This window comes from Nymphalis io, chromosome 1, assembly GCF_905147045.1.
Source record: "Nymphalis io chromosome 1, ilAglIoxx1.1, whole genome shotgun sequence".
NCBI lineage: Eukaryota > Metazoa > Arthropoda > Insecta > Lepidoptera > Nymphalidae > Nymphalis > Nymphalis io.
In genome coordinates, this window is record NC_065888.1 from 3,117,193 (window position 1) to 3,239,088 (window position 121,896).

Sequence of the window (121,896 nt, forward strand, 5' to 3'; positions counted from 1 at the left end):
AATGAAATACTCTTCTGCTTTTGTGGTTACAAAGTGATAAAGTCTTTAAAGGTGTAGCCAACGTCTTATAAAATGAGCCAACTTATATAAAAATTAAAACTTATTTTTAATATCATCTTAACTGCTTATACAATAAAGCCAATTAAAATGTAAAAAAAAAAAATATTATTATTACTTAAAAAAATATATTCTTACACAGTATTATATCGATTCAATGATCGATATTATATACATATTTGTACAAAAATAGTCAAACTTCGCTGATATTTTTACTAATTGAAGTCTGGCATTGTCTCGTAAGAAGTATTTTTATAAATTTCAATATTAAATCAATTTTGAAGTTTTTAATTTTTACCAAATTGTACTTAAATTTATTTATAAAATGATCTTTAAGAAATTTTACAATTACAGCGTTGGACAAATCTAATATGCATATAACTTTAATATAATTATATTAGCAGTCACTTAAAATATGATTTAAAAATAACAATAATCAATGCATTTCAACATTAAATTAAAAAAAAAATTAGTTATAGTTCTGCTTAAAAAATCTCAGAATACAACCGTACTATAACCGTACTAAAATTATTTGTTTTAAATTTTAACTCCATACCGATACTATGTAGTATTTAGTTCACATAGCACGTGGCGCGCCTACATTTTTCATTCCATTAAAAATTATTATGATTCATACACTACGGTTATATTTTTGAACATTATCGTAAAATATTGTTTTACATCTTGCTATAAATCCGTTATATTTCTCGCTCTTAGTAAGATTAGCTTTTTCACATATATGTGACAAAATAAATTGGTATTATTTAGATAGCAGTTAAATTATATATAATTATTTGCCATTGATAAGGTTTTGTGCTAATCATCTAAAGATTTTTTTTTACCTACCAGCTATTCTGCTGCATCAACAATGGCGGCGTCTATTTGGTAACTTAAGAGCGCGAATATCTCCGATTTTACCTCTCGATACGCGAACTCAATTTTATACTTTTTATATAAACTAAAGTTTAAGTTTCAGCTGGACCAGTAAATTGTATAAGTAGTAGATAGTAGTGTTTATTTTTTTATTTTTTTTTGTAAATTTGTATGAGTCTTGTTACTTGAATAAATAAGTTATTATTATTATTATATTTATAACAACGGCTAGTACTTTATTATTTTTTTAATTTCTTGTTCCTCAAATTTTACAAATTATTCTGAAGAATATAATTTAATTCTCTTTACTATAGTATGATAATTAATACAAAGTGCTGTCATTTTTTTTGCTGTAGTCCTCCCGTCATAACAGCGCCGCAGCAACTGATGTAAGAAACAAATATATGTTTGAAGTACGTGTGACATGCGACAGGAGATGTGGATTATCGCAAAAAAGGAAATGTTGTAAGCGCCATAATTTTTTATCGTTATAAAAATGAAATGTAAAGGATTCGAAATAAAATCCTCACGGGAGCCCTTGATTATTTGTAAATACAATAATTAATTATCCGACATACGTTTCCCTATATAAAGGCGCAGTAAAAATTGCGTTTGCGAAATTTTAAGAAAGAGAAATATTAAATTTCATCAAAACCATTTCATTTAAACTGTTAGCCTTTTTAATACACCATAACAAATAATTATAGTTATTTACGTATACATACACAAATGTGACACGCACCTGAAACCAGACTAATATATATATATATATATATATATATATATATATATATATATATATATACACATATATTACTTTACGTGGGCGAACCTTTGACACGTAATGTTGCTTATTCCTAGGTATAAGTGTTAAGTTGCAGGTAGTATTAGTGCGAGTAATAAGGTCAGTAATTTATATTATATGTTATATTATGCATATATTTAAAGTAAAATGTCAGACGTATATTTGCGACGCTTAGCCTTGCGAAGTGGTGCCATGAAAAACAACAGCAACAATGCCTCTCTGAAAGCAAAGAATTTTTTGTTTAAAGATGCAAGTTTTACAATGGGTAACGTCTAGTTCTTTATATTTTAGCTCTCCCATTCGTAGCATATAGAAATAAAAATATCTTACAATATACACCCTTGTCTAAGCATAGATTATCTAACGCAACTACTCATTTCATTACGGTAATGACACCAACCGCTATTTCATTAATGAAATCGTTTTAGTTTGAGAAAGTTATTATAAATGCAAATTTCGGTTCATATATTTCGTTTAATTAAAACTTTCTTATATTTAGCTGATCTTGAATAAGCCTTGACGAACAACTGTTTTACAGTATCATATATTATTTATCAAACAAATTAGAAAGCATACTAAGAAAGTATACTTTCAAAATTTTTATTGTGATTTTCTATTGTTAAGGCAAAAAAACCATTTTTATCAAACCCATAATATCGTTATAATAATTAAAACATATTTAATTTAATTAAATATTAAATCAGAACTATTATATGAAAACGCTAATGCCTAAACAAATATTAATAACAATACTCGCTACGATTAAACAACCAATTATTTTCTAGTGAAATAAATTTTGCATGTTAATTTTACTTACTTATAATATTAATTACTACGTAAATTAATTTTTATATGTATTTTCAGAGTAAATTATTTTGAATTAAAGCATGAATGTCGAAAAAATATGTTGTAACTTAGGGAATGAACGCTCGTCGATGTGGTTATTTATCTCAAATCGTGTTTTTTGACGTCATACATTCATATTATATCTATTGTATCATTACGTTAGTAAAGCTAATATTTTGTTCATTCACGAGTCTAGTTGATCTAAAGACTAAGCTGCTCAAAAGCAACATTATTGATTATGAGACATATGTCTGTCACTTTCATTTACCAAAAACAGATGATTTTTTTAAATATATTTTAGCATGATTGACGAATTTAATAGGACTCCTGGTACTAGTCATATACAACCATATACACTGAATGTAACCTACTTCTTGCGCTGTCAATACGTCTGGAAATCATGAAATTTAAGATGTATGTTGCTTGTGTCAGTATATTATCGAGTTTTTTTTTTTTCATTTACGGACGGAGCATCGACACGATTGCTCGCAGGGACAGGACTTGCCCGACCTCGCCGACCAGAATATGCCCCTCCGTGGGGCACATCTCATGCAGGTTCTACAATCGGTACCATGACCGGTCATTACGTTCGTAAGGTGGAAGTTGACTCTTCGCTTTCGTCTCTAACGGCGCGTTTGGGCGCATACCGTTCCTCACGGCGACGGTCGCGCTTCGTCACTAAAGCCCTCTAATATATATATATAGGCCTCTGCATCTTTGACAGATGATTTAAGCGGCATCGCGAAGGCACTTGCGTTCATGACTGAAAAGACCAATGCGAGAGAGGATCCTCCGGTCGCACTTCCGACAAGTGTATGCGCCCCCAGATGGGCGGGGGTTTGAAGCCCGCTCATAACGCCTAGTGCGTTTTTCTTTTAGTAGTTTAAACCAGTCATTGTCATGCTTTGATTGACCTTCGTGAATAAGGCGTCGCCACTTGGCACGGTCCTCTGCCAGTTCCTCCCATCGATTGCTAGGGATGTTAAACGCAACCATATCACGCTTAGCGCAATCTTTGTAACGGAGCATAGGCCGCCCAACAGACCTCTTTGCATCCACAACCTCTCCCAGTAGTATTTGCCTTGGAAGACGGGTCTGCTCCATTCGATGCACGTGTCCCAGCCACCGTAACCGTTTTTTTTTTAGAATGGCCATGATGCTAGGCAGCTGTGCCTTGCCTAGAACAGACTCGTTTGTCACGCGATCCTGCCATGTGATGCCCAGAATGTTCCGAAGACAGCGCAAGTGAAATGTGTTTAGTCGGCGTTCTTGTTTTGCGTACGTTGTCCACGTTTCTGCTCCATACAAGAGTGTGCTTAGGACACATGATTGGTAAACAAGCATTTTCGTTTTTACCGTAAGGTGTCTGTTATCCCAAGCCCTTGAACAGAGCCTCCCGAACATAGAGGCTGCTTTGCCGATGCGGAAGTCGATCTCTGCATCAAGCGAGAGATTGCTTGACAAATGCGACCCAAGGTAGCAAAATTTGTTAACCACCTGTAAAGGTGCGCCGTTAAGCAAGATGACTGGTTGCTCTAAACATCCTTGCGCTAAAATAACGGTCTTCTTGCAGTTTATGGACATTGAGAAGAGGTCGCACGCTCTGGCAAATTTGTCCATTAGACTCTGGAGTTGAGCTTGGTCATGAGCAACGAAGGCAGCGTCGTCAGCGAAGAGGAGACTATCTACAAATAGGTCCTCCCTGTAGCGTTTGGACTTGAGCATTGAGATGTTGTACAGCCTACCATCGGTTCGCGTGTGTAAGTGGACGCCTTGCTGTTCATCTCCAAAAGCAACCTTCAGAAGCACCGAGAAGAATATTCCGAACAAGGTGGGGGCCAGTGCACAACCTTGACGAACGCCACGGCGTACGTCGAATGGCGTGGATGCGTTGCCATTGTGCAGGACGGTGACTTCCATACCTTCGTGGAACGATTGCACTATCCTTAGGAGTTTTGGGGGGCATCCAATTCTGACAAGAACCGAGTACAACCCCTCTCTGCTCACGGAGTCAAAAGCCTTATTTAGGTCTACAAATGCAATGACTAGGGGGGTATGTTGCTCCCTACACTTTTCTTGTAGCTGTCTGAGTGAAAATATCATGTCGACAGTTGACCGTTGGGACCTAAACCCACATTGTGCTTCAGGGTATACGCGGTCGGCGAGCCTTTGTAGTTTGCCTAAAATGGCCCTGGCAAAGGCTTTATCGACGATGCTAAGAAGAGATATACCGCGGTAACAGTTGAAGTCGCCACGATCGCCTTTGCCTTTATAAAGAGTGACGATGTTAGCATCTCGCATATCCTGAGGGACGTAGTTTTCTTCCCAGCACTTAGCCAGGTGGTTATGAAGGATGGGCAAGAGGCACTCAAGCTTGACGACTTCGGTGACAACATCGTCTTTTCCGGGGCTCTTTCCGCATTTGAGCTTCTTGACGGCCAGATAAAGTTCCTCTACTGTGGGTGCAACGTCTAGCTCGTGCCAAGTTGCCAGATTCGGGACAAGCTCCATTGCTTCTGGCTGAATATCCACTGGGCACGAGTAGAGCCCCTTGTAGTATTCTACCCATCTTGCCATCTGACGGGTGCTGTCTGTTATAACAGAACCGTCGGTTTCCTTGAGAGGTGCCGTCTTTTTTGGAGTAGGTCCAAGAGCTCTTTTGATGCCCGCGTACACCCCGCCAATATCCCCCGCGTTTGCGCACGCTTGGATGCTTTGGCAAAGCTCTGTCCAATACGCATTTACAAAGAAGCGCGTGCTACGCTGGAGTGAGGCTTTTGCCTTCGTGAGATCTTTACGCGTCGCATCGCAAGGGTTAAGGCGAAAATTTAAAGCGGCTTGGCGTTTCGAGTCAATCAAGGGAAGTAAGTGCTCCTCGTTTTCTTGAAACCAGTCGTAAGATTTTGCCTTTTGATAGCCAAAAATCTTGCCTGCAGTGTCAGTGAGAAGAGACTTGACTTTTTCCCATTCGACTCGCGCTGATGCCGTACTATCCCAAGTTGCAACTTCTTCGCGGACGAGTTCCCCAAATGACTCCACTACTTCCATGTCACGAGTCTTGAAAAGATTTATCTTTTTACGACCGGGTGGCTTGGAAGAATGGACTCTTCTAGGGACAAGTCGGACTTTAGTAGCAACGAGGCTGTGATCGGTGTCACAATCGGCACTGTGAATCGCCCGCGTGTGGAGCGTTTCCCGTAGATCCCTCCTTCTTGTAAGAGCAAGGTCTAATTGGTGCCAGTGTTTAGATCGAGGGTGCATCCACGAGACTTTCCGCATCATTTTGCCTTTAAAAAAGGTGTTGGTAACACACAGCTGGTGCTTTGAGCAAAACTCCAACAGTCGTTGTCCGTTGTCGTTAAGCTTCCCTATGCCGTGTGCACCGAGGCATTCAGGCCAGGCTGATGTGCCCTGACCGACGCGGGCATTAAAGTCACCCAAAATATGCAGTCTGTCAGTTGGATTTACCCTGCGCACTGTCTCATCGAGCTGGCCGTAGAATTGATCCTTGGTCTCGGGTTTTGAACTAAGCGTCGGTGCGTAAGCGGAAATTAGCGTGACAAAGCCGCTTTTTGTGTTTAGACGCAAGACCATAATTCGCTCGGAAACGCCTACAGGTGTTTCTATGGCGTTGATGAGATGGTTTCGAACCGCGAAACCTACACCATGCTCTCGTGTTTCCAAGGAACTCTTGCCCTTCCAGTAAAAAGTGTAGTTAGCTTCACGCAAAGACCCTTCGTCTTCAGTTCTGGTCTCTTGTAAGGCTACAATATCAATATTGAGCCTTGTAAGCTCCACGTCGATACTGTAAGTTTTGCGCAGTTCTTGGGCGCAATCGGAGCTTCCGTAGGTGTTCGGGAAGCCTGTCCTCATCGTTCGGACATTCCATGTCGCAAAGCGCATGTAAGCAGCGTTAGTGTGGGTTTTGGGATTTATGTTCCTTTGAGCAGGTGGTTAATGTCACAGCGTCAACGTCTAGCTGTAAGGCTTGTGTTCCGTTCACCCAGGCGGAACAAGTTAACGCTGAGGCGGATCAGTACCTTATTGATCGGGGGCTGCCCGACTTAAAGCAGGCGGTAACTGATCAATGGATCTACTATGGATCCTCCTACTGTCAAGAGTGGCCCCTGGCGTCCGCACTTACGCCTATTCGTGCTGACTTATAACCGGTGACTGCCACTCTCCGTGTTGTTTTCCACCTGCAAGACAGGTGAGCGAAGTGTCCTCTCCGTGGATGCTGCTACGCCTGGGCCTGGCGACTTTATGGCAACACGGGCTTGCCCAGTACCCATGCCACCCTCTCCTCCTCCCCAGCAGGATCCGCAGGAATGACGAGTCAATACGTGTGGTGCTGGTTTGGCCGCAGGTGACTAGCTTACGCCTAAACGGAGGCACCGCTCCGGGTTTAATATTAGTTTTCCTTCTTCTTTGGCGTGACGCTGGGATAATTTTGGGAAACAGCGTATCAAGGAGAGGGGTGAGGATACTGTGATCACGGAAGATACAGGAATGTGACACTAGTAGCTAGAGCAGTCCGGGGTCGCGTACCCGTAGTGATTCCAACCAGCTATCGGACAGATAACTGTTAGATCCACCCTCTGGACAAAAAGCCCTCTAAACTTATTGGATTATTTACATTCAGAAAATACTAACATAAAGTATTGTGTGGCGGTACAACTACAAGTAAGTGCGAAACTTCCCGGACGGCCATGCACATCACGGGTTAAACCTGAGCTAAAGTGAAGGTTAAGCCGCAATGGTAAATGTATTAAAAATAGAAAATAAATATTTTTACTCAAATAGGGTTTTACAAACACATTTGAATAGTTATATTACAAGTTTGAGAAAAGTGCTGCTAATATCACTGTTAAAACAATTGTTCCTACACCATACAAGCGATCTTTGTTCTTATCCAAGCCATCTTATAAGCTCAAGACTATAAAGTCTACTATAAATATTAAGCTCGTGGTAGGGCTTTGTGCAAGCCCGTCTAGGTAGGTATCACCCATTCATCAGATATTCAACCGCAAAACAGTTGTACTTGTTATTGTTATTCTTGTGTTTCGGTTAGAAGGGTGAGTGAGCCAGTGTAATTACAGGTACAAGGGACATAACAAATTAGTTCTTAAGGTTGGTGGCGCATTGGCGATGTAAGCGATAGTTAACATTTCTTACAATGCCAATGGGCGTTGGTGATTACTTACCATCAGGTGGTCCATATGCTCGTCCGCCAACCCATACTATAAACAAAAGTCTTAATTTTCCATACAAAGCATTCAATTCAATATATTTATTTTTTTACAACTATTTTTAACATTTGAATTAATATGTATACCGATAAACGAGGAGAAATTTTTTTTCGTAATGTCTATTTGAAAAGACTACTAAACCGATATACAGGTTTCAGAGCAGGTTTTAGCTTATATATTATATTAATAATTAATTTATTAGACTATTGGACTAATAAGGTAAATTTAATAAATCGGCATTAAAATATATTTTAGTTATAATTTTATTCTATCTCTTGGTAATATACCCGCATACCCGTGCCAGCAAAGCTTACGGAAAGTAAGATAGATTTCAGAAAACAACCCTCGGGTTTAGTCAGCTGCTCGAACACTACAATGTCAAATGTACTTTAGAAGCATTTCGAAGTTTTGATCGCTTATCACTCACTTTGAAGCTTACTAATATATGTTAATACATGCATACATACCTACACACATACATGGAAATCATTCCAAAGAACACATAATAAATAATAACATACAAAATAGGCCTTGTCTTCATCGTAATGGTCAATGGTAAATTATTACCGCTATCAAAATCGGTTAGCACGATATAATGATTATAAAATGTACGTAAGTGGCTGTTTGATATTATTATTATATTATTTTACATTTTCTTCTAGTGTCAACCATCATAAATATATAATGTTTTGTTTTTTTTTTTAAGTTTTTTTTTTAAGTTTTATTGTTACTCGTTATTATAGAGCTATTTTTATAGAATACTTAACTCACATTTGCACAATTTAGTCTTAGTTTAACGATTGTTTACCTTTTTTATAGTTCCTATGTTTTTTTATTGAGTACCACTATTTCATAATGTCTCAGGATATTATTATTATTATATATTATTACTATGTAACATTTATTTTATATATATTTTTAATTTCTGTTTAGTCATTATTTATTTGCTTGCTGTGGTGTCCTTTAATTGAAGGAGCACACTATAAATACATATTTTAAAATATTATTCCACGATGTAATGTAAGTATGTATCCTATGTTGTAGATCATGAATAAATAAATAAATAAATAAAAAGGTTGGGGCAGATGACTGTGAACTTTTTCAACAATTAATTTCTATTTTATTCCTTTTTGATAAATTAAATAACAACCCGTAAATATATTGGGTCAAGACCTGAAAAATGTGAAAGAAGAGGCGTGAAAAAGAGTTTTGCGTGTGGAAGAGAAAGTTTGGAGCTTTATATTCCACTACAATTTGCGAATAAGGCTATAGCAGAATTTTACGCGACATATTCAGGTTTCACACGACGGTTTCTTTTACCGAACACATATTATGTACGTCAAAACTCATTGGTGCCTGAGCGATTTATCTCAAGACCTTCAGTTAAAATCCATTTGAACTATCCTCTGGGGCATTTCCACTTACAAGAAATTATTTGTTACATTCCATTTATTTTTTCAACGTTTTCTCAAATATACAAAACCTTTATATAAATGGGATTTTTTTTAATAATTGTTTTAACTTTTTTAATATTTGTAGACTCACATGTACCTAATAAAAAGGATTCGTAGCGCTCACGTCTCACTCGTGGAATATAATTTCAGATAAGACCAAATGAGTGGCATTTACATTTAAACCATGCACGAGGTATTTCTACCCTAATGGATTACACTTTATTCCCACTTTGTTATAAAACCACAAAGAGAAATGACTGTGCTTTTCTGAAGATGCCTATTCTAAAGAGGGAACACCAGATGATTAGGCATGACTTTGAATAATTTACATATTTAATAAGTTAGTTGCTATTTTTAAAAGATCTCAAAGACTATTGTCTAAATTTATCTTTGCTTCAGCCTGCTTTATTGAAATAGCTCATTATTAACAAGGAGCCATTTTTTGTAATGTCCAACTGAAAAGAACTAAATCAATATACAGAAAACTTACATCATAAGCGAATTCCGGTGAAGGTTTTAGTATATATGTATATATTAAAAATGATTGTTCAATTATGTTAAAGCAACGCCGACATATATTAGAGAAAATAAATATTTTTTAAATTAATATATGGATAAAGTAAGGCCGAAAACCGAGGGACTTTGAGAGAGATAAAGAAGGAAGTATGAGGATATTCTCATGCTCACTTCTTGCGCGTGTGATATGACAGGGTGAGAGAATGAAAGGAATTTTAATTTGCTCATCTCTCTCTCTCTCTCCCCTTCAAATAAATTGAAATAATTGGAATAATGATTAATTTTGTCAATTTCTAAAATTACACTAACTATATAAAAAATCGAACAAGTAAAGGCAAAAGTTACTTGAAAAATTTAGAAGATAATTATCATAATAGTAATTTAATAAATAAATAATTGTGAAGAAAAATATCTTGTCACATAAATAGTGTGTGAAAAATATAAGAATTTTCACAAGGACCTACTGGTTAAGTCGTATTGTTCAATAAACTTCTTTAACGAATAATAGTCGAATTAGCACTGAAGACAGTTCTATAGAATGATCCCATAAAGGCTTAATGCAATTACCCGGTAATCCAAGGGGTATTATTAACTTTATTTCACTTAATAAGCTTTTTATTTAGTTTCCATGAAGCTCAGCCCGTTGTTCTAGGTGAGCAACGGGATGCGACCTAATGTGTCCTATTATGTAGTGAGCTTAGTGACAACTCTACCAAAAATTCGTAAGCAAAAAAGGAAGACGATAAAAATAATATATTATGGAATAAAAAAAATTAGAGAAATTTGCCTTGCGTGCCTCTTCGCGAAAAAAACAGGTCTATCGTCGAAACGACAAAACACGACGAAGTGCGGACTTAAGGCGGCAACGTAGACCACAAATACAGACAGGAATCACTTCATATTTTCGCATTGCGTCACGTAGAACAACGGGTAATAGAAAAACTAAAGAAATATATATATATATATATAATACTAATATTTATTTTTTAACTCAACTTAAATATAGTGATCGCGCCTCGTTACATTTTAATATATATAGTAGCGCGTGGGTGCTTCAAAAATTGCCCATTTATGAAGTTGTGTCATCATGATGATGATGTCAGCTACTAATCCTACATTTTCAGAGAAATTTAATAGCGGTTTACTGCCTGGATTTAAGTGTATGACTTCGGCTCAGGATTTGATTGCATATGAACTAACCACTCAACCAACAAGGTAGAACAAAATAGATAAAGCATTTGTATCACGCACAAGATAACTCCAGTATTACTACTCATTATTTCTGCGGTAATATTGAACAGTTTTATCCCTTTATTAAAGATTTCTGCCTTTGCTTTTATGTAGAAGCATTAATCAACAGAAGCACTCATCGTGCGTAAGGGCGTGACATCGGATCAAAGGGTTAATTAAATGACTTGCTTAATCATTTCGCCCTTCTCTTAGTCTGACTATTAAGTAATTAGTTTAAACGTATGTTTTTTCTGGAACTATCATTATATAAAGCCATTCTTTTTTGGATTAAATAATAAATAAACTCTGGCATTATTCCAACAAAACGCCATAAATAATAATAATAAATATATTACTGTAAATAAAAAAATATATAAACATTTTCAGTAGATGGAATTTATCACGAAATTTGTATCAATCAATTAACATCACAATATACCAATCCTATATAATACAATAATAATTCAAAGATTTATTTGTTTCTGTAGCCTAAATGCTTAAGAAAAATTGCCTTTGATTATTATACCTTTGATATAGCCACTAATGACCTACAGCATTAAGACCGTTTCAAAGTACTTTAGTTACCTTGTTGGTGAAAGAATGTTTGCTTGGAATAATATTTTGCTATAGAATTTCTTTTGAGCCCGAGACGGTTTAGTGGAAAAAACTAGTAGATCTAAGTCGAAGATTTAATTGAAAGATTGAACCCACAGTTCAAGTCGCATATGGTAACATTAGGTTCTTGAGTAGTGTTTTTATCTAGCAAATAAATAAATAACAAACCCTTGTACATTTATATAACATCGGCAGGAATGCTTTTGTGCATATTGGTTCGTCATCATAAGTAAATGATGTCATGGAATGTGGACAAAGGATTTTTTTAAATTATTCATTATAAAAATATTACCATTTAATATACTGAACGATGCGGATAACCGTCAAGCGTCACTAATCAAGTGCTCCCTATAAAACTTCGACAAAATTTAAATTAGTTTATAAAATGGAAAAAATATTTTCGATAAATTTCATAATAAACATAAAAAATACCATATGAATTTATCCTGTGTTCCGGATTTAAATGCAACGAGTTTTTAAATTGGCTCACAACAGTATAAAAGGAAAACTGGGTCAAATTGTAAAATGGTCGTGATTTCTGGAAATTTCATCTCACCGGGAACAATTTCATGTTTTCTGCGATGGAATTTACTACGTTTACTTCACGTCATCACTTTTATGGTCGTCAGTTGGGTTTAATATGATTCCTCACTATCGCTACGCCCGCAGCGCTGTTGGTGTATTTTCTTTAGATATCATTTTGTGTAGAAGATTTGCTTACTGCCTCATTGTTTTTCTTATCGTAACATATATACAGTCAATTTACTTAAGAGCAACAGAATAGACAATTATACATCGCAGCGCCACAGTTTATATTATCAATACTTAACCAATCTATGTATCTCACAAAAATAACATGCAAATATTCTGCACTTTGTGTCCAGTTTAGACACTGATACGTTTGTTACTGGATATCTCGCTCATCCACCAAGATTAGATAAATATTGATCAATAACACAAAAAACTTGAGACTTAAAAAAAAATAATCAAACATTTCTATTCTTATTTATAAGAGTTTGCGTTGATTTTTTTTATATAAAGTGCCTACCTAGTTACGAAAATGTTCGCAATGTTAAACTTAGAAATAATTTTATAAATATTTATGGATATTAACACTAATGCAATATTTAACGAAATTAACTAAGTATTTAAGTGTAAAGAGCTATTTATGTTTAAGTTCTTGTGTTTATGATAACACGGAACTGACGTAATTTGGAGCTTCCTTTCTTATGTAAACGAGCGCGTCTTAGAATACTGAAGTTAATGGGCACTGATAGCATTCGAGTTCGTGGATCTAAAAGCCTTTCATATCGTATGAAGGAAGGAAATAAAACTATAAACATAAGGCAACCATAATAAACATAAGGAAATAATCGGATGAATGAATAGAAACATTTACAATAAAATTAATATAATTTTGATACTTTATTATAATATAAAAGATAACTCAGTACTTAAAATACGCAACTCTTATGTGTTTTAGCAGGTTCAAACTCGGGCAAGCACCACTTATCTTTCTTGTGTTAATTGGTGAGGAAATTGGAATGTGTCTGATGTCTTACGGTAATGAGTTGGTGAAATAATCTCGAAAACCGGCCTTGGAAGAGAGGAGATCTTGCGTTTTGTAATTATGGACCATTCAAGTTTATAAATTCACAAATTGCTAAAAACATATTTTGACTCCTTTAACCAATAATCATGTTATATTGAAGACCTTAACATTTCAATTTCTGCATACAAACTTCTTAATATCAAATCGCAATATAACATTATTAATATAATTTCAATTACAATATTAATAAAATCATTGACATTGTAATATTTGATACGAAAAGTAGATTTTATAAAGCAATATTTTTTGTTAAGACCCATTTATTTATACGTGTTTCGGTCGTAAAAAATCTATATTAATGTATAAAGAAACAAAACTGGGATTTTTTTATGCACGGAATCGTAACAACGTACACGTGTAGCGAATTTGTCGGTAAGCATTGCTTTGAAAACATATTAGAGGATCAAGAGATCTGAGTCGAGTGTGCTTTTTGCTTGGAATAAATGCGATTCTATATATATCTAATAAAAAGCTGAATATGTATCATAACCAAACTTATATCGATGGAAAAAAACAAAGATGGCCCAGTGGTAAGAACGCGTGAATCTTAACCGATGATTGTGGGCAACCCGGGCATCACTGAATTTTCATGTCCTTAATTTCTGATTATAATTAATATCGTGCTTGACGGTACAGGAAAACATCGTGAGGAAACCTACATGTGTCTAATTTCACTGAAATTCTGTCATGTGTATTCCAGCAACCCGGATTGGAGCAGCATGGTCGAATAAGCTCCAAAACCTTCTCCTCAAAAAGGGAGAGGAGGCCTCAGCCCAGCAGCGGGACATTCACAGACTGTTACTGGTACAATTTACTTCAGGGATAGAAAAGATCCTAAATATAGAGATCATCAAACGCGAAAGTAGGATTACGAAAACAGTGTTTAATTAAAAAAAACTATGGTATTGATAGCAGTGCTATTCTGTGAAGAACACATTTTGTATCTCATTTATTAACTGTCTTATAAATGTTGCTTAGCGGCTGTTTAGTTAAAAATCGATTTATCTCTTTCTGTCATTCTTGTTTTAAATGCGAAAGAAGAAGACGTAATATTGTTTAACAAATCACTTAGTAAACAACGTTTATAAGTAAGGCCGTAAATGTTTACAACGGACTTACCCGTGTACGCTAATTTTATTATGAATATCACATATTTCATTCTGACATTTCACGATCGTGTTCTGCGCTAATAAGTTTCGAGTTATTAATTACAGAACAGCTCAACCGATATTTTTAAACTTTAAAAAAATTGTAAACTGCGATTTTATTTGAAACGAATTTGAATATATAGCTACACTTTTTTACAACTGCCGGAGATTTTTCTGTTAAAAATGATATTCAAATGGAATTCATATAATATGAATGTTTGACTTATGAAAAATAATAATATAATATGGTTCGTTGGAATATTACTTTTATGATTGTGTCGACTAGATAAAATATCATTTTCGAGTAAAAGCAAAACTACAAGATAACGCCCATTGAGTTGCGCGAATTTGACAACATATGCAACTTTTCTTGGCACCTAATACTGAAAATATTATTTCTAGAAAACAAACCTACCTTTCCGATATGAAAATTAAGTACGACTCCGTTTTATCGCAGAATCAGTCAGAATACTGAGAAAAGCCAAAAAATTCCCATAATTATAGTTAAAAATATTTATGTATATGTTCCACTTGGTGTATGGAATATCCATTAGATAAATAAACTCTATTACTAATCTATATACTATATTAGCAAACCATTTACTGAAGCTTCATTATCTTAGCGACTATTTAGTTACACACTGATTTGTCTCTTTCTTTCATTATTGAGTTGACATTAGATAGAAGAAGACACAGTATTGTTTAATTTATCACCCGCTAAACGTTTATAAGTGGCGCTGTTAGTGGTTGCGTTCTATCATATTTTTCTAAATAGTTCTAAATTTTATTGTAAAATGTATTATGTATTGTAAACTTCAGGATTAAATAAGTATTTTTAATTTGCCCGACGTCTCGACAGGGTTGTATCCGTCGTTGTCACAATCTGACAAGTCAGTAGACAGACGTTTAATTTAAAATTTATAATAGATAGTCGGACAAACTAATGGTAAATGTTTTGTACAACCCATAGACATTGGCCTTGTAAAAAATATTGAATCGTCGTTGCGCCACCAGCTTTTAGAACCAAGTACTTATGTCCCTTGTGAATATAATCACACTGAATCACTCATCCTGCAAACCGAAACATAAAAATACAAATTAGTCCTGTTTAGAATTGTTCTAAATTGGTGATGAAAGGTGCTAATGCTTTACCACCAAGTATGATATCGGCTTAAACCCAAATGTAATACATTAAAATGAAATATCACTATTGTGATGTGAAATTAATAAGCAACTCAGTATTACAATAAGAGAAGTATTAACAAACAATTAATGTATATTCAATATACCGGTAATTACAACATTGTAAACAAGACTACAGTCGCATATTGAAATACACGTATATAAAGTAGTGGACGCCGTCAAGCGTAATACATTCACTCGTTTATTTGCAACTGTTGTTTTGTAAATACAGCTAGCAATATAGAAAATGAAAGCTATTTGTAAATACCAAAAATAACGAGACTTTAATTGGCACATTCGATCCCCGCTGAAGAAACTGGGTCGTAATGGAAAATAATAACGGAATAGCGAAATGAGTATCATCAACTACTAGAAAGTCATACATATTTTTCTATTTAAGACAATGAAATTAATTTTGAAGTAAATTTTAATGTATAACTAACTATAAAAACTGCTTTGGCTTAGTTTTTAGAAAATTAAGAAAAAATACATAGAAGCCCGTAAATTCTCCATAGCTGGGCTCAGACCTGGTCTTTTCTTAAGAAGAAGGTTGGTGCTTTTTCCACCCAAGCAGCTCCAGTATGGATTAGTGGATACATTCATTTGTCGCCGAATATAAAATGATTTAAAGACACAAATTCATCGCATGAAACTTCAATGGCTGTGTTTAAGCCTACAATCTTAAGCTAAAGTACACGTGATCTATCCACTAAGCTATTTCTGTTTTGAAAGAGTAATATCGAGGAATAAAGTATATATTGGTTTCCAATAAAATTCTGACTATACGACAGAATTAAAAAGCATAATATTTTCAATTATTCTGAGCGAATTTTATTCGGAAACCAATGGCTGCATATGAAGTATGTGCAGCCATTTTTAAATACTTATTTCCTTATATTATCGATATAAAGTATAAAAGTACTACATATTATAAAACAAAGTCTCCCGCTGCGTCTGTCTGTCTGAACGTGTTAAAACTATTTTTGATACGATTTGATTTCTGAGAGCATAATACATTATGGTTTTGTGGAAATTGGCTGGAATATAATATAATATTTGTTGAAGATGTCGCAAAAAATCATGCAGAGCTAGTGTGCGTGAGAGCTTTACTGGCGTGTGACGCGTAAGCCATAGGAGTTATATTGATTACGCTATAAACGTTTTATGTAGACTATTATTCTGCTCGTGCGAAGCCGGGGCGGGTCGCTAGTATACTTATAAACGTATAGGATCTTGCAAGCATTACTAAATCAATTTACAAGATAAATTAAATTGAATACTTATTAGCTTCTCCCGAGAAGAACCGACAAGAAACTTAGTAGTTACTTATTTTCTTCAACCATATACATATATATCACATAATCATATACAATTAACTTCATATATTCTGTATGAATCTATGACTCAAACCTCTCTGTTATCTTGTTCAGAAAAATATTTCTTATTAGTTGTTTTTTAACTTGAGCCTTAAATACTCGTATTTAAACAATTTGCATCTTTTTATCATGCATATTATTAAACACAGTTTAAATAGCTCGAAATTTTCAGAAAGTTGGTTTGTACTACATAAATTATTATTATATTATTATGACGTCACTAACTACAATTATATGTTTGATATGAACACAGACGCTTTCCATTCTGATTGCTATTTAAATTTAATATCTATACAAACCGCAAACACATCAAATTTAATGAATATTAATGTTTTCGTAATCATATCTACTAGTTATTATTTAGAGCGTGATTCAATATTACATTTCAAATTTTCTAATAATAATACATTTGAGCTGTTTATTTAAACAAGTGTTCAGCTTTCAACATTTGACAAACGATAGTAATATTTCCATATTTTTAATAATAATTAACTTTTAATAGTACTACTAAAGCTCATGAATAACTAACAAAAAAACGGTTTATTTTTGGCGGACGGATAAAAGGGACCACCTGATGGTAAGTGGTCCATGAACATTGGTATCGTAAGAAACCGAAACACAACAATACTAATTGCTGTATGATGGTAGAATATGCGATGAATGGACGGTACCCAGACGGTACCCAGACGGCAAGCACGAAGCCCTACTACCAAGTAGATTGACTAACGGCTCGAGAGATCTCTTGGCAATTGCTATAAAAAATATCTGTGACAGTATTCCATTCTGTTCTTTAATCGTTATCATATATATTAAATAGGTAAACAATTCACTAAAAAGCATTTTAAAAAATATTTTTTCTATTTGGGTGCTATTTATGTTTTTCATTCGCATTAAGCTGTCGGAACTTGTGTAGTAATTTAATATTACATTAACGGCATTCGTAATTTAATTTTTAAATAATAATCATGGAACTTCTCGCTGAAAGTCTCAAGCTTTTCAGTTGATAAATATTATATTATCTAACCTAAAATTTATTATTATTATCCGTAAATAAAAATGATCGATACATTGTAAACTAGTTTTTTTTTTTAATATTTTGAATCAATCCCTGGATGAATGTATATTAAAGTTCGTTCAGTATATTTTTTTTTTTGAGTTTAATGAGCTTGCCTAGTAAATTATTAAATAATTGTACACTTCACAAAATAATTCGCAAATAATAAAAATTATAAATAGCTTCAAGTAAACTTTTTAAGGCGGACGCAAAGGCCTAACTTTTTTCATTACGGCTAATTTATTATGTATCCAAGAGAACGCAACGCTGTTTTGATAAGTACTAAAAAAACGTTTTTCTTATCTGCTATGATAACAGCTGTTTTACGATTGAATGTTATATATATGGTCATGAACAAATATTATATATTTATAGGTATATTAGGAAATAAAAATATATAAATATTTCTATATTAAAGATAGAAACATTACACATATTTATACTTTTCAAATGCTGAAGTTCGATGAATAAAAAGTTCGATTTGTTATTTTAGAATATTAATATATATTCTTCTTTTTCTCTCTTTTTTTTTAAATTAAGTCTTTAATTGTTTATGTTAGAGTGAGCAAACGGGTAGTTGGTTCACCTGACGGAAAGTGACTACTACCGTCCTTACACCTGCAACACCGGAGTACTTGCAAGTGCGTTACCGGCATTAAAGGAATGAGTAGGCTGTTTTCTTTATGGTTTGGTCATATCGGTTCGAAAAGTCTCCGGCGAAAATTGGTTCTAGAAACCCTGACCCTTTTCAAGTAATTTAACTAAGGCATGGCCGAGATGGCCCAGTGGTTAGAATGTGTGAATCTTAACCGATGATCGTGTATTCGTGATTTTTATATTTGCATTTTTGCGCTAAAATTTATTTTATTATAGTGCAATACTGTTACAAATGTGAGTACATTTGTTACAGTATAATAGTAATACTGTAAAATCCCTTTGAAGGCAAAATATTGATTGCAAATTTATTTATTTGTTTGTTTCTATAAGTATAATAATATAGTATAAATATATAAACAACTATTTCTTTATTTCTATCCAGTTATGGCATTAAATTCCTCAGTTAATGTCATTATAGCATTTATATTAATTGTAACATTTTTTTTGCGCCGTTTTTTATTTTTTCCCATATATCTTATTATGAACTTATTAGTAGCAAAATTGTTTGAGACAAAATTACACTTCTATATATATTTATGCAAGCGTTAGAGGCACGTAGTAGCTAACGCAAACTGGTGAATTTCGGTTTAAGTCACTGTGTATTACACTACTACAAATGAAAAAACATCTCTACATTAATTCATGTGTGTGTGTGTGTGTGTGTATGTGTGCGCGTGTGTGTGTGTGTGTGTATGTGTGCGCGTGTGTGTGTGGTTGTGTATGTGTGCGCGTGTGTGTGTGTGTATGTCGATATAAAATATTAAAACACACTCTAAAAAGATTAAAAAGTAGGTATATTTATGCTAAAAATATATATAATCATGTAGTAAACCATAGGAAATAAAGGTTTTATTATTATTATTATTATATATTTTAAATACTGTTTTTAAGGTATTTAAGTATAACGAAACATAAATTATAATATTTAGCGATCGAATAAAGACTTTCGTCAAAAACAGGCAAAAGAAAACATAGCTGGGAGCTACTTTTGTTACCTTAGAAATTTTACAAAGTTAAAGCATGTTTAAAGCAGCAACTTGAAGCGCCATCATAGTACATTAACTCCATAATAGGTTAAATATGCTAAGAAGCCCTCGTTTATGAAATTAATTGTAGTTGTAAGGAGGCGTCTCAAATTTGGGTCGTAAGAACAATTTGCTAAGATTTTCAGGGTATTTACATTCATTGTTATCGTGATTTATATTTTAAAATGAAAATAAGACTTTCAATCTATGAGAAATAGCTTATAGTTAATATTTCTTACAGCGCCAATGTCGGTGTCGCCAACCTCATATCCTTATTATTATTTTTAATCTGTATATCTTATTATTATTTTTAGTCTGTGGATATTTCATATATATTCTTATAGGCGATATAATTATAACAACAAAGAAGAAACAAATTTAAAAATCGAATCATAAACTAAATTTTTCGCCATTCGATCAACACGTCCGAGTAGCTACGAGATGTTACAGAAATATTGCTGCGTTGCCTCCATTGGCCTACATAGGGTGAGATGTGCGCTTGACGGGCAGTCACACCCTGACGTCCTATTTTTTTCTTAATCTCGTATCGAACTCGAAATTTCCGTCTTTCTATCTTATAAAGTAAATTATTTAATATTAGTATCACTAAGTCTTTATTGTTTCGTTTTTTAATTCTTTAGGAATATGTTGTTCGATTTACTGGTTCTAATTTATTATATACTTCGTATTTTCTCATATATAAGAAGTGTGTTAGTAAGTGTAATTTTGTAGTGTTAAAAAATTTGTATATTTTTAATTTTTGTTATGTATTAAGCTTAAATATTAACACGTAGGATATTTTTATATCGTTGAATGAAAAGCTGTCTTACGCTAGCCCAAAAATATTCCGACAGTAAAAAAAAATTTTTTAAAATGTAATGTCGCGAAAATTTATGAAAATATAACAATTAGACGTACTATATATAATATTCTTATATATATTCAATGCGGCCACTCATTAGATAATCTAAGGCCAAACATCAATACTTTCTATTTCTGTTTTACGGTAGAACGGTGAGTGAGCCAGTGTAATTACAAGCACAAAGAATCATCTTAGGACCCAAGTAAAGAGCGATATGTATTCCTTGCAGTACCAGTCTCAATGTGTGACGGTGATCAACTTACTATTCATCGGCCAATTTGTCATAAAATAATATAAAAAAATCAATAGCCAAGAGACTTGAATATCATAAACTATACATAGAATATATTATAACAATTCAATGCATCAATCAACTGCGGGTCTATAAATAATCTATAAATAAAATAAATAGTACCATGTAAGGAATACTTTTACAGTTTATTTCCGTTCAAACTTTCATTAAAGAAGTTTGAGAATCTTTGTCAGATCTAGAATTGGTCATCATAGTAAGCATTTTAAAGATTTCAGTTCCAAGTACTTTTAAATAAAAACAATAAATAAGATAAAATTATTGATAATATAAATAAAGCATAAAAAAGATGTAATTTATAATACGCATGTTATGCATTACACGTTTTTTTTATAATTGTTTCTTTCGCTATTTGAAATAAATACGTGCAGTATATAATATATAAAAAGACATGTATATAAAAAAGTGAGTACATACAAAGCACATGCAGTGTACTTTATATTGCAAATTAACGATTATAAGCTAAACTATATCCAAAACAAAGAATATTAATTACGATCAAGCAAATTTTCATTATCTTTGAAGTTCTATTTTCTAGGCTCAAAAGCAATAAAATATAACGTACGTAAAGTTATGTCATGAATCAAATTATAAAAGAAATTCAATATGCCGTTCACATCTGAAAAACACACGTATAAGTCTCGTTTTTCATAAAGTCGCCAAAAAGAGAAAAATGCCTGGCATTAAACATTCTTTGTCGGCGTAGAGATCCTTCAATAAAGTTTTTTTTTTGTCAAATAATATTTCAGCGCGTCAAAGTCTTTTGTTTATAAGTCATATCATATACGGAAAAATATGACCGATTTGTTATTGAACACATAATTGAATTATTTTAATAAGAGAAATATATTTTGAGGCTTCTCGTATTATTTTCCTTTACAAGTATGAGGGGTGGTAAACAAACCTTAAGGAACTTACATATATTTACTTGCTTGATAATATCTACCGTAGCCGAAATAAGTCAGAACGACATCACCAGATGACTCGAACATTTGAATTTTTAATGATAAGCTAATGGGTAGATACACCAAATACATGGACAAAATGTCTATGAAAACTACAAGTTATTAATATATATATATATATATATATATATATATATATATATATATATATATATATATATATATATATATATATATATTGAATGAACATATTAATAACACAATCCATATATTTTTACGTTGTTTGTAGCAGAAAAATCAAATAAAATAACATATATTTGGATTATATTGACACTATTAGAGGGTCGAAGGTTTTATCCCCGTTCTGTCGATAATTACAGCGGCTCGCTTACCCTACTCTCGTAGTGTGGTGACATTAATTCATGTAATACGTCTACGCGCTAAGGCCTATTAATTACGGTTATGTAATATTGAATCAAAATATATATATATATATATATATATATATAGTGGTAGGACTTTGTTTTTATATATATATAGGTTGGTGGCGCATTGCACGATATAAGCGATGGTTAATATTTCTTACAATGCCAATGTCTATAGACGTTGGTGACCACTTACCATCAGGTGGTCCTCGCCAGATATGCTCGTCCGCCTAACTATACTATAAAAAAATATCACCAGCACAAAATGTAAACTATACAGAGAAGATTCGACAACAGTTTTCAACCTTTTTTTGCCAATTCAATAACATTAAATTTATAAAAATAAATAAAAAGAAACCATTAATACATGGAGCATCATTCATTTGGAATTGGCTACAAACCTTCTCCTCAAAAAGGAGAGGAAAGGTTTAGGAATATTTTACAGAACACTTTTAGGAATATTTAAAGGCTTGTCACTTGTTTTACACCAATTAAATAACATTAAACTTTAATAATAAAATACTTAAAGGACTGTTATGTTATGTTATGTTTATGTATATTTGACCGCTCTGTACTTCGATATTTTATTTAATTCAATCTATAGTTAAAATATGACTTAGATAATTTAAATAATTACTTTTATAGCAGTACATCTATTGAGATATATGTATATAACTTCATGCTGTGACCAGAAACGGAGCAATAATAAACGTCAAAACCCCAATTAAAGTGAAATCTTCTATGAAAAAGGCGTGTACAATCCACATTTGTATCTAAGTGGATATATATGAGATAGAATTTAATTTAAAATATGTAAGTATCCTTACGTTGTTTTTCGTCATATCGGAGCACAAGATGAATATAATTTCAAACACAAACTGAGCACAAATTCACAACTTTGTCGATTAACTTATTCTAGCTTGTACCATCCAGAAATATAAAAAACTAGTTTTCTCTCGCCCGCGTTCTAGGGAAAACAGGGCACGTATATGGTAAAAAAAGTAGCCTAAAATGTCCTTTCTTGGGATTCAAGCTTGCTTCACACAAAATTTCATCAAAATCGGTTCAGTGATTTATTCTTGAAAGCGTAACAGGCAGACAGAGTTACTTCCTCATTTATAATATTAGTATATATATAGATAGTAAGGCCGGGTTATTAGTTAGCTATAAAATATCTCATGCCTTCAAGGCGATCTTAAAAGCGACGTTAATAGCAGCGCGGACAGCTGTGGAAGAGGAACGATAGTAAAGATTTATCTGAAACTGCCTTGGCGCTAATAAAAAGACAGAAAAGTGAGTACATTTTTCTAATATCGAGTGTCATATTCACGTATAGGAAATAATATTGAAGATTGTTTTTTTAATAGAAAATAATATTTTCGTATTCTCGGCCGTACGTTCAATTTCTCTAATGGCAATTTTAAATATATAAATGATATAATATATATTTATAGTTACAATATATATCTATATAACAAAAAGAAAATATCATTGTACGAGATATATTTTTATACAAACGCGACTACAAGTCACTTTGCATAGCATGCTATCCCATCTCATGTTTATGTAGATTAGCTATTAAGTAATGTTTACAGCCATATATATATAATACTTATACAACTCAAGCTCTATGTCTTACTTGAGATTGAACTTGAAATGTATTTGAAATTATAATATAATGTCTATAAGATTAATAAAAGTACCTATAGAAAGTTGCTTCTTAAAATATTCGAAATTAATAGTAATTAAAAAATATATATAATTAAACATACTCTTATTATATATATGATACATATAGCGATGACATAAAATATACGCGCCATGGGAGTAGAGTAGCCGTAAAGGAGGTATATGACGTCACAAGAAAATCGTATCATATGCTTTAGCGTTTACCGTCACGGCACACGATACAATTACGCATAATAAATAACAAATATTATTACAAATATGACCTTTCCATAGTTTTTGTATGGTATTTATACCATATATTTAGTATATAAATATTATACAAATGAAATTACTTTGTTATAAAGTTTAAAACTTCGGATGGGGCGTGATACGGAATTATTAATGTGCTCTCAGACTTCATTCTCCCACATCACAGAGTTGCGACGCCATTTTATACACAATCTAAATCGAACTTGAACAACATTTGTGTTGCGTCCTTCAAAGTTACTGAAATATAACAACATAATTTAATTATAAGGACAATCACACGACTTTCTTTATTTTAAAACGTGAAGAGCACATGGTGTTTTAGATAAGTGTAGCGGTTTCTGTCAGACTTTAATGATTAAGAAAGAATCAGTTCATTACACTAATATAAAAATGTAAATCTTGATTTATGTTATTATTAGCTTGCGAGGCATGGGTATCTTAGGTCTAAAGTCCTAGGCCAGTCTAACTATATATTGGTTAAATTTATTTAATTTTAATTTAATTAATTTTTACTGTATACCCGTTGTAAACATAATTGTCGTAATCGAAGATTTCGACGAGCCGGTGGTTGCTGGATGCTTGCCTTTCACGCCGACGGTTGTGGGTGCGATTCCCACTCAAGACAGATATTTGTGTGCATGAACATGTCTGTTTGTCCTGAGACTGGGTGTAATCTATATAAGACTGTATTTACAAAAGAAAAATAGTATATGTAGTATATCAATTGTCTGGTTTCCATAGTACAAGCTCTTTACAAGCTTAATTTGAGACCAGATGGCCGTGTGTGAAAAAAAAATGTCCCAGGATATTATTATTATAAGATATTTTTGCTTTTACACAAAAAATGTCTTTAAAAGCTTTAAAGAACTCTACAGACTATACACAAATACAGAATTTTCCTGGTGAGTTTACACTTATCTTTATTCCTTTTATACTCTATTACACATAATGTAAAGAACAGATGACATCAGAATAAAAAATGTGTAAGGAAAATGGTCGCAAAGTCGGTGTTATCGCTTGTAGCGATCTCTCACAACCTTTGATGAAAAACGTTTGTTTAGTGTATTTTATACATAACACAGAAATAATACAGTTTTTGTTATAACAATTCGACACAGTAAGTCGTTTAAGATTTTTAATTAATACAATATAAATAAACAAGAATGTTAAACATTATTATGATGATGTCCTGATTTTTTTCGGTCACGGCGACCGTTCTCAGATAATAGCCAACTACGCAGGATAATAATAGTGTTCGAGTGTATTCCCTCACTCTTATAATAAGATACGTTTAGATAAAGTTCAGGCAAAACGCAAGCTTTACGTGCTTTCCGAGGCACGGGAGTAATACTGACTACATCCAAATTCCTTATAAATATTTCCTTACAGAACAATCAAATCACTTTTTACCTGTAACTGTAGCCAAAGCATTCTATTTTTAAATTACTTATAAATGTAATCATATATGATTAAAATCTATTGAATTTTTTTATTGAATGTACCTAAGATTGAAAAACTTCAGTATGGATTCATACATACTAAAAATATACTTTCAAACAAGCACAATTAAATAATTTACACTTATTTATATTTACTTATATTGAAATAATTATTATTTTCTCTTAGAAGTCAGATAATAAAAGCATATTTATATTTTCAACTATACATAGAAATTCATTAGGAAACTCCACATAACAAAAGGCGATGTCGCAGATTGTACAGGGAAATATAATTCCTTCGAACAGTTCTTGCATCCATCTCATTCCAGGCATATACGTTGAAATTCATTAGAACTAGAAAATTTGCCCTTGGTGTGTCCGTGGTTGATATTTCATAAAATTAACATATCTTTGACATTTTTCTCTATAATTCCTTTAGCTGTGTGGTAATTTACTTCGAAGTTTTTGTTACGAGTCGATTTAAAATTTTATTATACTTTAATTTAACTTTAACTAAAAGTGATAGAAAACAATTCTTCTACGAAAATATTGACCATCTTTCAAAAGTAGCTGATATCAAAGCAATATTATAATCTTAGAGAGATATACTAGACAAGACTATATGTATATATACTTATAGCATACAAATAAATTGTTTTAAGAGTTTCATTTAATACTATTAGCAACTAATATTCTACATTTTTATTTGATTATTATATTTTTCTTTATTTAATATATTTTTTGATTATTGCATTTTTCTTACAAAATTTTAATATGTAAATTACCAAAGACAATAATATCAATGGTTATCTAATTGCTATAACACAGACGATACGTAATATTGCATCTTGGTTTTGTCATACCCACATTATTTTAAGTAAAGTATAATTTGTTGTTCTTTATTTTTGTGTACCGTCCGTGTGTTGTATATATAATATTTAAGTATGTTAAGTGTGTTCTCTCAAATATTTAAAGTAAATTAAATCTTTTTTCGAGAAATAAATTCTTAAGCCGTATACAGTAACAAAGCTAGCGCGATACACTTATCACATGGCGAATTTTAAGCTGTTTTCAAGTAATTTCAAGTGAAATTAGTTTGCCATAAATCGCATATCCATGCAAATATTTCACACTAGACGCACGAATTGCTACAAAATAAACTTCATAATACCGAAAAGCTCCTCAATCAAAAACAAAATATTTTTTGAAGTGGCGTTCACTATATTATAGTATTTATTTGAAGTTAGTGGTCAGCGGACCATTTACATGTATTTTTATTCCTTTAAGTAAATACCACTTGTCTGGTTCAGTTAAGTTAACATTCAAAATGGTGAACTATTATCGTACATTTTACTGCATCGCAAAGTCGTTTGTATTTGAAATGGCTTCAAAGTAGGAGCATGTTTTATATTATAATATTTAGAAGTTGTATCAAAGTATCTGTAAATGGAATTTAGAAGAGCTGAATAAATGTATATTTTCATACGACGGGCTCATTATCCCGCTATATCACAGGCTTAATAGTATTACGAGGATAAGACCTAATAACAAGACGACCTTTATACTTATATCCAAAACCTTTTTGCTATCCTAAGCTATGTTGTCATGAAACCACACAATATATGAAATCGTTTGATAAATTTTGATAAAAAACTCTTACTATAAACTAATTACAATACCAAAGTATTTATTTTATTATTTGGTAGAAGTATTCTATAAAAAGAAAAAGTGAGAACCATTTTCATTTAAACTCTGAATTTAAAACAATCGACTAACTATCATTTAATTGATATTTTGTTGTAAACAAAAACTAATTATTTGATTTGAACTATCACTAGAATCATATTTGCCATTATTAATTATTTTATTATTAATTAGAACTTTAGCTCGCGTCTTTCTTCAGAATTAAAAAGAAATTTTCATGTCCATTTTTAAAAATCATTCCTTAGTGCTTCGTTACTATGTAATAAAAAACCGTAAGCTAAAAAAAAGCTAATTTACGTTTGGATTGTGCGTTGGTATGTCATTCAGTTATTCTTTTATACAAATAAATAATAAATGTTACAATATTATAAGAAATATAAATAATTGTGTATACATCTAATTTATAACTGTTAGAATAAATTACTTGAAACAATGAATCGTGGAAAGCTTTTAGGGCCATTTGGATTCATGCTTTAGCAAAAGAATATTACTCTGGAATAACTAGAATAACCCGCCTTACACGCCATGCACGCATTTTACTTTATTAATATATACTAACTTTCGCCCACCCCTTCGCCTGCGTATTAGTGGGAGGGGGGCAAGTATTCGGTAAAAAATACCCCATGTCCTTCTTTGGATTTCAGGCTTGCTTCAAATCAAATTTTAGACAGATAGACAGAGTTACTTTTATAATATTAGTTTAGAAATATAAGCCACCTACCTTTTTGTCCATTTAAATTAAATAATTGGCGTCGTTTTCAAAACGAGTTCGTTGCAAAACGAGATAACAGGGCTCGTTATGTATAAATAACCCTGAGGATTACAATATCGCTACTTTTGGATGATGTTTGTACTTATGTCTGTTTAAATCTCTATAATATATTCTATATTTACTTAGTGGTACGCCTTTGTGCAAGCCCGTCGCTACTAGCTTTCTTGCTCACCCTTCAAACCGGAACAAACCAAAACAAAGTATTGCTGTTGAGCGGTAGAATTTCTGATAAATGTCGGGCTTGCGTAAAGTCCTACCACCTAGTATTTTTATACCGTTAATCAATCGCCATGCCAATTGGTCTATACACAGACAGGATCATATCTGCCGGGTTCGACTAATATAATATATATTAAATAAAAATTAATAACTATTAATCACACTGATATATAAATCTGGCAAATAACCATTGCCAGAAATAGAAATATTCTTAAAATTATTTCTATGACTCCATTGAAATTGTTATATTTATGTTAACGTATTAAAATAGTAACACAATAAAAGTAAGTTATTATAAAATCTAAATCTCTGAGGCCTCTTCTCCTCAAAAAGAGGAGAGGAGGCCTTTAGCCCAGCAGTGGGACATTCACAGGCTGTTACGGCATTACAAAATCTTTATTCAACTCTCTTTTTATTAATAGGTCACAAATATTCGCTACACATGCAACTTCGCTGAAATGTAAAGAAAATAAAACGTATTGTTTAATAAATATGAAATATGACAGAGGTAAAATTTTACAGAAATAGCAAACGTTTTGTTAGAGAACCGAGGTGGCCCAGTGGTTACATGTAAATATTTACCGAAGGTTGCGGGTTCAAACCGGAGCAAGCACCAGTTTTAAAATGTTTAAATTGTTTTTATTTTGCTCCATGGTGCAAGAAAACCCGTATGTGTCGGATGAACACATGTATCCTTCTAATCAGTATTGGAACAGCTTAGTAGAAAAACTCCATACCTTTTTTCCAGTAGAGAAAGCTGAGTCAGCCTACAGTACAGATTTACTTTTATTCGTAATTTACCGTTTATTTGGTACTAGCTTTCGCTCGCGGCTTTGTCCGCGTGTGGGTATTGTCTTTACCCCTGACAACGCTTATGCAAAATTTAATGATGATCGGCTTAGGAGTTAAGACTCGAAAGCGTAACAAACAAACAATCTAACTGCCTTTCGCATTTACAATATTTGTACATATATGATACATACCACTAAATGTCCGCTATTATCATTTAAGTAATATTAAATATTTACAATTAATTATACCATTAATGGAACATGGCATATTTTTTGAAAATATATAGAAAATAGATCTCTTTTAACAATTTCATTCGAATTTAGTTTAATATGTTTTTGCTTTAAATTTGTAATGTGTATTTAATTTTTTTTATTTTAATTTTGTATTTTATAAAAATGTCTGTACATAAATATAAATAAATAAATAGAGTTTCAATCGCAAAAAGTTTATTATGTAAATTGCACTAGTATCAGATTTTGTATAGAATGAAAAAGGCGCGAAGCGCTTACGGACAGAATGAATGAACGTCATTCGGTTGTCGTCGCTCTAAACGATCCATTCTTAGCAAAGACTGATTGCTTTTCACGATGCTTTTTATATGATGGGTGAATATACGTATTATATACTTATATTCACTACCGCGTTCGTGTAATGGATAGCTTATACGGCCGGAGATCCTGAGCTGCTGATTCACACTATGGATGAGAGCCATAAAAAAGGTTCTAGTTTCGTATCTAGTTAGTGTTTTTTTATCAATAATTTCTAATTAGTCTGAATAATTATATTTTATTATACAACCTAAAATATAGTCTTCAGTCCCTTACCTCGCAAAGCATGTAAAGCCTGCGCTTGAAATATTTTGTATCGTATTACGACAGTACGAGAATAAAGAGAGTGCAATTGTGATTGCGCACACACAATTAGTAAATAATACTTTATATGAACTATATTTTAACAATTAACAAAAAAAGAACCCATTGAAAAAATATAGATAGATCTAGATAAAGATATTGACAGTTATTTTTACTTTTAATAACTAGACCAGGATATCACAATCCACACTGCTTTTAATTTATTTTTGTCCTCCATTTTGATTTTATTAACGGCCTCCGGTTATTGTTTAAAGGTCACCAACCTTTTGGCAACAATGTTTGAAGAAAATTATTATTTATAAGTGATACTTTATGTAGATCTGAATTCTAATTAATTTTCAGGTCGGTTTACAATATTTGTCAAATTATTGTTTGTAAGCTACAATTTTGCAGTAAAATGAATACTCTTATGAAGTTTTTTTTTTACAATAGACTATAAGTATGCTCTCTATTCACCCACTCAAATAAAATCAAATGAGACGGCAATTCGATCCGACCGGAGAGAGTTCAGGCGAAAGACCAACAGCTTACATACTTTCCGAGAATCGGCTTCTACTAAGAACTTATTGATATAAAAATCTGATATCTGCAAAACGCAATGAAATTTCAGCTCAAACTAAGTTACAAATGAGTTCGCAGGTTAATGAACTAACCACATCGTCTATCAAGATGATTAATATATACAAACAAATATATAATATAGCTTAAAATATTAGTTTTATGAAGCGATGATTACGAAATGAGGACGCTAAATTCCATTTGGAAATTTATTTCTTACATATTTATCATAGTAATCTTTCTTTTCCATTACTTTCTCTTAAGAGTGCGCCTAAAGCTAGTACAATTTCAGATATCAACCGTGCTTACGGTACGCCCCTCTCGCGAAGCGATCCCATTTTTTTGGATTTACTTTATACAACGGCCGGCAGTATTGTATTATTACATGGTATGAATATGGTAAAGTTATATTATTTTTAACTTTGAATTCGATTTACCCATACAAAATAGAAAATTTTTTTTTTTATGTTGTATTCACAGACGTGTTGTCCGTGATTTTGTTGTATTTTCCTAACGATTTATATTTTGGTATTTTATGTGTGAACTGTAAAACGTGTATTGTTTTCATTTCCAGCATAACATTTAAAATTTTTGGATCGCATTTTTTTTGTAGGAGTTTTATTCCTAGGCTAATCCGGATGGTGTTTGGCTAGCCTGTCCATGATGGGTTGCCATTCTAAGGTCATGTACGAGTCCAAAATCTTCTTTATAGTGGCCATTTGTGTCCTATTTACCAGCTTTCCCACTGTCATCACTGTCGGTGGTCGGTACGAACTGCTTCGTGTAATGCGTTTTTGCAACCAATGAAATATATGCGAGTACCTCTTAATATATAAAATTATGGATAATTGCTTTATGATTCATAATAATTATTTTATATTTTGTTTACATTTACTAATATTCAAGATCATAAGTTATTATTCTTAAAAATATTTCGTATCAAATAAAACTAATCATTCTGTTATTTAGAAATTTCAACTTTTTAACATTAAATATAAAAATATTTCAACATCAAATCAGAAAGTTTTCTCATATACGAGAAAAAGGGTCAGTCATTATGATTAGTCCTTTTTTTTTGTTTAACGATCTACATACAGTTTATGTAATTTATAAAAGGGTAGAATATAATTTTATTGGAATTAACATAAATGTCAGAAGATAGTTAAGATTACAGTTATCTTTCGCATTACACATGGTATTTATATATATTACAATTTAGTTTTCACAATAATAGTCTTGATAATTTATTAGTAATCTTCAATTAGATTACTTGGATTTAAACCAAGAGAGGCATACGTTCCGTCGGAGAAATGCGTGTGCACCCAACGCGTGTCGACACAGAACTGCCCGCTTTCGACTAACGACTTGAGCTTGGCGCTTCATTAGTGCAAACTGCCACGCCATCTACCGGTAAATCTTTATTTTCGCTGACAATAATTTTCTACTTTTAAAAAATACATGCAATAATATGGTTACAAATAACGACATGCGATCTTTATTTTGTGTTCCTAAAAAAACAAACTTACAATTAAATTTCATTGGTGGAAAAAAGTAAATAACTACCGAGTTTCTTGCTGGTTCGTATCATTAGAATCTACATTCGGAAACTGTGATACGTCCAATTCTAAAGTACAAATACTATTAGTATAATAAATTAACGTGCAAATAATGCAGAGATACATCTTAAAATATTTTATTTTATTTAAATGATCTAATAATATAATATCATTTTTAATATTGTTAGATAAATATATTCCTTTATAATTTAATTCTTACCTTAAACCATATTAAAATAATTATTACATATCTGTATTTCTTTCACTTCATTTAATTGAAAATAATACATACCATTTCAATTTTTATATTTTTTATAGATTTTTTATCCCGTTATATCCCGTTGTATCGTGTATATTTTATGTATTTAAACTCAAATGATTGACAATATCTAAATGAACTAAATAAAAAATCGTCTCAATATAACTAACCAATATTTATTCTTGTTTCAGGTTTAATGTTCATTCGTCGCGATACTAGTATGTATATAGAAAAAGAAAACTCCAAATTAAATTAATGTGCCTATAGAAATAAGGTGATATATTCATATTTTAAGTACAAAGTATTTATTAGTCATAGAAATTAAAAAAATAAAAAGACAATAGAAGTTCAATTAATTTCAATTCAAGTTCAATTAATCAATATTGTGTTTAAAAACATTGAATATTATATTCCAAAGGTATAAGGCTTGAATATAATAATATAGTGAAGTGCTGTTGAACAAAATCATGTTACCTGTGCCGCAAGATCGTTTGTCTGGTCGCCGGAGCAGCTCTATAGTCAGCAGAACGCTTCTTGGTCGCCGGGCGTCAGTTTACGTCACAAGCAACCAACAGGATCCTGCGAAGGTCAGTGGATACTCTCTGTACACATAGCCTTTAAATCTTCATATAACACAAATTATTTTCTATATATTTTTTTAAATTAATTGGTTAACTTCTAACAAAGTCATTTTTTTATTATTTAACATCTTTAACCTAAACACTGTAGAGATTGGTACTTCAGCAAAAGACCGTCTTTGTACCGTAAAGTATATTTTTATGCATTATGTAAGATGTATTATTTAATACAATTATAGCGTATTTGTATGTAAATCCACAGACGGAACGGCACTCTAGATAAACTTTCGTGGTTTTTGTAGTGCCATAATTTAATTGTTATTTGGTTGTTCATATTGTTAAATAAATATAAATATATAATATGTATCAAGATTGCAGAAATATGTGTTTAATTAGTTGAACAATGTTGTCGAATCATTAAAGTCACCTTATTTTTTATTTTATTTATAAACTTTGCTGCAAAACAAAGTTAAAACTCATAATACGTAGTCTGAAAGTTAATACCAGCCAACATTCAGATATACACGACGGGCTGTGAGCGAGAGTGCAAAATGAAAGTAAATTTACCAGTTCTTTCCATATGTATATGAGTTATATTATATATAAATAGGTATATATCTAGACCCATATATGTATATAAACTTACAAATACTATAAATCATAAAATATTATTTGACAAGACTAATATCATTGCTTTGCCATTTGTGGAGATTCAAAGTTAAAATGTCTATGGTATGGTAATCAATTCAGTGACACAATCTTTAAAATTGTTACACAGAATCGGTAGCGTTTTTTAATTATATTAAACAATGGTATATAATTTATCAAAATTTATATTAAGTAAAGTAACATCCTGTAAGCGTCTCACGGCTGTGCTAAAGCCTCCGTCCTCGCGATATTTCTTGCTTTTCAAGTTAAGCACATGAAAATTCAGTTTAGTTGGGCTGGACTTAAATCCCAAATCATCGGTTAAGATTCACCACTGGGATCTCGGTTCAACGAAGAAACATTCTTATTCTTTACAATAATTCAATACGAAGTTAAATATACCCATATAAGTACAATTACAAAATATCCTACTACAATTGCTTCATGTTGAATATCTGTTTCCAGTCTAGTTTATAATCCGAATGTAACTGTACCCGTGACTTACAATAACGGCTTTCTTCGTTCGCATTTCGCATTGCGAAGGGTCCGAGTTTGACGAAATCGTTGTACTCCCAAAGGTGCAATTTATAGCTTCAGGTTTCCAAATTCGATTCTGGAATGATCTAGGCCGATGCCAATGGCTTTCTGTATATTCCACGCTCTGTAGTTTAGAGTATTATATATTGAATGCTTTCTCTCCACTGTCATTAAATAAATAATATAAAACAAACGTAATACGAAATTAATCTATATTAATATTATAATGCTATATAATAAACGTTTTAAAAATAAGAGGCCTTAGCGCACCAGCGAGACATTTAAAAGCTGTTCCCCTATTTTTTTCAATCGTGAACCAATCTCACAGTATCAGCAAAATCGAAGGAAAAAAAAATTATTATCAGATTTTTATACTACTTTACATGTGACCCAGTGGTTAGAACGCGTAAATCTTAACCGATGATCGTGGGTTCCAACCCGGGCAAGCACCATTGAATTTTCATGTGCTTAATTTGTGTTTTTAATTCATAACGTGCTTGACGGTGAAGGAAAACCTAGTGAGGAAACCTGCATGTGTCTAATTACACTAAAATTCTGCTACATGTGTACTCCACCAACCCGTATTGGAGCAGCGTGGTGGAATAAGCTCCAAACCTTCCCCTCAAAAAGGAGAGGACTCCTTAGACCAACAATGAGACATTTATAGGCAGTCACTTACTTACTTTACGTGTAGTAAAGAACAAACAATAAATATGTAGGTCAAAACGCATTTTTTTTTTATTTTGAATAAATTTGCAAAATATAACAATGAAATGAAACACAAAAAACTTTACCATGTTTGCATCTCATGTCATCGCCAACATTTCCATTTTAGAAATAAAATATTCGAACCATTTATTTTGACTCTATATACAAATAAACTTCCTACATAATTCAAAAGTTGTTCTATTTGTGAATTGAGTCCGTCAAAAAATATCATTATTATATTGATAATTCAAAAATATAATAATATATCATCAATAGCTATTACCTACGGGTATTTGCAAGAAATTTGGCGGTAACAGCTGAAGGGAATTTGCATTATAAATCCTTGGGTATCCTGGCAAATAGGCCTATTCGAGAATATAAGTCAATTTCGTGCACCATTACCAGTAGAAATTATGTACCGTTGTTAAATCACGTTTAACATCGAAAGCGATAATGCCATAGCAGCCTATGATAAGTGGGTATTCGATATATAGTCATTTTAAATTTCGAACTATTCTAATTTATATCAATTATATAGGTTACAAAAATATAGTTCTATATAATTAACGTGTGTGGATTTATGAAACATAGTAGCTATTGAGTTTCTTACAAGTTCTCAGTAGAATCTTCATTACAAAAAACTTGTAGAATTATATTAAAATGGTAACGTGTAAATTAATGACGGTTCAAAAGAGCTTATACTACCCTACTCGAATAAAGTATATTTCATTTTAACATATCGCTACGTTGGCAATAAAGCCGCCATTTGTCTATGTTCTGTGTTTACATTGTATTGATTTAAATTAAAAAAATATTTGTTCTTTAATAAATAATTGAAAAATATATTTTCTTTAAAATTATTTAAAATTTTATTTCTTAAGTAACTTAAAAAGTTACCAAAATTAATAAAAACAATAAGAAAAGAAATACTAAATAGCACAATTGGCAATGGTTACACGATGGATGGATTAAACGAACGTTTACAAGAATATTTAATTTTTTACAAAATGTTTTTTTGCCTTTTGAAGTTTCATAAACGTATGAACAATCTATTAAAAAAAAATGAAGATCTATAAATCATGTATTACTAATGATAATAAACGCTACCTTGTCTTTACTTTGAAGATTAAAAATAATAAATTGTGGAATGTTTCGTTTAGCTCCAAAAACTATTTAAGACAATAGATAGACGATAGATATTTTTTTTTGGGATTTTTAAATTAACATTTAAACAGGACTAGAATATGAGAGTCTATAATTATACGCAATCACATAAACTACTTATTTTTAAAACTAAATCTACATAAAATATAAACAGAAGCTGCGTGATATTAATTAAATTGATTCAGAATAGATAAAAAAATACTTCAGACTATGAGAATTAAGACATAAGTTATATAAATTTATATAAGTATCATTTAATACTAAATTAAGGCCTCGTATCATCAGGTAACTAATATGAATTTGTTTTAAGTTTATAAGCGTTCAAAAAAAGTATAAATTGTTCGCACACTATGCCCGATTAATGATCCTGGCTAAATAAAAAACATTTCTCTTTACGAAGGTTGCCTGGAAGAGATCACTGTAAGTGATAAGGCCGACTTTGCGTACTATATGTACTACTTGCTCTTTTATATGTTTGTAAATTGTGTGCAATAAAGGATTAATAAATAATAAATAAATAAATGATTGTCCTTCGTTTCGTCACAACAAAAATTTGCTATCAATTTTGTATTATTTCTTCGTGAAGCGTTAAAAATAATCGACCCTCCCAATAACAACGATTACGCACTATACGATTCGCGTCAATCATAAGCTATCGTTTGTAATAAATCTTTTTAGAGGTCGAACGTTTTTTTTGATAGCCTATAAATTATCACTAATTCTACACATTTTACGACTTTCCTTATAGTTTTACAGATGAATTATTTTAAGTACGTATAATATCTTGTAACTCTTGTTTTAACACGATACGTTCGATTTTTACAATATTCCAAATATTTAGAAATAAAGTAGACCTTAACCATTCTGTAGTTATTATTCAAATTTACACAATCTTGTATCTTTTTTTAATATATTGTAATCTTTTTTTTTATAAACCATTTGCAGTACCATTCACTTGTCGTCAATCTACCATAAAAAATCAAGACATTCTATTGTGGACCTGCTTGAAGGGTGAGTGAAACAGTGTAATTACAAGGCTATTTCTTAGATCCCTCGGAACGCATTGTCAGTGTAAAGAATACTATATATTTATACTTCTCACAATACCATTGTCGATGGTCACAAAACATAAGATTATCGTACTTGCCTACTAAATAAATTAAAAAAAAAAGATAGAAAAAAATTATTTATCTCTGGTATAACGCGATTTATTAAAAAGGTCATTTTAAGCCTCTGTTTTGTATAGCTTTGTCGTTGTAGTTGTTTTGCTATTCCAGTCACTGTTTGACATTTCGTGGATAGAATTTTAAACGAGGATATTTTCTTTATTCCTTATGTTAATTTCTTGTTGTCTCAATCGGATTACACTTATATTATCATTGCGGATTTATTTGAAGGTAAGTAAATTGAGTTTTAATTATAATGAGCGAATTAATTAATTTGTAACTCATTTAAATAACTACTAGCATATAACTTATAATATGAAGAAGAGATAGTAAGAATGAAGAAACATGGAACTTGTCATTAATAAAGTTTCTTATAAATATGGCGTAAATGCCGATGTTTGATTAAGATGACAATCTAATTAAAACTGTAACAAAGTTACCAATGATGATGATCAAAATGGTATATTATACTAATCATGATATATAATCAAATTTAGTATTAATCTAATGTGTTATAGTAAAACAAACAGGATAAAGTTTTTATTAAAATCAATTTAAATAGTTTTTTTTTTAATTTCTCCAGTCGCTTGAGTATTTAATGTAAGGCCAAATTACACACGGATGATTTTTTTTATATAAAACTTTTGGGCGAATTTTGGTCGAGGTAACCTATCTCAAAGGTTAGTCAACTACGCAGGTACACTCGTATTCTTTATTCCCTCCTATAGCCGGCAATCTGACTCGACCAAAGGCCTCATAACCTAATCACTAGACCACCAAGGAATTAAATATTTTATTCATATTTTAAAATTGTAATATTACAAAAAAATGAAAACACTAAACTTTAAAGATGCATTATTCTTGTTCAGCGAACAGCGATCCTTCAATAGCGTGTTCTTTATTTGAAGTGAACATTGTTGTCTTCTAACGTATTTTCACTTGAAATGTTTTAGTACTAAACGACAACACTCGTAAGTGTTCGGAACAAATTGACGCGATTCTAAACACGAAATGTCACGACGTACGACTATACAACTATTGTTATATTTCATGAAACTACTAGACATGCCTTCATCCGCTTTATATTCCAACTGGTAATTTCATAGATAGGGCGATTGATCAAAAAAAATCTCGTTTTATAATGCTTACTAATATTAAAAATATGAAAGTTTGTTTGTAAGGCTTTTATGTCGTAACTACTCAACCGACCATTATGAAATCTCCAACACTCCTCACGCGTGGGCGAAGCCGCGAGCTGAATCTAGTACCCGATAAATGAGTTATCGAATAGAAACTATGAGTTTTTTATATTCATGCTTCCGTTTTACAAGCTCTCCAACTTTGTAATGTAATTTAATAATTGATTTTCTTATTTGTTTTTCGCGGTAGAATCTATATTTCGTAGCTTTACATATCATTTAATTTTGTAATATGAAGTTTTAAAAGTATCTATAAGAGATTACTCATATAGAGAATATTTTTATTTGTTATTAAAATACTAGAAGTTACATGAAAGAATGATTATATATAATAATCATTGTGGTATGATAAAAACACTATTAAGAGCATCATTAAAAAAATGCATTAGCGTAAAATTCTCTTTGATATATGACATGTTGAAAATCGAACGATGTGTTGAGTAATATGAAACACTCGTACTTCTCCTGAAAACGTTTTATTTACAGATACAAAATTAATGAACACTTCGTGTTGAAGTGTGAACTTGATGATAGGGCTTTGTGCAAGCCATTCGGGTAACACTTAACATAAAGGTGAGTGATCTAATGCAATTATTATAGGCGCATTGGTAATCTAAGGAACGGTTAATATTTCTTAGTGCCAATGTTTATGGGTGGTGGCAACTACACACCATTAGGTGACCAATGCCACGCACACTACCGCCTGCCTATTAGAAAAATAGACGTAACTAAGACAAAGGTCACATATTTTAGTAAAAGTAATGTAACGGCCCGTAAATTTTCTTCCTATGTTTAGGCTTCCTTTATTAAGAATGTTTGGTTTAGGCGTTAGTAGTTACATTTAGTGGATACAATATGTCGACAATGATGATCATGAGAAAACTATACTAACGAATACCCGGCAGAAGACAAAAATTTTATTTGTGAGCAATAAGTAAGTAAGTAGTAATTATACGATACGACTCGCGCGCCCCCAATTGTACGTCGATGGCACTACTAAAAAACTTCTGCACCTAGAAAAAACAACTGAATAAAGTTTCAACTGAATCGGATGAACGATAAGTGAATGTAATGGGTACGAATAAAAAATGTATTATATAATTTTATAGGATGTATCGACGTTCACAATGAATGAATGATTGATCCTTTGACATAACTATACATAAAGTATAGTCAAAGGATCAATATATCATATCATTCATACAACAATATTTGAAGCTTAAAATTTAAACTTTATATAATATTGCTTGAATCAAAAGTGTAAATAATTTAAAAATAAAATTTGATTTCAATATTAACTTTATGGTTTTAATTGAAACGAAAAAAACACTATTTTTTAAGTTGCTGTATGATTTGTTGTTCTAGTGGCTACCTTATAAAGCCTCTGATCCCACGGTCCTAGAATCCTCGAAGAAATTAGGGATATCGATAAAATCTCCGTAACAGCAGCCCGTAATGTGAAAGTTTTAAGTGGGAAGCTATTCCTTGGGAATGAGAATGATACTCTATTTTCACACACGCTTGTGTATAATATGTCCTGCAGCTGTCAAGTCTCCTATAAAAATTATCACCGGAGCCTAAATACGCCAGGAGGATATCGTCATACCTATCGTCTTTCCAGTTTGAATGATGAATCAGCTACAATAATAACAGCAACGATAAATTGATTCTAAGTAGAGATTTTACTTCTCGCTGCGTTAGTGTTACTATGGATTGTATTAGTCGAATGGTGTAAAAATACATAAATATTATAACGTTTAATTATCTATAGACTTTATCACGCCGAGTGGTCTAAGGAATTATTTTTTATTAATTAGTTTTTTTAGCCAGGATCACTAATCGGGCATAGTGTGCGAACAACTTATACTTAAAATTTAAGGAGCTTAATACAAATATGTAATATACCAACCTACATACATATTTATACATATACACTTATACATATATACATAAATACATACATTTAATTCATTACCGAAATAATAATATTTTCGGTAAGATACAGGAATAACATATAAATAATTTTATAATTCCATCAGTCATTTCTGATTCGATTATCTCTCGTGTGAGCTACTCGCCTGTTATAATAATAACAATGGGTAAATATACATTAATCATTTTAGTAGCACAAACAACGACCAAGACCTAATGTATACTTCAAGATCAATCTTATAATATTTTCTTAGGTTTATTGTTAGACCTAGTTATGAAAAAAAATATTCTTGTTTTCTTTTGTTATTGTGAATGACTATTTTTTTACAATGCTGTATATAAAAAGCTGACATCACATAAATATAATTTATTATTTTTTATATAAGATGGCCAATTTCAATCCCTATATATTTTAATCACCTATATCAAATCAATAATCATATTAAAGTTTACTTTTATGTCTGAATAATTATAATGGAAAAGCTTATTATTAGCGGTAAAAATTTAACTTGCATAGTTATACTAACAAAAAAAATTTACAGACATATAAATAAAAACGCAACCTTACTAAGTATCGTATTAACGTAAAAATTTGATACCGAAAAAGGTTTTCGCGAAATGGGGCAGTGGTGAAATAGAAGCGAAACAAAATTCCCATTTGCTTTTATCTCGTATTCGAGTATCAAAGTATACACAACACCTGTCGCTCCTCACGTCCCAGATGCTTGAATCACTTGAATACATTTTGCTACCCAATTACAAAATTCCTTTGACTTATTTAACACGACGAACCTTTATAAAGTAACGTACCTACTAGGAAGTCATTTGTAAAATAATTTTTATTAAAAATATATTTTATGCTAACCAGCTTACATTTTATCTATGTAAAATGAATAGTTGATTTAGAGTACTAGGTTGTTATTGATACTTTAATTACGAGTGTATGTAATTTTTTTTAACTCATCTGTAGTATGTTCTCGTAGAATTCATGTACGTTGTTACCCACATATGTAAACAAGTTATTTAAATTGCTTATTAAATAATATTTACCATAATATCAACAATAAACAAAACGAAGTTATTTCAATTAAAAACTGGCAATAAATATGTGTGTGTATTGGACGTATCCTATACTGGAAAATAAAATACTTGAAGAGGCAAAATACCTATGTCAACAACATTTGCAATAAAAGTAACTGACCATTCCTTAAACCGACTTTTATTCACATACGACTGTTACATAAAGCTCCACCTACGTTTACTCGATTCTTTTATAGTCCATATGCTATAACGTATACAATACTGGTTTATATAACATTATGTTCAGTGGATATCACTATAACAATATACATGTTTTTTAATTTAAAATAATCAACTGCGAACTGGGCTACTTGATGGTAAGCAGTCACCAGTTTTCAAAGAAATGCACTGTAAGAAATATTGACCATAAGTTACGTCAACCTTGAAATTAATATGTAATATCCTTTTTTCCTGTAATTACACAGGTTTGCTTTGCTTTCGTATTATACAATCTGATTATGCATTTCACTTGATAAGAATACAAATGAGCGTCGCGCAATCCTTTAAAACAGCTGAGATTACATTAAGACAAGATTGTTTCACGAAAGGACATTTGCACTTAAATGTGCCATTCTTCTGGGTCATGAATTGTAAATATTTAATTGAATGCTTTTGGTATCTGGTTTGGTAGCTCATAAAATATGAAAGTTTTATTTATTTATATTCCAAAAAGGTATTGTAAAATATTTTTTAATCGTAAAGTTTATTGACGTCACTCGTGGTTTTAGGACCCAATTGTATTCGTAATCTTCTCATTACAAGGCTTTTATTTATATATAGTTTTTAGACTTCTATTTATATATATAAAAAGAGTAACTAAGCCGGCCCTTCTTGGTTCGGAGTGTGGATTCTACATTCCGAAACGGTTGTAGCGCTTGACGATTCAAAAGTACTTGTAAAAGTCTATCTGAATAAAAATCTCCAATGTCTATGAACAGTGGTTACCAATTACCATAAGGTCACACATTTGCCAAGTCTACTGAACTATTTTATTTTAAACGAAGTACATTCGTTGGACATTGGTAAAAAACCTTAAAAAGCCGCGACAAACCATTCTGACACTTCATATATCATTCAAAGATAAATAAAAAAAATGGGCATGGCTAAGTAATCGTAGCCGGCGGTAGATAATAGAATCAAAATAAGTAATCAAGCCTGCTATCAGCATATAACAGTTCGCATAAGCTTGCTGGTTCATTAATGATAACAATTATCACTGACTGGCATATAACTTTTTATCGATAGATTAATGTATGAGCAATGAGTACGTTGCATAAGCCTCTATTCCAAATTATCAAGTATTCCTTTATTATTATTATATTTTATCAGTGGTTTGACTGGAAAGACGAATTTGAGTTTTTAATATATCTCTCATATTAATGTTCGAATTAAACTTTGTATAATACAAATTAAATGCATATTTAGAGTAAATACATTATTTAGAGTACCACTTAGTCATAACGATTCCTCGGAACCTATCTAAATCTATAGTAAATCTATTACTGAAGCCGTCTTCAAAGAGATAATCTACGGCGTCCGTTCTTAATAAACACTAAATATTTATACAAAAGTAAAAAGTATGTGCATAAACGTGAGGTGCACTCCTTATCATATCATAATCCGATTGTAAGCGTACGTAATCAGGCAAGACCGAAAAGTTCAGGCTCAAGACCAACATTTTTAGGCAGAGGCATTGTACCTACCGACTTGCAAACTCCTGGATGCTGCCGAGAAATTATTAACCAAAAAAAATTAAAACGATATATTGTTATTGACCCCTGCCTGGATTTGAATACTCGGCATCTGCAGTCTTATACAACATAGTAAGCTACCAATGATTTAGTTAAATCTACTATATTCAATATAAAAAGTTAAAACGGATCGCAGAGAAAATATCTTTTTTTTAGTATACGAAAGATATGATGACCATTTTTAATCACTTAATTTGTCCTTGTTTTGGAAATGGAGTACACAGTGCAAGACGATTTCTTAAATAGATCAACAGCTGTGTTTCGTGTCTTGTGGTATTGACATGATCTTGGGCAGATTTGAGTGCTCCTTAAAGTTCGAAATCAACTCATGTTAAAATTTGGGCAAGGTCTAGTTAAACAGTTTTAGTAAGTGACATAATCGTACTGCGTAATAAAATCGGGAAACGGGTCTCTGATCTCCCAGAGTTGTGCTTATAGTATATGCAAATATTAGTAGCACCATCATATTAATACGACACATGAGTCTTCCAGCCCTAAGTTCTGAAGCTGAATCCGTAAGAAGTTTCCAATAAGTACTGGGTTTTATTAGCGATATGTCTATAGTATTAACGACTCGATGTAGGGTCATTCAACTCATACGACCTAGTTTTAGTACGATTTTTATAATATGTTCTAGAATAAAATAAATTATTTATTGGCCTTATTTTAAAGGCTATAAAACAAAATTGGAAGTAAAGTCTTTTTGAGTCAAACCTACCCAACGGGTATAAATGAAAGCAGCTTTTTAACTACAAATTTGTGAAACATGTATCTATGTTTTGAAGGCAAAGAGTTCAAATTTAATAGGGATCTTCTTTGCAATTGCTGTGTACGTCTTTTATCCTACTAACTCTCAAGGGAGAAGGTGCATCTTTTTAAAGTTAAGCATGTAGATTTGTAAGCTGTTGGAATAAATGGTATATATTTTTGAGACCATCTAAATCTATTTCTAGTGAAAGATAGTCGAAAATTTCTGAATTATACTTGACCAGTGAAGCTGGTAACAAAAGCTATTACATATTTCAACGTCTAAAGGTACTCCCAGGCCACTGAATCAAATGCTTATTTATCGTTTATCGGATAAGACAATCATATATATATATGTATGTATATGTATATATATTATAGAATAGGAAGACGAACGAGCATATGGGCCACCTAATGGTAAGTGGTCACCAACGCCCATAGACATTGGCATTGTAAGAAATGTTAACCATCGCTTACATCACCAATGCGCCATCAACCTTGGGAACTAAGATGGTTTGTCCCTTGTGCCTGTAATTACACTGGACCCTTCAAACCGGAACACAACACTACCAAGTACTGCTGTTTTGCGGTAAAATATCTGATGAGTGGGTGGTACCTAGCCAGACGAGCTTGCACAAAGCTCTACCACCAGAAACTTTAACTACACCATTGACTTTTACTATATACCTAACGAATGGAAGACAGTAAATATATTCTAGTTGCCTTTAAAACCAAATCCAGCATATTAATAAACTTAAGTCACTCTTCATAACGAAATATCGGATTGCAACAAGAACCATGAGATCCCGCGCATTACAATCATCTAATAAAAGGTATAATCATGTCTGTAATTGAATAATAGATAGATTATGCATTCCAGTTCAAGGGCATGTTTTGCTATTAGTATCAATAAAATGCAAGGATGGTCTATAAAAATAGAAGGAATAGACTGAAGGCTGAAGACTTTCTCGCACGGATAATTTTGCGTAGGTTGTTTCACAGTAAGTTGTTCGAGCAACTTTGTCGTTCTAGAGATTGCTTAAGTCATATTACATAGGAGCTCGTACTTTAAATAGACTGAAATATTTTTATTTAAGTTTAGTTATACAAGATATACTAGTTGATATCATATTTAATATCTAAGATTTACGCGAAAAAAAAACACACTCACTTGCATATACATATAGGCAGACATCCTTGAGAAATACTGAGTCCAATTATTTGAACCACACAAATTGGAGATTTGTGAAAAATTTCGATTTCTATATATCCGACCTCTTTCAATAACTTGCAAATAAAGTGACCTAGATAGAGATATTTTGTTTCCAAGAACTTTTATGGACGAAACTATGACGAACTGTGTGTGTGTGTATTCAGGTTTTCTCACGATGTTTTCCTTCACCATTAAGCAAGACATTAATTATTATTACCACAAATAAGAACATGAAAATTCAGTGGAGCTTGCCCGGGTTTGAACTTGGAATTTTCAGTAAAGATTCTCTCGTCTTCTAACTACTCGGTCATGAAGGCTCTAACTGTTGTTTGATAACAACTTAAACTGAGTGAGAGATGAAAATATTAGCTGTATTCGAAATATGATATGATAAAATATATCGTCCTTAGTTATAAACGTTGCTTAGTAAGTAATTAGTTAAACAATGCTGTGTCTCCTTCTTTCGATTGTCTATCCAATGATGATAGAAGGAGGGAGTTAGTATTTAACTAAGTACTCACTAGACAACGTTTATAAGTAAGGCTGCATATTTTTAATTAAAGTAAGCAAACAAACTAGATTTTTTGACTTTTTACTCTTCAAAAATAAGGCGGTTTATTCAAAAAGGTAATTTTTTTTTTATCAATAGCTTCGTCGATTGTAAAACGTTTTTATGAATATTCGATAAACCTATCGAATAAGAAAATAATTATTGAAATCCATCCATACATACATTGAATAATACATACTTAAAGAAGTAATCCACTTCTATGAGTAAAGTAAGGGTAGAACGATCGTAGATTTATCACGCTCGTTCTGTGTATATTACTCGATAGTTTGTTTTATTAAATATTTATAAACTTCTATATTAACTTATTAAATATTGCTAAATATGTAACTTATTTGAAAGCGTTTTTAAAATCGGTTTTTACTTTCTTTTCAATATTTGTTTTCATTAAAAGTCCTGAAACTGACGGAATGACGGATGCCTGTTATTAGCAAAACGTGACTCAAACGTCAACAAACGGTCAAAATGTAAATACATTTTACATCGTTTATTGATATTTTTATCAATTTTAATATTGTGTTTATTTATTTTATTTTTTATTTATAATATGAAAGCGGACTTGTAAATGGACCACCTAAGTACGTGGGCACTACCAAAACCATTAAACTTAAGAAATATAAGCCATTCCTTTCTTCGACAATGCGTCCCCATGAACTAAATTTTTTTTTTTTATAGGTTAGGAAGGCGGACGAGCATATGGGCCACCTGATGGTAAGTGGTCACCAACGCCCATAGACATTGGCATGTAAGAAATGTTAACCATCGCTTACATCATCAATGCGCCACCAACCTTGGGAACTAAGATGTTATGTCCCTTGTGCCTGTAATTACACTGGCTCACTCACCCTTCAAACCGGAATACAACAAAACCAAGTACTGCTGTTTTGCGGTAAAATATCTGATGAGTGGGTGGTACCTACCCAGACGAGCTTGCACAAAGCCCTACCACCATTAACAGTAAGAATATTTGTCAATTGAGCCTGTAGTTATATACTGGCTCACTCACCCTTCAAACCTCAACAAAAAAAATCTAAGTACTACTGTTTAGCTGTAAAATAAATGATAAGTGACCACGGACAGAAGCTTGCACACAACCCAACTGATCATATTTTAATTTACAGAGTAATCAGTTGTGATTTTAAGCGGCACTTTAATTAATGCGAAAATAATTGTTACATCGTGAAATATTAGCATTGGGAATATTAATACAACGAGCCCAATTCTCGTGACTGCATTGATCGATCGAAATTAATTAATATTCTATTGCGAAATCAGTAGGCCGCAGTCATTAAACGCTCTAGAATTATTATCTAAATATTAATACTATTTACAAAATTATAAATATATACAACAATACAAACAACACAACAATGCTATTTCATTGAAAACAACAGATATTTAAAAAATCTTATATTGTGTAAACAAATCGTTGCACGTTTTTTCGAATGTTTCAACAGAAAAAGCCGAAAAGTTTTTATTGACCTGACTCTGTGATTTGAGTTTGACCCCATCCTAGACTTTGGGATCTGCAGCTTTTTAGACATCTTATATGGTCGTATTCAATATTTATTAGAAATAAAATAATTTATCACGGTATAGCCTTTACTCACAAATAGTATTTTAGCACTAGTCGTTATAGTCCACGTCATGTAACTTTACCGCTCTGAAGTCAATAGATCGGATGGGCTATTAACCTCATTTAATTCCTTATTAGTAAAAAACTACAGCGTAAAATAGTATTTCAATTCGGCATTTCTTTAATGACCTTCACATTAAACTCAAAGTAATAACGTCAACCATATATGAACACTAACATAACAAACAGTAATAATAAACAAACAACATAAGAAAACGAACAAAAAAGTAGTCAATTAAAAAACAATAAAAACATGAAACACCAACTATTGAACGAGCAGGATGCACAACAACAAAACCTTTTGAGGAGGTTTTGAGCTTACTCCACCACGCTGCTCCGATGCGGGTTGTTGGATACGCAAGCAGATTTTCAGCCGTCATATTCAGGTTTTCTCACGATGTTTTCCTTCACCATTAAGCAAGACATTAATAATATTAACACAAATTAAGAACATGAAAATTCAGTGGAACTTGCCCGGGTTTGAACTTGGAATTTTCAGTAAAGATTCTCTCGTCTTCTAACTACTCGGTCATGAAGGCTTTAACTGTTGTTTGCTAACAACTAAAACTAAAAATCTTATTGTGATGTTATTTATATCCATTATATTATAGATACAAAATATACGTAAGTATAATTATAAAGCCTATTTATTTATTTAATATTGTTTTAATACATATAATTTGTAAAGCGATTAAGTACATAGGTAAGCGTTACATAATTCATTAAGTCTAGCGTCACTTCACTTTGACCGTACATTATTAAACACAGCGATTTGTCAGCTGATTTAAATTTTAATGTATTAACTGACTTATTAATTCTTCATTATGCTAACGACGGCATTATATACATTAATAATGGTATATATGTATATTCTCTTGGTAGCATTTTTACAAACAAATATGGATGTCCTTAATTCCTTGCTAATTTTATAAAAACGGAAATGAGTGTTCGTTTGTCACGCTTCCGCGTCTTAAATACTCGAATCATGAAATGTTGCATATACATTGTCAGGGGTATTGAAAATAACATAGTGTACCTAACACTTGAATCACACACAAGCAAATCTTCAAACATAAACTAAACACTATAAATACTGATATATCATTCTTAATAGATATAAATGATGAAAATGTAATTAAAATATTAAACGATTTATTTACTGAAATCCAATCGGGCTTAGGAGTATTTGGAACATTAATGAGATACTTAATCTAGAGGGTCTTATTTATTTTCTTCTATCGGCTCGACGTCCTCGAATTCACCCTTTTAACGGCTTTCGTTGAACTCGTATCTTTTAAGACCTTCCTGGTTTCCCGCATCTTATAACTTTCAAAGCTACTAAGTGGTTTTTTGTCGCTTAATGGAAATACTTCAAACTTTTATAAAGTAAATCACCATGTTCAAGCCTATCTAACACTATGTATGTGATCTATTCGATAGGACACATGAATATTAAGAGCGTGCGTACACCCTAAACCACACATTTCACCCGCGCGTTCCATGCACGCCCCTCTGGTCACGTGATCTTATTTGTATCCTTTTTCTACCTACAATGACCGGATTTAGATTTATTTTACTCTGCGCATATTTTACAAATTATTCTGAAAAATATGGTATAGTTTTTCATAAACTATAATATGATAATCATATTATAAGCGCTATCAATTGTCTCAATAACTTGTCTTACGTATCTGACACAACCCTTGCAAATGTAATATAGCTTATATCAAATATTTTATTTTTAACTTTGAAGCATTAAAGCTCTTGAGACCATTGGTTAACTGTTGGTTACAGTGACACAATTATATAAGATGAGCCGAGATGGCCCAGTGGTTAGAACGCGTGAATCTTAACCGATGATCGTGGGTTCAAACCCAGGCAAGCACCACTGAATTTGCTTAATTTATGTATATCTCATCTCATTATTGATGATTGACGATTGAGGAAAACATCGTAAAGAAACCTGAAAGTGTCTAATTTCACTGAAATTCTGCCACATGTGTATTCCACCAACCCGCATTGGAGCAGCGTGGTGGAATAAGCCTCAAACCTTCTCCTCAAAAAAGGTGAAGAGGCCTTAGCCCAGCAGCGCGACATTCACAGACTGTTACTTTATTTTACTTTTAATAGTATATAAATGTTGGACGCATTCGAAACGATGATATGAAAATCTCAGATTTGCAGCCGCAGCAATCGTCGTAAGCATTATGAAAAAAATAGTTTTATTCGAGATCAGTTTCGCTTACACAAATGTAGTGCAATTATTATTCTATGATTCATTTAATATTAACTAGAAACTTGAAATGACCAACACTGACACAGTGTGTATGTCAATAAACCTTCAAAGTTAAATTGTTAAACTCCCAACAAAATAAACAATGAATCGCAACCTCTACATTTTGGATCGTACAATTTTACCTAGCCAAAGTAGAACACGATTAGCTTGAACGTTATGTCTTTTTCCAGTATTTCATTTTATTTAGTTATATTATTCACTCTTTCCTTCACAAATACTCGGTTTCGTGTCGATGTCTCAGTTACTTTCCAGTAACGGAAAGGCGATATTGAACAGGAAATTCTCGCTCCTTGTTTAAGTCATGTTAAAATATTATTTTTAAATATTTTAGAAGATGTAAGTTTGTGTATTTAAATATCACTGTTTAGGTAATTCTCCAAAATAAAAAAGCAATAAAATGATACATGATGAGGCATGACTCCATATGACCGAAATTCGTCCACGGCTTCCAATCTCAATAGCTATCGGCCCAGGAGACCTTAATTATAGCGCATAAACGAATGCAAAAACACATTTACACTCGCGATCTACAGTCTCATAATTACTACGGCAAGATTCAAATTAAAAGAAAAAAATACATAACTTATATTTAATACTAATACAATTCTATACCCGTTTTTATTCTGCAAGCAGTTCGAGTAGTTTAACTTGTCTGTTCAAGGTTCTCCACGCTTAACTTTTTGGTTAGCAAACAAAAAGTGGTCATTCCGAGGTTTATTATAAAAGTTTTGCAAACTTTATAAATAGTAATAGAACGGTTGAATAGTTATATTTACACAATAATTGAAAAAAAAATCGGTCACAATTTTCAAAACAAAAATACTTCTTTTCAACAAGTTGTTTCTCTCAGGCTGAAATATTGGAGTGCCTACTTCACCCAATAACGTAAATAATAGACGTATAAACATTCTATATAATAATGTCCTCCTAACAAAGATCAGCCCTGGCGACCATTCTCAAAGGAGACTAACAAACTGCGTAGAACATTTAATAATATACAAGTGTGTGCCCAGATTTGCACACTGCACACTCTATGCCTAGTCCAGTTATATACAAAAATTAATCGTCTCGGTTGCATTTATATGGCGTTTCTTCCGAAACAATCACTAACCCTTCCTTTTATAAAATGAGATGAGGCCGCAGGACCAACGGCTTTATCGTACTAGGACGGGGTTGTAAATATTCCTAACCGAAAACAAATATCCTTTATATAGGATAGACTTGAAAGTTTATAGTTATAGTAACTTGAGTATATAGTCACATACTATATAGCGTATCCCTATCCTAAAGATGTAGACTATTAGAGTAAGGAAGAAGCTTATTCGGAAAAATTGTTTCGCATGAAGAAACAAAGGAATAAAAATTACTATTTTATTTCTTGTGCGAGTGTGATAATGACAAATGAAAAACGGAATATAAAAATATAATTGCATATGTACTTTAAGGAATTCAACAATAAATCGATAAAATCAATAACAAAACGACCGAACTTTCAAAAGTTACAAAATTGCGAAACGCAAGGCAACATTTCATCACTTAGCACCATTAAACAGGCTATCGCTAAAGATTTCGATTATGATACAGCTTCACAGGAAATTTAATCGTCGACACGAATTCTAGAATTATAGAGTCTTTGATTAAATTTCATTTTGTATATCGATCATTTATACAGACTTTGTTTTTATTATCTTATAATATCTAGTATTTACCAATCCGGATTATAGCAGCGTGGTGGAATAAGCTTCAAACTTTCTCAAGAAAATATTAAGAATCCTTCATCCAGCAGTTCGACATATAGAGGTATTATAATAATAAAATAATAAATCAAGTAAAGCTAACTAATCGTATCAAAAATAATAAGTTTTGATGAAACTGTAACTAAGCCTGAAACAATCACACGGAGTTAAATCGACAAAGTTGCTGCGACAAACTAAGTCCGCCATTCATTGAAAAGGCAAGTTTGAATGAAAGCTTTCTCAACTTCTGCTGGCGGCATTCTTACTGTATTTCTTTGCTAATATCTCTGAAAAAGACAAATAAGTATATCGTCGGCTCAATACAAGAAATTATTATCTACAAACATTATAAAGATAATTGTTTTTAATTATTTATTTACAAAATTTATACTACAGTAACAAAATCATTATAATAATATTTGTTATATATAATAACAAACTATAGTTATAAATTGATACAAAAGTGAATATCATAGCTATCGGAATAAACCACGAGCCATGAATAAAACCCAATATAGTATTCGAGCGAAAACGCACTCAGTCCGACAAATCTCTTTGAATTAGAGGGTAAATTCAACCGTCAATATTTGCTAACTGTGTCACGCTACATGATTATACTGACACAGGCTTCATGTAAACATATACCTCTTATATTACCAACTATTACTTATTTTTACATTCGAAATAAATAATAACGAGTGTAATGATGTATGAGTGTAATGAAACATTGAGTTTTACTCAAAATTAACATTAATTCAATAATTGATTAATATACAATGTCAAATATGTACATTGTAACATATAAGATTATGTTACATAAATATATAAAAAATTCTGAGGGATAAAACATTCTGCATAAAGTTGATTGTCCATATTTGGCCTTGCCATTTTGATGTAGGATGTCGCACTTGATATGTATTTTGTGTTACATCAAACAGTCCGATCGACTTGCCCCAACAACAACATCGGATTTGACGATCGGGGCCGATCGAGACCAATCGCCTAGGTTGAGAAGCACCTTTGTATTACTTATCGATTATACAAGATCTCTGCTAGAAAGTCTGGCTTAGTTTGAATATTAATTACATAGCATACGATTTAGTTACACTGTCAATACAACATAATATTGGCTGACTTACGATGTTATTAGGTTATGGAAGTAACAACGTTGGTGTCTTTAAATCCAGAGTAAACAGGTTTCTTTTAGGCAAGCGTGCTACATCTTAGACCGTGTCGATGCTTAAGATCAGGCAAGTATACGGTCAAACAATTGCCTATTAAGTGTAAAAAAAATAACACGTGTACTTACGTACCCATTTTAATCCCTCGTTTGTAGATTATATGATTGTATCCCGAGGTCCTGAGTTCAAACAGCGGATCTAATTTTATAGGAAGTTTTCTGTCAAGGCATTATCATAATCATCATCGATTTATCCATCGCAGGTGATTAGTCTTCCTTGAGAATGACCGAAATAGATCAGATCATCACACAATATAAATACGGTGCTCAGATTTGCAAATGAGCTATTTGATGGTAATTTGTCACCAGCGCTGACATTGGCACTGTAAGAAATATTAACTATACCTTCGATCTCCAATTCGCCGTCAACTTTGTAGTAGGCAGTAGTTTCACGGAGAATATGTGATAAGTGGATGGTACCAACCCAGATGTTTTGCACAAAGCCCTGCCACAAGTACATACTTTAATTCGACCCAAATGCTCTTAATGGATCTTTAGCAATAGAGCGCGTTTGACGTCATCTGATGCCTCTAAATACTCTTAACAACGCAAGCGAAGATTTTTAATTTTGGGTTTTGATACAGCACATGTTAACCAAAATTACTGCTAAATGTTAATATGCTAAGAAATTGTACTTTTAAAATGCGAATGTGTTATTCAGTTTCAAAAGATCTAATCCTAACACAATTTCGAACAGTTAATTAATACAAAATAAATATTAAATTAATAAATAATATACTTGTAATATATAATACATTGAAATGAGAAGATAAATAGTAATATTATTTTTTGGAATCACATATTGAGAAATTGTAACACTGCGACAGCAATTCCAATTTATAATTAATTTAATTAAAAGTTTAAAACTTAGTTCACTACCGGTCGTCAAGCACACCGCGTGTTCTCATTAATAAAATCAACTAGCTACCGTCCCGATGTCGCACGGGCAGAATAAAAGTATTGTTAACATAGAACGTTTATTTCGTAATACATATAACTTTAATGGTTTACGCGGCACGCGTCACTAAAGTGCCAGTCGGCATGATTTTTTCCTACATCTTCAACATTATATATATATTAGAGAAAACCCATGAAAAAAAAAGTTTGATAATAAAATAAAGTCAATAAATATTCCGACAAGGTCGCGTATATAATATTGCCAATAAATCTATGTGGTAAATGATACAAGTATATAAAGGTCAATTAAATGAACAATTTATTAATATAATATATATTTTATGTGATGTGTTTGTATTCGTTTTCTTTGTTAGCACGATTCGTGTCGAGAACGTGATGCGCTCCGCAACGATAGCGGTAAAGCCTCGATCTATCATCAAGCGTAAATGGTGCTGACACAAGGCGGTGTACCGTTATATCACACATAATAATTTGGTTACAATGTACAGACACTGATTTATGAAGCTATGAAGCTACTGTTCTATTAATAAATATATATCCAAATAGATATTGCTACAATGAGAAATTAATTCAGCTTACTATGTTATGTTACGGTCCTACAACCCATAGATGAATTTAAAATCTTGTATGTGACAAAATTTATTTTTTTATTTTTATAAAATAGGCAGGTGGACGAGCATATGGGTAACTTTGATTCACGAATGAAAATCATAAGTATCAAGCATAAAAATAATACCAACCATTGGACTAAAATTTCAACAGCAAACGAAGTGTTTTCTTTTAAGTAGTTAATGTTATATTTTGCGGATAGTATTTTTTTTTTATTTTTTTATTTTATAGAATAGATAGACAAGCATATAACGACCACCTGATGGTAATAGGTCATCAACGCCCATAGGAATTGACAGACATTGGCATTGTACGAAAAGTTAACCATAGCTTACATCGCCAATGCGCCACCAACCTTAGGAACTAAGATGTTATATCCCTTGTACCTGTAATTACACTGGCCACTCATCTTTCAAACCGGAATACAAAACAGCAGTACTTGGTATTGACCAAGTACTGCTGTTTTGCAGTAGAATATCCGATGAGTGGGTGGTACCTATCCAAACGAGCTTGGACAAAGCTCTACCGCCAGTTTTACGGAAACGTTACACATGAACTTTGCATTAAAATTAAACCTTAAAATTCGAGTCTTGTCCTGTTAAAGTTACTTCAAGACCTTAATATTTAATTAAAGTCTTCTGTGAGATTACTCATGCTCTTCTTAATCCTGCCTGGCTAAAGCAGAATTCATGTTTTTTATTACTAACCTTATTAAAGCTTTTAAGTTAATTCAAAACATCCAAAGTCGAGAGACAAAATCTTTTGAAAACGATGAGAATTTTCGGGATTAAATTATGGAAATCTCAACAAAGATTATATTTTTAAATCTCTTTAATGCATTAGATATTAGTGTTGCAAGGATAAAATCTTTATGTCTTATAAGAATACAAGAACATAAAATTCACGCTGATCACGTCAATTGTTTAAGTGTTATGATGGTGAAACTACGAAGCGCAGTTACTTATATTATTATATAATATTCTAGAACCTTCTCCAAAATAGTGTTGCATCTACTGGTATACGTATTAGTAGCTTTTTAGTTAAACATTACAAAAAATTCTTGCCTCTTTTATAGTATAGATGTTTCAAAACAAGTTATAGTAAAGTAAGTCATTTAGTCAGCGATCATTTAATTTATTTTATGAAATTCTACCAATATTATAAAAGCGAGAATTGAAAGATAGATTGATAGATTTTTGTTACTCTTTCATGTAAAAATCTACTTAACGGATTTCGAATAAATTTAGTCCGTGGAATATGATACTGATAGTAGACAACTGGCGCACAATATCTGGGTTAATTAAAGAACTCGCAAATATAAAAATAGCCACAAAAAACAATTAAGACTGTACATTAATTTCAGTAATCCTAACATTTAAAATGCAAGCACATCATCCTGTGGTTTAATATATATATTATATTGTTTATCAAACGGCACGTGCAACACGTCTGTGGAGATTTTTTTCATAACAAATATATGATATCGAGCTAAATAATATTTTAGATATATGTTTATTATAAACTAATCTTCGCAATCAGATCATTTTTTTAATTAGCAACCTAATTAAAGGCTGCTTATAGTATTTTTTTTCTTTATTTACCAAATTAATAATTCTCTCAACATTGAACTTTGAAGGCATCGCTTAATCGGCTTTATTAGCATAGAAACTATAATGTACCTATTAGTCCTGAGGACAAATGGTTATTTTGCAAACACAAATTTAAGCCCCGTCCCGTTTGCACTAAAGGATTACGAATGAGAGAGCCTAAAATATTCAGGGATCTCAGCAAACGCTTAATGCCGCAACTAAATTTACTAAGGTCCGTTACTCAGCTAAGCCTATAGATTTATGAAGTGGCAACACATGGCCATAAAATATAGGGTTCTATCCAAATGGATTATGGATGTTTGAATTAGTAATATAAAACACATTACGACGTTTGCACATAAAATTATTCACATATGTTCGAAAAGAGACGTATCTGAATCCTTATGATGTTGATTTGGGAATGTCCATTATTACATTAAATCCCAGTGTCAATATCTATTTTAAGCAATTAATTATTCTCTATATTAGGTTGAGACAAAAAAAAATTCTCCTTGTTTGCAAACTCTTTATTTTTTTTTTTTTGTTTTTGTATGGAAAAATCAGTTGAAAGTTGATAGAAGTTATTATTTTAAGCAGTTTATAGTTGTTAAGATGTCGAATTTCGAAAAGATTCTAAATTGAATTTTTAAATTCATTCTCTTTTTAAAATGATGAATGAATTATTGTGATTTTTGTAAATGACACTTTCCATCCTTCAAAAGGCCAGTTTGGTCAGTCTGTGTGAACTTCATTCGTATCTGAACAAAGTCGACAGCTTAATGCCACGTGGGTTGTGTCGCTAAAATATCCAAAAGTATTAACTGAAAGCTGACACTCGTGGATAAGTCGAGCCGAATTGGTTAGACTGTTCGTTTTATTCAGTTCACATAATAAAAAGAGACATTAAATGTATTTCGATTTTGTAACTTCCTATTAAGGGAAATAAATTGGTCTACAATTAAAATGGCCGGCGGACATTGACTGATATATAACCTCCTTGCTCAACATTGTCTCGAGACCGACCAGAGCGGAAAAATGAGCCGTCACCCGTCTGACGTCCTGCCACAAAATTTATTGGCCACTTTAATGGAATGTAAAAAAATCTCGCAATTCCTTTTCAATAGAGTATACTCTAATAAATCTCAGCGAATGAAAACACCTAGCAATAGAGTTTTTTTAATAATAAAGTTATAAAATATATATGTTCATCTTAATAAATAAAATATTATCAAAATCGCAAATTCAAATTTACCAAACAATCTTCAATAAATTTGAAATAAGTGGATAATCATTTTTTTAAGAATACTGAATAACATTGTTATATAAAATAGTACCACGCCATCTAGAGAGAGCAGTTCGTAACAGAATAAAGGACGCTGGAAAAGTCCCATATACTCATGAAACTTTATTACAGAGTCATTGAATTCAGGAAAATCCCCTTAGATGTCGCTACGTGTTTTTATAGAAGAGAGACTCAGTAGAAAATTGGTATACTTTTCATTTTTAGTTGCTGTTATTTTAAATATAGAATATAGGAAATATAAACGTTAATAAAATACTTTGATTACACATTTAATAATAATATGATTAACATTTAAAATTCATTTTTATAAATTTAAATAAAGATAAATTTATATCTTCTGCTACTTAGAAAAATTTGGTTAAAAAAAACTTCATTAATATTAATAGTTTTTCTCCTTTCATTATTTAAATATAGGCTTTGTCGTTCGAACTTTTAGTAAATTCGTAGACATCTAAAAAAGTTTCAGCGAAAGAACTTTTTTAAAAATTTCGTATATATCTCAGTCATCTAAAGTTCGGGCGACGTAGAATGAGGGAACTTTTTTGAACATTCTGCTAAGTCTACAAAAGCCCGGTTGAGGAAGTTGCCGAGCAAGAACCCTCACTTATATATAATCCTGGAGCGTACCATGAGACTGAGAGGCATTTAAATTGCCTACTTACGAAGACTTATTTGTAAACGGTAATTGGGTAAAAATTTGTAAACTTAATATTATGCATACGACTATACGACGAGTAATAAGCTTACCGTCACTTTAACTGGTAAAAAAATATTTTCTTCGTGTTAGTCGTGGTCGTTTGGCTTGTGGTTTGTTGGTGGTAGCTTAGGTGGTATACGAATAGGTAAATGAAGTCTGTTTCTATCGGTTCTGGATCCTCTGGTTTTATGTGATTCGTTTCCATTTATATATATATCAGGTTATATCAAATATATAAAAGACTGTATGGACCATGTGTACGAGTTATGTACAGATAACTAAAAATAATGGAATATAAATAGTGCTGTGCCTTTCTAATAAATAACAATATCCATATTGGTAGCTCAGCATTTGATGTATTTTATGAAATGTCATTCATTTGTGAACAATAAATGATGTTGTGCAATATGCATGGAGTTTTAAATGTGGGTAGTAGCTTTGTATAAATTCGCCTACACAATTACAACCCACGACTTTGCATATCTGGCTTTTGGTTGACAGAATGATTAAACGCAGTATTGTAACATTTTCTAGTAAAAACAATGATTTAATATTCGACTACAATTTAAATGGGGAATCTATAAAAACTGTAACCGAGATAAAAGACTTGGTTGTACGCCTCGATCATAAGGTTAACTCAAAGATCAAAGTTTACTTACCATGTTGATAACATCGTTGAAAGGGCATTTTTTTATAGAATAGGAAGGTGGACGAACATATGTGCCACCTGATGGTAAGTAGTCACCAACGTCCTTAGACATTGGCATTGTAAGAAATGTCAACCTTCGCTTACATAGTCAATGCGCCACCAACCTTGGAAACTAAGATTTTATGTCCTTTGTGCCTGTAATTACACTGGCTCAATCACCCTTCAAACTGGAATACAACAATATCAACTACTGCAATTTTACGATAAAATATCTGATGAGTGAGTGGTACCTACCCAGACAAGCTTGCACATAGCCCTACCACCAATAAACATATCTGATGCTGGGATTTATCCTTTTTCACCCTCTGATCCACGAACGGAACACAGCACGGGAGAGGCCTGCGTTATATCAACACGATCCCGCAGTCTCCGCTAGCCAGATTTGTGACGAGCACAGCCATCACCGTGGTTTTAATAGGTCAAAGGGAGCCGGGTACCTTTTGAAGGTTATTACTGAACTAATTGAAAAAAATGGGTAAGGAATTTCACTTCAAATCCACAATTTATTGCTGTACAATACCTTTACCCGATCCATTATCGAGTAGGTCTCAACAGCTTGGAATCCTTTATGTAACAAAAATATAGATAAAATAAACAAAAACGCAAAACAAAAAAATCTAAAACAAATCTTGTACTCAAAAACGATGATTCAAGTTAATCAAATCACGTTATTACTTTATTGAATCTCCTTCTTACTTAAGTAATATATTTATTAGATGTACTCGCATGCAAACACGAAATACATTTTTGTTCAATGTTTCCAAATACGTACGCTCGTAACAGATCGTGCATAAATTATAATTATATTTGTTTTTAATTTGATAATTCCATGTGTAATTTGTAACTGTTTATAATAAAACACCAATGTATCTATAAATTGAACTTTTCTAAAGTTACAATGGCCAAATACGAAACAAAATCTACGGAAAGAAATATTTATACAATATTATTGACTATAACAGCCTGCTAATGTCCCACTGGGCTAAGGCCTCCTTTCCGTTTTGAGGAGAAGGTTTGCAGCTTATTCCACCACGCTTCTTCAATGCGGGTTGGTGGAATACATGTGTGGCAGAATTTCAATGAAATTAGACACATGCATGTTTCGTCATGATGTTTTCCTTCACCGTAAAGCACGAGATGAATTATAATCACAAATTAAGCACATGAAAATTCAGTGGTGCTTGCCCGGGTTTGAACCCACGATCATCGGTTAAGATTCACGCGTTCTTACCACAGGGCCATCTCGGCTTGAGGTTTGCAGTTGAGGGACACCCAGCCAAAAATAATATAAATTTAGTCTAACCACTTAGGAATAGGTGGGGGGGGGCTCAAATATAATTGCCTAAGGACCTTAAATCTACAGACATCCAGGCTTGCATAAAAACCGTATATGTTTTTAGTTTATAGTTTAACCTTGTTATTTAATTTTAATATAACATGAAAAAAAAAAATCGTTGCCTCTCCGACACATACCAAAGACTGTCTTTGCAAAGGTTTTAGTGTGTTAGAATCCCTCATAAATATGTTATGTGTTTTATGTTTTGCATGCCTTTAGAATAAGCTCTAAACCTTCTCCTCAAAAAGGGAGAGGAAGCCTTAGCCCAGCAGTGAGACATTAACAGGCTCTTACTGTTACTGTTACTGTTATGCCTTTAGAACCTATCTATCTATCTATTGCTCTCAAACATCGAATTCATAGTTCAAACATCAAAAGCGTATATTTAATATGATATAATGGCATAATGATAAAATAAATTATTCATTTGTAATAAAATATAAGATAATAAGCACAATCGTACCAATTACTCATCAGATAATATATTTCACCGCCAAATTGCAATACTTAATATTGTTGTGTTCCAATTTAAATGATGAGTATGTTATAATAGAAATAAAAATTCAAATTTATTAAAATGTGTCCAAAGAATATTTACAAATAAATAATTTATCGTTTAAACAATAACAATACGTAAATATAATTCACCTAATTTTAGTACTCTTTAACGAACTATAGATGCGGTTATAAAATCTTTTATTGAAATCATTAATATAGAATCAAGCTATTGATATATGAGGGCAATAACACTGCACCTCAGTTTTCCAAGCTTAAAACCTTTGACCTATTTGTACCATTAAAAAACTATTGTTGAAATAATTGTATTCTAAGAAATTAAACATTTTACCCTCATAATGAACAATTTCTGAGTATGATATTCTGTCGTATTTATCACGCGAATATAAACTGCATAAATTATAATGTACCTAAATGTATTTCTCGAAAACATGCTTTCAAGTTGAATACACAAGATTATATTGCATGACGCTTTTTTTTATATATTGCAATGACCCGACCCAACATTGCATGTTGCAGTGAGCATGTTTTAATAATTATTCTTATAATATTCGAATATTAAATCACATACGAAAAAATATTGTAAATCGCACACTATATATTAAGTTTTTGTCCAGAAAGTCTTAATCGCTTAATGTATAAACAAAATTGTTTAATTAATACTATCTGGCGATTAAAATTATCACAGGTTTGTTCCTGGCCTCTTTCTATGCCTGTTGCTTATTAAAAAGCGGCTTTAAAAGTAACAGTAACAGTAACAGCCTGTAAATGTCCCACTGCTGGGCTAAGGCCTCCTCTTCCTTTTTGAGGAGAAGGTTTGGAGCTTATTCTACCACGCTGCTCCAATGCGGGTTGGTAGAATACACATTTATTATTAGTTGGCAGAATTTCAATTTTAAATTAGACACATGCAGGTTTCCTCACGATGTTTTCCTTCACCGAAAAGCACGAGATGAATTATAAACAGAAATTAAGCACATGTAAATTCAGAGGTGCTTGCCCGGTTTGAACACACGTTCATCGGTTAAGATTTACGCGTTCTTACCACTGGGCCATCTCGACTTCGGCTTTAAAAGTGTAACGATAAAATTTATATTTATACTAGCCCGCATTTAAGGGGGAGGGGGGGTCTTATTAAATCACTATTTAAATACCTATACTATATATCTAACTTTACTCTTTTCATGAAAGTTCATGTGAAACAAGAAATTTTGTAAGTAACAACCTTACAAAATTTCACCTTTAAATGACTGAAACTAGTAAATACTAATATTATCGAAAAAAGGTGACATGACATGATGATGAGACGAATATAATTTACATCGTCTCTAATTCCTTCCGTAACAAAGACGACGACTATGTTCATACTCATTACACACATCCATTGCAAATGTTTTTCCCTGTTGCTGTTTATACACGGCGCCGCAAAAGAAGCGTGGCGCAGGTGGTCAACACCACGTATTTGGTACGAGTAAATAATTAATTTTACGTAAACATTTTTTGAACTCCAGCGGCTTGAAGGGAAAATAAATATGTCTTTAAAACACACAAGTATTCATTATTTTAGTTTAAATTAAAACATAAAACTTATAGTTTTTTATTGTGTTCCAGAAATATAATTTGATACTTACATCATTTTACTCTTTGGTGTGATAAATAAAATATAATACACGTTAGCGATGTATGTATAGTATAGTGTCCATTTTATAAATTATATTCGCTTCGATAGCTTTTGGTTATTTTGCCCGAATTTTCAAAAGAGCAACTGTCGTGATCACGAGCTGATTGGTCGACCTAAATTTAAAATGGATACGTATTATAATATTTGTAATTTATTGCATTTTGGTTCTTTTATAAAGGCTTTTTCACTCTAGAATAAATAACCTCTTTGACAATTCCCTTTGCAAATGCCGGTAAAATTATTTGTAATTACAAACTAAAGGTGAGGGAATGTTAACCATATAAATATATACCATAAATCTCAAATATCATTTTATATTTAAGGGCCATAGAACTTATATTAGATATATGATAAAATCCGATAAAATTAAAAAGTAAAAATCAATGAACATACATTCATTAAATAAATTAAAAGAAAAATATATATCACAAATAATACAATTAAGTACTTTTAAATACGCTTTTTTTTTAGGGGTACCACGTTCCTTTGCCTCCCACATCCCTGCAATTCGTTGTAGTTGTTCTGACGTTTATTCGGACTGACATGGTAGCGGCCTTTCATAATATTTCGGTGTCTTGTCGTTTTTGGGCTGTTTGTTTTGTCCCTCTTATATCAAACAGATTGACGTCAAGGATATCTTCGTCATAGGGCCGGGTCAACGTCACCTTTTCCGGGAACTAACCAAACCGTCGCGCAATTTCGGAGAACTATAAAAATATTGCTAATCTATTGCCCGTCACCACACTCTACGATTATACCCTCGCATTCGGCATCACAATAGCGTATCTTAATATATATATATATATATATATATATTACTTCCGTACGTGTGTTTGTCACCTAACTCCTGGTAAACGGCTGGACCGTTTTGGATGAAATTTTGTGTGTTTATTTCAATGAGCTCCTGAATGGTTTGAAAATACTATTGGACCCGGTAGGTGGCACTGCTATCGGTATGTCACCAAATGAAAAAAAAGACTATGGCAGGATGATGTCTGCCGGGTCCAGTAGTTATATATACTTTACGGTATATATTTTATTGTAAATTTAAAATAAATTTACATACTTCATATTACCATAATTTAGATTTAAAAAATAATAATAAAATAGACAGTTAACGACTTTACATACATAAATATAGAAAATTATTACTTGTTCGTAGAAAAATCGTGCTTTTTCATTTTGTTTTTAAATATTAAACACACATACGATACACGATACGAATGGTTGAAAGCATTGCAACTCTATTTTGATTGGTACACACGCGATTGTATACACACGCGTCTTGTATATTTAAGGGATTATTTGTAAACAAAAAATATATATTACATGTATAAACTACGAGTAGAAAGTAAGTTCTAAGCATCCTATAACATTTTCAGTAATAATTCTATTTAATATATAACATACAATCTTCAAACATTGCTTACCGCAATCTTATTAATTATTTATTACGGTTCAAACAAATGACAGATTAATATATCAGTGCGCTCCAAAGCTTTACTAACAATTTAATAGCGTTATTAATGTGTTGTCTAATAAATTATAAACAATTTATGTCTGAACTTTATCATTGGAAGGCTAAAATTGTTAACGTAGAGACGCGTGACTGACTTTTAAGAAATGTATGGAAAGTATAAATAGCTTGACATTCATTAGCTATAAATGTACCCAATTAATATGCGATAATAAAATCATAATCGTCGAAACAAAGGCGCCTATAAAAATCTGGTCAACTAATCACGTCATAATTTACACTCAGTAAAATATACTAATAAAAACAGTAGGTTTAGAAGCGCACAGAAGTTTCTTATATAATACTAGTTTTCGTTAGGGGGAGGGAGTAAATATTAGTTAAAAAAAAGCTATGTAAATGACTTTTCTTGGTGTTCAAACTTTCTTCATAGCAAGTTCCATCAAAATCGGTTCAGTTTTGAAAGTTAAAGTTAAGGAGGTTATATAAGATAGTTTGAATGGAACTTCTTCATTCTTGAAGTAAGAAATGTAGAAGTTGGTGCTTAGGTATATAATAAAAATTTAGTTTCAATAGTATTTGTGAACATTTATACCCTAATAAGTGATTAAATGAAGTTTGTATGAAGAGTCTTGTTAGAAAAGTGGAAGATCTGATAATATTATAGTCTTTATTTGTATAAATAATGCATAGGCATAGCGGAACATTCAAAAAAAACTCGAACATTTGAAAAAAGCCAGATCGTTCCACAGATAATCCATAAGAAATACCAACGGACCCTAAACTAGTATTTAATCATATATAAATTAATTTATTTTTTACAACTTATATTTTATTTATTAATTAATATTTTCTAAGTATATTGCACTAAATTTCAACTTATTATTATTTTTTAATTTACCCTTCATTAACATCCGTTAAAATGACTGATGTATTTCAAAGTATCTCAACGAACGAGTCGCTTTAAAGTAGCCATAGAATGAAGTAAAAAAAGCTTCATTAACAGCTTTCATAGATTAAAAAAAAACTTTTTTCATTCAACATATTAACTTGCATTAAAAATAATAATAAACAAAAGAGTGAATGGTTATATAAAAAAGTTTAAAGTTTCGCTGAATTAATAATATTATTATTAATAATAAAATTAAAAATTAATTACAGTCTGCAAAATATAACATTAATAACTACTTAAAAGAAAAACACTTCTTCGTTTTCTGTTGAAATTTTAGTCAATATCAATAATGGTTGCTATTATTTTTATGCTTGATACTTAAGATTTTCATTCGTGAATCAAAGGTCGTTATTCGAATAGCTCTATAGAACGACCTATTTAATTACTTCATACCATGCAATATACTAAATTATGTAACACCTCTTATGTTATTAATATTGTTTTGCTTTTGTAACTCATAAACTACAATACATTTTGGCGATGATGAGTATGGCAAGATGGCGGTTTCAAAACGGGGTGGGGTATGAACCGCAAAAAACTGATTTTTCATGTACTTCATTTTCGTTTAAAAACCAAAAAAAAGGTAAATAATGAGAGAAGACCTGCAAGAGAATGGTTGGGATGATAGTATACAGGTCAACTCTTTTCCAATGCTTTTATGATGGTAAGAGTCAAGGTTCTGATGAAATACAACCACACAACATATGACAATTAAATTCACAGTTATCAGTCACAGTTATCAGTCTATCTTTTTGTTCGTTCTATCTTCTTAGAGACATCGATAATCGAATGAATACTAAAACTGTGTAGTTTTATTGTGTTATTACAACTTTAACGTTCGAACTATTCAACAGTGATATTCTTTAAAAACTCACGAAAGAAATAAATGATACAGACAAATAAAAACGTGAGTTGAATTCAAGACATCGGGACTTATTTATTAATTTCCTGCACATAAAGGCACTATCATCGAAACAAAGGCGCCTATAATCATTTGGGTCAACTGAGATCGTCATATTTTAAGCCCCGTGAAATATATATACTAATAAAACTAACACGGACAGACGAGACTGTCGGCTAAGAACCTACAAGTAAAACAGTAATGATATTGAACAGACTAAATATTTTTTTATCATAAAATAATTCCTATCGAATAAAACTCTAAAACTAGCACGTTTAAATAATAAAATAAACATTTTAATTAACTAATGGTTCAAAGAAAAAAAATAATATTTACGGCCTTACTTATAGACATTGCTTAGCGGCTGTTTAGCAAAATACTTATTTCGCCCCTTCTATCATTATTTATTTGACATTCGAAAGTACAGACAGAGTATTGTTTATCAGAAGACACAGCATTGTTTATCTAATTACCCGTTGAATAATAAAACAAACCCCTTAATTAAGCACGTAATAGTTCAGTGACCTTTATATTTCGATGAGACAACTGACGAACATTGATGTTTCTTCGGATCAGTACACACGGGACACAGCGGCGGCGGCTCGATGGCATGTGCACCACGATTGGCGCATATTGTTTGATTGAGTCGACCTGAATGTAGCACCTCGTTCCACATCGCCGCCTTTCAACCTGCTGAACTTAATTTCAAACAGTATTACATTTTCGAATGTAATCTAAAACAACGTGATGTTACAAATTATGCCTGTAAGTAAGACATGAGGCGTAACATCTGATTTTCGAAGGTTTGTTGGCTCATTGGCGGTGTATGGAATGTTAATATTTGGCCCATTTTCTTATGTATAATATAAAAAAAACACAATAGCTTTACCAAAGATCACGGGTTCAAGCCCGTACAGACAACATTGAATTTTAAATCGCTTAATTTGTGTTTATAATTTATCTTGTATAAATAAAAACTATTTACATTTCACCCTACGTCCTTCTATCCAGACGTTTTTATCTATATAAGTATATATTTACAAAAGAAAAATAGTAAATGTAGTACATCAGTTGTCTGGTTTCCATAGCACAAGCTCTGTACAAGCTTAATTTGAGATCAGATGGCCGTGTGTGAAAAATGTCCCAAGATATATTAATATATGGCAGTAGTATTCATTATATAACATAAAATATATAATACTTGTAATAAATATTAAATATTAAGTCTATTAAAAAGGACATAGGGTGAAATTGTGCCGCAATCAACCAACCATCAACCAAGAGGGTAGACAAGGCTTTGCTCAGCAGTAAAATTTGTATCTGTTACTTTACTTGTATTTTACTTTAGGCATTTATTATTGTTAGTATGTAAAATGTATCAAAATATCTGTGGTTTAAACTACTACTAGCGCCACCTAGTGAATAAAGTTTACATCACTGATCCCACGTGTTTTAATAATTATATTATAACGCCTCCTTCTAGTCTGAGAATTCGCCGTGCTCATTATTCGCTCAGGAGGATTTCATTATGTTCTTGGTAATAATTTTAAAATGGCCCAGTGGATATGACACATGGATCTTAGCCAAAGATGAGTAAAGGTCAATCAGGGTGAAATCCGGATCAAGCACCAGCTTAAGTTTATGGTATACTTATTATATTTTTGTTTTGAATTACAAAAATATATCGCACTCGGTGATAAAAAAAGCCTTACAACAGAAGAAATTGCGAAAGAATTATATCCACAAATTGAAGTGCAGTGACGTGTTTGAACAAAGTTCAAATATTTCTCTTTGTCAGACCTTTAAATAGGATCCAGTTGAAACGGTCGACATAAAACTTCATTAATTTTGAGTGTATTGTGTAGTCGACGAAGGCAATAATGCATTTCAGATCAATTATAATTAAACGCGGAGCAATGGTGGTTCAATAACATGCGCGTTAACCCAAGTTCCATAACACGACTGAGCTATATTTAGGCATGTATATATAGCGTAGTTCCATATTTCATGTTCCGCCTTCTAACTTTTTTATAGCAGTTTATTTCAACCAGTAAATACACTTAAAGATTTTTATCGCATTGTTATTTATACGGCGTTTTATTAAGATCTCTATCGACGAAATAACGCCACTATATATCACAGTAAAGCAATTAATAAACTTACATTTGAACGATTTTTTCACATAGTGTGTGCGAAATTGAATTTTAAACGTTTTTTAGTATTTTTAATGAAAAGAAGCAGAATTTAAATTTTCGTGTCAAATGTTTGAAAATTCACTTATTCGTTAAAAAATATAAATAAATGGTCAAAAAATAATTTAATGTTTTATATCAAAACCTTTTTAAAAACAAGCTCTAATGGATTCCATCTACCAAAACTTTACTAGATTTACCCAGCACCAAAAGTGTGAACGAAATTTTTGTTCAATAGTTTTGATGGAACTGGTCTAAAATCACAGGTACAGTTAAACATAATGATATAAAATTTAGAACATTTTTATGATCAAAATATATATTAAAGAAGCTTCTATTTCAATGTACAAAGGAACAAAATATTCTACATTAGATTGTATTACCACCAGAGCCAAAATGTGTGCAAAATTTCAGCTCAATCGATTGAATTTTTTTGGTTCAATATTTTTCATTGGATGAAAATATCATATTTTTACATACATGTTTGTTGAAAAGACGGGATCTGACGGAAGCGATGTTTTAATGACAAATAAGAAAAATACAAACAAAAATGAATACAGTTGAAAAGACACAAATTAATAAATCACACACGCCGTATGAAACATGATGAAACGACGGTACGTGGCATGGCGCATATCTCATTATTTTAGCTTCAACTCGTACGAGTATATGCATGAATTTGACTCCGAGTAATTTATAGTTTGCCAACGATTTATCCTCCGCTTGGTATACATTGGAAGCGAGTAATTAATGTATCTATGTATTGTTTCATGTTCCGCAAATGAAGGTAATATGAATGCCTATAGAGAAAGTAAGATAATATTATTAGAAATATAAATGTCATGGCATTTATATGCTCTTTACTACATAAGGATACTATTCTAAAGAGGTTTAACAACGTGATTCATTAATGAATCTAAATTTAGATATAAATATATCTGTTTGATGCACATTTATCTTATAGTTATATTTATATTGTAAAAAATATTAAATATTTGTTAGTTCATTATTTGTATAAGGCCTAAATTATAAATATATTTGATGTAGAATATATTTAAAGAAATCGTTGTTCCTATATATTGGAGTTCGTCACCGTTTGAAAGTTGGCACATATGTTTTGTTTTTCATGGAGAAGGTACAAAGGTTGCTTTACTTTGTTGAAAGTCGCTGCTGAATGGTTAAACGGATCGCCATAGCTATTGATATATATGTATATGTACAGGTAGGACAACGTCTGTCGAGTGGTGTTTGTAATATTTTTTTTTACGAAATGCATTAAAACTTTTTTCTTCAGTTGCAAGAATGTCAGTAAGTAAAGTAACTTTTAAACAATTTAAATGTTTTTTGCATTTTTGCTAGTCCACGCTGTCAGGAATTCTACAATAGTTATTTTTAATGTTGCATTTTATCTTGTTGATTAAGTAACTACCCAATAAAACTCCAGAGTCCAAGGTTTGAATTTTTTTTTATAGAATAAGAGGGTACGAGCATATGGGCCACCTGATGGTAAGTGGTCACCAAACGCCCTTAGACATTGGCATTGTAAGAAATGTCAACCATCGCTTATAGCCAATGCGCCACCAACCTTGGGAACTAAGATTTTATGTCCCTTGTGCCTGTAATTATACTGGCTCACTCACCCTTCAAACCGGAACACAACAATATCAAGTATTGCTATTTTGCGGTAAAATATGATGAGTGGGTGGTACCTACCCAGACGAGCTTTGATGAAGAATTGATGAAGATGAAGTTTTTGAGTTTTTCTTTGAGTAATTTTCAGTATTAACTTGGCCTAGGAAAATTGGAAGTGGCCCGTGCGTTGGATAAGACGTGAAATCATTGAACCTTACCCAAGTCTGGTGTGGTCGTTTCAGTTGCGTTCCTATCTCCCGTTCCTTTGGACAGCACATGAAGCCGTTATCCTGAACTCTATCCGGTCGTATCGGAATACCGTCCCATTGGATTATGAGAGTTAGGGAATAGAGAGTGCACCTGTGTTTGCGCAGACACTTGTGCACTATAATATGTCCTGTGCAGTTCGATAATTTTTTTTTAATTTGACTGCCGTAGCCAAAATCGATCTAGAGAACTATTATAACATTGATAACGATTCAGTGGCGCCCTGGAGATGCAAAAACAATTAGTCGTTAATAGTGCAATATAATAAATATTTTTTAGTATAAATTGCAATACCCTGATCTGAATTAATAGACTCATTGTCAATAATTTCACTAAAATCTTAACTGCGATCATTGACTCTTCCAGCTTGCAACTAATTATATTTCTTGTTATTCTATCCGATGTATCTAACTAATAACACGTGCAAGTGCATTTCATATTCGCTGAATGCTTAAAATAAGAAATAACATAGTTAAAGGAAAAATCCCGATTGTGTTATGTTTATTTATAAAGTACTTAACATCTTAGTCTATTATCATTAATCATCATAATCATGATATGGAAAAAAATATTCAAAAGTGTAGTAGGAATTTTATTTGAAACCTAAATAAGAGAGCTTAGCCTTAAATTTAATTCTTCCAAATTGAGCTTTCTTTAAAAAAAAAATCTTTATTTAAAAAATTTGTAAGGCCAACAAAATTTCACACTAAGCTTATATAAAGCTGTTAATTGCTTAACAAATATATTTATTAGCAATCAACAGATGGATATAACAATTAAACGTTACATGTCATTCCTTTCTGTCGTTCATTAATACACCCTAAAAGCATGTAGTATGATATAATCTATGTATATTGTAGTAAGCTAATGTTACACCATATTAATTGCATAATATTCAGGCTGAGGCTGGCATCACGCACTGCTCTCGCTACTCTAAATGAAGTTACTAATTCTACATAATCGGTTACGACAAGAGCTTAATTACAAGCTTGAATATCTAATATTGAATGTCGACACACTAACTCGTTTAAGGTACACGGTAATATGCAACTATTTATAGGGACCCGTAGATACACATAAATATGAAATTAAAATCACATCGAATAAAATAACAAGATATAATTGGTTGCAAACTGGAGAAATCACTGATCACCGATCCGATTTCAATCAAATTATTGCCAATTCTATCTATTAATTCAGATCAGAATATTGCAATTTATTTTAAAAAATGTTGTTGTCGAAAGAGCATTGTATATAACTATAATTGGTTTTTTACTCTTAAGGCATCTTTGACTCGCTATCGCTATGAAAAATGTGATAGTTTTTAATCTGTGATAAAAAAATTCACCAAAAATTAGATAAGGCTAGTGCTCAGCAATAAGATTAGTTATAGGATACTTAATTAATTTTATAAAACGTTATTTTATTTTATTGTTTAATATTCAATGTGTTTTATTTTTATTTTTATAGAATAGGAAGGGACGAGCGTATGGGCCATTTAATGGTATGTGGTCACCAACGCCCATAGACATTGGCATTGTAAGAAATGTTAACTATCGCTTACATCACCAATGCGCCACCAACCTTGGGAACTAAGATGTTATGTCCCTTGTGCCTGTAATTACACTGGCTCACTCAACTTCAAACCGGAACACAACAATACTAAGTACTGATGTTTTGCGGTAGAATATCTGATGAATAGTTGGTACCTACCCAGACGAGCTTGCACAAAGCTTTACCACCAGTATTATATATATGTGCTTATATAAAGGGAAGACCAACATAGGAATTTAAAGAATATTATGTAGGGATTTTTCAAATTTTTTAATTTAACTAGAGCGTTGCAACAGTCTTAATTTGCAACTTCAAACAATTATATCGTTCTTGTATCATTATTTCCTGCTGGTCACGGTAAATAAATATAGTTATATACAATTTTGATATTAGATGAATATAACGCAAGTAAACGCACGAATATGCACCTACCTCTAAGCCTTTACCTTCGTCCAATCCACTTATCGAGGTAAACATTTATCCAGGTCCTCGAAAATTATTTCGATTTATTATTTTCGTTTATATATATTTACTTAATATTATATATAACAGTAACAGTAACAGCCTGTTAATGTCCCACTGCTGGGCTAAGGCCTCCTCTCCCTTTTGAGGAGAAGGTTTGGAGCTTATTCTACCACGCTGCTCCAATGCGGGTTGGTAGAATACACATGTGACAGAATTTCAATGAAATTAGACACATGCAGGTTTCACGATGTTTTCCTTCACCTTGACGGTGAAGGAAAACTATTAAGAAATTAAGCACATGAAAATTCAGTGGTGCTTGCCCGGGTTTGAACCCACGATCTCGACTTTATATATATATATATATATTTACTTAAATAATGTTTTCCATTTATTCGACTCGTTCAATATATAACATTGCAGCCGGCCAAAATAAATAAATATGGGCACATACTTCTTGAGATTAGATAAATGTGACGTAAACACAAATTTAAACCAAACGATCTCCGCAGAAAATTGTGTAATGAACTTTATAAAGTGACTTATTTCTAGACTAGTTTAAAATTGTAAATGTCGTCGTAACTTACTACTGAATAAATCTGACATTATTCATTTTAGGGTCGTTGCTCTCAATGATTAATTTCGGGAACGTCTTGTTAATAAAAGAACGTGAAATGTTTGAGATTAAATTGAAATATTCTTAATTCAATATAAGTAACGTAAGTATAATTAAGTTTCCAGCATATTTCAATACAATTCATTTAAAAAAAAATCTTAAAAATTTTATAAATTACGAAAAACTTACCGAAAATTAATCAATCTTATTGTGTTGTTAAAATGTCAGTAAATCTTTTATAATATAATCCTGTTAAATGACGATAAATCAAAAGTGCACGTGAGAGCTGAATTGCATAAAATATATTTTGATTTGAAAAATTAATATCTTTCAATATTATAGTATTTATATATAAGTACAAATACTTCATGCAATCTTGTTTGTTTTAAAAAAATCATAATATTTAGTCTTATTATTATATGCGAAGAAAGGCCATAAATAGCAACTGCTTACAACAATATTTTGATAAGCCTTAAATTATACACAATAGCTATTTGAGAGTATTCAAGAATAGTCAAGAGATGACTACCTCTTAAGAACAACAAGCAAGACGGATTCACTCCATATTGTCTAAATTAAACCTTTGAATTTGAAGCAAACCTACAAATTAAATCAATTTAAAGTCAATTACAGTAACTTGAGATTTGGAATTTTGAAGTTTATTCCAACACGCCGCCAAATTCCGGGAAAATAATCTTTCCCTTTTATTATATTTTGATGTATGTCATTTAATATAATATATGTAGTTTGAGAGAGAAAATAAAAAAAATGCATTATTTAAAATAATACAATACATTTATTTCAAAATTGTTCCTTGTAATTAATTTTTAAAATTGATTTTAATAAGCTTCATTCAATACACACAATATTACTACAACAAACTACTACACTGAATAAATTTCAGCATTTCTACGTTTATTAAAACATCAATTCAAATTATAAATTTAATTTTGTTTCTAAAAGCAGCTTACGACTAATTTATAAACATATTCAAAAGCGAGTCTCGAAAAACTGGATTAAAATTATCTTTATTTTTTTATATACGATTCAAATAAAGAACAATTTCAAACGGGTGACTTACGTGTCCTTTATTATTGTGAATAAAAAATATATATTTACTTATGGATTTGCACATATATAGGTACGAGTATGTTATTTTGTGAACTATACTAATATTTTAAGAACCTAAATGGGCTATTGTTTCGAATACAACAATGCAAGATTAAATTCTACATGTAAGGAACTTATGCTGAGGAAACCTCCATGTGCTCGGTGAAAATCTGCCACATGGATATCCACCAACCTTTTTTTATATAAAAACTGGGAAAGCTAATGAAAAAAATGGTATGGTAAGTGGTTGTGGAGTCCAAGCGCGACAACGGCCAGTACAGTCGGGAAGAATGTTCTGCTCTAGCCGCCCCTGCCTTGCCGGCAAGATGCCACTTCACGCCTTGTTTGAAGAAACCCAGGTTGTAAAAGGAAGGGAACACGTGTGCTGGTAAATAGTACCATTTTTTAGTGGTGCGACAAAGAAAATAATTGCCGAATTTCTTCGTGCGCGATGGGACCAACCTGCATTGAAGCAATATGGTGTACGGATGTCTTAGTCCAACTGTAAAATACTTTATTAAGAGAAAAGCTTAGTTTTCTTTACAAATTTCATATTTCATAAAAAAAACCCACCGCAATTTATTATCATCGATATATCAAAAAACTAAATATACTAAGTTAGAACTACTTCTGAATCGTTATTTAAGACCAAAAGCTTGGATTGTAGATTCCATCGCACAGAACCAACGAAAACTCGGTAAATAATATATAATTAAGAATCCTGCATGAAATCAAGTAACTAGCTAAATAAAACAATAGCTACAGGCTATATGATTTTATTAGACTTAACGTTTTGTATTGAGTAATATTACTATATGCTGTACAATACTTTATTGGTTATGTTTTAATCACATCTATATTGACAGATCTCGAACAAATAAAGATGGTTAATCGCAGTCCGGGTGCTTTTGTCGCGAAACAATAAGATCAAGACTTTATTAAATAATATTACGAGATTTAAAAATTTGATCATAGATTAGTTATTGTTTAATAAGTATCTACACATGCTCGATGAACATATGACAGTTTTTTATAAGGCCATTTATCCGTAATACTCGTAATTTTTGGAATTGAGTGAGAAAATAACTCTATTTATCTAAATTTATAGGCAAATTATTGAGAATCGACATATATCTTTTGTAGGTGACTAATTTCTGCCCGTGGTTTCGCCTCAGTCTGTGAGGGCAAATTAGATATCCTTTGTTCTTTTCGGTTTCCCTACCAACTGTACTGTACATGGCAGATTTCATGTTGATGCGATGAAGATGTGAAAGAATATCAAATATAATATATTTTAAAAATAATAATATAAAAAAATCTAATAAACTCATAGGTCTCCCTAAATTGTTGTATACCTTAGTTACTGACTTTAAAATCTATTAAATTAACGTAAAGTTAAAATTAAAGTAAAGCTTAAACAAAATAAAATGAATTTAAAATGACTTATTTAATTTATATAATTATTTATATAATATTATTTATATAATTTAATGAGAAAAACTGTTATTTTAACACATATTAGTCTTAAATATTATAATAAAATAGCCACTTAATCTGTAAAATTTCGATAAATTCGTTGGGAGATATTAAAAGGACGATTGGTTTTAATAAAGCGTAGCGCGAAGATGTATATATACGTGTGTATACGTGAACTTTGCTTAGGAGTAACAGAAAGCGATTGTAGAGCCTTGTGTAGACCCGTCTGAGGAGTTAGTACCCACCCATCAGTTATTCTCCCGGCAAACAGCAATATAGTTGTTGTATAGTAAGCCAATGTAATTACAGGCACACTGGACATAGATCATCTATAGACATCGTGGATCTTGATTGGTGATGCTTTTACGTAAATTAATTTTATTACATTCGCAAGTGACTCTTTCTAAATTAATATATGCATAAAAAGTGTTTTGTTTTATAATTCAAGCTACATATGCCAGGATATTAAGTATTTATTTTTCATTTCGCCTTTCCCCCGAGAGTAGAGAAGTCCGGTGGGATAAAACAACTCGAAACTCAAACTATAAATAATTTATATTAGATATACTTACCAGATTGCCCAGTGGTTACATACAGTATTTGAATCTTAACCGAAGATTGTGGTTTCAAATTTGTACAAGCACGACTGACGTTTTGCGTGCTCAATTATTGTATTTATTCATCAAAATAAAAAAATCAAGATACTTTATTCAATATTGAAGCTTTGCACTTGCTTATTGATAGTCAAACTAGAAAGTACTACCGGTTCGAATAAGAAACACCTAGCCCTGTGAAGAACCGGCGAAAGAAACTCAGCGGGTTTTTTTTCATATATATCATGTTTCGTATACAAAAAAAAAAGAGAAATGGCCATGCGGCGATCGTCTCATTCCCAAGGTGCATACCTTGGGAATATCATCCATAAATTCATTAATTAATAATTATCTTTAGTACACAAGCGTTCATTTACAATTTTTTTAAATTTAGCATGCATTTTGCAAGGCATGGAGCAAGAGTGTTGTCGTAATGTTCTTCAAAAAGGGAGACAAAACCTTTTTGAAGAACTACAGACCTTTTTCCCTCTTGAGCCATGTCTATAAGCTGTTTTCTAGGGTCATCACGAATCGTCTCGCGCGTATATTTGACGAGTTTCAGCCCCCGGAACAGGCCGGATTTCGAAGAGGGTACGGAACCATAGACCACATTTACACAGTGCGGCAGATTATACAGAAGACCGAAGAGTATAATTAGCCCCTGTGCTTAGCATTTGTGAACTATGAGAAGGCTTTTGACTCTATTGAGACCTAGTCTATTCTGGAGTCCTTACAACGGTGCCAAATCGATTGGCGATACATCCAAGTGCTGAAAGGCCTGCATGACCCTGCTGTTATGACCGTCAAAGTACAGAATCAGCAGTCTGACCCTATCCTCTTGCATCGAGGAGTGAGACAAGGGGATGTCATTTCAACGAAATTGTTCACTAATGCATTAGAGGATATGTTTAAGACGCCGCACTGGGAAGGGCGGGGCATAAACATAAAAGGCGAGTACCTTTCGCACTTGAGATTTGCAGACGATATCGTCATCGTGGCAGAAACCGTGCAGGATATGCAATATATGCTGAGCAGCCTGGCTGATTCTTCTGCTCGAATTAGTCTCCGGATGAACTTGGAAAAAACCAAGATAATGTTCAACGAACACGTCAGTCCGGAACCAATAGCTCTTAACGGAGTTCCTCTTGAAGTTGTTCAGGAGTATGTGTACCTTGGGCAAACTTTGCAATTGGGTCGAAACAACTTCGAGGGAGAAGCACGAAGAAGAGTACAGCTGGGCTGGGCAGCGTATAGAAAACTCGGTCAAGTCTTTTCGTCACGAATACCGCAATGCTTCAAGACAAAAGTCTTCAACGAATGCGTCTTACCGGTTATGACCTACGGAGCCGTCGAACGTGGACACTGACAGTGCGTTTGGTCCACCATTTTAAGGTCGCTCAGCGAGCTATGGAGAGGGCTATGCTCGGAGTTTCTCTGAAGGATCGAATCCCAAATGTGGTGATCCGACAGAGAACCAAGGTTATCGACATAGCCCAAAGGATTAGTAAGCTGAAGTGGCAGTGGGCTGGACACATATATCGCAGAACCGACGACCGTTGGAGTAGACGCGTTCTGGAGTGGAGACCACGCCTTGGCAAACGTAGCGTAGGACGCCCTCCAGCTAGGTGGAGTGACGATATACGCAAGGTGGCTGGCAGCGGTTGGAGATTAAGAGCTGAAAATCGAGCTCAGTGGCGTGCCATTGGAGAGACCTATGTCCAGCAGTGGACGCGAAAAGGGTGATGATAATGATGATGATGATGATGAAATTTAGCAACTGAGGCATTTTGAACGCTCTCTGGGATTTTTTTCTAGAACCGTATACATTGCCCTACAAAAGAGTTACTGACTTTATGCACATATGTGACATCGGTGTTGAAGCTCCAATGCTGCATTGCTTCGGAATTATAACTTTTTAATTTAAATAAATCCCGTATCTCCTACAAAAGAAGAAGGAGACCTTCTGCTTAGCAGTGACGCCACCTAGTGACGATTTAAAGTAAATTATAGTACAAAGCAAGCAACTATTTTGGATATTTACAAATTACCAACAACCATTTTTTACTTTATACTACCGTTGCTACCTAATAATTTAAATATAAAAATATAATTATAATATAAAAATAAATTATACATATAAAAATATGTATACTTTAAATAGTTATTATGTACGTTAAAATGGCAGTTTTTGCGTCACAACCTGGATTCCACGCTAAAAAAGCCGTGGATCGAGTTAGTTATAACATATACCCAATTTATTTCTTGACACTTGATATAATACGCATCAATGCGTGTATATCATGAAATACGAAACTATTATTTCGCACACTTCGATACATAATCCGGTTTTGTTTACGTATTTTATAAGAATATATTGTAACGTTAATATTATGTAAACATGAGACCAATGGCGCAAGTCACAGGTTCGTTGATGATAGCTCGAGATATAGTCACCACCTCGTCGAATATAAGAAAATCACATCTTACATCGATGTTTATTTCTAAAGCACTAACTAAATATAAATGTATATATAGAAACATTTAATACTTTAACATTTCATCGGAGGGATGTAGGCGGATCGTATTTGTCGATGCGAAAGATAATAGCTATTTTTATAGGAGCAATAATGCAATAAAATGATAAAAATGACAAATAAATTGTTAGTTTCCTTCGTTTCAAATATTCGTAGTTCTATTTACGATTAAAATACGTTTAACCTTCGATTGCCTGATGGAAGTGTATCAATTTGAACTTTAATGCAATCTTATTGCAGCTGATGGATTCGCTGGCGGAGTCGGGGATAATCGCATTTTATACATTTACGTACGGTTACGTGTGAACGTTATAAATGCGAATTGCAATTTCCGAAAATTGAAATTAAACTTGGACGGAGATTGAAAGTTAAGTTTGCGCAGATTACTTCATATACGTCATACAAACATATATGTAAACAAAATGTAATGAATTGAAATTAATTTGATTTGTAATATTGTAATAAATCTGTAAAATCTATGAAAATTTATTATTGAGTAATAGAAGTTTTCTTTTTCAATTATCATGATATATACGATGACTGCTTCGTTAGTCTAGTGTCTAGATTTAAAGCCGCACCCCAGCTGGATCCCGAGGTCCAGGACTTACACCCAGGTGGGACCAATAAAAATAGTAGCTCCAATTTTGTAAGTTGGTAGTGTGAACATCATCATCATCATATATACGATAAACCAAACCAGTATTTAATAGTATGTAATATCAACGCATTATTCTTTACCTTAGCTAATAATTAATAAATTAATAAATAATCTCATAAACTGTGTTGTGCTATAATATTATTTCAAATCAAGTACGCTTTATTTAACTAGACACCTATACATGCTTTGTAAAGTTACCATCGGTTCGGGAATGGGAATTCCAACCAAAACGAATCGGAAAAAAATACGGTTAGTTATCTGTCCCACCAATTTAATTACAAAAGTATGGGAATGAAATACAATTCAATTTAATAGTGATCGCCCAGTAGTCAAAATTCGATCTTTTTTTAAGTAAGAGGCAAACGCTCAGTATGTTCACCTGATAAAAAGTGACTACTACCCCCCATAGACACCTGCAACACCCGAGGGCTTGCAGTTGAAAGTATATGTATATGAATTTATATATGTCGAATATTCATTTTTTTCTTCTATTCTTGTTTTCATCATTGTGTTAATGATAATACTATACATTTAAATAAGATTTAAATATGTTGAGCCAAAATCCTTGAGCCATGTATTCTTTATTTACCGATCGTTAAATATCACGGTACGTTGTTTTAATAACATACTATATTTGATCCGATCGCTACTTTATTAACTCAGTTTCATTAGAAGTGAAATAAAACACTTTGTTTTCCTCGACAATAAGTGGATAAGTAAACACAAGGAAAGAAACGTTGGCCATCCCAAGATTTATTACAGATTAAATATCATTCAACTTATTTGAATGATATTTAATCTAGAGTTAGAGATGTATTAAATGTCAGCAATTTGTTAATTGAAAAATGTATACATATTTTGTGGAAATATTTCATTAAAAATATGCGCACAAAAGCTACAACAAGCTTTTGTTTGTTATATTTTCTATATAGAGACTAAATAATTTGATTGCTTTTATCAAATCCTTATAAACGCCAAGCTACCAATGAGTAATTTATTTTTAAGGGTTGCGTGACACAAAAATACTCTCCGAAATACCTTGTTATTTTTTTATTTAAATCTTACATAAAAAAAACTTTTACTAATTATCAACACGTCTATCGTTTTCTTTTTCAAGTATTATGTGCAGATTTATTGAAAACAGTAGGACGTATGAATTGTCCTACGAGATGAAAACAAACAGCATAATTAACCTAAATATAAAAAATATGAGACACTTTGAACAAAACATTAATCTAACAAAAGAAATAATATGAGCGTAAGACCATTTCATACGAGTTTTATTTGCGCTCTCGCATTACTCCAATTTAACGAAAGTGTTGGATACCTGATCTTTACCGTCCCCTTTGGAGTTTTTCCGCTCTTTGGAGACACAAAAATAAATTGTTTTAGCACTTATTATTAGAAATAACATCAAATAATAAATCATAAATTAGAATTTACGTTTGTTTAAAAGGACATCGATTAATATAAATACAAAAAGTCCTTAAGGCGTGAGGGATTCTTATTGGATGTATATATTTATATAAATGTATTTTCCATGAACAATGACCTACTTTACCTCCGGCTGTATCGCTGATATAATCCGCCTTTTGAATCGGAACGGAATATGTCGGACTCAGAGGTGCGGCACAGATACTTCGACGACGCCGTTTATCTCAGTTCGCACTTTTATTTCAAATTTAATTTGAAACGATTTTCTTAATTTTAACATATACAATAATTTAAATAAATTTATCGGGTGTGTTTTAATTTTTATGGAATCTTATGATACGAATTTAAACGTAATCTACTAACATGGAAAACATTGGCTTAGAAAACGCTGAGAAACTATGCTTTCTAAGATGACATCTTGGCTGTCTCTACGCCCACTCGTGTGTAATGTAATCGATAATCGATATTATTAAAGACTGCAATGCCGATTACCAGCTCCAGTAATTAGATTCTGTTTTCAATATTATCTAATCTGTGTCTCTACGATCAAGGAAAATATATTTAATAAATACTAACGACCTACATCCAATATTCCATCCGATCTACGTTCAATATTTTCAAAATCTATATATATTTCATAATATATCAATTTAATATTTTGTATGTAAATACGATAAAAGCATTTTGTTGTCTCTCCGATTACTTTCAATAACATCCAGTATGTAAAAAAGCGCGTGCAATTTATTACACGTCAAATAAGTGAAGTTATCGCCAGGAATGTATCATTTTGCACTTCATTCAACATCCATAGAAACGCGCCCAAATTCAACTTTAAAATTTATCTCACATTACAAATTCAAAGAGGTTACACTTCCCATTTTTTATCGCTATTTCATCTTTAGTGTTATTTAAAGTTACAAAACGTTTGTTCTTTTATTTAAAATGGATAGGCGGACGGGCAAAGGTGCTATCTATAAAGATTATAAGTGTTCACCAGTCCATAGACATGGGCGCAGTAAGAAATATTAACCGATTCGTCGTAAATGCGACACCAACTTTTGGAACTCCCGTGCCTGTAGTTACACTGGCTCACTTACCTTTCAAAACGGAGCACAACAATATTAAGTATTAATGTTTGGCGGAAGGATATCTGATAAGTGGGTGCTACCTACTCAGTCGGGCTAGCATAAAACCATCCAGTAAACGTTGACGATGCAAAAAAATCTTTTTTTTCTCTTGTTCAGAATTGCATAAACTCTTTAAATTCTTATATATATACATACTCTGATACTAGAGATATCCTTTATCAGTATGCAAATGATATCCGTGTCCAATTTACTGCTACAATATTATTGCCTCAGGATCAATCTGAATTGAATTAGAATCTAGGAATACCTAATACCAGATATTTTGATAACAAACTAATATATATATTACATAAATAAACAAAGAATCTAGTTTCATTTGAAAAAATACAAAACTAAAACATTAAATGTTAATTTTAATTAAAGCGTCGCCGGTTCGATCCTGATCCCTTGGGGTATTGTCGACACCATTTCTAACACAAGCTCAGGTAATAAAACTATTATTCCTTTTTTAAAAAAAACGAGCTTGCTATTATACTTTTAAAAAAATTAAGCTTTCGGATCGTGCAAAAATACAATTATTTTAAGCGGAAAAATTGTTTTATACAATTCATTTGCATATTTCAGTAGACACGCTAGAAATGGTTATCTACCTACTTATCATAATAAGAGCAGCGCAATGTATTAAGTTGGTAGAACACAGAGTGGAGACTAGGACTTAAAAAAATATATTTCAAATTTAAAACGATAAATTATTTACTAATTGGAAATAGAAAAAATAATAACTCTAAATTAGAAGAAAGAGATGTCCGGCAAAAAGGCTTGTACTTGTTCCATAGAGGCTGCAGTTGTATATATGTAAAAGAAAAATCCACGATTGAGACTTGCTAAAATTTTTTAAGAGAATCAATGATGTAGCAAAACAATTTATTATGAAATACTACTAATATAATAAGAAACGTTATACAAGATGTAAAGTATAAATTTTTAATATACTAGATGATAAAAAAGCATTTATTTTTTTAAAGTGAAATGATATAAAAGAGATATTGCAATTACAGTTATCTCTAAATCGTTAATGCGCTGTGAACATTGCAAGTTTGGATGCTCATATAAAGTGTACCTCCGAGGACCATTCAAACTGCATCAGTTTGAATACGCTCGCTTCTACGATGCAACAACGAATATACATTATACGACTGACATAAGTTATACTTAAGTAGAGGATTACTGCGGCCGGAAACGTTAATTCAAACAATAAAGCTGCACCACATTTTCGTTTATAATCTCAAACACACACTTATATAATATAAAGAGTACAATTTTTTTTAAATAAATCATTGAAGATCAATACCTTCTCCCTGCTTGTATACACAGATTTACTTTACGTGATATATATTTATCTACTTAAGATAAGGTTACACTTTCGATATCAAACAATGAAACACAATTTTAGCTGTTAGCGATATATCTTACAAAAGTTCTTTTGGTCCAAGTTTTATCTGTTTGGATTATCAACAGGTAGCATTGGAATTTTAATCTTAAGGGAAAGATGTCTTAAATATTAATTTTAATTTTATGTACCTTTTTTATTATATTCTTTGACTGCATGTGCCGTTTTATAACAAAAAGAAAACAGCTTTGTTTTATTTATAATCTATTGTTTAACTGCAATAATAAATTCATTTTTATACTATACTTAAACTAATAAGATTAATAATAATGTTATAAATTAAAATAATAACATACATTTATAATCGGAATTCTTTCGTGTATTATCCTGATATATAAACAAAATAGTTTTAATATATAAAAAAACGAAATCTATAAAACATTTACACAAATTTTTCAGGCATTAAATAATACATAAGACATTAATAATCTCCGATTATTCGATAACATTATCATCGATACGTTACCCGCCACCTGTTTACGTACTCGGCAAGAAAACACAAGTATTTTGTCAATCATTACGGCTATTGCGCGGGCGGGCTGCGGCAGTCGAGCGCTGGCAGCCGCTACGCCACCCTGTCTCGTCTACGCGCCACGAGTGCTACGCTGACACGACACGCACATGGCACTACGCGTAGTGTTGACTAGTTAACATTGGCTCATTCAAGAAAATCCTAGGCGTGTATTGATTAAAGTTATATATTTAATTTAACTTTCATTTAATTTACAGTTATATTTGATACATTAACTTTATGAACTTATATGAGAATATAATTGTTAAAACTTTTTTTAAAAAAATAAAAAATTATATTTATTTTAAAAGTTAAAAAATTTTATTACTTAAATGATACAATATTCAATAATTAATTTATTAGTTTTGTCATTAACTACCCTCGTAGACGTGGGATGTCGATAAACACCAAATAAATGATCTTGTCTTATTATATCCAAATTAATTATTAATCTCCCCTGTAGCCTATTATACCGTGTTCTCAGAGATAACTTAATGATAGTTAAGAACATCAATATGATGTGTTAAAGGGATTAGATTAAATTATGCCCAACAAAGGGTAAAGTTTACTCAAAATATAATAATAAAATAATCATATGATTATTTTATTAATAGGGAACTCTAATTTTTTAAATTCTTAATAAAAAAACACGATTATTTCTATAATAAAAAATGTATCAATATATGTTAATTTAAAAATGAATTTATCTGAACATATGTTAAACCTACCAGATCCTAGAGCCTAGCACATAAACTGTTGTAATATTAAAAAGGATAACGTAGGTATGTTTTTACATTCGTAGGATAATAATTTATTTATTACATTCGTTGTGCGAGGTGTCCCTGTAGAAAAGAAAAGCTAAAATTACATGTCAATCTTGTACATAAAAATACTGACACACAAGACTCCTTATATATTTGTTATAGTAAGTTATACATAATATATGTAAAAAATATTTTAAATTATTGGATTTATGTTAGTGTACTTATATAATATTAGGGAATGTGAATACGGCATTTACTGAATTAATTATTTTCACATAATGCTTAATGCATATCTACGTAATATTAATAAAAGATTACCCTTAATTCCTAACATGTTCGCTACAAAACTATATTTTATCAAAAATAGCATGCACATACTTAAATAAATATATGATAAATGTCATTTGAAAATAAGTGGAAAATTATTCAATGTCTAATGAAAACTGTCTTACTATGTGTAATATTCTGTAACTTCCAATTTATATTTAAAATAATTAACGAGAAAATACGTTATCGTGCGTGAGATATTAAACTGTTCTTATATGAAATGAAGCGCTGTAAATATTTTATTAAACAAAAAAGAGAGTTGTTATGTCCGTTATACTGAAATAAGGTTCTACACACATTTTACTAGCACAAAACATCGCATATTCGTGCTCTAGATTTTGTGATATTATATTATCGTACTAAAATAAAAAGTATGCACTAATAAGTTATTTTAATTTATTATTAACTTTACTACGTCGTCATTCGTCATATTTATAGCCTAGTTATTTACCATCGTCTCAACAAAACAAATATATTGTTTAGGATATTACTTCAATCGGTGAAGTCATTAGGAAGCTTAACGATCACTGACAGACGCACCGACGATAACATATATAGGTGACTTAACCATTTCTCTTGAATAATATATACCTGTACTACTTGCGTTAATATTTATAAGATGCTCTGCAGGGAAATATACTCACTTAAACATTAATATTTATTAAATTTACACTTAAAACATTGCTGCAGTAATAAATTGTTTTCGGTGTAAAGCGTTAACATAAATAGTAGACCTAATAAAATATTTTATTTATGTTAAGTTTTGAATACAGAAACTGCCGTAAATCTTCTTACAATTTCATCATAAAATCATTATGAAAGTGATTGCAAAGAAAGAGTTAAAAAGTGATAGTGTGTCTAAGCTGAATAAATCAAGTATTAAGATAAGAGTGATGTAGACAGCGGCGGTATGGCGGGCCCAATACGACACCTATCTGCGTACCACCATGAACAAGAGCCTAACGCCAATTCGGTAAGTCTAAAAAAAACATCATAATTTATAAAATTTATAAGTAAATCAACTATAGTCTACGCGAAAGCGAAACATTCAGTTTGTGAGTATAATAGTATATACATATTTACATAATAAAATATAACATAATCTGTGTATAATGTATTAATTGTTACTTTTTTTTTTTATAGAATAGGAAGGCGGACGAGCATATGGGCCACCTGATGGTAAGTGGTCACCAACGCTCTTAGACATTGGCATTGTAAGAAATGTCAACCATCGCTTACATATCCAATACGCCACCAACCTTGGGAACTAAGATTTTATGTCCCTTGTGCCTGTAATTACACTGGCTCACTCACCCTTCAAACCGGAACACAACAATATCAAGTATTGCTGTTTTGCGGTAGAATATCTGATGAGTGGGTGGTACCTACCCAGACGAGCTTGCACAAAGCCCTACCACCAGTAGGATAAAGTAGCTTTATAATGGTGAAAGAATTATTAATGTCGATTCAGTTTCAGAGTTTATAGATTACAAACAAACAAATATTTACTCTTTATATTAAGCATTAACTTAATTATATTTAGTCAAACCGCCAAGCTTAGAAGAAATAATAATTATTTATTCATAAACTTAATTGCACAATAAAATGAAAATGCACCAAAGATAGACCAACGGTATTGCACTTACATTCGTAGCAAATTATAAAATGTAACAGCCTTTCAGTATTTTATAAATAATATGTAGTATGGTTTTAATAGTATGAAATAAATTTCTTGTTATAAAAATGTCATAACAATGTATTACAAATATAATATAAGTATAAAATGTTTGATTTTGCCCTGAATATTAGACATGAGATCTATATAGGTAATATTTATTTAGGAATCCTAAGCAAATATTGCTTGTCTAATACAAACTTATTAATTAAATAATATAAGGGATTTGATAGAATATTTAACGGTATTTATGTTTTTATTAAATCAGTTATACCTTTTACTAATTTCAGAGAGGATCGGAGAGGATTCAATTAATCAATACTGCATATTATTTTATTTTTACATATTTTTGAAAATAATTTTTACGAAATATTTAAAATAAATATAAATTATTCGCTATTGCCTCTTCGTGCATACTATCTAGATCACAACCTAGAGCCACACATCAATATTTTGTATGACCGTATTCCAATTTGTATGACCGTATTCCAATTTGTATGACCGTATTCCAATTTAAATGTTGAGTGAGCCCATGTATAATTATTTTAGAACACATCATATAGAAATAGCATATAAAGTTACTTATACTATCTACTTCTCACTATATCTTTGGATAAAGGTGAAATTACCGTACTAAACTTTTTACTGGTGGGCTTTGTTTAAGCTGGGTAGGTACCACCCACTCATTAGATATTCTAACGCAAAACAGCAGTACTTGGTATTGTTGTGTTCTGGCTTGAAAGGTGAGCCAGTGTCATTACAGGCACAAGGGACATATCATCTTAGTTCCAAAGGTTGGTGGCGCATTGGTGATGTAAGCTATGGTTAACATTTCTTACAATTCAAATATCTATGGGCGTTGGTTACCACTTACCATCAGGTGGCCCATATGCTCGTCCGCCTTCCTATTCTATAAAAAAAACTAGGTACTATACTACTATAACTAGTAAAGGAGTAAGTAGCACAAAAACATTATTGCAGTATAAATAGCACAAGCGGTTAATTGGGCGGTTACTGTATATCTTAACAAAATACTTTAGATATTAATAAAATAACGAGCGAATGTATCACACAAAGTGCTATAATTTATATTTTACATCAAACATAGTTTTGCACCATGATAGTTTACCCGAAGAATATAATTTGTTATATGTAACGTGACTGTACAAGAATTACTTTTGTTCTATAAGTAGAACAATTATCTTACTATTTATTTTTACGATAATTTAATGATAAAATCATATTTTAAAAAAAGCCTAATAATGTAATTTACTTTGCTTTCAATATTTACACATTTTATGCACATTGAGTAATAGTTTATTTATAAATAAGTCACGATATATTATTATAATACATAAAATATATATCCAATTCCAAGTTGTACGGACAAACTTTTACACTCCAGTGCTCCGAGTTGAAGCAAGAATCTCAGTGGTGCTCAACGGAGCCCGAGTTATCGTTGATTTCAGTGGCACTCACCGGAAATGTTTACTCGACGAGCCACGATGGCATAAACTAACATAATTGTGTCGCGCCCAGAAACTGCTGAAATCCATTACCACTATGCTATGCAATTCCCTTTTTGCTGTCGAGCTGCACACTATACAGAATTTTAATTAGATCGGCTCCACTCTCAATAAATCCTGCATCTATTCCTATATTTCAAAGCGACTCTTAACAATGCAGCCTATTCAACGAAGAAAAACAATTTTATATGGATTTTATTGTTTCATGGATAGAATATCAAATGCACACTATGTGTCTCTTTTTTGTTATTTATTAATAAAAACTTTTAGCTTTTTATTATTTTCCCTACGAATACGTAAAAACAAAATATGACAGTGTTTAATTAAATTGTTATGAATTGAAAATTGCATGTGAGTTTTATTTTATTTGACCTTAACTAAGTATAAAAAAACCACTGAACTTAATTTGGGTACTTTTTTAATCTGCATAAATAGCCGTTGAAAGTTTCGAGGGAAAAGTATTTAAATTTTAAAAACATACGGAAAACTTAGGAAACGTGCCCAAACCGCTTTTAAAATTAAGATATACGTCGAAGTAAATACGCAAGACCGTATTTATTTACATTAAATAATGGCTGTAGCACGATATGCAATGGAATTTTTACAAAATTTCATATTTTTGATATTTATCCGAAAATAAACTGAAATTAAGATTGTTACTAGCCGATACAGCTACGAGGAATATTAAAAAAATATTAGCGTGTCAGCGCGACACGGTCTAATCTTAAACACATATATATTACCGTCTTCATTTAAGTTGGTGTTGTGGTTACGAAAGGAAAGTCTCCTTCAATCAAGTCCCTTTGTCTTATAGTTTAATTGTCCTGTAATAGCCAGTTAGTCAGGTCATTGACTTTTTTATAAGTATAATGTAATGTATACAATACCGTAACAACCTGTGAATGTCCCACTGCTGGGCTAAAGGCCTCCTCTCCTCTGTTTGAGGAGAAGTTTTGGTGCTTATTCCACCACGCTGCTCCAATGCGGGTCGGTGGAATACACATGTGGCAGATTTTCAGTGAAATTAGACACATGCAGGATTCCTCATGATGTTTTCCTTCACCGTAAAGCACGAGATGAATGATGATGAGCACATGAAAATTCAGTGGTGCTTGCCCGGGTCTGACCCACGATCATCAGTTAAGATGCACGCGTTTTTACCACTGGGCCATCTTGGCTCTCATTGTAACAATGCTCAAACTAATAAGATTCATTGATTCTATCATGATAAAAAAACGAAGTACTAAATATACATACCCACTATTAACTTGATTTAAAAAAAGTCCTTCTAAATAAGAATAAAAGCATATATACTTTCTACATAAACTAAATGTATCAGAGTAACATACGTAACATTTCAGCATTTGCGTAAATTATTATATTCTTATTAGTCATACTTACAAATTAAGAAAATTATCAAAATGTAATTTTTACTTAGTCGCTGCAAGTTAAAAGTAATAAATCACAAACATCGAGGTCATTCAACTAGAAAGAAAATTTTACAAATGAATGAACCTCATCAAACAAACAGATCTACTCAAATTTAAAACGGTTTTATTTTAATAATATATCTAACCTGCTTTACTGTTATCTCTCAATGGGTATAATTTTAACACAAACACAGTTGAGTGTGTTGATTTTTATTATAATACCTTAATAAGACTTATTCTAGTTTTTTAATCTTAAACGACATGGCCAATTTCAAAACTTCAATATTTAATTGTTACTTTGATTGTAATTTATTAAAACATATATCTCTATATGTTTAAACATTTTAAATATTTTATTACTATTTTATTTTCATTTTTTATTCAATATGAAATATTTTCCTTTTCCTAGAATTAAAAAAAAAAGACCTCACTGTTTTAGTAATGCTTGCATGTTTGCTTTTATTTTAGCCTATTGTGCGTGTTATAAATTGTATTAACTTTTATTATTTAAGTAATTTTATCTCCTTTTACCTTTTACTGCACTGAATGTAGCGTTTGTGTTGGCAGCATATGTACAAGGCGTAGACTGAAAAGCAGCCTAGCTGAGACTACGACTTTTCACCAAATTATGATATTGTTAACTCTTTTTTTTATGGTTATGTACCTTCATTTTTTTGTCTTTGTTTCTTTTTGGTGAATAAAGTTATTTATTATTATTAATAATAATTTCTGCATAGTTATCGAATTTAATATACACCAATGATCTTTGGTGTTTTATATTCGAGAATATTGGCACATTAAATTTCTATAAATAAAAAACTCAAAGAGCTTGACATTACAACAGACTAGACGTACAACAGTTTCATAATTTCATTAAGCCTTTAATCTGATCGCTGGCATTAAGTGGCATAGACTATGATTTTGCTAAAAAAACTTTAGGTGCCTTAAAACAGAGAACAGTGGTGAACTTTTAGGTGATGTGGTTTTTTTAGATATCACGGTATGCGCATGCGCAAGCGATCCCGTGGCGCTCCCCGTTAAGACGGAAAGAGTATCGCTGGTTTTTTAGTGGGTATACCGATGTTCGAGGCGCACTCGGCGCCTTGGATACCGGCACATACTGCCCCACTGTTCGGAAACAGTTTCGGGAACTGTTGGAGGAAACGTGTAATGCATTTTTCCAGCGACAAAAAAATGGTTTTTAGCTACAGGAAAATAAAACCAAAAGAGTATGTTTATTAATTTATTAGAGAAAACAAATACAAGCATAGATATAGGTATATTATTTTGCAATTGTGATTGCGGCTTTCAAAAGACATATACCTATTGTAACATTATTTCAATATTTTTCAATTGTTATTAATATGTTGTCTAAGGATACTGCTGGAGCTTGAATATTGCTTTGGTGTCTTAGCCAACCGATGTATTATAAATTACAATGCCCGATTATTGTCATAACATGGCAATTACAATAGTATCCTAAAATAGTTTTCAAGACAGAATCACGATGTTCAGTGTCAAATAAAACATAGGAAAAGTAAATTCGATGGCTATTCCGCAGTTGATGCACCTTATAATGTTTCACAAAACAGATCCGAAACGCAATGCAAATCAGAGTCCAGTGTTAAAGGTAATTAAATCGAGGAAATCGAGTGGTATCATTCTGTAGAGATAATGAGGTCAAAATTATTAGAAACTAATCGCAATAACACAAACACAGTACGCAACGAAGAATTTTCAATGACATGACATTGACAATTAAATTAAATATAACAACAGAATCAAACGAGTAAACGTGTTCCGTTTTAAGTATTATATTTTTGTGTAATATAAAAAAAAACATCTTATGCATTATGAAAACACACAACTACATACACAATAATACATTTATGAAAAGATATTTTTTATTAAATGCAACAAATACCAATGAAGACAGTTAAGTATGAATAAAATTTTTAAAATTAAATAATGCTATTATTAAGAACATTTTTGTTGTCCATATCATTTGTCTACAAGTAGTATGCATGGTCCGGAACGTCTATTATTATATCTTTCTCTGTGGTCCATTAAGGTGGAATTTCACAAACGTTACTTTGAATTCATCTTGCATTACTTAACATTTTGAAATAAAAACTGCGAAGTTCAGAGAGGTAATTTATTTTTATTATACAATATATTTAGTGTACATGGAATTTACTTTTTGGCAACCTTATTTAATGAAAACTTTTAAATTTCAAATACAACACTTATATTACTATTATTTTTATGGCCACAGTTCCAAAAGTCGAATTTAAATGGGACAGTTGTGTTGACAAACACGCAAATAATTAAGTGGTAATAGGGTACAACTTAATTATCGCTTATACTTAATTATAGAAAGAATTACAAAGTTATCGTGTTATTTTAAATGTGATATTTTTATTAAGAATAAAGCCTTTACATATCACATTACGATACGAATCAGCAATATTTTTTTTATCGTGCATTTCTATTTTTTTTTTTTCGCAAAAACATGGAAGAAATTGTAAATATTTTAATATTTAAATAAAAAATATATTGTACTTTTATATTTATTTAGTAGCTTTCCGATTATCATTATTTTCTTAATAAAATTGATTAATATTTTCTTAAAAAAGAAATATGTAACTATTCCCATAAGCAAGAACATGTAAAAGTGAGATTCCCTTTTTTTAAATTTATTACCGTATTAGCTTACTCCAGTTTCGCGATACAAAATGAAATGTTGGCATTAAATTATGCCGTGACAAACCCGAGTTGCGACTTTTACGTGATAATATCACGCCTCATCCAAACCTGAATAATGTTTTCTCATCACGTACCTATTTTAAAATAACCAACTATAATACTGAACTGCATGATATGAACATTTACACCCTGACAAACTAAACCTTTCGTAAGTTGATTTTGATTACAATTTTTGTGTGAGTGTCTGTTTGTGTGTGTGTGTGTGCATAAATACATTTTAGTAAGCGCATATTTCTTTGTGTATGTCGTCAATTTACATGTAACTAGTACATTTTTTTTTTAAGTATCTTTTCTTAAATGAATTACATTTGCAAATATTTTATTTTTCCTTATTGCGTCCTTTTAAATATGTCCATGCACTAAGACTAATTTCAACATTCAAGAATCGATCAGAAAATAACTTACCTTACTCAACTATCGCAGCTTGTAATATTAATAATTAATCGAACGCGTTACATAGTTCAAAGAAATTATCGTTAAAGAATTTACTTGTTTAAGAGGAAATTCTGAAGCTGGCAATATTTTTTTTGATCAGAATATTTTTCCAATAAATTAATGTTTATAACGTTCATACTCACTGTGGCAAGTTGGAATATAAATTGAGAAAAAACAAGGATTTACATCCCTATTTTTGTACAGTCAATCAGTACTATATAGCTGCAATCCGTCGGTGTTTGCTTTTCATTAAAACTGTGAGAAATACGGTCGGTATTATAGTATCGAAGTTTGCACACACAAATCACAACTCAACTGATTAGTTGATACCGTAGAGTATTGGTGACAATGTATATATACAATACCCAATATACAATCATATTTGTTATTTTAAAAAAAGAACACGTTCGACGAAGTTGAGTTTTAAGCTATTTAAAGATTAACCACAATTAAATGACGATAAAAATCAGTTTTCCTAATCTGGAGGTAAGATTTCCCGTTAGATCTCGTGTAAACTTTTAACTGTTAAAATTGTATGAATATTTACTACTCAATATAAAATCATATTTGACTTCTATCATTTTTATCGGCATATTTTTGTATAATTGTATAAACAACACTTAACTATTATATAATTTAAAAACTTATTTGCGAATATACAGAGCTAATTCGACATCATATTTTATCGAAATTGTTATTATTCTTAAATAATCGACGAGTTGTGCCTTTGATGTAACTTTCTCATTGTTCTGATAGTTTATTTTTATTAGATTGTATGTTTTTATTTCCAGTCAGCATCTGTCGACATTATTGTTATAATAGAGTATTAATTTCGATTGAACACTTAACGTCATAAACTTTTTCACTTACATACAAACATCAGATAAGCGACAAAGAATAATCGAAACCCATATTTCAAATAAGCCGCGTAATATTTTTGTTATATCAGAAAGCGTACCCTAACATTGACATAGACTGAGGAGTTTTGTACAAAAAAGGCTATTTCCTTTGGAGAAATGGTTCCGAACTCGATCTTGTGACGTAGTGATAAATGGGTCTAGTAATCATAGCATGAGTCCTTTTACGATCTGTTTTATAATCATCTAAGCAACTAAATTTACTAATATGGATATATATCCATTTATATAAATAAATCAGCGTATCAGTATTGAATCCATCTTATGTTATAGTCATATCATTACTATTATTATTATTATTATCCCTACGAAATAATAAACTAAAATTGAAAAATAAATTTCAAGATAAAATAAAGAATTGGATAATATTTGAAATAGAAGCATACTATATTGAATCAACGTAATGGAATACATTCCAATAGCTTCCTTAAATAGGAGAATAGGTCTATTGATATTATATATATTTACCCACAAAAATTCTGACGTAAAATAAACAAGGCAATTTGAAGTCACCTCTATATGATATTAATAGGAGTTAAAAATACTTATTTACAAGTCTAGAGTTACCAGGACCGCGAGGACATAACACAAACATATGTAGCGACTTTTAAACACATATATCATCAAATAAAAAACAAATTGGAGAACATTAAAAATAAAAAGTAATAGCTTGTAAATGTTCCACTGCTGGGGTAAGGTTTCCATTTCCTCTATCACATGTGGCAGAATTTCTACCACACATGTAGGGACTGATACACATGAGCTGAAGATCGAGCTCAGTGGCGTGCCATTGGAGAGACCTATGTCCAGCAGTGGACGAAAAAAAGATGATGATGATGATGTAGGGACACACTCACGATTTTTCCGTTAAAGGAAAATATGAGATGGAATGTATACACTAATTAAATAAATGATAACTCAATGGCGCTTGCCCGAGCTTGAAGTCGCTATGTTCAGATAAGATTCATCTTGTCTGGCCTTTGGACCATCTCAGCTCCGGAAAATATTTATTTATTTTAAATAAAAGTATTAAATTTATATAACAGAAAAGTCGATATAGTATGTGTCTTTACTACATAGGTGCACAGTTTGTATAGTTGAAAATGCTGGGAATTAATAGCGCGATTTTCTGATTAATCATTTTTCACTCAAACGGTATATAACTGTCAAGTGAACCACGATACGATTAGCATTTAAATTATTGTAACTGTTATTTCTTCAAACAAGATTTCTTAGAACAAGATATAATTTGAAAAAATATTTGAAATAGTTCATTTTAATCGTCCAAATCGATAGATTATTGGCTATTTGGATTATTGAAATTAAATAACCGTAACCGTAACAGCCTGTGAATGTCCCACTGCTGGGCTAAAGGCCTCCTCTCCTCTTTTTGAGGAGAAGGTTTGGAGCTTATTCCACCACGCTGCTCCAATGCGGGTTGGTAGAATTCACATGTGGCAGAACTTCAGTGAAATTAGACACATGCAGGTTTCCTCACGATGTTTTCCTTCATCGTAAAGCACGAGATGAATTATAATCACAAATTAAATTATTAAATAAACGAATTGTTAATTAATCTATCGCATTAAATTGGTAAATATATTACATATATATTTTTAATATTGTTATATCTATACATCGATTGATTATAATGAATATTTATTGACACACTTTATTATAAAATTGAATAAAATAAGATTGATTTTAAAAAATATTGGCTGTATACTTTATGCAACGAATCTAACGCGCAAAACAATAACCATATTCGTTAAACCAAACAAAATGTAGGCAAGTAGGCACTCATCATGTGTAGTGTATGTATGAAAAGGCATGAATATTACAAATTTAAGGCGCATGAAACTTCGGGACATGGATGGTACGAGTATAACGAGTACGCGATATGATTTGTATGAATACATCAAATACATTTAAAAATATAGAGTAGACAGATAGTTAGGCAGCCTTAATACACACAACATATTGCGATACAAAGATACACAAAAATCAAATGATAAAAGAGGGAAAAAAATAAACGTTTATCCTTTGATAAACTTTTATGTCAAAAAATAAAAAAATAAAAATTGTGTCCATCTGTCATATTACCATCAATTAAAGTATTTTCCATTTTATTAACAAACTTGAATGTTGTTTAAAGTATGTAAGTAGTCTAGTTCTTTACATTATTTATTAGCTACATTATTGTTACTATAAATGTTAGAAGAAGATCTAATCAGGAGAAACGGCACTAACGGCGTTTTTTCTAAGCCTATTAATCATATCGATTGATCGAATTATTGGCGCTGTAAAAGAAAAACATTCCGAGCTAGAAAGCTGTAATTGGCAGAGTTAGTTACTCCTTGAGCGAGCTTTTATAAACATCAGCTCAGAAGGTGTTCGCTTCGTTCACAATTTTCTGTTGAAATATGAGCAAGGAAATTCTTCTATTTTTTTTTAGCCATTTTTAATTTTATTACCTCCCCACATTTTACCGAGACTACCTTGCGCGTTTTGGATTTCCTTTTTTATGTCTTATTTTTAAAAATTTTAAAAGGAGTGACCAAAATTCTAAATTCAAAGCTTGAAGAATTTTACTTTCAGGATGTTTTGTTGGTTTTTGTATAAGCTAGATCTATTTTCCATACATCGTATACTCTTACGTAACACTTTAACCGTGACTTACTAAAACTAAAGATAACGTTTTGGCTCATATTGATGGTGCTCTAAATGGCAACAAATATATTCATACCCATGACAACGAGTCAGTCATTACAATCAAGAACATATTTTAAAGAAACGAAAACATTTTTAGCAGTATTTAAATACTAAGTCAATTTATTTAATATATTTCTATCATTTTTATGCATATTGTTATAAAAACACAGTCATGATCAGGAACTAATCTAATGAATAAAACCTATTATGAGATATAACGATTTTAGTTTGGATTTAAGATGGTCGAGGCATGTTTTATCATATGTTGCAATAAAATTACTAGGTGTTTTGCTATGAATTGCTAGAATGTTGAAGTTATCTTGAAAGCTTTTGTCTGGCCCATTAGATAAATATTAGTAAAAATCAAAATATTACACTTATGAATTATCCTTATACAATTTTCTATAGTAAAAGTTCTACCGAGAAGAACTGACAAGAAACTCATTAATTATTTTCATTTTCTAGCGATGAGATAACATGTTTATAAAATAGTTTTTTTATACCCTCCATGAAAATCAACGAATAGTTACTCCAAGATATTTTATTATCTTTATTTCAATCTTGTATTGAGTACCATGTCTCTTATTTATTATCCTTATTTCCACGCCTTAAGGTCTGTTTTCTTAAGTTAACACGTCCCACTCATAATGTCCTAAGATCCTAAATATACGCGTAATAAAACATTAACATGACGTCGTTAGTGTAAACTTCGCCGCGTCCACATTATTCCATTCTAGATCCCAGTTTTACCTACCAGACAATCAGCAAAATTCATCATAGTTTTTGTTTTGTTGACGAGCTGGTTGGCGTGGTTGATGTATGCTTGCCTTTCACGTCGAAGGTTGAGGGTTCGATTCTCACCCAGGACAGATATTTGTGTGCATGAAAATGTCAGTTTGACCTGAGTCTGGGTATAATTATCTATATAACTATGTATTTACCAAAAGAAAAATAGTATATCAGTTGTCTGTTTTCCATAGTACAAGCTCTGTACAAACTTAATTTGGAATCAGATGGCCGTGTGTCAAAAATGTCCCAGGATATTATTATTATTTTTCTATATGGTAAATAAATGTTTTATTGACCAGTGCATCAAGTCCATTAGCGAAATAATCAATCATAAAGAAGCAGCTCATAAGGTAACCCGCTTTAACCAATAGTCTACAGCTAGCAAGCAAAGCAGTACCACACACACGTACACGAGTTTAATTAATGAAAAATCAAAAAAATATCTTCCAATTTCAAATTACATTTGCAAACGAGTATTCGAGTAAATAAAACCACTAAACCCAATTTTACATTGAATCAAAATGCTATGTGAAAAAATATATAGCGAAGTACGTAAAAACAACAGCAAAAGTAAGCAATAAATTAATTTCAATCGGTCAGCGTTCACAACCAGGGGTTGGCGAGCTTTCATATAATTAGCAGGCTACTCGATTTACCGCAGGGCTGCCGTTCATCGTTTCGATTTTACGTTTCGCCTGATTTCAATGTGTTACGTTATCGATTACCAATTATATTTTTTACTTGACGATGACTCCGTGACACTTTTGTAAGCCAAACATTTTTTGGTTAATATTTATGGAAAAATAAATAAAACTTACAAATAATTTATTGAATTTAAAGCACAATGCAATTAATGTCAAGTCACAGAAATGAAACCTTTTTGCTTACGAAACGGACATTACACTTAAATTTGACTTTATCTCCATTTAACTTTAAAAAATAAAAATATTTAATATTTTCACGGTCTTCTTTGTACAAGAACTTAATGCAGGTTTTTCCGCCACGATCAAATGATATGGCTCACAAGGGCTCTTCCCACAATAAGCATGATCTGATGGATTGACTTTAATTCTCTGGGAAAAGAGTTTTATATTTATTATTATTTGGGTAACAATTATATAGCGGTTGGAGATTAAGAGTTGAAAATCGAGCTCAGTGGCGTGCCATTGGAAAGACCTATGTCCAGCAGTGGACGCGAAAAGGATGATGATGATGATGAACAATTATATCATTTATCAATGGTTTTATATCTTTATTATCAATGGTTTTTGCGATGTTATTAAAAGGCAAAGCTTAAAGTATTTGCAGACTTTTAATATACAATAAAGAATGACTGTCTTATAATTCAGCATGTTTGCCTATTGGAGAACACTAAATAGGATGGGGCCAATGTGTCAGATATTGAATCCGTTTTATGTTACGGATACAATACAGAGCCGGAGCCGCATCGGAAAATGCTGAACCAACAAACGGTGCTAGTTTTCAACCCCAATTCCAAATTATACGTTTTTTCCGTTTGCAGTTGAAATAATTGGAGAAATTACATCTTAAATTAGTAGTGCAAAGTTATTTTTAACATAATGTTCGAGGATTGTATCATATACTAAATTGTACAGTATATTTTTAGTGTACGACAAGAGTGCTGTTTAACATAATACAATGTGCATAATATATGATTGTATAACATATTTATTATTTATTTATAATTATATTGTATTAGTATTGCAAGATGTTGTACATATTTTTCAATAAAATTAAATTTTTAATGTTAACATTATATACAACAGTATAAAAAAGATGATCTTTACCAAAATAAGAGTAAAATATGTTAATATCTCTTAATTTTATTTTTGATGCAATTTATTTTGTTGCTTTATACTTATAAATTGTTTAAAGTGAAAAGTCTCAGGTATTTTAATTTTATGTATTGTATTTAATGTTCTATTATAAAAAATATAACACTTTTTTAATCATTAAAAGAACTGTTGACCCGATTCAGACAAGAATAATCAAAATAATAAAATAAAATAAATAAATAATCGACAATGACCTCGATGGTCCAATCTAGCAATTGGTGATCTAGTTGAATTATTTCCTGGGTACCCAATCAAAGGCTTTTCTATGTCCAAACTAACTGCTAATAATGATGTAGTTGAGCCCAAGAGGTGGCCTCTTAGATTCAACTGCTTCAGCCCATCGGTCAGATAAACTAGAAGATCACCGGTGGTAGCTTTACATTTAATTCAATACTGTAACATGGTAATTCAAAACTGTCCTTATAAGCCTATTTAAATAAAGAATTATCTGATTTCATTATACTTACTACATTAGACTACATAGTTGACTTTTAACGAAACATAATTCACACTCATTAAAGGATTTTTTTCTGAACAACGGTATACCATTGGCGATATGGTGTTGTTTATCAATTATCTTCAAGATTAACAATAGACTTAAGATTAACGTTGAAATACTTTTTTCATCGATACAAACTCTTATGACAACTATCGGTATTCAACTTATCAAGGCCATTTTACGAACATTCTGAATTATCTTTATATTAAACGAATACCTATAACTAGCCTGTAAAAATTAATTATTTGATTAAGGTACTTAGTTACACGAAAATATCTACTTGTTTTTGTTGATAATATATAGGGAAAAAGTATTTTTCCCGAGTTCTATTTGTTGAATTAGTATGCTATGGTACTGTATAATAAATTTATGAAAGAGTTTTTATACTAACCGAAATATAAATAAAATCAAGAATAACGCGAAAATACTGGCGAAATTGTATGGGCGAGAAAGCGACTTTAAGCGATGTGACGTCACGCGTCGATCGGTCGCTCAAGAAAATAATTTAAGAACACGTAACTTTAAAAATTGTAAAAAATTCATTTTTGCAGATATCGTTAAAAATTCTTTCGCAAGTATTTTTTATATTTTAAATATATTTTTTAAGATCATAAAAAAAGCTCATCTTCCTAATTGAAGAGTTAAATTAATAATGAATTTAATAATTTAATAACTGAACGAATTTCGACCGAATTCTGAATTTCGGGCGGCTACTTTCAAAAGATATGCAATTTGCAGGAAATATTTATAATGCATTGTATGGGCGCAAACACAGGTGTACTCTCTATTTTTTCACTATTATATAATTCGTAATGGAACGAAGGAAGATCAGGCGCAGAAACATACTCTTCTGTCAGTCTTTGTGTAGTGTAACGCTAGGAGAACGTAACTATTATCAATCAAATCTGTTATTGAGAATTTACTTATAAAAAATTTTAGTACATTTTATTGGTATGACTCTGGATTTTAACACGGCAGCCGTTTAAACTGTATTGTATAGAGAAAGAGGCGTTAGCTATTTTTTAAAGCTGTGTTCACATAAACAACACCTATAGACAAAGAAGAAAGGAATAAATAAATAAATAAATATATTTATTTACACCCGTCTTATTGCCTCCCCTGGTAACAAAAACGATGGTTCATTTTTCGCATAGAGAATTGGCATTATGACTCGACGAAGATATGCTGCCGCGTATAACATTCTTGCCGACAAACCACGCAGTCTTTAAGAGTATTTTTGCAGTAGTAATATTTATTTTGATTTGAACATATTATCTACATGCAAAACGTAAATAATTTTTATTTCTAACTAGATATAGATTTAATATACATACAAAAAGAGGTTTTATTTATTTTTTATTTTTTTACAGCAGTAACAGTAACAAAAACAGCCTGTTAATGTCCCACTGCTGGGCTAAGGCCTCCTCTCCATTTTGAGGAGAAGGTTTGGAGCTTATTCCACCACGCTGGCAGATACACATATGGCAGAATTCTAATGAAATTAGACAAATGCAGGTTTCCACACGATGTTTTCCTTCACCGTCAAGCACGAGATGAACACAAATTAAGCACATGAATATTCAGTGGTGCCCGCCCGGGTTTGAACCCACGATCATCGATCAAGATCTTACCATTAGGCCATCTCGGCATCTTCGGCTTTTTTACAGCTATCTTATATTATTCGGTTATTCGCATTGATTGAATCATTTGATAAACTGATGAATCAAATTCGTGCTCTTCACGTCATGCTTAACTGTAACAATTACTACGAACAATAACATGTCTGAAAAATATTTTGTCTATTCAATTGAATGAGGCTGTCTGAGTCACATCTGACATATTATGTATCATTTTTCCGAATCAATAAAACTCAGGGCTTCGATACAATACTTCATTCGGTCTATTCATTCAATATATACTCTTACGATTTATAAAATATAGTGAGCAATAACAGCTAATGATATAACACAAAAACACAATAAACTATTGTTTAAAATTTATAGGTAACGTATTGTCATTAAAGTGAAAATCGGCATTAAATGGCAAAACATATTTTGGCGTATGCTTGTACGTAATTATGTCAATTTATCTTGTTACCAATATTTGATTTACATTATTTTGTAAATCTAGTACCCACAGTATGCAAGCTTGTATCGCGGATTCCTTTATGGCGTTCGTGTAAACGTGTTACCATTAATGTAACACGTTTTACCTTTTTGTAGAATTTTATTAAAAAAAGTACTACAATAATTAAAAAAATACATAAGAAAATATTTAATAGAATTGAATGCATGATTACAATCTTGAATAGTGTTTTTTTTTTTTTTTTATAGAATAGGAAGGTGGACGAGCATATGAGCCACCTGATGGTAAGTGGTCACCAAACGCCCTTAGACATTGGCATTGTAAGAAATGTCAACCATTGCTTATAGCCAATGCGCCACCAACCTTGGGAACTAAGATTTTATGTCCCTTGTGCCTGTAATTACACTGGCTCACTCACCCTTCAAACCGGAACACAACAATATCAAGTATTGCTGTTTTGCGGTAGAATATCTGATGAGTGGGTGGTACCTACCCAGACGGGCTTGCACAAAGCCCTACCACCAGTACAGGATACTAATAAAACAGTTTAGATGCTAAAATACATCTATATTCAAAAGCAACGCTTAAAAAGAATACTGTTTTTTTTGTTGCAGTTAATAACAGAGATCAACGTACAGCTGGCTCTGTTCCGGGATTTGTTGATCCACATCGGACAACCCCACGACTGTCCTGAACTGAGAGAGAGAGTACGTCGCTTACGCCGCACGTGTGTTGAAGCAACGAAACAAACCAGCCAGCTCGTTTTGCCGACCTGCAAAAAGTATGTATTTCAATATATTTTTTTTTACTTTTAAATATATAGGGTAGCGCTTGACTGTTATCACATCTGATGGAAAGTGAAGATACAATCTAAGGCGTTTGCCTAGTACTTAATCGCTGCGGATATTATAAAGGATAGGGAAACTTAAATAAAGATCAAATGTTATTTTAAAGTATTTATATTAGCGAATTTGCTTGGTAGCTGTCCTTTAGATTGTTCTTTTTACATAAATATAACGATTTAACTTTTTCTTATAGATAACATTTGTCCAAATGATAAACTTCGAATTTCATTACCTAGTTAACGAATGGCATTATAGTAAATAGAATACATAATATCTTTATTTCATTCGTCCGTAAATTATAATTTGGAAATCATATTGTTTTGGAAATTATTATCACGTAATATTTTTTATACTTGTATAATAGCGAGCGAATTTACGTATAATTATGATTGCCAATTAATTTATTACTAAGTTGTAAAAAATCGTATGATATATCTCCAAACGTCATAATGCATAGTATACTATAGCTATGGCCGCCTATCGCAGTAATCCTAATAATTTAGGCCACTCCCAAGGTGCATCAAAGCAACTGATCCTCACTTTTTACCATCGGGTAGCATATACAAACTTATCATTGAGATACAAGAAAAAAACTAAAGTATATTATATCTTGTTTATTATTTAGTAGACAGACAGCTGATGTTAAATGATCATCAACGCCCACAGTCATTGGCGTTGTTTGGTGTTGCTGTATACCGACAATGCGTCGCGAATCATTGGTTCGAATGTGATATCACTTGCCTTCCACCCGAAATTACACTGACATTCACTCAATACAAATACTGCTGTTTGGCAATAGTGAGAGGGTGTTACCGATCCAGAGAGCCTGTAAGTGGCCCCACGAGTTTTAACCCTTTCAGAAAATTTTGAACGAAAAATAAAATAATATCAGTAAATCATTTTTATGTTATATTTTAAATATTCACGATTCTTACCTCATTTGTATGAACGAATAGGGATGTAACTCTACAAACGCAATAATTACTTTCCAAAGCCTCAAGTATTCAAGTACCCATTATTAGCATATCAAAAGGCGCATCGTGGTAGCCTTTATATTATGACGAGGAATCAATTACGTCTGTAAAAGTTCTCGCCATTCCACTAAGTCTCCTGAATGGAAAACGCTAAACTAATAAATCAATCTATTGTTGTGTTCCGAGCCGTTAAAACAACTTATTTGGCACTTTCTTACACAATCTAAAGCTATCACTCGCCAAGTCCAAAACTAAGTAAAGTTAGCCAATACTTTTGAAACGAAGGCTTCATTCTACTTGATTAATGCGGTCCTAGAATTTATGGATTTATCTAACAGTTTTATACAGCCAGTTTCAAATGGTTAAACAAGCTTCCCATGCCGCGTTGAGGTATATATTACAAGAACAATGGTTATTTTACAATAAATTTAAAAAAAAATTGTAACGGATGTTACAATGAATGAATGAAGCAATTACATTAATAATGTTAAAAAATTTGGGTGACATCTGTCACCCATATTTTTTCACCAATGTATGGATATCATAGAATGAATGAATTTTTATGTGTAAACATCTTAATGCTTGGTACACGGAGACTAACAGAGAGCTCAAACGTCAGATGACGTCAGCGTAAGGTTTCGACTGTCAGATGACGTCAGTGTAAGATTTGTTATTGTAAGTGTTAACGTGTGCGTGAGAGACCTTGTAATTAATACTAAATTTGATTTCGTCGTTAAACGATTCGATCAAAAATATTAATTCAACAGAATTTGATTTTTTTAAAGTAAAAAACAAAATTGTCGAAATAAAGCTACATAATGAATTAACAACCCAAGTATTTTTAGACTATACTGCCGTAAACAAAAAATATACTCATTTCTGGTCAGGTCATACTGTAGTTTCAGTTCAAAAGATAAGTTCGAAATATGTACAAATGTAAGCTACGGAAAATGATTACTCCGATTTTGTCTGCGCAGATTTATCTCACAGAAAATTATTATTCTAAGTAAAAAACCTCTCAGTTTGAAATGATTAATAATATACCAGATATAAAAAATATAGTTAATTCCTTGTACTTCTAAAATATATGGAATGCCTTATTCAGTTATATTTCTCTTTAAATGATGTGTGTATTTCATAAATTTTCGTATTTTTTTATAAATTAGGAAGGCGGACGAGCATATGGGCCACCTGGTGATAAGTGGTCACCAACGCCCATAAACATTGGCATTGTAAGATATGTTAACCATCGCTTACATCACCAATGTGCCACCAACCTTGGGAACTAAGATGTTATGTCCCTTGTGTCTGTAATTACACTGGTTCACTCACCCTTCAAACCGGAACACAACAATACCAAGTACTGCTGTTTTGCGGTAGAATATCTGATGAGTGGGTGGTACCTACCCAGACGAGCTTGCACAAAGCTCTACCACAAGTATAATACCACCAGTTATAATATTTTACTATTCCAAGCTTGTTAGGTGAGTGGCCATTTTTATTTAACATAGCAAACGTAAAACAAGCTTAACAATGCTTCTTTATAGATGCTAACTTTTTTACAGGTCTATAAATAAATCCTTAGTGAGTCGTTGCGCATAATTGTAAATCACAAATTCTTTATTACTGTAAATATAAAATATGAATAGCAAAGTGTTTATTCGTATTCCAACTAAATATTAAAATATAACCGTTGTTCGTTTGCCCTTATCCCATTCGTTTGGCATGCGCAGTGCATAAATTGCATGAAAAAATACTTGTGACAATTCTCAGCTATCTAAAGCCTTAGCTGGTGGTTTGTTCCCCGCCACACATGCTGACGCATTTACGATTTCAATTGCGAAATCTGGTTATCTGGTCGCAATTCTAAAGATGATCAATCAATTCTTTTTTCGCCCGTTTTTCATAGCTTCGTTATGGACGAAACGATCGAACCACACGTCATAGCTTATAATCACCAAATAATTAACCAATATATAATATGAAAATATCAGTGATCAGGCTTATTTATAATAAAGTTTTATTTAAGTTTTGAATACGGAAATCCAAATATAAGTTTTGAAGACGTCTTAATAACCGCTATTGTATGATATATACGAAGAGAAACCGTGGCGAGGTATTGTTACGTACAGAATAGAAATCGCAAAGGCGAAAATGAAGGTGGAAGTTAAAAGGAGACCTCAATCGGCGAACGAGCTAGAGTTTATAGATGCGGAGAACCCGTCAAGTTGATTGATTAATCTCTGTTGGTATTTAACGACTCGTAGTACCCATTCCTAAATATATATTATAGGGTCAATAACATACTATAATTTATCAATTACTTTCTAATTTTACTACTTTATATTTATATTATATTTAACGAACCACATTTAAAACGTGCAAACTTGACTACCGAATCAAAATATTCAAAAATCTATTTGAGCCAGTATAATAAATAAGTTTCAATAATTAAATAACTTATTGAAATGAAAACTAGAATATGAAAACTATAAGATGTTTGAGAATTGCAAACTTTTTTTTATTATAATTATGTAAGCAGACTGGCAACAGGACCTGATGGTAAGTGGTCACCGCCCATAGACATTGGCACCGAAATAAATATTAACCATCCCTTACATCGCCAAAGGGCCACCAACCTTGGGAACTGAGATATCTCCCTTATGCCTGTACACTGGCTCGCTCACTCTTCGAAACAGAATACAACAATCAGAAGTACGAGTATTGCCGTTTGGCAGTAGAATATGTGATGGGTGTAGTGGGTGGTCGACCCACTTGGGTGTGAGACATCCTGTTGAAACCAATAAAGAATTGAATGTCAGCATTCTTTATCACCCTAACACTTGTTATTAATCTTATACTAACCATGGTCAAATGAATAATTAGATTGGCGATACTATTTCCGGTTTCTTACTGTTTCACATACTATATTCAAAATTCCCCAAATAAATCATTTTGCATTTATCGTTTATTTTCACTGTATTTTAATTTATTTTAATCAACAAACAGTTAAACGAAATTGCAACTAAAAAAAAATATTAAGTTCCCTATTCATGTTACAAAGACTTCACGCTTCAATGATAAAAAAAAAATATTGGATGCTAATACGGATAAAGCATATTTTCTATGTATTTTTTTTAAATCATGAAAATTCACAATTTCATCTGTGTATAAAATTTAAAAAAAAATTAATAATGATAAATAAATAATGATAAATTACAAACCTAGTTAAGTTTTAAGCATAAATTATTATTCAACAAAACCTCAAATTACTCAAATAAAAGAAATATAAATAGTTTTTATATGTTTTACTGAGAACTATTTATTTTGGATTGACATAAATGTGTAAATATTTATCATCATATATTTCATGTTCATCAAGATCAATCAGTAGTAGATTCTAAACACAAATGAGCCATGATTGTGTAGTGGCTAGAACAAATGAATTTTAATCGTAGATTGCGAGTTGCAACCTGGGCAAGCGCCATTAAATTTTCATGTACAAGTGTGTTTATAACTCATGCCGTGCTCAGGTGTCAAGATAAACACCATGAGAAAACATACGTATATCTGCCGTCTCGCGTATATGTGGTGCAATAAGCTCCAAGAGATATGCAGGAGGTCTTTTTCTCAGTAGTAGGATAATTAGGGCTGTTACTTTACTTTTTTACATAATTCTGATATAATTATTTACATTGCCTTGTGTATTTTTCGATCGAGATTGACATGATTTCAGGAGAAATTGGCCTAATCTATTATATCTTCCATAAGTTCCATCTACAAATCATTTACTTTCTTTAAATTATATTATAATAATTTAATTTGCTAGGTGGTAGGACTTTGATTTTGTGCAAAGCCATCTGCCATCTACTTCTACCGCTAAACAGCAAGTATTGTTGTGCTACACAACATTTTTCACATTTTACGCGGGGAATTCAGTTAGAACAAATTACATGATTTTATATTAATATTTCTTAATTTTTTCTACGTAATAAAATCATGCAAACCGTCTAAAACAATTAATGATGAATATAAATAACCCATTGCCAAATATAAATAACACATTTCATTTAAATAGTAATTTTGCAAGTTTCACTTAAAATTCAAGCTATGCAATGTTTTAACGGTATAACGGAATGTCAGTGTTTTCACTTGCACGTTAAAAGAAATATGGTATTTTTAACTCGTAAACTCACAGGGGAGAACTTCAAAAATATACGCTCCAAATATTTTCCTCTTGTTATTATTGACAAAATGTCACAGAGCAAAAATTCATTAATTACTCTTGTGCTCTTTATTAAAACCACTTCATTAAAAATTTTAAATGTCAATTCATAAAGATTTTAAAGAGAAATTAATGATGTCGGTTGTTTAGTGAATATAGTGAATTTTTCATGAATAAGAAGTAGAAATAATATTCATAAAACACTAATAGAAGCAGAAAACTGTTTTTTTACAACATGGCGACTGTAAAATTATCGAAACATGATTTATAGTATCTATCACAAGACATGTTTTTTAAATATTTTTATATATACCTTGACTTGAGCTAATTTTTAACATTTATTTACATATATGATTACAATATTTTTTATGGCATATCATCGTAGATCATTTTAATAGTACACAATGTTATTGTATACATGTTCAAAGTTTCTTACACCTTAATACACAGATCAATGCTGATGAATATATACACGATTTCATTAAATTTAATTATATTTAAGGGACTTATACTAATTAATATTTTTATAGAAACATTTATGGCAAAGCCAATAACGATAAATAACAAATATTGTTTTGGTTAAAGAAAATAAAATAGAAAAAAAGGATCCAACTATTTTTTTTTATTATTATTTTTGACATTATTTTATCTGTTATAGGAATAAGTATCTACTTACCCCTCGACCAACTCTATATCAAAATTATTCTTTAATCTATACCGTATTAACGGCACTAACGATCTTCATATCGTACCTCAATATTTGGTGCCTAAATATTAAATGTAATGATCTGGCTACACGCAACGAACGAAACGGAATCTAGTTTGTGTGATCAAGAACAATAATAGCTCCTTGCTTCTATTGTGTCGCCAATGTCTCATACATAAAAGCAAGGAGCTATTTATTTGTGGTTTATGCAGTTTGAGTATTTTTCTTTTTCGAAAACTGATGGTATTTTTCTTTTTTAGTATGGGCTACTTCCTTTGGTCACTGCTAATGATACTCCGTCAGGGGGGACTTTTTTTTTATTGAATAAATAAGAGATGATATGGAGCACCTGATGTTAAGTGGTCACCAACGCTCATAGACATTGGCATTGTAAGAAATGTTAATAATTGCTTACATAAACACAACAATACCAAGTACAGCTGTTTTGCGACAGAATATCTGATGAGTGGGAGGTACCTACCCAGACGAGCTTACGCAAAACCCAAAACACTGATATGTCTCATTAACTCCAACATCAATAAAGAAATATATCTAATCTAGCCTAATCTAGATTGAGTTAATTTAGGTATTTTTTAGAAAAATAGTAGTAGTATGTGTTTGTGTGCGCAACCCTCCTCCTACTGCGAAGCGTCGAAATAGTTACCATACCATAGTTACCATATATTAATCGGAAATTCTATTTATCATTATTATTAATTATGAAATTAATGGGAAATGTTAACCTCAGCCGAATGTCATTAGTGGTGAAAAATAGAAGCAGCTCATAAGCTAAAAAGCTAAAAAGTCCCATAGTTTTTCAGAGATGTACTGCATAATTAACATACAAAGAAGTATGCTATGAAATTGACTAAACTGAAACACGAGTTTTTATGCAAAACATCATGACCTTAACTTATTATTAAGCTATGTATAAGAATGAAAATGTTGTGTTTTTAATAAAAAATGTAATTTTATATATATTTGTGCACAGGTCGACAAGCGAAGGCTGCGCAGATCAACCCCAATTGGTGCTTCTATACTTCATGTCACAACTGCTTCTTCGAGAGCTCGCCAAGTGTCACCGTCTAGTGCAACTAGTACCTATGGACATGTCTTCCTATTATGGTATTCAAATCTCACTAATTATATACCTACTGTTAAATGAAACAAAATTAAAATTGCATACTCTAAGTTATAGCGATGATTAACAATTTTATACTAATAAAACTACTATAATTTGGGTTATTCACAGCTATGGCGAAATGTCGGGTGAAATAAAATATTTATTATCTTTGTTGAAACCAGAACAAAACACATAAAAAATAAAATAGCACTATTATTTTGATATATCTATTGCGGAAAATAACTGTTCCTTGTATAGCATATATTTATTTTGTGTATCTCGGAAACGTCTCTTACGATTTGGTTAAAACTTTGTATTTAGTTAAGGTTTTTAAGTGTATCTATATAGGTGTATTTACTGGAAAATGCAAATTTTATGATAGACACACAATAGATCCGAGCGAATCTCGGTACTAATATATTAATATTCTCAATGATAAATTTCGATTCTAAATCTTTTGATTAATTTAAAGGGACACACATTTGTTATTACATTATTTGTCATTTCTAATAAATAAATTAGTAACACAGTGAAATGCGTAACATTTTAAGGTGCCAGAGCGTGCTTTGTAATCGTTAATATTCCAAAAATAGCACTATTACATTTCTTATGATGTACAAGCGATCGCGCAATTAATTTTCGTTATATAACATATTCCGTGTTATACCTCGTGAGAAATGACGTTAGATACAGGGGATATAACTTAATAACCATTGCTTTGCAATGCTCTCAGGCCTGTAGTGACAGTCTGTTATAAGATTAACTACTACCTGCAGGTATCATGCGGGAATCTGTATCAATATCTTTTATAAGATTTTTATTTATTAAGGTTAAACAACAATGTTAGCCACATCAAACAATTTACTATATTATACAAATTTATAAACATAATTATAATGTGTTAAATACTAAGAGGAAAATCGCATACGCAAATATAAATAAAAATCAGTTTTATTTTTACTAGAAAATCGCGCTGGTCCATCAAATTTCGGAAATGTGATCAGTCAGATCCTACTCTGCAAGCAGATCACGCCGGACTTCAATCAGGAGGAACTGTGCAGCATCGCTAAGGACACGCAGGAGATCACAAGAATCGTCAACGATATTCAAGAATATCTGCCGCAACATGATAATCTTAATCATTTAGGTATCTATATATTTTATTTATTATCGGCAAAATGAAACTGTTTGTTGTTTTTTATACTTTATAATTAAATTATAAGGATGTAAATTTTGTTGCTTTGTATTTTTCCGAATATACACAAAGTACTATTCGAATATGGGACTTCCTTAGTATTATAGTTGGTAGAGAGGCATACGTTATATAGTATGTTTATATGTTACATATTTTTGAGATAACTATAGCTCATTATTTCAATGTATTTTGGGTACAAGTTCTTTTCAAACTAACTCTGTAAAACTTTGAATGTAAAAATTGTAGCATTCGAAATTTTTACAAATAAATTCTTGCCAACGGAAATATAAGAAAGTCACAAGCAATATATATATTTTAATTATCTTAGCTTAATGCGTTTGTTGCACAGAGATAATCTTTATTTAATTAAGAAACATAAACACGTTAAACGTATTTTAAGCGTTTTATCCATGTAAAAATACTCATATATATAATACGCTTCGAAATTTAAACCAGTACAGACATACATATTATATGAGATTTGAATAAACAGCTGTATGAGTAACGCCCATTCATCAATTATTCTACCGCATTGAAGGTGTACTTATACCACATTGTGGTTGTATGTAGAAAAAATAAACTAATTTGTTAGTACATATCTGTGCTTAAAGAAAATTTGTATTGTAAAACATTTGTATATAGTCATAGCCACATTTTATTTTTTAATTCATAATAGGAAAGCAAATGGAAAAATAAAGCAGCTGATGGTAATTGACCTATCACTATGCATACTTAGAAATATATTAAAATTAAATAAAAATAGATTTCTATTTCTTATACCGTCAACAAGCCGCTAACCTAGAGAACAATGCCACCTTGGGCCTGTGATTTCACGGGCTCATTCGCTGGTCATAGTGATAATCAGCAAAGTATGCTGTTTGAAACCTATCCAGAAGTGATTGCTCGCTATATACAATTTAAAAGAAAATTATTACTACGTAATTATTGATTACGCTCGTATTTTTCTTTCTATTACCAGGAGTTTGGAAATTTATTAATTGTCACACCGTCTTTAGTTTAGTTTATTGTTCACTTCATACATAAAAAAGAGAAGATTTGAATAAATTTCAGGAAATACTAGCGCATTATGAGCGGAATATTGGCTAAGAGCTCACATTTCACGCCATACTCATAATACGGTAAAAAATACCGTCAATTTACACACAAAGCTTTGTGAAAAAATGACGCTTTCGAATTATTTTACGACAATAGAACGTACTTTTCTGGTGTCTTTACCAAGATATGTGATAAATGGATTACTAACGATATTTTTTTATAAATATTATTGTTACTTTTTCAATATTTTACTGTGTAACAATAACAAGAATATAAATCTTAATTAAACGACAAAATTACAATTACAAAGTAGTTTATTTATTTAAACGTGAGAACCGAACTTTTTGATTATTATTTTGTTTTAGAAAGAAAACTACCCAATTTCTTGCCGGTTCTACCCGATACAATATACACTGCACTGACTTGTACACTGTTTAGTTATAAAAATCTAAAAAAAACATTGTCACAATGCGTCCATTACAAAATCAAAGTTTTAACAGTAGGCAACATTTATTGTGAATAAAATATAAATATATATAGAGGAAAATATTCTTTTTCAGGTTTTTCTTTACCAAAACTCATAAGGGTGACCATATAAAAGACAATAAGATTGCCTAATAATTGATGTTTCCTCAAAGATTATATTCACAAAAAATTTAAATAGACTTACTATTCAGTTTTTACATGAATTGAAACAATAATTGTGAAATATTTACTCAATATTTACATGAATATGTATTTTAACAACCTCCACTCAATAATTAGAATAAATTTCAAAACTTGCTTTGAGGGCTTCAGTACCTTACGTAAGCATCAAACAATTTTAAAAGTAGCGGCAAGAGATACACGAATCACTTCCAAATTCAACACCAGGCTTGGTTAAAGATTCACGCTTAATTGGACCTCGTTTCTGTTTGTTACAGAGACCAACGTTGCGCTTAAAGGCGATGACGGTACCGGCCTATGGCGAAACAAGCGGCGTGGATCCCTCTACAAAGGCATGGGCGTGCTTTGTTGTATGTCGCGTCCTAACTACCTCTGAGGGTGACGCGTATCGCCAACGAGGCGGCCCAGAGTTACTGATAAATATTGAACATGAACTCTAAGCTGAAACACCAGTGAAACAATAAGCTCCAAGTGTTCATAAACTTTAAGTGAACACAATATGATATTAAATAGATTAAGGTATTCATGAATGGTCGATTACATGAAGTGTAGAAATAAAGGGTCCACTAGGTCGCTTTGTAAGGCGATACAATGTGAAATGTTAATTACGTAACGTGAGTATCGTATAATGCAATTAAATATATCAGTGTAGTTATATAAGGTACCATTTAAGACGCACGATGAAATATTGCGAAAAGCCTGGAGTGGGATCAATTGCGTTTAAGTAGATTAGTATTTAAATATTTTTACGGTAGAGCATTTTAAATTTTAGCTGTGTTTTATTTTATTTATTAATTATTGCAAAATATAATTCTTGCTGTTTTTTATTATTAATAAAAATCCATGTCATTAAAGTGAAGCAAAATATTAACAAAACAAACAGTTTTTAGGTAAGTTTATGCTAGCTAGTAGCGTGCGTCGCAATGCTAGTGTCGGTTGTTTGTTTTTCGTAGTTACCTATTGTACGTTATTGGTAATGTGTCAAGAACCTTCACTCAGGTGCCAACAAAGCTTAAACTCAATCGAATCGGATGCACGACACGTGAATGCATAAAATACGAAGAAAATGGTAATTTTTTAATAAAATGTATTGAAGCCACTCTCTCAGTCAAACATAAATAGCATACTTATAGCACACGCTAAAAAAAAAAGATATATTTCCCAGAACCGTTTAAAACGGTCTTAAAAGGAACATTATATATTATTTAATTTTATGTACATTTGCATCTTTATGTATTAGACATAGTCATACTATTTATAGTACGCATTAAATACTTTTAATTTATTACTTGTTATTTATTTATTAAACGCAATAAATATGTTTATAAACATTGTATTGTATGTCTAAAATAATACCATATTAATTACGCTTTTTTATATTAGATATTAATTATTTAGTATATCTGCGATAATATTTGTTTACTAAGAATATTTTATAAGAATACCAGCCTGTGCCCGCGGTTTCCACTGAGTGATATTTGGATTGTAAAACTGAGTTTCATACACGCGATGCTTGGGTGACGTTTATGGTTGCTACTTTGCAGTGGTATAGAATATATACTATTATTATATATAATTTATACTAATATTATAAATACGTAATTAACGATGTCTGTCTATTGTGCTTTCACGGCTAGAACATTTAACCGCATTTGATGAAATATGATATGAAGCAAGCTGGTTCCCCGAGAAAGAACATAGATGACTTTTTTATAACATAACCCCCATAATCCCCCAACACCAACATCTCCCCTTACCTAATATGCGGGCGAAGCTGCGAGCCAATACTAGTATTTGTGTATAAAGTTTAAATCGACCTCGAAAAAAAATTATTTATACTTTTGGCCATTTATGTCACAATTATAATGTTACGTTTGAAGATTTCTCTGTATCGCTTAATTTTAATTGATTTTTAATAGTAAAACTATGTCGAATTCCTATCTTCCAAAATTCTCGTCTTCCAATTCACAATTTGAAGATGTATTAAGATCTCATTAGATGTAAGTTTTCTAAATGAACACAATAATAACTCTTAATTCTTGTTTATTATTCATCATGCATTAGCTACTTACTACATATATACTTCATCCAAAATAGAATAAGTTGCTCGGAACTAAAACTTAAATTATGATAACTTTGTATATTGCTACCGATCTTTTAAAAAAAGTCATAAATCATTTTCAACGACAGGTTCTTTTTAAAACCACTCACTAAGATTTAAAATCTTAGGATATAATTAATTTTTTCTTTAATAATAATTTTAATTTTTGATTCAATCAAACGAATATAAAGTCACAGTAAAAAAAGCTTTATTTGGCTTGCTGCATGAATATTCAATTTCGAACATTTTGCATAAATAAAAATACAAGCAAGCGGCTTAGACTGCCTAAATAATTATTGAATAAAAAAATTTAATTTTAATTATAGAAGAAAAAAGGAAAACTCGTTTTTAATAGTAATATAAAATAACGACAAAACAGTAAAAATTTAGTATAATTATAAAATGGAAAAATAAATAAAATCGATACCCATGTTTTGTTTAATCTGCGGATGTAATTAAAAAGAAAAAATTGTAACAATAACAAATCAGTAACTCGCCTAAAATCTTAAGTTCCTTTCATAGAATTGAACCGTATTCTTCTTTTTAATATATGTATTTGATTAGTTCATAAATGTATGGCCTAGTTGTTAATGTTTAAATGATAACTTAGCTTGCATATTCTAGTCAATTATTGTTTAGGTCCCAGAAAATATTTATCATTGTAAGAATCAATTATTTAATATTTATAACTAATTAGTTGTAGAATTAAAATACTTACATATGTTGTCTATGAAACTAGTTTCCAATTAGATTTATTTTATATATAACTATAAATATAATTAAACTGTAACGATGCTGCCTTTGTCTATGAATTTTTTTTTCAACTGTCAAAGCGAAGGACATTTTATTTCAAATATCTCTCATTTTTTATTTTACAGATTTCAAAGAAATTCTGTATGACGATAACTTATAACTGCAGAACTTTTTATGGAAATGAAAGTTGAAAATAATCAATCAATTTACACAATAAAACGAAAAAAAATACGTTTTTACGTTACGTAATTAAAAGTATCCGTCTGTGTTTATATATCCTTCCTTAATATAATGATTATGCATTACAAAATAATAATAATTTTAAACTTGCATTACAAGAAACTATAGTATACTAGCAATATTCCTAACAATTATTTTATATCCAAAATTCAATACTCATCAAGGATAACAACGATTTGTGTGTGAAAGTGGCACAAAATTCAATAATTTTCACATAATATGTTGCTTATTAAAGACCATAAACCAGATCTGAAATTGTTTTTTCCACCGAAAAAAAAATGGTCATTTATTTTCAATTTTTACTTTTTTTTTATTCAATGGAGCGAATACGACACCATATTAAAAGTCTTCACCAGACCCTCGCTGAAAGAAAATACCACCCGGCCGTTCAACCGCAAAACAAACGTGTTCCGTACAAAACAATTATAACAATGGGATGTCATTTATCAAAATTTTTTTACATAATATAGATTTAAGATTCACCATTTGTAAACACCAAACATATTCGATATTGCACAATTTCACCTAGTCTTATGTATATGGTAACAATAATTTTATTTATAAAATAAATCGTAGATCATTGTAAAACTCTAGTCAAACTATTTATTAACTTAATAAAAATTCAATTTATACATACATAAGTTTTCAACTGTATTACAAGAGTAAACTATTTATACTAATGCACTTATTAAAGTGATGACTGTGATATACTCTTAAATAAATTATAGAAAATACGCATTAGTAAAACATATAAAGCAAAATGTAGTTTTATTTATATTTCTTTATAACTCAAGGTAGAATACCTGAGACGTCTCAGGTATTTTACCCTTTTTTACAAGTTTTATATAATGTTACTTATCTGTGTTATGTGCAGATCTTGCTGGTGTTCAACCAATTGAAATGAAATTTTGCACTCTCTTGACGCTTGTTAATCGTTACGTTAATAATATTCTATAGTTTTTTTATCCGTTTTAGTTCTTAATTTAAATACACAGTTTTTAAATTAAGCTTCGCATGTAAAGGACGTATAGCGTTTGCGATAAACGTACTTTATATTCAATTTGCTATTTATTTTCTGTGTAAAGCGGCAGTGTGATAACAGCCTAAGTTATGTTTATTATGTGTGTGTAAACTGCCACCAAAAATAATAGTTTGTTTGTGTTGCAGTACAAAGTACAGTAATGAAGTCTAGTTATATAAACAATATAGACGGGTAGGAACAAAAAAACTGGAGCAAAATAGTTATGATTGTTGGCAGTGCTTAGGCTTCTTTGCCTCGGAATGCACGTAAAATCTTTGTTCCAGCGCCCGAATCTATTTTTCGGTTATATTGGATCCCTTAAGAATGTCCGTGGCCGAAATCAATCAGATCAATATTATATATAAAAGTAACACTTATTTTTTAATTTAAATTCTTATTTGGAAATAGAGAAATCATTGATATCTTCTAATCTTTTTCGTATATATCACCCCTATGTCTTATATACGGTATGGCAGTCCGACCGCCTCCGCTACCACCGCCTCTTCCTCTTTTTACTTTGTAATCATTCTCTTTTGATGACTTCGCGTATTCTGAAATTTCAAATATATATTTTTATATAATTCCATTTCATATCTATTAAAATCAATAATAATTATAAAAATTACATTTGAAGTGGCTCTGCGACCATTTATAACAGCAGACGTGCACTCTCATTTTCGTCATTATCATATAAGCGAATGAAAAAAAAGAGTACATAATACTCATATCCCGAGAACACAGGAGAGAGAATAGTCTTACCGTGAAACGCGGTGTTAATGTGCTTTCCACGTGGCGACAATGATAAAATTCTTCCAAAGGTTTCTACTAAAAAAATCATAACAGAAAAACCTAACTTTTTATTATCCTGACCAAGGATACTTATGATATGCAGCTGTATATCCCAGCATCTAGATCTACGAGGCAGTTAGAATGTGTTTTATCTTTATATATAATACATAAATATAATAAATTGTATATAATCCTTATTATGAAAAAGTATTTTTTAAGACATGCATTGAAAAAACACTTGTCAGCATAAACTAAAGAACTGGAATGCTTACTTTCTTGTTTATCTTTGATTCGACGTCTGACATCTCTTATCACGAACCCTTTGTAACGCCTTATCCCTTTATGATCTTTAAATGTTGCCTTTTTATTAAATGCAGTTCTTGAAAACAAAGAAGACACCCTATAAAAAATATTTTTTATTAAACCAAAACACATATTGTTGAATGAAGGATCAAAGTCGAAGCTAACAAATTTGAATGTATTTCGTACACTTACAATTTGTTTATATCTTTTACATCGGAATTTGATAAATTACTGTCTGGATCGAGGACCAAGTAAACTTTGGAATAATCGTTACGATCGTTGCGAATGTCTTTATAAAACGCCTGCTCTTCATTCGACTGATCATTTACTGTTTGCTTTGGGTGTAATTTAAACAAATGTGGTTTCACTTTAAGAACTTTCTTTATGGGTACTTTGTTAAAATCTTCACTCGAATACTGATTTTGACCGAGATTTAATTTTTTTTCTTTATAAACTTTAGATCTATCGTCATCTACACTTAATCCTTTAATTACTCTATTGAAAAATTTAGTTAATTCATCAACATTAGACTTTTTATAATCCGCTGCTTGAATTCTTTGCTTTTGTTTATCCACATTTTTGAAAATATTATTGATATCTACTTCCACTAGGTCTAAGCTGTGTATATTTTGACTAAATACTAATGTTACTGTAAACAGATTAAAAAATATTATAAATATTTTTTACATAAAATTATGATATTTACCTCTTTGCTGTATATAAAATGGTTTATGATGTATACCTAGACAATCTTTGTAAATAATTCTTTCACTAAAAGGGAGCTACGTATGAAATATGATATATTATTTGAGATTAAGCTATTACGTCAGCTGAGTCGGGGAAAAAGTTGTCAGCCGCTTTCACAACTAACGCTGCCAAAACTATATAATAGATAAACAAAAAATATACTTTTACTTTATGTCGAAATTCAAAAATAAACGATAACTTGGAATCAATTTAAAATTTCTTAGTAAAAGAGTAAAAGACATAACCTTTCAAAATATGGGAAATAAATAAAAAAATAACAGCTTGTCAAAAAAGTAGTTTTCATGAGGAAAAAATATATGACCCGTTCCTAAATAACATACTTTTAATAATTTCAGGAAGTTTCGTGAAAACATCTGCATATATCATATTATTTTTATAGTTTAATGATAGCGTGTCTGGTTAAAGAAAGAATAGCGAAAAATAGAAAGCACCGGAACTGAATAAAAAAAACATATTTTTCTATTTAGGAACCCAACCAGTCATTTATGAAATTAAGCCCTTGTTCTATAAATATTATTGTACGCACTGGCACCGCCCACTTATCATTTATTCTACCGCTAGTAATTCTAAAAAAAAAGCCGAGATGGCCCTGTAGTAAGAACGCGTGAATCTTAAGCGATGATCGTGGGTTCAAACCCGGGCAAGCACCACTGAATTTTCATGTGCTTAATTTGTGATTATAATTCATCTCGTGCTTTACGGTGAAGGAAAACATCGTGAGGAAACCTGCATGTGTCTAATTTCACTGAAGTTCTGCCACATGTGAATTCTACCAACCCGCATTGGAGCAGCGTGGTGGAATAAGCTCCAAACCTTCTCCTCAAAAAGAGGAGAGGAGGCCTTTAGCCCAGCAGTGGGACATTCACAGGCTGTTACGGTTACGGTAGTAATTCTTAGTATTGGTGAAGGATGAGTGAGCAAGTATACCTATATGCTCAAGGGACATAATCTAAGGAATGGTTAATATTTCTAACTTCTATACTTTTTTTTAATCAAATTGCTTGTTCCATCACACTACTCGACTGCGAATATATGTACATATAGCAAAATTTTATCCGTTACTCTTTCCGATTTTCTCAGGATGTTTTCTGTCATCGTCGATCACGAGATGAATTATAACCAAAAATTTGTAAAACACAAGAAGATCTTAGGTTGTGCCAGTTATGCTATCAACTGGGCTATCGGCTTTTTATTTCCTTTAATTTTACTTTTACCATTACTTCCTAGAATCTAATCATCATAAGCGACGCTGTCGACTGGTGCAACAATATACTTGGTGTTTAATTTATTTACGTCATTTCAAAAATAAAAATTTTAATGAACAATAGTCATACTTACCAACAATTGTAATAGAAAAAGTGTACATAACGTTAAGTATCAAACAAATAAAATGCTACAAATAAAACAAACATATTATATTCTTATCAACACGACCGATTGGTTTCCACGCTAATTTTCAATTCAATTTCTTATCAGATTTATGTATAAATTACAAAGTGTTTTCAAATCGATGTTACTACATGTGTTTCACTTCATTTTAATTAACGTAATTACATCGAAATTTCGAAATCAAATATAATCTCAAAATATAATAATAAATCTACAAGAATCACTAAATGGGTTTGAATAAAAAAGTTCATTTATTCCCAGTCACGAACAATACCGCGTGCCAAATGTATTGAACCGACAGATTACTGTTCAGACCACTCTCATCAATTCCCTCTAAATTGCTTCAAATCCTTTAGGAACCTTCAAATTGAACAGTGATTCGATTAAATCTATCAAAATCTATCACATTATGCATAGAAATCTAGATACAAATAATAATAGGAACAAATATGAATATACATTCGAAATTTTGACGTCATTATAAGCGATTCCCAGTCAAATTACTAGGTTATGCGCTCAAAGAAAAGCAAATGCAAATGCATTCAATTCAAAGGAGAATACATAAACGGATGCGACAAAATTTCTGGCAGTAATAGTTTTCTCGACGAAATACTTCAAAATGTGCACTTCATATTACAAAGGTGTCGTTGAAATAAAAATGTATCTAATGGAATAGTATTTTGTTGGCAATGCATTTTAGGGAGATATTTCAAGATGGAGATTCTTTTCATACGCTTAAGTATTACTTTCACATTCGGAACTGCATTGCGGGTTTTCAAAACGATGGAATAAAATAAGATATAAATTAAACTAAAGGTCGTCACATCGTCACTAAAAATAAAAAATTGTATCCGCTATTCTGTTATGTTACATATCACAGTCACGTGCGTATGTATGCACGATATATTGTATTTGACAATCATTTGTTTCAATGGGCATAACACATTGCCAAGTATAACTGAAATACAGGCAAATAGAAACGAATAAATTTAAACCAAAATGTATACTTACTTCGGAAATGTCTGTAAGTATTTTAATAAAACTTCATAAGTTCTTAGAGTTGCATATCTTTCGACTGTTCGAGCATAATTCAGTTAACCAGATAGTTCCCTAATTTAGTCCTCTAACTTAATTATTGCTGTAGTAATTATTTGAGGAAAATGTTATGTAACTTTAGTGAAAAATCAGTTACCACCGAGTTTCTTGCCTATTCGTCTCGCTAAAATCCACCTTCCGCACCGAATATAAAAAAAAAAAATTGCTTGAAAAGGCCGCGATGGTAACATTTTTACATTTAATTGAATCTTGTTATTTGCCAATTCAAAAGGTCTTGTAAAAGACTCGTTAAATTTAAAAGTTTATTTTGATTTTTAATGCTTTTACAATAAAAATACGATAAATGCAAAATATACTTTTAATACAATAATTTTACAACATAAATCGTATATTAATTAAGATATTTTTCTGCTCCGTTAATTAGAGAAATGTGCTGCGCCGCGACCGAGCCATTCTTAAATGTAAATAATTGAAGTTTTTAAAGCACTGAGCGTTAACACAATAAAACGTTGGAAGTTCAGCGCTCGGATTTTTTTTCAAGCCCTGCAAAGCTGAATTAATTATTTTATAACTTTTACTCACATAATTGTATGAGATCGAAGTGGATCTGATTTAATTCAGCCAACATATCCAATTACTCTTACCACCCGTAGTATGATTAAAAAGTCTAGCTTTAATGAAATATAAGTCGATTTATAAATTAAGTAAAGTAACAGCCTGTGAATGTCCCACTACTGGGCTAAAGCTTCCTCTCTTTTTTTGAGGAGTAGGTAAGGCTTATTCCACCACGCCGCTCCGATACGGATTGGTAAAACACACGTGGCAGAATTTCAGCGAAATTAGACACGTTTTCACACGATATTTTCTTACACCGTCAAGCACCAGATGAATTATATACACAAATTAAGCACACGAAAATACTATTCGTTAATATGTTATGTCCGATGTTTTTGTTATTATAATTCATCTCATGCTTGACGGTGAAGGAAAACATCGTGAGGAAACCTGCATGTATCAAATTTCACTGAAATTCTGCCACTTGTGTATTCCACCAACCAGAATTGGAGCGGCGTGGTAGAATAAACTCCAAACCTTCTCCTCAAAAAAGGAGAGGAGGCCTTAGCCCAGCAATAGGACATTCACAGGCTGTTACTGTATATGTCCGATTTCAGTGTGGTGGAAATACGTTTGAAATATTACCAGCTTTGAACTCGACTTGTATAATAGCTTAAATTATAATATAAAAACAAATTTTAAAAATATACGTTTTAAATTAAAATATTGCTCAAAACATATAAATCTAAAAAGTATTTCGTCAATTCGGGGACTCGTAACTCGTAACTCCACTTATTTCTCTCATTTGAGTTACGCGTTCAGAAATACTAGGTATTATATTACTTTATATAATAATATGATAACTATAAAACTTTATTTACCACAGAATAATGTGAAATACAATGACCCAAAAAATTACATTGAAAATTTGCTTTCATATACATTTAAAGTAAAAACTTTTATAGCACAAATGTTATTGTCATACATAAATAAATATTAGACAAACGCTGTATTTTATAGTTCAAACAAGTTCTTTGACCAGCTCACGCAAAATCGGCACATGTTTAATACAGACAGGCAAAAGCGGAACGATCGTTCTTGTATGTATAATAGGCTCATACATCCCCGTTAATGGAACTTTGACACGAACAATGTTAAATTTTTTTTTACTAGATTTTACCCGCGAGTACTTTTTTCTTCTTTTTGGTTGTATAATTTGAATAACTGTAACTTCTATTGAAAAATAAAATAAAAATACGTTCGTGTGGAATCAGTATATTAAATTGTACTAATTATAAAAAAGAGCAAAACTTGACTATCTTCATTCTATATTGTACCAAAATCAATACAGCGGATTAGCGCGTTAGCGTAAAACGTGCATGAAACGTACGTAAGCATATGTAAAACAGACATAAAGAACAGAAACAGAACAGAAAAACTGATAGTTTTTTTAGTATTAGTACGTCCTATCTTTTATTATTTTGTGTACCAAATGTTTATTTTAATAAAAAACATTCTCATATAATATAAATGCACGTAAGGCTCATTTTATACGTACCTTTAATTTACAAAATATCTA

General features: G+C 31.6%; 2 protein-coding genes across 2 annotated transcripts; one reads left to right on the forward strand and one right to left on the reverse strand.

Annotated features, from left to right (window-relative positions):
- The first annotated feature begins 32,777 nt into the window (after positions 1–32,777).
- LOC126770949 (uncharacterized) lies at positions 32,778–111,815 on the forward strand. The gene is made up of 5 exons (XM_050490579.1): positions 32,778–32,897; positions 101,167–101,333; positions 108,294–108,427; positions 109,390–109,572; positions 111,600–111,815. The coding sequence occupies exons 1-5, from the start codon at positions 32,778–32,780 to the stop codon at positions 111,716–111,718; spliced, it is 723 nt and encodes a 240-aa protein (XP_050346536.1). The 3' UTR covers positions 111,719–111,815.
- Positions 111,816–113,634: 1,819 nt separating this feature from the next.
- Positions 113,635–118,801, reverse strand: LOC126770943 (uncharacterized). The gene is made up of 4 exons (XM_050490567.1): positions 118,656–118,801; positions 116,742–117,198; positions 116,519–116,646; positions 113,635–116,008 (listed from the first exon to the last, which is right to left on the reverse strand). Exons 1-4 carry the CDS (start codon positions 118,681–118,683, stop codon positions 115,884–115,886), a joined length of 738 nt encoding a protein of 245 aa, XP_050346524.1. The 5' UTR covers positions 118,684–118,801; the 3' UTR covers positions 113,635–115,883.
- Between the last annotated feature and the right edge of the window lie 3,095 nt (positions 118,802–121,896).

Coding starts and splice junctions, on each gene's coding strand:
- LOC126770949 (XM_050490579.1), top strand. CDS start 32,778: ATGTTACCTGTGCCGCAAGATCGTTTGTCTGGTCGCCGGAGCAGCTCT. Junction 32,898..101,166: donor ACCAACAGGATCCTGCGAAG/GTCAGTGGATAC, acceptor TTTTTGTTGCAG/TTAATAACAGAGATCAACGT. Junction 101,334..108,293: donor GTTTTGCCGACCTGCAAAAA/GTATGTATTTCA, acceptor ATTTGTGCACAG/GTCGACAAGCGAAGGCTGCG.
- LOC126770943 (XM_050490567.1), bottom strand. CDS start 118,683: ATGTACACTTTTTCTATTACAATTGTTG. Junction 116,647..116,741: donor GTAAAAGATATAAACAAATT/GTAAGTGTACGA, acceptor TATTTTTTATAG/GGTGTCTTCTTTGTTTTCAA. Junction 116,009..116,518: donor AATCAAAGATAAACAAGAAA/GTAAGCATTCCA, acceptor TTGAAATTTCAG/AATACGCGAAGTCATCAAAA.